General features: G+C 39.9%; 2 protein-coding genes across 8 annotated transcripts; both read right to left on the bottom strand.

The window, feature by feature from the left end:
* Positions 1 to 10,949: 10,949 nt before the first annotated feature.
* On the bottom strand, positions 10,950 to 120,780 carry LOC116261108 (uncharacterized). Of its 7 annotated transcripts, none has more exons than XM_031639742.2 (15): positions 120,369 to 120,512; positions 116,801 to 117,003; positions 112,963 to 113,314; positions 112,634 to 112,703; positions 98,899 to 98,944; positions 86,711 to 86,821; positions 86,473 to 86,527; positions 85,542 to 85,641; positions 54,101 to 54,161; positions 53,766 to 53,896; positions 37,412 to 37,529; positions 25,410 to 25,533; positions 23,886 to 23,987; positions 23,717 to 23,785; positions 10,951 to 11,362 (listed from the first exon to the last, which is right to left on the bottom strand). In XM_031639742.2, exons 3-15 carry the CDS (start codon positions 113,309 to 113,311, stop codon positions 11,286 to 11,288), a joined length of 1,413 nt encoding a protein of 470 aa, XP_031495602.1. In that variant the 5' UTR covers positions 113,312 to 113,314; positions 116,801 to 117,003; positions 120,369 to 120,512; the 3' UTR covers positions 10,951 to 11,285. The 7 variants fall into 7 exon arrangements, with proteins under 7 accessions (XP_031495626.1, XP_031495602.1, XP_031495610.1 ...); XM_031639725.2 differs by lacking the exon at positions 116,801 to 117,003 and adding an exon at positions 120,529 to 120,771 and having other exon boundaries at positions 10,953 to 11,362; positions 120,369 to 120,425; XM_031639766.2 differs by lacking the exons at positions 116,801 to 117,003; positions 120,369 to 120,512 and having other exon boundaries at positions 10,950 to 11,362; positions 112,963 to 113,073; positions 113,147 to 113,284.
* On the bottom strand, positions 92,142 to 93,203 carry LOC126410089 (uncharacterized mitochondrial protein AtMg00810-like). The gene has a single exon (XM_050078016.1). The coding sequence runs from the start codon at positions 93,201 to 93,203 to the stop codon at positions 92,142 to 92,144; it is 1,062 nt and encodes a 353-aa protein (XP_049933973.1).
* Positions 120,781 to 125,268: the final 4,488 nt, after the last annotated feature.

A 125,268-nucleotide genomic window follows, 5' to 3' on the forward strand; every position in this document is an offset into this window, starting at 1 on the left:
CGACATAAGTTTTAAACTTTGGTACTATAGTATAAGATTTTCACACTTTGGCACACCTAAGTGAACGTGCCCTAACATAAGATTTTCATACTTTGGCACACACAAATGAACATACCATTGTGTAAGATTTTTGTGCCCCGGCACATATAAGTACACACACTTCAACACACATTTTTACACCTTCGTACACATTTTCATGTTTCGGCACACACAAGCACTCTAAGTACCAAACAATTTCTATTTCCTTGAAGAGCAAGAAAATTTTAGTCAATGATCTGATAATCGTCAAAAAATGAAAGTTTTGATAAGACTATGTTACAAGCCAAGATGAAAGATCAAAGAAATAGAGGGAATCAAAAGTCTAGGAAATACCACTAGCTTTGATCTCCTAGTAAAACAAGAGCTTATTAAGTATCAATTGAAGGACAGGAGATTGAGTAGACCTGAGCAAAATAGGTAAAATGTAAAAAAAAAAATGGGCATTGATAGATGGGCTCGAGGCAAGTATATTAGTTTCACTGGATTAGTTCTTGAAAGTATCAGGTAAGCATAAAGTTGATTTGCATATATTCTACGAAATTGTACGATCTATGAACATTTGTCAAGTTATGTCTTCTAAAGCCTTCTGAGCTTGAACAAGTAAGTCCAACGAGTGTTATGAAATTGGTACCCTAAGGTCAACTAGTTTGGGAGCTATCAATCCAAAACTCATTACATGGGTTCAGCAGAAAGCCCGATAAACATAAAATTGCACATGACAAAGCTACATGATTATCAAAGCAATGGAGGCTTGTAATATCCTATGGGTTGGTGAGATATTTCCCATATGGGTAAAGTTCAGTTTCAAATATCAAGAACGCAAGAACACAAACAAAGAAGCCAAAATGGCTAAATTGAAGAATCAAAATGAGCAAAATGTCTGCCTAAAAAATCAAGGGCAACCAAGTCCAAGAATTCTCTAATGATAAAAACACAAGTATCTTGTGATTACAAAGGGAATTGGGATAGTGAAAAATCTTGCACTAAGAAACCTTAGGACATAAAGAGCGACTCTTCATTGTCTTATTATTTGGAAATAAAAGAACAATTGCCTTAGATGATCATAACATTGGCTGAATAGTTTTTGACCTTACAGGAACTAAATCATGCAAGTTCTTACAAGATACAAGAGATACAAGCAAAGAAATTTTATTAAATTTTATTTGTCCACAAGTATTTTACAAACACTCACTTTTTGTGAGATTTTTGCACTTTGGCGCAAACAAGCATACAAGCACATGCATTTCATTGTATGAATTTTATAAGCACTTTCACAAGCACTCACATTTTAGGTGACATTTTCATGCTTTGGAAAGAATTTTCAAGCATTTTCATAAGATCGCACCAGTATTCACACTGGGAATTTTCTATTATATATTTTTCAAAATGGAAATTTCTTTAAGAAAGTCTAATTTCAAAAATATCATTATTTTTAGGATGGATGTTTGGTCTTTGCCACTAACCACGGCACCCGGCTCAGTAGCAAAGTAGGGTATTTGTGAGCTCCAAAAATTTTTACATGTTCAAATGACCATTTTACTCTTTACTATTGATTTTTAAATGGATCTTCAAAGACAAAATTTCAAGAACAAATGGCCATTTCTAAGCCAAAAAAATACTTTTTGCACCAGCATTGAACACCCTAAAAATTAGTAATTTTCCCCTACATCCTCGCATCTCGACCTAGAAAGTAGAGATTTTTCACCAAAGTTTTGAGAACTGCCCAATAGTTGGGCAATTAGGTCATTTCTCAACTTTACATGACCCTAAGAGTCACTAGAATAAGCTCACAGTGTTACCCCAGTCTGAAGCCCACTCCCTTATAGTTCAAATCAGCTCGTGAAGCTCAAAATTGTGATCTTCACCTCAATCAAGTTAAAACAAGTTTAAGTTAATGGAAAGAAAGCTTTATTTTCAGTTAATTGTTGCTACTCCTTTAGCTCAGTTTGACTTCAACTCATTTTCGAGGCCATAAGGCTTATTCCTAGTATTTGCTACACTCCATAAATTGTTGTCAAGCTTAATTTTGTAAAATTGGAGTGAATTTCTTTGATTTTCAGCATGTCACCACAAGTAAATAGCTTTTCAAAGCACCCTCAGGTCCTCCAATGAAAATTCTAATAAAAATAGGATTTTATGGCATTCTTTGATTTCCCTTTATAAATGTGTCGTATATGGCTAGGTAAAAATTTGTTCTTTGTTCTTAGAGCTATTTAGGAAATTTTTTTCAACAAGATTGATTTTAACTGGAGCTTATTTAGGAACAAGGCTATAGGCTGGTTCAATGAGATTGGAAAAATTCACCTGGAACTTCATAAATACATAGGGGCAAAATGATAATTTTTTGTTGGATCATATTCTTTTGATTTATGATTTTCTTTGAATCTAGAACCTTATTTCAAGCCCATCCTTTCATTTGGAACACGTTTTAGCCCAAGATCACACACAATGCTATTTTGGTGTATTTCATGCCTATTTTTATAAAACCTAACTTAAGAACCGTATGAGCCTAAGTTAGCATTTCATATAAATTTGATCGACATGATAGTCCTGAGCACAGACTCAGCTTGTCCCAATTCCTCATTAAAAATGAATTTTCCAATGACACTCCGAGTTTGAGCATGCACCTAGACTAGGTTTGAACCCAGTTTTTCAAAATTGAACGTAACTTAGGTCCAGTCCATGTCATGTAGTGAACCCACCTAGCCCAGCTTAAGCCAGGTCCGGGTCGATGCCATTTTCATATCTCCATTTCATATATTAATGTCTTATTTCCATGTCTAGATCTCACATCCAAGTCTTAGATTCCATCTATCTTTATAGATCCATATCCATTATTTCAATTTCAGATCTTGAATATCGAATCATAGTTCAAGTATCAATACCATATCCAGATCCATCATCTAGAATTTTCTTTAGATCTGGATCTGGATTTGAGTCTTAGCATTAAACCTAGATTCATGATCCACATGTGACCTTGCACATTATATCTAAAAAATGTATCGTGATTTTCTCACTCCATGTTTAATGTTAGTTCACATATAAGCATTTTAAACATGAAAAATTCTTTACTCAGCACTATGGTGTTGACAGAATCAAAATCAGCATCTAAATGTAGTTGGAACAAACATTTTTCTTATTTATATCAAGTCTTAGAATAAGGTTTAAAAGTGTGTTTTCTTCTCTTCATATTCTCATGTCGTTCATTCTCCACACTCAATGGCAATCTGAATACTTTATGAAGAATCGAGCAACAGTACTTTTTCATGCACATGTGGTTTTATATGCTATTGAATTGGAAGTTTGGATGAGATCACAGTGAGCAAAACTCTAATTGAAAACTTGTTTTAACCAATAGTTTTCAAGTTTTGAGAGGAAAGAAAGTAAAAAGTTTAGATCTAGATCAAAAATCTCAAGAGAGGTCCCCCCCCTCTCCCTACCATAAATAGAGTTCTCATCTTCTCTTTCAACACACACTTGAGCTATGTCAACAGAAGCCCATAAAGTTGGTAAAATTGCAATTGGGTACTCAATAAAATGTTCAGCTCAAAACAAGTTAAATTTTAGAGTCTTGGTTCCGGCTGCATTAGCACTCAACCTAGACCCAACCAGACTTGGTGTTGGGGCCATGGAGCTGGCTTAACTAGTGTTTTTTCTTTATGCATGTTTAGTTTAATTTTCATTGGCTTTAGCATGTTTAGTTTAGTTTCCTTTTTGCTTTTAGCATGTCTAGCTGAGTTTATTTTTCTTAAATGCTTTGATAATGTTGTAGTTTTATCATGTCTTATTTTCTAGATTATATTTATTTTAATGTTTTTAGGGTAGGCATAGTAGTCAGGTATGCCACTCTCTTCTTTGTCTTTCTTTAAAATGCTTTCTTTTGTTTACATTGTTTTACTTAAAGCATGCATATAGAATATAGTTTTCTTTCATGCTTTCTTTAATCATGCATTGCACCTCTGTTTTAACATGTACTGAACCACCTTGGATCCACATGCATCCCTTGTTTAAAACTCGACTAGGTCAGCACAGTAGCATCCATTGTGCGCATTAGCCTAGGTATGTGAAAACCTGAATCTAGCCTAGTCCTCATACAAAAACCATTTCAAAATCATAGTTTTCCAAAATATATCTAGAAATCAACTTCTTTAAATCATTTTAAAAAACTTAATTTAGACTGGTATTAGAGCCTACTACGTAAGAACCTAGTCTCATAACATAGATTTAGTCAAACTCTTTTAAACACTTGTTCATATGAAATGAAAAGTATACATTATGCATCACATAGTTTAACCAAGACCAAACATATTTACTATAGTAAAACCTAGCCCTAGGTAGGTTTAAACCAAGTGTAGGTAAGATTGATCCCAGTTCAATTGACCAACCTACCCCTAGCCTATTTCGATATTGGAACTTAATTCAAGTTATTCGATTTAAATCATGACATGCACTAGATATTCAAGTTATTCAAGTTATTCGATATAAGATTGATCTTATATTGCTCTAGAGCTTGAAATTAAACCTAATTCTATTACATGGGATTTTAAATCTCAGGCATTGGATTTGAGATCTCAAGTATTGGATTAAGGAACATGGATTATGAATCTTGCATTTTGGATTTTGATTTCAAACTTTGGAAGTTGAATCAGATTTCATGTACAAGTCTCAAATCACAAATCTCATATTATGGATTATAGATTTCAAATTTCATTCCCCAGATTTTGGATTTTTTGTTTTAGATCTTGGATTTTAGATTGAATTTCGAAGCAAATGAGTGTCTGATTATAAAAGATCCAATCATGGATACAAGATCCAAACTTGCTGGATTTCTTACCTTACAGTTTGGATTAAGAGTTTTATTGACAGCATATGAGATCTTGGATTTCTATGACATTGCTTGTTTCAAATTTAGAACAAGAATTTTATAAATCTCTCATATCCTAATCTCAGTTTTTTGTTTTAGATGCAGATTTCCATGCTAGGTCCATATCCTACACCCAAGTTTCAACAAAGTCCACACTATAGGTCTATATGACCAAGTTTTTGCATGCATCAGGACATCAATTTTCATTGATCTATAATAATCTAGACATGGACAGACTTTAGATTAATGTTTTCTTGTTATCAGTCCATTTCTAAGATCTATTTGTATTTTAAAACATGCATGATTTCAAATCTAAGGTATGTTTGCTTTAATAGATTTGGGATGACTCTTAGACTTAGGAATTGAAACATTTATTACCTTGGTAAAGGCACCAAGAATGGTCAGGACCTCATAACAACAAGTCAGGTCTCGTCTCTCAAAATTTTGCAATTTTGCACAAGGGACTGAGGCGTGTACATGTATTTTATTTCATTTATATTGTCTACATGTAAGATCTAAAAAAATTACATGTAAATAGTACTGTAAGAGATCCAAACGTTACAAGTTTTATCACCCAACTAATAAGTCATTTTTTAGATAAAAATTGTTCATTTTTTTGAGGATGTTGAGTTTGGGGAAGAAGATAAAGTAGAAAACATTGCCTTTGAGGATGATCCAGATTCTCCTCATATAAATGTTCTAGGAAATGGTCAAGCCTTTATTCGTAAAATTATTCTATCAACAAATTTGGATGAAGGCCAGGACGATGATATTGTTATTCAAACCACCAAAGAACAAACCCAACAATATCAAAAAAGTCAAGTAGAGGTGCCACTTACGAGGTAGGCTAGAGAAAGGAGAAGTGTTGCTTCAAATGACTATGTTATCTATCTCCAAGAATATCAAAATGGTACAGACTTAATGTAAGATGGTCTAATGAAGTTCCAACAATGCAATACAAAGTTCCAAATCTAAAAAATGGTTAGATGACATGAATGACAAGATAAAGTCTATGATGAATAATGATGTGGAGGACATTGTCTTGTTACCTAAAGGTGTGAAACTCATTAGTTGTAAATGGATACTTAAAACCAAAAGAGATTCATCATATAACATTAAAAGTTATAAAAAACACTGTGTGGCAAAAGATTTCACTAATAAAGAATAAATTAATTATACATAGATATTCTCTCTAGTTTCATTGAAAAACTCTTATATAATTATTATGGCACTAGTGGCCCATTTTGATTTATAACTACAGTACATATGTAAAGATAGTGTCTCAAAGGCAACATTCATGAGACAATATATATGGTGAACTAGAAAATTTTGTTTCAAGAAATGCAAAGGAAATGGTTTGTAAACTTATGAAATTCTTTTATAACATAAAACCATTTTCCTATCAATGGTATCACAAATTTCATTAGGTTGTTCATTTGTCTTTAAGACTAATATGCTTGATGCATGCAAATATTATAAGTTCTGTGCACTGAATTTGTTTTTCTAGTCTTGTATGTCGATAATATATTGGTTGCAAGCAAAGGTTTAGACTTATTGCACAAAACCAAGAGATTTATATTGACAAAATTTGAAATAAATGATCTTGGTATTGTCTCTTTTGTATTAAAGATCTAGTTATTTCTAGATCATTTGATAAGAAATTCATCTATGCCCAAGTTTCTCATTAATGGTAGCACAAATTTCATCAGGTTGTGGTTTCATTTGACTTTGAAACTAATTGTGGTTTCATTTGACTTTGAAACTAATATGGCTGATGAATGTGTGTATTATAAGTTTCTGTGGGGGTAAATTTGTTTTTCTAGTCATGTATGTAGATGACATACTGCTTGCTAGTAACGATGTAAATTTTCTACACATAACCAAGAGATTTCTTTCAATAAAATTTCAAATAAAAGAGATCGATAATGTCTTTTTATATTACGGTTCTAAGTATTTCAAGGCCATTCTTGATATATTCTTAGATTATTATAAAAAAAGTGATATCGATAGGGTACTACAAATATATGTTGTAAAAGAATGTAAACCAAGAGATACCTCTATTGTTGAGGGTGACAAATTCAATAATAGTCAGTGTATCAAGAATGAAGTTGAAACTAAAGGGATAGAAAGGATTCCATATGCAACTTTGGGGAGTCTGGTATATGCTCAAGTCTATACTCGTCCAATCATTATATATATCATTGGAATATTGGGCACGTATCTAAGCAATTCTTGTATGGATCATTGGAGAGTAACCAAAAGGGTAATGCAGTATCTATAAATAACAAAAGATTTCATGCTCATATATAGGAAATCATATTAGTTGGAGATCGTTGGATACTCAGAGTCTGACTTTGATGGGTGTCAAAACATTCATAGATCCACTTGGGTTATATTTGGTGGTTGGAAGGGCTAGATCATAGAAAAGTGTTAAGTAGACACAAGTAGGTACTTCCACCATTGCAGCAGAGTTCATAACGTGTCATGACACATCCAATCATGTATATGACTTCAGAATTTTGTGATAGGGTTGTACATTGCGAAAGACCTTTGAAGTTATTTAGTGACAATAATTCAACAGTTGAATATTATAATAATAGTTGTACTTCATCAAAGTAGTGCATATCAACATTAAGTTTTTGGTTATTAAAGAAAGAATATAAAATTTTGTCACTTGATTATGCAGGTTTAGTGGGAGTTTGTATTTAGATTGCTCTTACGTAATTAACACATATTAAAGTTTTTATATAATACAATTTAAAATTTTCTCATATATTTCTTAATCTTCATAAAGAAATAAAGCATAACTTGTTGGAGAATAGACATATTAAGATCACACTGAATGTAATCATAGGATGTTGACTTTTATTCCATTTGATTCTATAGCAACTTCCCAAATTTATGTTAAAATTTCAAATTTCTAACGGTTGATTTTCTTCTTTTTCCAAATTTATATTTTATTTCCAAATTTCTAAGAGTGCCACTTTGGCTTTTCCTAATTCTTAGATAAATCTTCAATTCCTATGTTTTGGAATATCCATATTTTCCAAATTCATATCTTGACTTTCAAATTTCATAAAGTAAGACTTCAACTTTTTCCATTTCGTTTGTAACATCTTGTCAAATCCTTGGAATTTAAATCAATTTCATTAAATTTTATGTTAGTTTCTCAAGAATATTTTGAATTATATATAAGTTTTTCTAAATTCACTCTAACGTACTTCAAATCTTTGATGTTTTCTAAGTTGTTTCTCAAATTCACTTAAAGAATTTGAAATTTATGTGATATGTTAGCTAATTTTTTTCAAAACGTTTTGAAATCACATCTGAAAAATCTTGGACCCCTTCTTTTTGTCGAAAAAGGAATCATCTATCAAGCCAAGGTTAGTAATAAGTCGATTGCTTTCCTTATTTGGCAAAGTACATTGCTTGCCCCATGAGTAAGATGATTGGCCGTTTGGGCCTACTTTGCTTATTCGCTGGCCGAGGGCCATGAAGTAGGTCCTAGCTGCCCTGGCTGGCCTGCCATAGAAGGACCATGCAGGCCAGCTTGCCAAGGCAGACAAGCTCATGCAGCCTAGCCATGACCTGACATAAGGCGGGCATTCCAGTGGATGAAGCATAATGCTCATCCTCAAATAGTAAATACAAATGCCGCGTATTCGAATGGAACGTTGTTATTCAGGTTATCACAACCTTCATGATTGGAAATTATGTCATGAAGAGATTTAGCCAATGTAGATAATGCAGTTCACCAGGACATAGATCTGGCATGCCTGCAATTTACTTGAATATCACTGACCATGTGATCTATTGACTAAGAGAACATAACTGGTCGCAAATTAATCAGATACAGTATTCGGCTTTAGTGATTTTAGATATTGCCTCGCAATTTACTCATGTCCTAAACATAGACCATGACAACCTATTCTACTATTGTCAGTAATTACGTTATTGCGATGCTTGTGATTTACCAGCGATTACGTACTCATGGTTACTCCAAATCACTTAATTTTTAGACAGATTTTCATATGCATAACCATTGTACCTTGCAATAAATCTTACATCTAACCACGTGATTTACTCATGCACACATAGGGCTTTCAATTTACTTATCGTCATCTATTGTTTTTTGGGTAGCTCCAGACTTCACAAATTGACCAGCACTTACCACATGCATTAACACAACTAAACCTTTCCTTACAGTAATTTGGATCCAATAGAACTTATGTAGACAATGCAATTAGAGCTCCAAATGCAATTTAATCATGCATTTCTGAGTGTTTCTCATTCTATAATATCTAAGAGGCAGCCGCATGGGACATCACAAAGGGTTCCTTTTGCAAGATTTGAAGGCTAAGCAAGGTAGGGCGCAGCTTTGGATTTTGAAAACATACTTCAAAATTGATTTACGGAAAGCATGGGACAAGACCTGTATAAAGGGGAGCCCAGCCTATCGCCTCATTATGAACGTGGGATTGAAAGGGAGAGCTAGACTTGCGAAAATCATCAGTCATGAGGCTTCATATTTGACCAGAACTGACCTTGCCGCAGAATGTGTTTTCTGGAATAAGTTTTGCAAGTTAAGGTATGGCTTCACTGGCTATCCTCATCAATACACGTTTATGCTTGATCGAATATTGGTTTTGTCAAAGCCAATTTGAGAGCATCGTGACTTTCTTTCCTATTTATTCGCACGTATCGGCCTAAAGGACCAGATCAGTCATAGGCTGGGATGGGTCAGCAATATTTGGATTCAAGCCCAACAAGTCCCTGCAGTTTCCTAAGACTAGGCTATATACATCGATTGCATGTCATTATCAGTGTAAGGCTTGGAAATTTTGTAGTTAAAAGCGTCTTAAAAAATTATTTTATTGAACCCAACAGCGAGAACAAGTACATACCAACGTTTGGTTTGCCGTGTACATGTTACACACAAAACCTTGTGAACTGCAGGTTCAGTCAACCAAGACATAGTCTGAACTCAACGGAGGGTGACTAAATTCGAAGTGAACTACAAGCGAGCACAGACTACTAAAGCATATGATTTGAATTATTAATACCACATTAAAATTCATGAAATCTATCGGTTCCAAATGAAGCTAGACGCTAGACTAATCCAAGCGGAGAGTTTTTCTACATCATCCAAATCAGGTCTCCATGCATCAGCCTTGTGGTATAGTAAAATAAGCAATGTGAAATTATCTTAGACTTGCACCTTCTATTACATTTCAATGATTTTAACTTACACAGAAAATGAATTTCCCTCCCCATAATGATACTATTAGCATGAAACAGGAAATCTATGAGAAAATGTTTCCGCAAGTTTCCTAGACAGCATGCTGCTTTCATATAAGTCCATTTCATTCTTTTGATAGTTGCTTGAAGTAGAAAATGACAAATCGTTATTTCAAGTAATCTGAGGAAAGGGATCAGTAAGAAGTCACTATCAAATAACCCCCAAAAAAAAGGAAATCAAGCATGAAGGATCGTATTTTAATAGTTAAATTGCAAGGTGATAGGACCATTGTTGCAGAAAACAGCATGGCCTACTTATGACTTCACATAGAAGCACTTCTAAAATTAGGCACAAAATTCTAAATGTTTATTTTCCCCACAGGAGATTTGTTTAAAGTTGGAAAAAGTCTACTTTTGTTTCCTAGTCCCAAAGAACTAAGAAGACTTCTCTGCTTAGAAAAGGAGAGGCAGGCACACACTGCACACAACAAGCAAAACTGACCATTTTAAATGTGCAAACAGCTAAACTAGCTATAATACAAAAAGTATATATGTAAATATGGACAAATAAGGCTACTTAGACAAATAAGGCTACTAGAAAGCTATACATAACAAATGATACACACACACACAGACACACACACACATATAAAATAACTACATAACAAATGATACACACACACACACACACATATATTGCAATGCCGCCCCTAAATTTATTTGAAAATTTGTCACACCTGGACCCGCTCCCCACACCCATGTGACAAATTTTGACCTTATTTAGCTCACAAATATGGATGTCTCAATGGGGATAACAGAAAGCCATTTATATTGCAATGTCTTTTTTTTTATAACAGTGAGGTTTGCTGCAAACAACTCTAATACATTTTCCAGTTATCGAGTAAGTGGACTGAAGTATTTTCCTGAAAATTTGTTCCAGGATGGGCCCTATTGTCCCTTAGGATCAATTAGAATACCCACCGAATTTTACATTACCAGGACAAGCATTGAAACTACAGCAAGTCAAGACAAGCATACCAGGCCCCACCACATATAATTTAAATGAGAACAACCGACAGAGTGACAGATAATTTCCAACCCAAAAGAAATGGTTCAACCAAATACTGAAATGTTTACCCATTTTTCAACTAGAGGACAAGGTAAATAATTTTCTGAAGTTGTCCTTCATTCTTAGCTTTGCCTGGCGTTCTTCATAAGATGCTGCACAAGAAAAAAAAAAAAAGTAAAATGACAAATGAAAGAAAAGAGGAATTATCTAAAGATTCCAAGCATCAAATTTCCTTGAATTGCCACAGTTGAATATGAGCAGAAAACATAGAAGAAGGAATAGAAAGATGCTGCAATGTTGGGGTGGCAAAAATATAAACAAACCCCCAGCCCTAAACTTTATTGAGTACATATTTTTACACCAATCACTAAACAAGAATGTCTCAACAGGAAAAATTACAAAGTTTGCCATTAATGAAGAACAATGAACATGCCCAAACATATTGTGATGAATTGGGTTAGGCGTGGATCTGGATCTGATCTAGATACATAACCAAGTCTGTTTAACACCCTCCCTCAAGCTGTGCATCGTCCTTGATAACAAACAACTTGGTCTTCAACAACCTATCAATCCTTTTGTGAATAAGCCGACCACTTGATTTTCCATCTTCACATGGTGTATTGGTGTGGTTCTATCTCCCTTAATTGAACCTTCTGTCATACAAAATTCTGATCAATTTCAATATATTTTGTTCGGTTGTGCTGAATGGGATTAAAAGAAATGCTGATTGCACTTTGGATATCACATAGAAGTATAGACTATGCTATGACCTCTTCTATATCACTCAATAGGTGTCTAATTCAAGTAACCTCTCCTGTCCCTACTGCCATCTAAGTCACATGGGTACTTCAGTAAGGTCCACGTACCCGTGTCGCCGTATCCATACCCAAAATGGGTACTTGGACGCACTTGGGTACCTTTATATTCAAACTGACTAATTTTACTTTGATTTAATTTTTTCCACCTTCCTTTTCATTCTATTCTTAGAATTATTGTTCATTAACATATAATGTTTTTATTTGCTAAAATGTTGCTTTCATTTTGATTTTTTTGTGTTATTTTGCATATATACATACATATATCCTGCCGTACCCCATACCCACATTTTTTAAAGTTATCGTGTCCGTACCCATATCTCTGTACCCGTACCCATGTGACTTAGACTGCCATTGATCTGCTTTTGTACTTGCATGTGTGACTGCTTTTTGTTTCCTACTATTCCAGGATACTAGATTATTTCCAATGAAAACACACTAATCATAAACATATTGTCTCTCATATGTATCTCCAACCCAATCCGCATCTGTATAAGGAGCTCATAGCCTTGATTTCACATGTATTTCTCCAATAGACAAACCCGTTGCCTATGGTTCCTTTTAAATAACGTAACATATGCTTCACAGCCTCCATGTGACCCTCTCTTGGAGAATGCATAAATTGAGAAACCTGATTGACAACATAAACGATATCATCTCTAATAAAAGTTAGATACTGTAGCATACTTCAGTATCGTATAGGATCAACACAAAGTTCTCCATCTTCAGAACTCAACATCTGTACAATATGCTCAGGGTATTAACTGGCTTGCAATTTGACATTCCTGCTCTTTCTAGAAGATCTACAGTGTACTTCTGCTACATAAGAGTTAACGTCACTCTTTGTCTGTCAACTTCTATACCCAGAAAATACCTTAAGTGTCCTAAGTCCTTCATCTAGAAGGTATTTATTAAGATATGCTTAACCTTATGCATGTTCTCATCAAAATTTCTAAGAATAATGGTAATAATAGCTGCCTGTTGATAAATGAAAAGACAGTGATCTAGAGATAGATCACTTGCTAAAACCAAAAATTTTTATTTGTGAGAAACTTTTAAACCATGGACGAGATGCTTGCTTTAGTCCATATAAGGACTTTCTTAGTTTGCACACCTAGAGCCTAGGGTCCTTTTCAGCGTATTTAGGGGGTTGTTCCATATAAACTTCTTCCAAATCTCTATGTAAAAAGTCATTTTTGACATCTATCTGACTCAGCTTCCATCCTAAGTCTACTACCAAAGACACAATTACTGGAATGGTACCCATCTTCACCACTACGCTAAAAGTTTCATCATAGTCTTCACCATACCATTGCGTGGAACCATAAGCCACAAGACAAGCCTCATATTTTTCAATACTCCCATCAGATTTATACTTTATTTTACAAACTCATTTACAGCCAACTACATTCTTCCCTTTCGGTCATGGAACACTTCCCAAGTACGACATTCTTGAAGGGCTTCTATATCCTCATTCATTGCCGCAGTGGGATTGAGTAGCCTGACTGAAACAAGTCGGCCCACTCTGCTTTGTGAGTTGAGAAATAAATATATGAAAGTCAAGGGAAAAGGTATCGTAGCTCACCCAATGATTAGGATGTCTCACCCATACTGATTTATAAATAGAATCACTAGTAGTAGCTTCTACATTTGCTTGTTTTGTATCTCCGTGTTTCCTAGTGTAAACTTGTCCAGAAAAGCGTTTCTGATATGATGCTACATTTGTTGGAATGTCGTCCTGATCCGACTGTTGGGTTAATCATGTCTACGGCCAACTCTGAATGCTCCGACTTTCTCCAAATCAAATGCTTAGGCTGCTATGTGTGATCTATGGCTGCCGTCATGCCTGCATCTATTATAATTATGACTAAATTCCCTCATGGTCTTAATCTGATTTGCATGCTTTTAAGAATTTCGGAATCGGCAAGTTCTCCGTCACAATTTCAATAAGTTTTGTACCCCTACAGAAACTGTTTGAAAACACAATTTGTATAACTCAAGGTCTAAAGAACTTCTTGTAAATGTATATTCTTGTCTCCATCACAAACTTTGAGAATAGATTTGAATATACCCTGTTTTCTAATTCTGGCTGCCAGTAGTGAATTTTAAATATGTTCAAATTCAGCCATTAAGGACCATGAGCAGATATGGGTCCGAACCAGATCCAGGTCTGGGTTGTTTGGCCTCAATCTGGAGATCTGACTTGTTTAGATTGAGAACAGGCCAGAGCTGGTCAATGGCCATTTCAGGCCAGATATGAATCCGACTAGCATCATGAGCCTGGTTTCAGCATTTCTGGTAAAATTGTTTTAGATCAGCATAACAGATATCGCAATATTTTCGAAAATATTGTGATATTAACGTCAAAAATCAGAAAAAAGAAAAAAGGGAGAAAATTGCGATATTTGAAAAGATAGCGGAAAAAATATTTATCACACTTTTTTTCGTTATTTTTTTTATTTTTTCACGATTTTTTCATTTTTCTATTTTTTGCATTGATATTATCATGGATTTAAATATAAACTTAAACTAAATTGCTTTCATCATTTTTATTATCATTAAAGCATTCATTTTATCACCTTTATATAGTTTTATTCATGTTGTCCTATTAGTTTCTCATTTATTTCATTCATTGTCACAAAAAACGTGTCTTCTAAAAAAAAAATGCGTATAATACGCCATAAAATAGTCAGCCAAATAAAACGTGAAAAAAAAGCGTCTTTTTTTTAAAAAACACATAAAATAAAAAACGTGAAAAAATGCATATTATATGCGTATTATACACATTTTTTGGTGTCTTTTCATATCTTTTATGATTTTTTATTTTTTCATAATTTTCAGGATTTATTAAATGTTTTAAATTTTTAAAAAATTTGCTAAGATTTTCCCAAGATATTCCCAAGATGTACAACTTTGCCGTATTATACCTGAGAAATTCCTTGCCGTATAATATCTGTACAGGCTATGTCACACGGGTACTCCTCCGTATGGTACCGGTACGACACGGGTATCGATACGGGGTTGGGTACGCCTTTTTTGTGCATTGACCGTACCGGGTACGGTCAACGCACCGGAGGTCATTTTTGACCTTTTTTTGGGTACGGTCAACTTTGACCAAGTCCAAATGTGTCTTTTAACGATTTTTAGATTTTAAAGTTTTAAACGATTATAACGTTAAAAAAAAAAGCTCGAAACCCTTAAAACATGTTTTCGTTTTAAGGGTTTCGTTTCCTCTCATCGTGCGACGACCGACGACGGTGAAGGCGAAAGCAGTTGAATGGCGACGGTAGGAGCAAACAGCGACGGGTTTCGTTTCCTCTCATCGTGCGACGGCCGGCGACAGGCAGGGGCGGCGAGCGGCGACGAAAGGCAAAGACAGTTGAACGGCAACTGATCGGCGACGGTAGGAGGCGAATGGCGATGGCAGGAGGCGAACGGCGGCAGTTATTTTTTTTTTTATCGGTTCTGCCCCTGCCTTCACCTCCGGCGACGACCGTTGGGCGTTGTATTGTTTCTGTTCTTTCACTATTATCTCTTGTTTTCTATTTGCGTAGTTGATTCTCAATGAGTTCATCTTCTTTGCGTAGTTGTTTTCTGTTTTTCGTTGTATGCAGCGTGTTTTGTTTGGCCAACAGATTGCAGCGTGTTTTCTGTTTTTCGTTGGGTTCATCCCAATCTGCTGATGAACCCAAGTCCGATGTCTTTTGAGCATGTCCTTTGATAAATTGAAAAGAACTCCAAGCTTTATCACATCATATTCGTATTTTGGTATGCCTTGTCCAACAATGACCTATTCTTCTTTGGATGCATGCCTTCCCACGTCATATACTGAATCAATTATTCACTTATTCTGCATAGACTGCATATTCATTATTCTGTATTGCATGTTCTATACTGATTGAGAAGAAATCCATTTGATATTGGTGTGAATCGTGTGATATATGTCCAATTACAATGTTATCTGCATGACTGCATCAGATATTGTCTTGTACTAATTAGGAACAAAGCTGATGTATTTTGAATGTTAATTATGAGACTGAGGAGAATGAGAATGTATTTATGAATATGACAATATGTTATTCTGATTGTGTAATTTTTGATATAGATATGTGCAAATATGTTATTTTTCTGCATTTTTTGACATATATATGTGTGTGTGTACGGCCGTACCCCCGTACCCAAGTTTTTTGAAAATGGTCCGTACCTGTACCAGCACCCGTACCCATACCCATACCCATGTGACATAGTGTACAGGGTATACGTGACATTGATTTCATTTATACCTAATTTTTTTATTTTTTTAAATTTTCCAAGTTTTTCCTGAGATTTTCCCAAAAAAACAACTTTGCTGTTAAAAACTCGAGAAAAATCTTGCCGATAAAAACTCAAGACAGCATTTGTGACACTGTTTTAGATATTGTTAAAGATACAAAAAGGGGTTTTCTGAAATATTAGGAAGTTAGGGAAGATCTCTTTAAATGTTTTGTTATTTTTAGTGGACTTCTCTTGTAATTTTCCCTAACCCTAATCTCTTAATAGAGATTAGGGTCACGTAATGAACTTCAACTTTTTGCCGCCTCTCTCTCTCTCTCGCAACATGGTATCAGAGCGGGTGTGGGCGTCGACGGCAGGGTGCGCTTTCCGATGACCTTCTCCCGCGACCATCTTCTCCGGCGACAATCTTTCCGGCGAACAGCCAAGTGAGTTTCTTTTTTTTTCGTCCTCTCTCTTGTCATCGCTACTCCTTATTCCCTCTTATCACCCAATAAGGAGACAGTGAGGGAATAGGGGTTGGGCGTGCCGTGTGAAGGAGGACCTGATCACGCCTATGTGGAAGGCGTGATCAGATCCTCATATTGGTTGTATGAAGCAGACTATTGTGGATGCAGCGTGACGTGTGACGGTGTGGTTTGCGATGATCATAAATACAATTTCGATAAAGTCAGGCTGCATGAGGTGTTGTGGATGCTTTGTGGAGTCTATATGCTGCTTATAAATTCAGTTTTTTGAATATGATCAGAATTTTTCTATAGATCGTGGATACAAATTCAGTAAAGTAAGGCTGCGTGAGGACTGCTGCTGATCCTTAATACAAGTTTTTGTTTGATTTCGTGGATTTCTTTGACACGTGGACCGGAAGTTTTATGAGAACTAGCTGCGGTTATAAGTGGCAGCAGTCTTCAGTCGTTGGGAGTTCATTCTTGTTTTTTGTCATCGGCTGAACCAGATCTGAAGTGACAGTAATTTCCTAGCCCTCTTTCTTTAAACGTTTGCGTCAATCTGGTCTTCTTTATTTACTATGGCTGAAAACAGTAAATCTGAAGGGTCCACATGGCTGGGAATTCATTCTCTTATGGAACTACGATGAAACTTAATGGCTCAAATTATGAAATATGGTCTAGGGTATTCATAATGTCGGTGGCTGGTCATAGGAAGAAATATATTCTTGAGGAGGATGAACCTATTGAGAAAAAATGAATATTTGCTGCGTGGGATGAAGATAATTATATTGTTATGTCTTGGATTATGAATAGTGAGGAGTCTCATATAGCCCCAACTATTGCATATTATACCAAGGCCAAGGATATGTGGTCTTTCTTGAAAAAGACATACTCGCATGCCACTAATGTAATCAAAATCCTACAACTAGAAGAGGAGTTATGCAACATTCGACAAGGGGATCAGGACCTATCTCAATATTTTGCTACTTTGACTGCTGCATATGAACGGTTAAAGGCTCTTTGTCCACCTTGCCAGCATTGTTATGCATTACACGTTGAGACTTGTATGGTGGCGAAGTTTTTATCTGGCCTATCTTTAGAATACTCTGTGGCAAAGTCTCAAATTCTAACAGGCAGTGAACTTCCAGATTTAGCAGACACGTATAATAGGCTGAGTCGTTTTGCAGCCACTCTTCCTCAGACTACGCATGACACACCAGTCTCTGCACTTGTGATATCAGGAGGACGGGGCCCTAGTTCTTTTGGAGGCACTAGGGAACGTGGTACAGGCCGTGGTGCTGGACGTGGCAGATTTCAGTGCTCTTATTGTGGCAAAATTGGTCATCTAGAGGATCGTTGTTGGGACAAACATCCTCATCTCAGGTCTAATGTTTCCTCTGAACGTGGTGGAGGTAGAATCACCACAAGCAGAGGTCCTTCTTCATCCCAAGCAACTCATTCAAAGGCAACAATATCTATGGTTGAGTCTTCTACTGATCCTTCTATATCTATGTCATATTCTCTTAACCTAAGTAAGGATGAATATGATCGTGTTCTTGCTCAGAGGTCTGCCTCTACATCTACCAATGCTGCTGCTGTAGATTCAGCATTCTCTGTTGGTGATCCTACTGCTGATCCAGGTATGACATGGATGATAGACTCGGGCGCTTCTAGACATTGTTGTAATCAACCACAAAATTTTTCATCATTTGTCAGATTTTCTACACCACAGCATGTTAAGCTGGCTGATGGCAAGTTGTCCCCTGTTTTGGGTAGCGGTGATATTTACCTTCCACATTTAGGCACTATTACACATGTGCTATATGTTCCTCAGTTTCCTGTTAATTTGATATTTGTGAAGCAGAGCGTGAGGGCCTTTATTTTTTGTCAATTCCAGTTGATGTTGCTGCATCTTCAATCCCTTCCAAGCCTTCTCCCTTCCAATGGCATCTCAGACTGGGTCATCCTTCAGTACCAAAACTTCGTCGCATGTTTCCAGATATTCCTGCATCAGAGTCCTTCTTATGTGATGTCTGTCAGCTGGGCAAGCATACACGGAGCAGCTTTCCTTCGAGTCAGAGTCCTTTTGATCTCATTCATGTGGATGTATGGGTCCTAGTCAGGTTCCTTTTCGGTCATGTTTTCGATATTATCTTGTTCTAGTTGATGATTTTACTAGAGTCAGTTGGGTCTTCTTGTTAAGGGAAAGATCTGAAGTCATATGTATTCTTCAAAAATTTATCAAGGAAAGAAAAACTCAGTTTGGACTCATTGTCCAAAATATTCGCACTGATAATGCTCTTGAATTCAAGTCTTCCATTCTACTTCAGTTTTATGCCGACCATGGAATTCGACCTCAATATACTTGTCCACATACGTCCCAACAGAATGGTGTAGCCGAACGCAAACATCGGCAACTCCTAAACGTAACTCGTACCCTCATGTTACATTCTCACATGCCTGCCTATTTTTGGGGTGATGCTATTCTTACTGCGTGTTACCTCATTAATAGACCATATTCCAATTCAAATTCTATATCCAGGGCGTTCATTATTTCATTTACCTCCCAAAGTTTTTGGATGCACTTGCTTTGCACATATCCTAGGCCCGAACAAAAGCAAACTTGCTGCCCAAGCCATCAAATGTATCTTTATTGGCTATTCAGTCAATCAAAAGGGATACAAATGCTTTGATCCCTTGACCAAGAAAGACATTATCAGTGCAGATGTTACCTTCTTTGAGTCTCGTCCTTATTTCCCTCCGTCAAGTCCCTCTTCATTTGAGATGCATGCACCTATACCACTTCCTATTCCACCAGTGTCACTTGAGTCATTTCCATCATCTCAACCTAAGTCACATGAACGTTTTCTTGAGCCTCCGTTGGTTTACACTCGTCGCCTAGGTCCCTCTCTCAACCGTCCACCAGCATCGTCTCAAGAGGTAAGCTCTACTGATAAGACTGACTCAGGTTTAAGTGATGACTATTCTGCAGCAGATCTCCCTATTGCTATTTGCAAGGGCAAGCAACAGTGTACCTTACATCCTATATCTAATTCTGTCTCTACTGCTCATCTGAGTACACGCTTAGTACAGTTTGATCAAGTTCTATCTAGTCATGTTATCCCGTCCTCGCACCATCACGCCCTGTTAGATCCACATTGGCGACAAGCTATGCAGGAGGAAATGGATGCTCTTCTTTCTCGGGAGACTTGGGATTTGGTAGACCCCCCACCACGCTGTGATGTGGTTGGCTCACGATGGGTATTCACCATCAAGTATCATTCTGATGGGTCAGTTGAAAGGTTCAAGGCCCGTCTTGTCGCAAAAGGGTATACTCAGACTTATGGTGTTGACTTCTTTGAGACCTTTTCGCCTGTGGCTCGGTTGGGCACTATTCGCTTGATTATCTCTCTTGCTGTCCAACGAGAGTGGCCTCTTTTTCAATTGGATGTAAAAAATTCCTTTCTGTATGGAGACCTTTCTGAAATCGTTTATATGCAGCAACTACCTGGTTTTGAGCGACAAGGGGAGTGTTCCAAGGTATGCAAGTTAAAGAAGGCTATTTATGGACTCAAACAGAGTCCCCGTGCATGGTTCCAAAAGCTTACTGAAGTGTTATCTAAGTGTGGATTTCGCGGATCCCAGCTTGATCACTCATTGTTTATCAAGCGAGGCTCAGCAGGACTTGTGATATTGATTGTCTACGTGGATGATATTGTTCTTACAGGGGAAAATGATCAAGAGATAGCTCAAACAAAGGAGTTTTTACAGCAACACTTTGTTACGAAAGACCTTGGACAACTTCGTTATTTTCTTGGTATTGAGGTGACTCATAGTAATAAAGGAGTTGTAGTGTCTCAAAGGAAATATGTTCTTGATCTTCTACAGGAAACGGGACTATTGGGGGCTAAACCTGCCACACTTCCCATGAATCCTCGCATTCATATACATGATGATGACTCAGAGCCGTTTGACTCTAGATCTTACAGATCTCTGATAGGGAAACTGTTATATTTGACTGTCACTCGTCCCGAAAAGTTCACTGGGATGCAGCTCTAATGATTGTAAGATACTTGAAATCAGCCCCGGGAAAGGGGCTATGGTTCAAGAAAGGAGAAAGTGTTGACATCGAGGCGTATAGTGATGCTGATTATGTTGGATCTGTAGATGACAAGAAGACTACTACCGGTTTTTGTGTCTTTGTGGGCAGTAATCTTATTTCCTGAAGGAGCAAGAAGCAGAATGTTGTGGCTCGTTCTAGTGCTGAGTCGGAATATAGGGCTATGGCTCAAACTGCGGCTGAAATGTCATGGGTTAGATCACTACTTGTAGAGTTGGGTGTCTTAGTGAATCTCCCAATGAAGATGTATTGTGACAACAAGGCAGCTACATATATCGCTAACAATCCTGTCCTGAGAGGACTAAACACATTGAAGTGGATTGCCACTATATTCGGGACTTAGTTCAAGGAGGAATTGTTAGCACTATTCATGTCTCCTCAGAAGATCAGGCAGCAGATATTCTCACTAAAGCTCTTCCCATAGGCGATTTCCTGAGATGTTGTAACAAGCTGAGCATGATTGATATATATGCTCCAGCTTGAGGGGGAGTGTTAAAGATACAAAAAGGGGTTTTTTGAAATATTAGGAAGTTAGGGAGGATCTCTTTAAATGTTTTGTTATTTTTAGTGGACTTCTCTTGTAATTTTCCCTAACCCTAATCTCTTAATAGAGATTAGGGTCACGTAATGAACTTCAACTTTTTGCCGCCTCTCTCTCTCTCTCGCAACAGATATCAAAATCTTGATTTGTTTTCTAAAAAGTTTGCATCTGCCGCAACAATTTTATATCTATCCTCTTTTGGAACTTGTTGAGCTGATTTGACAAGGTAGAACAGGCAAGATTTTCACCTTGTGGAACTTAACATCAGCCTTGGTTTGATTTAAGTCAGAGCAAGAACCTGTTTAGACCTGGTTTAAACCCAAACCAAAACTGGGTGATTTCAGGTTCAGACTAGAACTGAACTGAAGCAGGGGCATGGATATGAATTCAGAGATAACAAAGCATTTGCCAAACAAAATGAAGAAAAATGGAGTTGTTTTACGGTTTTACCAACCCCAACCTGTGTCCTGTTTAATTTTAAAGTCTGCCAGAGCTGGGTATATTTTAAATGGAATTATACTAAGCAAGTTATGATCTGATGTATCTTGTCATTTTTTCTGACTTTGGTTTCTTGTAAATTAAAAGCTAGTCTGATCAGGCTATATCAGGATTCAATTGGTTTACTTTGTGTGTATTGAGGAGTCTCACACCACTAACCAAATGGTTAGCACTTAGTAGTAAAGCAACTTTTGACCTATGTAACACCGACACCCCAGTTTGGGGGGAGTACCCATATCGACACGAGTCGACACAGGTACTGGTATTGGGTACCGTGGACATGGCCCAGACACGGCAGTGACCATGTTGGGTGCAGTCAATGCACCCAAGGCCATGTCCATCATTTTTTTGAACCCGGTCAAAATTGACCAAGTCCAATTTTGTTTTACACTGGGTTTTTTTGTTTTAATCCTATCATGTATATATGTGACTGTTGTTGTCCTTATATTTTCATTGAATTCCTGATAGTATAAGTCTACAACAAGGTGCTGCAGTCATCATCCTATGATTCTATTTGATACAATGTGCATTAGTTTCTTCTTCATAATTTACACTTTACAGGTTATGGATCATGATTGTATTACTTAGATTGTTTAAAATCTTACTTTTTTGTGTATATATATTATATATATATGCTGGTTGTCCCCATATATATATATATATATATATATATATATATATATATATATATATATATATATATATATTCTCGATTGAATCTCCATGTTTCCTAGATGTTCTAACTAGCAATGGCAAGCACTAAAATATAGATGTGCTTGCAATATATCATATCAATGAGTGGCATGCTACATGTAAATAAGCATTCTCCGATGATACGGATATATAAATAAAATCTGGGAATATGATGTGTAAGAGTGGATGTGCCTTTGAAAATATAATTGTTGGTAACGCTAGTTTGTTATGCACATGCACATACAATTGGGTATGACATGAATCAGAGCTGGTTAGATTGAAGCAGGAAATAATGCACGTAAATGTAAGTCTCAAGGATGAGATATTATCTCCAGTACAAGGCATTGCGGGTTAATCATGCATTGCAAAAGAATAAAATATAGTGAAAGGTTTAACAATCACCTCATTTAAATACATAGCATAACCATTGTAACATGCAAATGCCATATCATGCAAACTGGAGATGATCATATTTGTTATACTTCTTGTTTGGAAGTATGCATATTGCTATGTTACTTGTACAAGTAAGTCATGTCTCATCCTAGACTTGGCTAAAATAGGTCAAGGGTGTACTCATGGTACAAGAACTTCACAGTTCTCACCGTGTGCAGGGAAATTTCAGGTAATGATGTTCAACGGAGACAAGATAAGGAAACATGACTGCATGCCAAGACAGCAGACTTGAAACTTGGTATTGGCCTGATGAATGTCCTTCTTCTAGATATGGATTTTGGATGTTTCAAATTTAAACGTCATTGTGGCAAGAGATCTAAACTCTGGTTCATTTGAATAAAGTAAATGATTGTTTTGTTTTTCAACAACTCTCGCAAACCTGTATCTAATGCTCTTTCACTATGCGTGTAAAGAAGAAGATTAATTTATCAAAACATTTTAGGGTTATTACAACTGAAGGGAAAAAAAAAAGCAATAAAATGAATAAAAAACATAAGGAACAAAAGACAATAAATATAATGCATGATCCATCCTCCAGGCAAGCATGAGAAGAAGTCAGAAATATCCATCTATTTGATGGTCTGGTGACAATTCTGCATAGGATGTCCATCTATATGGTTTTCTAGTAAGAACCTTTGAAACTAAAAGGCATAAAAGTGGCTTACGCTCAGTAGGTCGTGATTTAAGGGGTATATGTGTTCCTAAATTTCTTTTTGCAGGTATGCCGCTTACATCTGAAAGGGAATGCCAACAGTTAGCTTGCTCTTATGATAAAAAGGATCCTGAATCAGGAATATTTATGCATCAATAAATATTAGGAACATATTTACTCACCAGGGATGGACAAAGTCGTTAGTGCTTCTTGAAATATTGCAGCTTGTAGAAGATGCGCCAGAAACATATCCCTTAATTGCTCAACCAATGCTTGTCTTGCACCTGAAAAAGAGGCTCCTCTTAGCAGAGAGTGATAGAAGGTGGAAACTATAGGACAAATTTCCAAAAGACACTGTACAAAGTTGTTCTTTACAAGCAAATAGGAACTATCCAGCCAGCCAATATCAATTTATGCCAAGTTAATGTATGCATCTTTAAGCCTAAGATTCAGCTAGTTTCAAAATTAATTCTTCTTTCTTTCTCCTTCTTCAGCCACCAGCTACAATGGGCTTAATTAAATTTCGATCCCTCAAGCCGGCATTAATGACACTTTGTTTTTCCTCACCACTTGTCTTTGTATGCATATGTGTGTGAGAGAGAGAGAGAGAGAGAGAGAGAGAGAGAGAGTCTAACATTCTATGTATTGACTATAACATCAAGAAAAATAATATAAATCTTGACAATAATGTCAAAAGAATAGAACACAAAATGCATCAATCACCTGCATGCTGTTCTGAGTTTTCCACTTTTTTCATTGTTGTTATTTGTTTTTCGTTAAGTTATTTTATCTTTTTTTTCTTCTTTATTTCGTTAAGTTATTTAATCTTTTTTTTCTTCTTTATTTCATTAAGTTGTTATAATGTTATTCATTAACCCATTTCAGTATTTCTGTTCTGTCCAAGCCATGCTTTTTCTGTTGAGGAATGCAGTTCTTAGTTATATATCAGTTATTAGTTAATTCCACATAACTTTTTTGCTTTACAGTTTCACTTTTTAATTTACCAAACGCTGGTTTTGGTTTTTGTTTTACAATTATCAATCTATCATCGCTTGCTGCTTATCTAGCAGCCGTGCAATACACTGTCTGCTCATGTAGGAAACTAGGTAGACTGGAAAAGGATAAGATGATGTATGGCCGCATCTTGAGTATTTGACATACTTTTAAAGTTTTATGAATATTTACATATTAAAACGTATTATCTATAGAATCCGCACCCGCACTGAAATTTTTTTGGGATTTGCCGCATCCCACACCTACAACTGCACCCCGCACTCAAGTGATAGATAAAAATTGATCACAAACATAATGAATATTCATGATTCATTATTCATAACCCATAATATTTTGACAGCACATTAAAAAATAAAACAAACAAGTTCATAAAATAAATGGAAACATATGATAAACTTTACAAAACAATAGAAATATACTTAAAACTTGAAATTGACATATTGTATACTTTTTGTAGAAGAAGAAACACAAAATCTTGCTTTTTAACTCACACTGTGTGTGTGTGTGTGTGTCCTTACCCCAAGCATTTTAAGAGCATACATGTCTGCATCCACACTCATGTGACATAGGAGATGATAAAGCTAATGGAGAAAATGACAATAGTTGGTCAACCAGTTTGTCATGATGTAGTAAAATATTCATGTTATAAACTACTAAAACAGAAGCTAAATCTCAATCTAAGAGCAACATACTTCTTGAACAAACAAAATTGAGGTCTTCAAAATCACAACATTGAAGAACTAATGGGAGCTCAGATGCCATCGCATATTGTGGTTTCCTGGGAGTCTCACGAATGTCAAGTAATGCATCAATCACCTGCATCAAGTGGAAACACCCATATCCCTTTCTGTAAGATGCCTTCAGAAAACAGCAAACACAGATATTGATGATATCAGCTCAACATAAAATAATATGATGTGACAGGCTTTCTAAATAGCTTCCTACAATAAAATAACAAAAGCAAGTAGAAGAGAAGGAAAAATAAAAAAACCTAACGTTCTCTCTTAGTTTTTCTTTCTCCCTCCAAATCCAAACTCTCCTCCTCTAACTTAACCAAGTGAGTATCTGTAACGCTCCAATGTCATACACAACTAAACACAAAAAGGAAATAGATGCAAAGTTTTTCATTTTTTGTGTATAGCAAAAGCAGAACAATCACACACCTATGTAGTTGCCGTAGGCCCGATCTGTCTATTGCCTACGGATAACTTGCCTATGCAATTAGCATACAACATGATCTGTCCTAGTAGTTAATGTTGCTAATGAAAAACACCTATTAATAAAAAAAAATTACTCTATATATGTCGGAAAGCGACGACTCTCAACTCTCAAGTCTTAGTCACAAACAACAAAGTTGTACAAGTATGTGCAAACAAAAGTACATAGGGAAAAAGCATATGACATTCTCGCATTTTTTTCCTAGCAATCTTCCATCCTATGTCACACGGACACGGCAAAATAGCCCATGTATCCGTGTCGACACGTGGACACGGGGATATGGGTGCGGACACGGCTAGGACACGACAAAAAATAAAAGTCATTAATTTAATGTTTTTTTTTCATTTTATCAATTTTTTATGATGCATCCAATTATTTCCATGAACAATCCTTTCAGATATTCAGTACTTTTGTGATAAAACACATTTTCTAACAAGATTGTAAGAGTGAACTATTAATTTAATGTGTTTTTTTTATCTTATCATTTTTTATAATATTTAATGTAGCTGTGTCCGGGTATCCAAAAAATTTGAAAATTGCCGTATCTGCACCCGTATCCCCGTATCCGCACCTGTATCGCATCCGCACCCGTGTGACATAGCTTCCATCCCTTCTGCCGCCCAATCATCAAGCATCATCTGTCACATAGTAAGAACCTAATGAAGGCAGGTAGTCATTGCATCAGCACAATCACTGAGTACAATGAAAATCATAACAACATTTCTAATATATCACTCGAATGTAAATTTTATGTATTGTATTGTATTGATTGTTAAAATAATACTTAGTGAGTACCATTACTGGAAGCAAGCTCACTCGAGCATTGGTGAGTTGTAATTCAAAAGGTTCACTAAGTTTTGGTTTACCAACATCTTCAGCATTCCAATGAATCATGCACAATTTGTGTTGCACGAAAACCAATCATATCGGTGACAAAAAGAAAGCAGATAAATGAACAAATAAATAAATAAACAGACAATTTAGAATCTCATGAATTTTTATGATGCATACACACACACCCGCCTAAGTAAAATCACATGATGCCACCCAACTTATGGTCCCAAACACTGAGTCACCGGGAATATTGACATAGTTTGAGGTAACCACTACTGTGACTCACATTTCATTGAGCTCAACTGCGTTACTGCAGTAACTGCATCACACACACGTTGCCTTCCGATGGGGACAGGCTGGTCTAAGTAGCCCAGGGAAGGAGCAGTTTATCAATCCCTGCATTCATGGAAAGTTCCGCTCACCCAACCTGGCCCGTTTTATGTTTTACAGTTGGGTTCGCCAATTAACAGTCGCAACATGTGCCGATCTGGAAATTTTTAATTCCGGTATATTGTGCTGCTCTCGGACTTTCGCCTCATACCATCAACCGTAAAATATAAAACCGGCCCCAGACCGTTGCCCACATCATCATGATAACTCAGGCCATGAGCAAACATTTGCGTAAAGTAAATAAACAACCATCATGTACAATCAATTTAATGCATGACCATACTTCTACATCTATCATCACTACGTTGCTTGCATTATCAAATATGCTCATTTCAGAGCTAAAGCACAAGTTCATCATTAAACAACTCACTCTTGAAACTCAATATCGAGCCAGTATCACCAACATAGCTCGCGTTCCCTAGTTGAGGTTGAGTGTGGCACGTGCTTCCAGAAACAGATACAACTAAATAACATGTGTGTATGCATGAATATGTATTCAAAGAATCAAACTGAACTTAATTAACTTCAGCCATTTGCTTAAACTTGCAACTTGGTTCAAGCCTGCTAAATGTAAACTTTGCTAGTCTATTTTCTTATCGACTAAGGGCGTGGGAGGAGAGAGAAGCTCTGCTTAGGGCTTGATGAGGATAAGAAGATGTTCATCTAGGACATCCCCCCCTTCCCCCGCGAATGCCGAGGGGATGGAGGCAAGGATGGATCTTATGATCGCGCCTTTCCTGATTTGGGGAGGTCTACTAGAGAGACCGAAATGGAAGGTGAAGTGTGTGAGAACTCCCATAGGCACAAATTGGAAGAAGTTTGAGGAAAAGCTCTGATGCATCAGTTGAAAGAGGAACGTATAGCGCTGGGAAGGAAGGGGCATACTGTGGGAAGCGGTTGCAGTAAAGAGGGATGAAAGGGGGGAAGAATGCTAGTTATGGCTAGGTAGAGGAAAAGAAGGTCGAGGATATTGGGAATTGGCAGAGTAATCCTTTTTTCAATATTAAAGAGAGAATTGTAGAGCATTGTTGAGCAAGAAGGCCCATTTGGGGTTCATGTTCACAGTTGGGTCCAAAAACTCCTTCCCGGCAAAGGAGATGGAAGGCGCCATGCTTATGAAGAAAGGGGCTAACCATGTATCGGTTATTGAAGGCAGTCAAGTGGAGATTTAGATGAAAGGAAGAAGTGGACTAGGAAGTTTATAAGGTTTGCTAGCAAGGGGAAGAAAGGTAGGCCTCCTTTAACGCTGATTAATTTGGAAGATGCCCTTGCTAACAGATGCAATAGTTCCAAAAAGAAGAAAATGTGAATGAGAGTGTGAATCATGTTGTGACTGATCTTCCTCAAGACGAGGAAAATGGAGGGAAAGAAAATGTCATGACCCTTGGGACATAGTATTGTTGGTGGAGAGGTACTGAATATTTCTAATCATGAAAATCTTTAGTTGGAATATTAGCGGTCTTGCTAAGATTAAGAAGCTTGCCCAACAGGAATTGAGTCTTCTTTTCAAGAAGTTTAATCTCCCAATTCGTTTTGCTCTTGACTCGATGATTACCACTCAGAAGATGAACGTAGTAATGGAGAGATATCACAGTTATAGATATGTGTCTAATGTGGATTCGTTTTGCTCTTGACTCGATGATTACCACTCAGAAGATGAACGTAATAATGGAGAGATATCACAATTATAGATATGTGTCTAATGTGGAGGATCTGGATGGTGTAGTTAGAGTCTTATGCTTGTGGAAAGAGGAGGAGGTGGAAGCTTCTTATGTGATTGCTAATCAGAAATGGGTTGGTGTCTCCTTTCGTAGACTAGTGGACAATAAAGTTTTTGTCGTGTTTGGTGTTTACCTGCCGCCGAGGTTTGGGGAAAGGTTGCAAAGTTTTTACCAGCTAGAGGTTTTCATGTCTAGAGTTGAAGGATCAGTGCTGATTATTGGCGATTTTAATGCCATGTTGAGCAGCACTAACTTGTACTGATGCAGATTGGGCAAGTGATCCAGACGATAGACGATCAGTTTCCGGTTATTGTCTCTTCCTTAATTCCAATCTTATTTGTTGGCGTAGCAGGAAACAGCGTGCAGTTGCCAGATCTAACACTGAGGCAGAATATAAGGCAATGGCTGCAGGCACAGCTGAAGTTTCATGGTTACGTCATATGCTTGGGGAACTCTCTCTTCCCATTGCTCAATCATCTCTATTTTGTGACAACCAAAGCCCGATCAAGATTGCTTTCGATTCTGTTCTACATAATCGCACTAAGCGTATAGAGATTGATAAACACTTCATTCGTCAAAAGGTTGCGAAAGACGAGATTGTTCCCACTTATATAGCCACATCTCAACAAGTGGCTGATCTTTTTAACAAGGGACTCACAGGCACCATTTCTGGGAATTGAAGAACAAGTTGTGCATGATCAAACCCCATGCGCAACTTGAGGGGAGCTGTTAAGTTTATTTGATATGGATCGGGTCACCCAAACCCGATCCATTTGATCCACATGCCCACACATCATGGGCGATGGCGTACTTGTAATTCTTAATGTTGTTTTCTGCATTTTGTTTTGTACCCTAAATTGTGATTAGTATATAATGATAACTAGAGGCAGACGTCAAAGTTGCTGCCCTCTTTCTTCTCTCTTGCTTGCACGTGCAGCCAATTTCTCTCTTCTTCTTCTTGCATTTGACTTCATCTGGTGGTTTGGTATTAGATATCAGAAATCTTACAGCGTCCGATCTAAATGTGTCCCATTTTTTGGAATTATTGTTATATACATTTTAGCATTTTATTCTAGATGCTTCTTCAGTTGTTCTTGAATCTACTATAAAAGTTTCAAAGTTCAACTAACAAATATATATTGTCAATCGTGTACTGGTATACATATGCAGCCGTGCATATATACTTTGCAACTGATATAGTGATATATTATCATGTTATAAACTTATAATATATAATATAAGCTTTTTCATATATGCATTATGCAGCCGACCAGCTGTGATTAGTGTTGTTCTTTTGAAGTCTTAATTTCAAATTTTCAATTTCTACTTCTATGATTCTATCAATTTTTTATGTTTTATGTTAGACTGTTAGTATGTCATATTACTAAATTACTATATATAAACTATTATATATAATATACGATGTTTTGATATTTTCCTATGCAATACAATTATGCAAGTTTGTTATATACATTAATAACTAAATTGTAATAATAATATACACATGCTTATTCTGTTATATATATAATAAATTAATAATAATAATAATAAAATACCCTCGCCGCACCACCGCACCTAAATTTTTTGGGATGTGCCGCTCTGGCACCCGCACCCCACGCTCATGTGACATAGGTGAGCGAACAACAAACCACAAACCACCAAAGAGAGAGAGAGAGAGGGATGACAAGGAGAGGCTGTTGTGCATGGCTTGAGGGAGAGAGCGAGAGATAGGGTTTTGATATATGAGAGGGTTTAAGTAAAAAGGGTTCGACCTTTCCACCTTCTAAAGTCTTATAAATTTCTACACTTTGCTTTATTACAAAATAGGCCCAAACTTTTAAGAACTCGCCCATATAGAAACAGCTTTTATTTCATTAAACTTTTCTTGAAGAGGCAAAAAGGCTTAAATTTATTATTATTTAAGCATAGACTAAATTATTTACTCTCATTTTTATCATTAGCAAAACATTACCTTTTATCATTTAGTCTACTTATTTTCATGTTTTCTTATTAGTTTGTTATTTAATTCATTTTAGAATTTTTTTTAATTATATTTAAATTCATGAGATTTTCCTGAGATTTTTAAGAGACACAACTTTCCTGGAAAGCACCCAGTAAGCATCTTGTTAAAAACCTGAACGACATTTGTGACTATGTATTAAATATAAGATTCAGACAAACATGACACAAAAGTGAAGTCATTCAATGGAGATGGAACTTGAAGTTTTGAATAATCACAAACCTAAATATCAATGTTAAAATAGATGTAATGGGGAACCGGGTCCATTTCTGGACCCGGTCCCATGGGGCACGGGTACCGAGGCCGGCTCGGTACCCTAGGCGGCATTCTTCTCTCCCTCCTATATAATCTTCACTTAAGTGTAATTGTGTGATTAAGTGAAAATAATTTTCTCTCTCCTAGGGTTGCGGTGTGCACCTAGGTTAGAGCTTCCCGTGGTTTTTTCCTCTTTCTGAGGTTTTTCCACGTATATCGTGTGTTCCCCTCTTCTTCTTTCGTGTGTTGCATGTTTCTACATGGTATCAGAGCCGTGAGATCGTTCGGCTTCGTCTCGTATTTTCGTAGTCGTCCTTGCACCGCAGCCGCCTGCGCCGTTAGGGTTTCCCGCGCCGCCACCATTGGGATCTTCTGCGCCGCCGCCTTCAGACGATCCAGCGCCGCCGCCTGTTGCCGCTTGTGACTTCCGCTGCCGTGGGTGTCTCCTTTTTCCGTCGTCGGTCGATCCAGCGCCCTCCCATCTTTCCGCTGCCGTGGGTGTCCAGCGCCGTCACGCCTCTGCGTCGCCGCCGTCGGGCGATCCAGCACCGTCGCCGACACCTAAGGTTCCGTGTGGTACTGGTGTTTCAGCCGCCGCCGTGCTGTCTTGTTGCTGCCTGGGGTTGTGTCTGACTTGACTGCTTGTGATGGCGGAAGAGCTTGCACCTAAAAGTGATATGGCCTTTGACGCGGGCAGCGCTCCCAAGAGCGAGATCTTGCCGGTTCAGGTCACGCCCATTCGTCTGACTAAAGACAATTATCTTTCTTGGTCTGCTGCTCTCGAGATTGGGATAACGAGCCGTGGTCGTCTTTCCTATATCACAGGCGACAAACCGGCGCCCAGCAAAACTGATCCTCAATGGGCAACGTGGGTGTTGGAAGACAGTCAGGTTAAGGTATGGATCATCAGCTCTGTGTCTGCTGATATTCAGCCTCTTATTCTGCGAAAGCCTACTTCGTTTGATATGTGGACTGTGCTTGCAAGGATGTATGGTCGCAAGAAACGGGTTCTGCGTACGTATCAGATTAAACGCAGTATCTATTCTCTGAAACAAGGTGACCTGTCTGTTGCCTCCTTCTATGCAGCCCTGAAAACTAAGTGGGAGGAACTTGATTATCATGTGAATGATAACTGGGACTGTGGTTCTGATCATGCTCGGTACTGGGAAAAGGAATGGATGGACCGGACGTTCCTCTTCCTTGGAGGCTTGCGTGATGAGTTTGAATCCATTCGGAGTCAAATTCTCAACTGTGATGAGATTCCTGGAATAGAAGATGTTTATGCCAGAGTGGAATCAGAGGAACAAAGGCGTCAAGTGATGCAAATTGACCCTAGTCACGGGACTGGTCCCTCGGCCTTTGTTAGCCGTTCTTCTGTGTCTGGACCACGCCCTGTTAGGCGATGTACACATTGTCACAAATCAGGACATTCTGTTGACTTTTGTTGGGATCTTCACCCTGAGAAGAGACTTGTTCGTGGTCGCCCTCCGTCTAGTCGGCGAGGTCCTCTTGTGCAGGACTCAACTCAGAGTGGTTCTTCAAGTGGTGAAAAATCGAGGCTTTCCCCTGATCAAATCAAGGAACTACAAGCTTACATCAGTCGCCTTTCTACTACGTCAGAGGACACATCTACGTCTGATGGAGTTAAATTAGCTCAGGCTCTTGTTGCTACAAGTGATCAAGGTAATTCCTCTCCTGGTGATTGGATTGTTGACAGTGGGGCTACTCATCATATGACCGGGGACCCTAAGATGTTTCAAGAATACAAGTTGACTTCTGGGCAGCAGCGTGTTTCTATGGCTGATGGTTCTTCTATTTCTGTGGCTGGAAAAGGGAGTTTCTCATTACTGAACAAATATTGTCTTCATAATGCCCTGCATGTTCCTAATATTCCCGTGAATTTGTTATCTGTCAGCAGTATTACCAAAGAGCTAAACTGTAATCTAATATTTTCTGCTGATCGTTGTGTACTGCAGGACTTGGGGACGGGGCAGAAGATTGGGATTGGTTCGGCTATTGATGGTCTCTACAGAATGCCAGTACAGGTTGCCTCTGCTTTGATTTCAGCCACCAGTGGACAGTTATCTGACGTGGAGGACAGATCCGCTATTATGCGCTGGCACGAGAGACTTGGTCATCTTCCTTTTCAGTTGATTAAACAATTGTTTCCTAAGATGTTTCGGTCTGTTTCTTTGGACACCTTCGCCTGTGAAGTGTGTCAGTTGTCTAAGCATGTTAGGGCCTCGTACCCTATTTCGTTCAATAAAACCAGCCGTCCTTTTGCTTTGGTTCACACTGATGTTTGGGGTCCTTCGGAAGTGCCCACCGGTCGTGGTTTTCGTTATTTCATGACTCTTATCGATGACTACTCTCGTTGTACGTTCGTGTACTTGTTGAAAGAACGTAGTGAGGTTCCCGGCATTGTCAAAAACTTCGTTGCATTTGTTGAAACTCAATTCCAAACCCCTGTTCAGACCCTTCGTACTGACAATGCTCGAGAGTATGTCTCCTTATCCCTTGATGACTTCTTGCGAAGCAAAGGTATTATACATGAAACATCCTGTAGCTACACACCTCCTCAGAATGGCGTGGCTGAAAGGAAGAACCGTCATTTGTTAAATGTCACCCGGGCCCTTATGTTTCAACGTCATGTCCCTAAGCGGTATTGGGGTGATGCACTTCTCACTAGTGCTCATCTCATTAACCGTATGCCTACTCGTGTGTTGAATGGACATTCCCCTTATTCTGTTTTGTGGCCTAATCAGAGTCCCTGGCCTTTGACCCCTCGGGTGTTTGGGTGTATTTGCTTTGTCCATGATCATAGTCCCACTCTCAAGAAACTTGATCCTCGGTCCATCAAAGCGGTCTTTTTGGGGTATTCCTCCACTCAGAAGGGATACAAGTGTGTTGACCCTAGCACTTCCAGAGTCTATGTCTCCAAGGATGTTACCTTTCATGAACACGAGGCATACTTTCCTGCGAATCCTCTTCAGGGGGAGTGTTTAGGTGAGAGAGTGGACGAGTATTCTTCGCATCAGTTGATTCAGTTCACAGATTTCTTGGATTACACGGCTAGTTCTCCGAGTGTGAGTGTGGATGACACAGTCAGTGAGGACAGAGACAGTCAGATGGAAGGGGGCCCTGTGGAAGAACAGTCCCGTGATCATTTGTTTGGTCAGGTATACACCAGGAAGAAGAATGATGTGATGGAGGTTGTTGATGTTACCAATCCCGATCTTGTGAGCTCCCCGAATGATCCAAGTCCAATGAATGAAGATCTTCCCATAGCCCTACGCAAAGGCACCAGGTCATGTACTTCTCACCCTATTCAGAGATTTGTCTCGTATGCTAAACTCAGTAAAGACTACAAGTGCTTTATTACCTCTTTATCTATGGCTGTTATTCCCAGGTCAGTGGAGGATGCCAGGGAGGATCCCAAATGGCTACAGGCCATGACAGAGGAGATGGACGCCCTGGCAAAGAACAATACGTGGGAGGTTGTTGATATTCCTAATGGAACTCACTTAGTTGGTTCCAAGTGGGTGTTTACTGTGAAGTACAAACCTGATGGCACTGTAGAACGCTATAAAGCTCGTCTTGTTGCAAAGGGGTTTAGCCAGAAATATGGGATTGACTATCTTGAGACGTTCGCTCCCGTTGCTAAACTGAAGACAGTAAGGGTCATCTTAGCTCTGGCAGTACAAAAGAAGTGGAGCATGGACCAACTTGATGTCAAGAACGCCTTTTTGAATGGGCACCTTGAGGAAGAAGTCTATATGAGCATGCCGCCTGGATATGCGCAGAAAGGAAAGTGTTGTTATCTCAAGAAAGCATTGTATGGCCTCAAGCAGTCCCCTAGAGCGTGGTTTGAAAGACTAAGGGTTGTGATGAAGACTAATGGATATAAACAGGGAAATGGTGATCACACCCTCTTCATCAAGCAGAGAAATGGTCTGGTGAGCCTCCTACTAGTATATGTTGATGATATGATTGTCACAGGTGATGACGAAGAAGAAAAAAGGAAGATGAAAGAAACGTTAGCTGCTGAATTTGACCTCAAAGATTTGGGTAAACTGAGGTATTTTTTGGGAATTGAGATTGCTAGATCTGAGACTGGTCTTGTTATGAGCCAAAGGAAATACACTTTGGACCTTCTAAAAGAGACAGGTAAACTGGGATGCAGGCCCTTTCTTACTCCAATGGAGTCTGGCACAAGGATAAGTATCAAAACTGGGACGATCTTGGATGAGGAAGGAAAAGGGAGGTATCAGCGGCTGGTTGGTAAACTCATTTATCTCACCCTTACTCGCCCGGATATTACGTATGCTGTGGGTGTGTTAAGTCAGTTTATGCATGCCCCTACTGATTGTCATTGGAAAAGTGCTGAAAGAGTATTGGGATACCTAAAGAATGACCCAGGGAAAGGACTGCTCTATACTCGACAAAGTCAACTCAGTATTGAAGGATACTCTGACGCCGACTGGGCAGGTTGCACAGATACTAGAAGGTCTACCACAGGATACTGCATCTTTCTTGGAGGTAACCTGGTAGTATGGAGAAGTAAAAGACAAGAAGTTTGTTCCAGGTCCAGTGCTGAGGCTGAATACAGGGCGGTTGCCATGGGGGTTACAGAAATGTTATGGCTCAAAATTCTGTTAGCAGATATTGGGGTGAAAATGGAAGAGAAGATGAGGATGTATTGTGACAACAAGTCGGCTATTAACTTGGCAAACAATCCAGTCTTGCACGACAGAACCAAACATGTGGAGATCGATCGCCATTTCATACGGGAACGCATAGATTCTAAGGAGTTGATCCTGCCCTACATGAAGTCTGAAGATCAAGTTGCTGATGTTTTAACTAAGTCTTTATGTACATCTCAGTTTGAAAAAAATGTTAGCAAGCTTGGCATGTTTGACATGTATGCCAAGCTTGAGGGGGAGTGTTAAAATAGATGTAATGGGGAACCGGGTCCATTTCTGGACCCGGTCCCATGGGGCATGGGTACCGAGGCCGGCTCGGTACCCTAGGCGGCATTCTTCTCTCCCTCCTATATAATCTTCACTTAAGTGTAATTGTGTGATTAAGTGAAAATAATTTTCTCTCTCCTAGGGTTGCGGTGTGCACCTAGGTTAGAGCTTCCCGTGGTTTTTTCCTCTTTCTGAGGTTTTTCCACGTATATCGTGTGTTCCCCTCTTCTTCTTTCGTGTGTTGCATGTTTCTACAATCAAGATGGATAAGCATAAAAAAAGTACATCAAATAACTTTTCATGTGAAAGTCGATCTTAACTTTCTAAAGTCCAAATGCTTATTTGAAATTGCATGTAAGGCACAAGAGTGTCAGTTTCCATGTGGAGACACACGAGCTTTTATTCTTTTAGATAATTTTAGAGCATAGCCACAAGCATCAGTCTTGGATTTTTCTCAAAATATGAAATCTTAAAGACGTTTTTTTTTGTTTTTCTTTTCTTTTTTTTTTTTGTTTTATCGCGATATATTTTTGAAATATTGTGATATTTGCAGCTATGTTTTAGAGTGTCTAGATTCAAATCTTCATAAGCCATTACTTTAAATATGGTGTAAATAGAGCATGAAACTATGAAATTCAAATTTACAGAAGTGGATAAGGCCATTTGGCTAAGTCACATGGGTGCGGGTGCGGATACGGGTACGGACACGGCAATTTTCACAATTCTCGGATACGCGGATACGGCAAATATAATATTATCAAAAATTATAAATTAAAAAAAAAACATTAAATTAATAATTCACTCTTAAAGTCACAAACAAAACATTGTTTATCAATATCTTCATTCTAGTCATTTATCAGAAAAAAAAAAAATCCAAAGAGAAAGGGAGAAGAACTCAACTTAACTTAAAATCTGTTTTTTTTTTGTTCGGATCGGGTCTGATTCAGACCCGATCCAAAACGTATCCATGCCGTATCCGCACCCGTATCCCCGTATTGACACGGATACTTGGGCCAAATAGGCGTATCCGTGTGACTTAGCCATTTGGTACCTTGATGTAAGGTTTGTTTACCATTTCACTTCATTATGCTATTTGATGGTGAGAATTACAAGCATCCATAGTAAAATTAACATGGAGGATTTCAAGAAAATGGATGATGCATGTTAGAGTACATTTAATATGACAACTACCACTAAAAAGAATTTGACACTTTGGAAGATACACCAGAGGCTGCAACCATAAAGGTCCAGAGAAGCAAAATGATGAAGGGATTCCATTTACATACAGATGGTGATTCAAGACCTTGTCCAATCATGAAAAGCACTGCAACAATGCATCTTACTTGGTGCCACAAGAAGGCAGTACCTTTAATTTGTATTGCCCACAGCTCATTATCATAGAACCTGCACATGTTCAAAGACAATGAAACAAGCAAAGGAATACATGAACTACAATGTTTCACTGTCCTGGTGTGCATACAAATGCATCCATGATCCAATTAGTGTTAAATGAATTAAAAAGGGATAGATGAACTTGGTTCATACACACACAAACATATACAACAATTATCCGCACATGCAATCCAGTTGCACTTTTTATTATTTTCATTTTTCTATTTAATCCTTGAAATGAAGTAGATCCCAAACAAAGGTAGCAACTTCAAAAATCATGACAGGTCCACACAAACCTAGAGGACTTCATAACCCTCCTAAGACACACAAAGTGTGCTCCTCAAAGAGCTCACACAAAAGAACACAATGAGCAAAAAATAGATCAGATTTATTAGAACAAAAAGGTTTCAAAAGCCTAACCACAATAATAAGCAAGGTGTCAATGATGACAAATAATCTTCTTAGAAGACTCATAATTTTGTTTGAAGTGAGGAGGTATATACCCTTTGGCACTTGATCCATATCCTTAGGCTGCCAACACACAATCGCTTCTTGATTTAGAATTTAATAGTCTATTTTCTTCCATGATGGACTAGGCAATTGCCTTTAGGATAGATGGAGAATGTTATTGATGGAAAGAAGATGATTTGATGCCATAACTCAGGTCAATAGCCAATGACAAATTTGTAAAATTGTTCTCCTTTTAGTTGTGGAAGACATACACTAATATCACGATGACCAACCCACTTGGGCTCAAAAAGAGTAAGTTTATCCCAGGATGAGTAAGCTTTATAACCCTGAATGGACTCATTCCCTTGTTGCTTGTACATGACCTTTTCTTGGATGTTGCATTTATGAGCAATATCTTTCAAAGTATCCATGTAATGTTTGGCGTTTTTAGGGTGTCGGGCACTTGGATAAGGGTCCAAATCTGGACCAAGAATGCCACCCACGTGAAGAGGGTGGCCCAACGCTGGGGGTCACTCTCTTCGTCTTTCGCTGTTTGGGGTTTGGCACAGAGGAACATGTGGATGAAGAAGAAGCAGCAGAAGAAGTTGAAGGTGAAGAACACAATGGAGGTTGAGGAAGAGAAGGAGGAGGCACAGAGCAACAGGTTAGCTTTTTTCCCCCTTTCTCTTCCTCTCCCTCTCAACCATGCCTCCCCTGCCTAAACTCTCTCACTTTCTCTGCTCACCCCCTCTCGTTCACCCGAGTTCTCTCGCCCTCACCATCTCTCACTCTCGCTCCCTCTTTGTACGCTCCCTCACCCACTCACTCACCTCATGACCCTCTCGAGCTCTCTCTCAACCGAGCCCTCTCTCACTGACTTCCCCCTAGTCTTCCACACTCTCCCCCTTTCATCTGTTTTTCCCTTGCCCCCTGTCCCTTTCTTGGTTTCTCTCTATCGCTGTCCTCCTCTCTCGTGTGTCTCTCTCAGTTGAACCCCCTGTCGTCCTCTCACATGCTCCCTCAATCTCGCCCAAGCTCCCTCGTACAAACTCTCTCTCACACACCTCCTTCATCTGAGCATCATTCTATGTTGGCTCTCCCTCTCAACCGAATGCTCTCTTCGATTGTCAGATTTCTCTCTCACTCTCCCTTTTGCTCATTCTCACCCTCTTTGGTGTCGTTGGGTTGGATTGCAGCTAGGGGAATATGTCTTTCCACTCATACCAGCAAATAGAGTGTTAAAGGTAACTGCAGCATAGAGTCTTTGGCGTTTGGTTATTCGTTGAGCATTTGGAGTGGCTGCCGGGGACACCAACAACAGCTAAGACCCTATAAAAAGGGTGAATATGGCTAAACAAGCCTAATTTTACTGAATTTTTGTCCTAAGAATGTATATAATTATCTTTTGAGCATGATATTTAAGGGCAGTTAAGGAGCATGATAGAGATTTTGATAATGTTAGGAAGGTTTAGGACTGTTTTAACAAACTCTTAATGTATGCTAGTTTTAACGAACTCTTAATGTATGCTACTATTAATATGAATATTACGTTGCTTGTGGGGAAAAGGTACTGAAGTTGGTTTGTGGATTAAATTTACGGTTTGAAGGAAAGACGAAACATTTCAGTTATTAGGATCCGGATGTGCACTAGGGTGCGAAGCAAACACCCTTTTTTGGGTGTGTTACGAGAGAGAGAGAGAGTCGAAAAAATTAATCTCATTGCGTGACCCTAATCTCTATTAAAAGAGATTAGGGTTAGAGGATTTACAAAAGTAGTCCAATAGAAATAAGAAAGCATTTAAAGAGCTCCTCCCTAACTTCCTAATATTTCAAAAAACCCCTTTTGCATCTTTAACACTCCCCCTCAAGCTGGAGCATATATATCAATCATGCTCAGCTTGTTACAACATCTCAGAAATCGCCTATGGGAAGAGCTTTGGTGAGGATATCTGCTGCCTGATCTTCTGAGGAGACATGAATAGTGCTAACAATTCCTCCTTGAACTAAGTCTCGAATATAGTAGCAATCCACTTCAATGTGTTTAGTCCTCTCATGGAAGACAGGATTGTTAGCAATATATGTAGCTGCCTTGTTGTCACAATACATCTGCATTGAGAGATTCACTGAAACACCCAACTCCAACAATAGTGATCTAACCCACGACATTTCAGCCGCAGTTTGAGCCATAGCCCTATATTCTGACTCAGCACTAGAACAAGCCACAACATTCTGCTTCTTGCTCCTCCAGGAAATAAGATTACTGCCCACAAAGACACAAAAACCGATAGTAAACTTCTTGTCAACTACAGACCCTGCATAATCAGCATCACTATACGCTTCAATGTCAACACATGCTCCCTTTTTGAACCATAACCCTTTTCCCGGGGATGATTTCAAGTATCTGACAATCATTAGAGCAGCATCCCAATGAACCTTCTGGGGTTTTTCCATGAACTGGCTTAACTTATTCACAGCAAAGCTAATGTCGGGGTGAGTGACAGTCAAATATAACAGTTTCCCTATCAGGTAAGATCTAGAGTCAAATGGCTCTGAGTCATCATCATGTATATGAATGCGGGGATTCATGGGAAGTGTGGCAGACTTAGCCCCCAATAGTCCTGTTTCCTGCAGAAGATCAAGGCATATTTCTTTTGAGACACTACAACTCCTTTATTACTACGAGCCACCTCAATAGCAAGGAAATAACGAAGTTGTCCAAGATCTTTTGTAACAAAGTGTTACTGTAAAAACTCCTTTGTTTGAGTTATCTCTTGATCATTTTCCTCAGTAAAAACAATATCATCCACGTAGACAATCAATATCACAAGTCCTGCTGAGTCTCGCTTGATAAACAATGAGTGATCAAGCTGGGATCGACAAAATCCACACTTAGATAACACTTCAGTAAGTTTCTGGGCCATGCACGGGGGGACTCTGTTTAAGTCCATAAATAGCCTTCTTTAATTTGCATACCTTGGAACACTCCCCCTATCGCTCAAAACCAGGTGGTTGTTGCATATAGACGATTTCAGAAAGGTTTCCATATAGAAAGGCATTTTTCACATCCAGCTGAAAAAGAGGTCATTCTCGTTGGACAGCAAGAGATATAATCAGTCGAAAAGTGCCCAACCGAGCCACAGGCGAAAATGTCTCAAAGAAGTCAATACCATAAGTCTGAGTATACCCTTTTGCGACAAGACGGGCCTTGAACCGTTCAACTGAACCATCAGAGTGATACTTGATGGTGAATACCCATCGTGATCCAACCACATCACAGTGTGTCGGGGGGTCTACCAAATCCCAAGTCCCCCGAGAATGAAGAGCATCCATTTCCTCCTGCATAGCTTGTCGCCAACGTGGATCTAACAAGGCGTGATGGTGAGAAGACGGGATAACATGACTAGATATAGCTTGATCAAACTGCACTAGACTTGTACTCAGATGGGCAGTAGAGACAGAATTAGAAATAGGATGTAATGTGCACTGTCGCTTGCCTTTGCGAATGGCAATAGGAAGATCTGCTGCAGAATAGTCATCATTTAAACCTGAGTCAGTCTTATCAGTGGAGCTTACCTCTTGAGACGATGCTGGCGGACGGTTGAGAGAGGGACCTAGACGACGAGTGTAAACCAACGGAGGCTCAAGAAAACGTTCATGTGACCTAGGTTGAGATAGTGGAAAAGACTCAAGTGACACTGGTGGAATAGGAAGTGGTATAGGGGCATGCATCTCAGATGAAGAGAGACTTGACGAAGGAAAATAGCGACGAAACTCAAAGAAGGTAACATTCGCACTGATAATGTCTTTCTTAGTCAGGGGATCAAAGCATTTATACCCCTTTTGATTGGTTGAATAGCCAATAAAGACACATTTGATGGCTTGGGCAGCAAGTTTAGTCTTGTTCGGGCCTAGGATGTGTGCAAAGCAAGTGCATCCAAAAACTTTGGGAGGTAAATGAAATAATGAACGTCCTGGATATAGAATTTGAATTGGAATACGGTCTTGAATGGAGGAAGAAGGTAATCTATTAATAAGATAACATGCAGTAAGAATAGCATCACTCCAAAAATAGGCAGGCATGTGAGAATGTAACGTGAGGGTACAAGCGACGTTTAGGAGTTGTCGATGTTCGCATTCGGCTACACCATTTTGCTGGGACGTATGTGGACAAGTATATTGAGGTCGAATTCCATGGTCGGCATAAAACTGAAGTAGAATGGAAGACTTGAATTCAAGATCATTATCAGTGCGAATATTTTTGACAATGAGTCCAAACTGAGTTTTTATTTCCTTGACAAACTTTTGAAGAATACATATGACTTTAGATCTTTCCCTTAACAAGAAGACCCAACTGACTCTAGTAAAATCATCAACTAGAACAAGATAATATCGAAAACATGACCGAAAAGGAACCTGACTAGGACCCATACATCCACATGAATGAGATCAAAAGGACTCTGACTCGAAGGACTCTGACTCAAAGGAAAGCTGCCCCGTGTATGCTTGCCCAGCTGACAGGCATCACATAAGAAGGACTCTGATGCAGGAATATCTGGAAACATGCGATGAAGTTTTGGTACTGAAGGATGACCCAGTCTGAGATGCCATTGGAAGGGAGAAGGCTTGAAAGGGACTGAAGATGCAGCAACATCAACTGGGATTGACAAAAAATAAAGGCCCTCACGCTCATGGCCGCCACCAATCATCTTCCCAGTTGGTAAGTCCTGAAAAGAACAAGAGTCAGATTCAAAAATGACTTTACATTGTAAGTCGATAGCTAGCTGCTTCACAGATATCAAATTAACAGGAAACTGAGGAACATATAGCACATGTGTAATAGTGCCTAAATGTGGAAGGTAAATATCACCGCTACCCAAAACAGGGGACAACTTGCCATCAGCCAGCCTAACATGCTGTGGTGTAGAAAATCTGACAAATGATGAAAAATTTTGTGGTTGATTACAACAATGTCTAGAAGCGCCCGAGTCTATCATCCATGTCATACCTGGATCAGCAGCAGGAGCACCAACAGAGAATGCTGAATCTATAATAGGAGCATTGGTAGATGTAGAGGCAGACCTTTCAGCAAGAACACGATCATATTCATCCTTACTTAAGAGAATATGACATAGATATAGAAGGATCAGTAGAAGACTCAACCATAGATATTGTTGCCTTTAAATGAGTTGCTTGGGATGAAGAAGGACCTTTGCTTGCGGCAATTCTACCTCCACCACGTCCAGAGGAAACATTAGACCTGAGGTGGGGATGTTTGTCCCAACAACGATCCTCTAGATGACCAACTTTGCCACAATAAGAGCACTGAAATCTGCCACGTCCTGCACCACGGCCTGTACCACGTCCCCTAGTGCCACCAAAAGAACTAGGACCCCGTCCTCCTGATATCACAAGTGCAGAGACTGGTGTGTCAAGTGTATTCTGAGAAAGAGTGGCTGCAAAACGACTCAGCCTATTATACGTGTCTCTAAATCTGGAAGTTCACTGCCTGTTAGACTTTGAGACTTTGCCACAGAGTATTCTGAAGATAAGCCAGATAGGAACTTCGCTACCATACCAGTCTCAACGTGTGATGCATAACAATGCTGGCAAGGTGGACGTAGAGCCTTTAACTGTTCATATGCAGCAGTCAATGTAGCAAAATACAGAGATAGATCCTGATCCCCTTGTCGAATGTTGCATAACTCCTCTTCTAGTTGCAGGATTTTGATTACATTAGTGGCATGCGAGTATGTCTTCCTCAAGAAAGACCACATATCCTTGGCCTTAGTATAATATGCAATAGTTGAGGCTATATGAGACTCCACACTATTCATAATCCAAGACATAACAATATAATTATCTTCATCCCACGCAGCATATATCTCTTTTTTCTCAATAGGTTCATCCTCCTCAAGAATATATTTCTTCCTATGACCAGCCACCGACATTATGAATACCCTAGACGATATTTCATAATTTGAACCATTAAGCTTAATCGTGGTTCCATAAGAAAATGAATTTCCAGCCATCTTGTAGTCAGTAGACCCTTCTGATTTTTTTTTGTTTTCAGCCATAGTAAATAAAGAAGACCAGATTGATGCATAAGTTAAAACAAAGGGCTAGGAAATCACTCACATACAGATTTGTTTCAGCCACTTACAGGTCTGTTTCAGCCGATGACTGAAGACTGTTGCAACTTATAACAACAGCTGGTTCACATAAAACTAGCTGTCCACGTGTCAAAGGAATCCACGATATCAATAAATCTTGTACTAAGGATCGGCAGCAGTCCTCACGCAGCCTTACTTTACTGAATTTGTATCCATGATTTATAGAAAAAACAAATTCTGCTCATATCAAACTTAAGTTCATAAGCAGCATATAGACTCCACAAAGCATCCACAATCTATAGACGATTCTGCTCATAGCAAGATGATATGCATAATCAGCATATAGACTCCACAAACCACAGCGTCACAGGTCACGCTGCACCCACAACCGTCTGCTTCACACGACCAACATGAGGATCTGATCACGCCTTCCACATAGGCGTGATCAGGCCCTCCTCCACACGGCACGCCCAACCCCTATTCCTTCACCGTCTCCTTATTGGGTGATAAGAGGGAATAACTGAATAAGGGATAGCGATGACAAGAGAGAGGACGATAAAATAATAACGAACTCACTTGGCTGTTCGCCGGAAAGATTGTCGCTGGAGAAGGTGGCCGCCGGAGAGGAAGGTCACCGGAAAACGCACCCTGCAGTCGACGCCAACCCCTACTCTGATACCATGTTACGAGAGAGAGAGAGAGAGCCAAAAAAGATAATCTCATTACGTGACCCTAATCTCTATTAAAAGAGATTAGGGTTAGAGGATTTACAAAAGTAGTCCAATAGAAATAAGAAAGCATTTAAAGAGCTCCTCCCTAACTTCCTAATATTTCAGAAAACCCCTTTTGCATCTTTAACAAGGTGATTTGTTTGAAGTATGCTATTGCTAGCGAAATAATCTAGTGTCATCTGTGGATTTCTAATAGGGAAGAAAAATTGCCAATACTAATGCCTCAACAAGGCATTAGGCGCTTACGTTGGGTGTCTAATTAATTGATGATGTGCGTAGTGATGTATTTGAAAGATTCGAGCTCAATGACCTCTTAATTTTGGAAAAAACTTGAAGAAATATTCTATGGGCCAATTCAACCTATCAGCATCTACTCGAGTCGACAACCTACGACTCGATGGTCCTACTTCTTACCTGAATAGATTTTAGAGCAAAGTGAATAGAAAATTTATTGTTGTGAATTTTTGCAAGTAGACCGGGCACATTGAGCATACCTTGAGCGACAAGACCTAGAGCTCGAGACGATTTTGGGTTTTGTGGAGGCGCATGACAGGTATGGTGGGATTTCAATCAAATCCACACCTGGGTCCAAATATGAAGTATGTGTTGTCAGGATCATTGGATCCTATGATTGTGTTTTTGTCTGAATGATGTGTGATATGACATGTCCCTTGACATATGAATGTATGCATGAACTTACTTGATTGTGTTGATTAATTGTCTTTACATGCTCTGCGATGGCATACACATGCCAGAAATTATAATTGCTTAAGATAGATTAAGTGGGGTATCGATTCGAGTACCTCCTCTGCTCCTCATCCCCAATTGTGCACTAGTGAGCATCTTAGCATGATATTTGCATAGGACAGCTACGAGCCAACCACAAATCAATACTACTTTTTATGGTTCGGCTAAGTTTTTGTATGAAGTGATTGTATGGTTTGACTATTGTGATTGTTACGAGGTTTTCGTCTCCATTGTCGTTGGATTGTGATTCGATTGCATGGAATTAACAGGGTAGAAGTACTCATAAAGCGTGATCTGGCTAGCTAACAGTATTGATTGTGTGACCTTCTTAAGAAGACGAATTGGGGTCTGATGCACTCGTGAAGTGAACCAACCTCATGTGAGAACCAATCCTATCATGATTATGTTTTCATAATGATAAAATAAGAAAGAATAATGGATCGAAGGTCAGTAGGTTATGGCTGATAAGATGCTGGATCTAATCTGATTCAGATCCAACACATCTACTGATTCAGATCCAACACGTCTTACCATGTCTGAGCGCATTTATCTAGGCAGGGTTATGATTGTAATTTTTATAATTGTTTCTTCCTAGACTCTAGGTTATTGTGTTGCTTCACTCTAGGCTCTAGATTATTGTGATTGTTTCATTCTAAATTCTTGAAAAATGTGTAGAGGGATCACTATATAAATGGGTTGTGTGAATGTAGAAACACACCTCCCTTCCTCATTTCTCTTTTCTTGTTTTCTCTTTTATCTTTCCTTTGCTGAATCTGGACGTGCGTTATACTTCGACACCCAAAATCTTACATGGTATCAGAGCAAGGTCTGGCTGGTGTTACCAACGAGAATGTTTGAACAGCCTTGAAATCTCCTAGTTGGTTTTCTCTTATACCTCTTAAGGATTTTGTTCCTAAACCTTCATCTATCTTGACAACACTCTTATATTTCTGTTAGTATATATCTACGTTGATAGATATATAATTTATCATGGACATTCTCTCACAATCCAATATGTCCTCCAACTTCTTGCCACATCTTATTTCAGAAAAACTGAATCACTCCAACTACCTTACCTGGAAAAGGCAGATCACTCCTTTTATAAGGAGTCAGGATCTGTACGGACATCTTGATGAGTCCATTCCAATCCCACCACAGTTCATTCAACAGGAGGTTAAGAATGAGAAAGGAGAGACAATTTCTACTCAGGAAATTCGTGACCCTCAATTTATAACATGGATGAAACGAGATCAAAGTCTTTGTTGCGTATATCACATCAACGCTCTCTCAAGAAGTGTTGATTTCTCTTTCTGATGATTGTATAGCAAGACAGTTATGGATCAATCTTGCTCCACCTATTCTCAAATTTCAGAGGCATGTATTCTATATTTAAAGAAAGAATTTCAGAATCTTAGCAAAGGGTCAAGGTCGATTATGGAATATTTGGGACGTCTTAAAGGGATAGCTGATAAGTTGGGAGTTGTTGGATATGTTGTTTCCAACAAAGAAAAAGTCCAGCAGACTCTTAGTGGCCTTGGACCAGATTTTTATGCCTTCACTACTGCTCTTGAAGTTTTGCTTATCTTGCCCACCTTCAATGAACTTCAGGGCAAGCTGCTTCAACATGAAATGAACATGAAACAACTGATGGGAGGAACAAACCAAGGTAATGCTCACAATGTTTTAGTTATGGAAGTTGTTGCAGGTCATAGAAAAGGAAATGGGGCTCATCAAAGAGGCATGAATCGTGGGCATGATGAACAAAATGGCAAAGGTATTCTGCCAACACCAAGTGTTACAAGAAGATTTCAAACTAATACCACAAAAAAGGAGTCACCGTGTTTCCAATGTAACAAGAAGGGTCATATCAAAGCAAATTGCTGGTTCAATCACAAAACAGAGGCAATAAACCTGAAGCTGAACATAATATCAAACTCCCACCAGCCGATGTACAACAAATACTTATGACTGCCCTCTCCAAGATGACAAAGAAACAAAATGATCAAGGCGAATGGTAATTGGATTCAGGTGCTACTGTTAAGTTTTGTGCGTATGGAGGCTCGGGTCTACTCAGACCCGATCCACTTGTTTTCTAATCCACACGCCTGAACATACTAGGCGGTGGCACTTCTGTAAATGTTATATAATTTGTGTACATTTTGTTATAACCTGATTAGGTTAATTCTTTAATATAGATTAAGGATCACACGGCTGTTAACGCCTGTGACTCTCTTCTTCCATTTGTCTCCTCTTCTATTTCTTCTTCTCATTCTACCTGATTTCAAACAGAGAGACGTGAATAAGCGAAGATTCTTACAGCTACTACTCATGTAACTGGAAATCCTGGTATGTTACATAACCTTCTTCCTTATTCTGGTAAAAGTAATATAGTTACAGGTGACGGAAGTTTTCATCCTATCACACATATTGGAAATGCACAAATTTCCCCTTCAACATCACCATTTCCACTATTTTTGTCAAATGTTGCTCTTGCTCCAAATATCAAAAAGAATATTATTTGCATTTCTAAACTTGTAGATGATACAAACTCATCTGTTGAATTTACTTCTTCTGTGTACTATGTCGCATGGACACGGCAAAATAGCCCACATATCTATGTCGACACGCGGACACGGGGATACGGGTGCGGACACGGCTAGGACACGGCAAAAAATAAAAGTCACTAATTTAATGTTTTTTTTATTTTATCAATTTTTTATGATGCATCCAATTATTTCCATGAACAATCCTTTCAGATATTCAGTACTTTTGTGATAAAACACATTTTCTAACAAGATTGTAAGAGTGAACTATTAATTTAATGTTTTTTTAATCTTATCATTTTTTATAATATATAATGTACCCGTGTCCGCGTATCCAAAAAATTTGAAAATTTCCGTATCTACACCCGTATCCCCGTATCTGCACCCGTGTGACATAGTCTGTGTATGTCAAGGATCTTCTAACGAAGAAAACATTCATTGAAGGGGAATGCCAAGCAAATATGTATGTTTTCAAGGAAAATCCTTATTTCTTACAGTCCTCTTCAAGTCCAGCTCAATTGACATGTTTTCCTTCCAACGCACCTTTACAAATTCCAAGTTCTAGCTCAAATTTATGGCATGGTCGTATGGGACATTGTAGTCGTGGGTTTTTGGAAAAACTTGCATCAAATAATCTCATTCAAAAATCCAGTTTATCCTTTGATTCCTATGACAAAAAATGTTCTAGTTGCGAACTATGTAAGAGGCATATACTTCCTTTTCATAATATGAATAAAAGAACTTTTAAACCTTTTGAGATTGTCTATTCTAATGTATGAGGGTCAGCTCCCGTTGATTCCTTGTCTGGCTCTCGTTATTATGTTTTGTTCATAGATTCTTATTCTCAATATACTTGGATTCACTTCATGAAACAAAAATCAGAAGTGTTTAGTATCTTTTGAGAATTTCATGTCATGATCCAAACACAGTTTTCATCTAAAGTTGTGCATTTCCATTGTGATGGTGGGAGAGAATATTCTTCACATGACTTTATTAACTTTTTACGAGAAAATGGGATAACTCGACAGATTTCATGCCCATACACCCCACAACAAAATGGTGTAGCTGAACGGAAACATCGTCACATCGTGGAAAGTGGTATGAGTATGATGCATGATAGTAATACTCCTATTACTCTATGGACAGAGGCTTTTCACACCGCTGTACATATAATAAATCGTCTGCCCATGACAATTTTGGATTCAAAATCTCCTTATTTCACTCTTTTTGGTCGAAATCCAAACTATAATGATTTAAGGGTTTTCGGATGTGTGTGCTATGTTCACATTGACTCGTCACTGAGAAATAAATTTCAAAGTAAAGCAGTGCAGTGCTGGTTCGTTGGCTATGTAGATGAATACAAAGGTTTCAAATGTTATGACCCTACAACCAGACGCATCAAAGTATCAAGAAATGTTGTGTTTGATGAATATAACTTTAACATTTCTACTGAGAATTCTCAACCCGTGGAATCATATGATCCTTGGGTAAGTGCTGAGTTATTTGCAGGAGGCAGTCTAGAATCTCATCCACATGATGAGATAGGATCTTCACATATCACACAAACAGAAGGAAACAAAGAACTTGTTCCAGTTATGAAAGAAGGAGAAAACAATGCTTCATGTCGATTTTCAGGACAGGTTTACACTCGTCAGAAAAGAAGGAGAGATGACAATCTGACCTCTTCCCATGTTGAAGTCTATGATCAGCCTGTTAGAAGATCTGTGCGAGTGCGACACCCCATTCATAGATGGGTAAGTTACGATAATCTTTCCTTAGATTTTCAGCTTTTTATGTCTCAAGTTATAAAACAAGATGAACCTACTTCATTTGAGGAAGCATCCAAGTCGTCCCATTGGATCAAGGCAATGAATGAAGAAATAGATTCATTACATAAATGTGGGACATGGGAAGTTGTTCCTAAACCCAAAGAAAAAAATGTAGTAGGATCGAAATGGGTTTATAAAGTTAAATATAAACCTGATGGCAGTGTGGAAAAATACAAGCCAAGATTGGTGGCACGAGGCTTCACACAACAATATGGAGAAGACTATGATGAAACATTCAGCCCTGTGATCAAAATGGGAACAATCTGTGCGGTTATATCATTGGCAGTTGAATATGGATGGAGACTACATTAAAAAGACGTGAAGAATGTTTTTCTTCATGGTGATTTGAGGGAGGAAGTACATATGGAACAACCTCCAGGATATACGAAAGGAGACTCTCATGCATGGGTTTCTAAACTAAGAAAATCTATTTATGGACTCAAACAGGCCTCACGCTCATGGTTTGACAGTTTCTCCTGCAAAATTCAAGAATGTGGTTTTCGGAGATGTCCTCTAGATCACTCTCTTTTCATTTATCAAAAGGAAAAATATTTACTTCTTATATATGTTGATGATATTGTTAACACAGGCAATTCAAAAAACACAAAAAAGAAACTAAAGTTTTGATGATGCAAAGCTTCAAAATGAAAAAGCTTGGTGATTTACAATTCTTTCTTGGAGTCGAGATTGATAGGCACAATAATTGCCTCACATTGACACAACAGAAATACATGTTGGATCTGTTGAAAAAGACAGGTATGTCAGATTGTAAGTCTGTTGGAACTCCTAGTGTTCTAAATCAAAGACTAAGTGCTCAGGATGGGGAGTTATATGAAGATCATACACAATATCGAAGGATTGTTGAGGCACTTCACTATCTAACATTCACTAGACCAGATATTATATATGTTGTGTATCAAGTATCTCAATTCATGCATGCACCTAGAGATACTCACATAGATGCTGCGAAAGAATATTAAGATATCTAAAAGGAACAGCAGGAGATGGCTTAGTTTATGGTAAGAGTGAAAATATAACTGCTAGACATCAACTTATGACATTCATAGATGCAGATTGGGCTGGAGATCCCGATCAAAGAAAGCTCATTTCTGGTTTTTGTATTTTTATTGGATGTAATATTGTGTCTTAGAGTTGTCGAAAGCAAAAGGCAGTGGCAAGATCCAACACTGAAGTTGAATACAGATGGACGGCAGCAGGAACTGCTGAAGTTACATGGGTTAGACATTTGCTAGAAGACATTAGAGAAAAGATTAAAACGTCAATGTTAATGTGCGATAATCAAAGCGCTATTAACATTGCTTTTAATCTCATATAACATGGTCGAACAAAGCACATTGAGATTGGTCAACACTTTATTAGACAAAAGGTGGAAGACAAGGAGATTCAGCCTATTTATGTTCGTACAGATGAACAAGTTGCAGACTTATTTACAAATGGACTAATGAAGCAACGATTCTGGTTTTTAAAATGCAAGTTGTACATGGTGCAAAACCATATACAACTTGAGGGAGGATGATAAGATGTTGGATCTAATCTGATTCATATCCAACACATCTACTGATTCAGATCCAACACATCTTACCATGTCTGAGCGCATTTATCTAGGCAGGGTTATGATTGTAATTTTTGTAATTGTTTCTTTATAGACTCTAGGTTATTGTGCTGCTTCGCTCTAGGCTCTAGATTATTGTGATTGTTTCATTCTAGATTCTTGTAAAATGTGTATGGGGATCACTATATAAATGGGTTGTGTGAGAATGTAGAAACACACCTCCCTTCCTCATTTCTCTTTTCCTATTCTCTCTTTTATCTTTCCTTTGCTGAATTTGGACGTCCGTTATACTTCAACACCCAAAATCTTACAATGGCAATATATTTGGGATACATCTTACCCTCGCCACTAGTCTCACCTGCTCGAAGTGCAGGCGGTGCAAGGCCTTAGGATATCATTGTCTGATGTTGTGTCCTATGGAAGCTGAGCAACTTTACTTGGAATTCACACATCCTTGATTGATTGCTCTACCATTGTAGCGTGAAAGGATTCGTATTTTTTCAGGCAACCACGGAGGGTTTTCTCCTGACTGTAGGCTACCCGTGGTGTGCACGTGCCTGTGTTTTGTACCCATAGAAGCTATCAATTCACTGAATCGAATGTAAATGAGACAAATGTAAATGAAGTGAATGTGCATGAATTGAATATGACTAATAAGTGCGTTGATTGTGACTATTCTGGAATATGTGGGGGACTACGATGACAAGTTATGTGACTGCACATGTCTATCATGATATCATAGTGATTATGTTTTGTGTATGTTAGATTCCAAATTTGAGACCTTAACTTAGTGGTTAGGATTCATCTGGTTTTCGACATATTGCTAAGGCACAACCTTCTGTTGTCTATCATTTTCAGGTTTGGCAAACCCAAGGCGGCAGGTTAATCAGATCACTTAGCCCATATCCTACTGGGGAGATTTTTGGTGTATTGTTGTGTCGGCGCGTCATGTTTCGTCACGTTCTTGTCTTGTTTTTGCTTAGACATCGATGTTTTGTTTTAAGGGCATTTCTATCATGAGTGTCACTGATAAATGTTAAGTCATTTTGCATGTCTCGATGAGTTATGTTGAAAGAAAAAAAAAATTTGGGGGTCAAAAGTCGGGGTGTGACAATCCATCCTTAAGATAATACCAAGCATCATGAGGCAATTCAAATTTGGCAGAATGAGGACCAGCCAAAGCAGCTACACTACTTAAGAGTGAAGATTGAAGTTGTAGCAGAATGAGGACCAGCCATTCATTTCATTCAAGGTTCTCTCTCTTTCATCACCTCTTTCGAAAGAACAAACTTCAGCTCATTGTTAGGATCTTTTAGGAGTGAACTTTGAGAAAAAAAAAAAACTAAGGTTAATCTACTAGAATGCAACATTCACACATCCATACATACATACATACATACGTACGTGTCTATATATATATATATATATATATATATATATATATATATATATATATATATATATATATATATAGTTGTCTCACTTCCTGCACTAATGCATATTTGATATCTACTACATAGTCATAAATAACGTTAATGATAGTCACAAATAACGTTAACGAGTTTAAAACGGCGAGCTTTAAAAAAGGGAGAAAAAAGGAAAAAATATGGTAAATTTTTAGAAAAACAAAAGATGGGGGAAAATAAAATAAGTGAGAACTAATAACACAAACATCAAAAGGTAAGTAAATTTACAACAAATAAAAAATAGAAAATAAAAAAAAATGTTTGGCATTAAAAAAATGAAAAAAGTGAAAAAAATAAAAATGTGTTTTTTTTGTTTTTAACGTGTTTTTAAAAAAAATGTGTTTTTTAAAGTTTTAAATGGCCATTTAATTTATCGCGTTTTTTTCGGAAAAAAAAAAGTGTTTTCTGTGACTATTACTTTGACTATGTTTAACTGAAGTAAAAGATTGTGGTGTAGGTTTCTTGGCAAACCTTGGAAAATTCTGCACATATAAAAATTCTGCATAGATAAGTAAAGAACATGTTTCAAAAATATAATAGAAATGTCACGTAAGGAAAGAAATAACTGAAAAGATGCAGTTGATGAACCAAACCGAAAATATCATGCTCCACACCAGCATCCTATTAAACTGAATGAACAACCTCCACGCTGGTAACATAATTTCACCTAAACTGTACAAATTAATAAAGAAGCATACTAAAAAGAAAAGGACTACACCACACATTGACCAACTCTATCCTAAATTCCATGATTGTGGACTCCATAGCATAGTCCCATGATGAAGTGAAACCAGGTCACCTTTGATTGCAGGGTACAATTTCAAATGAAAGTACGTGTCGCCTATAGTTGTGGACATTAAGTGCATCCATCTTACAGAAGTTCCTGAAATCATGTTCCCCGACCAACTTTCTACCACCATCCTCCATTGCCTTGTGCAAAAAAAAAGAAATAAATAAACAAATAAATGAACATAGAAGCTATACATTCAAAAGGCTATAATCTATATTATTATTCATATAAAACATATTTTCGTTATTCAATGAATATTTTACATAATGTACAAGGCCCTAGGCCACAATCTATACGCACAGAGTGAAATGCCAAAACAAAGCTCCGAGGTTATAGAGACATACAGATATGTGGAGATTTCCTCTCCAAAAAAGGTACTTGTATTCTCTACTCAAACAGCTAAACCTGCAAAAAGTAATGGACAAAAAATTCAGGTTAAATGTGTGTGCTAAAAGGTTGCAGAAATTGGACAATGAGCTGTAATGAATGGTTAACTATGTGGCTTTCTTGTACCTTAAATATTGTAATATATGATAAACCATTTAAACAACTTTAAAAATATAGAGGTAGTTCATAATAAACAAACTCATGCATTCCTTTATCTCCTCCCTCCCCCTCCTCCTCCTCTTTGCTACCCCACCCCCGCAACCTTATTGCGGCCTGTTTGAATGGAAAAAAAAAAAGATGATACTAATCAATGGGAAGGAAATGAAAGGAAAGGAAGGGATTACTAATGGGAAGGGAAAGGAGAGGAAAGGGAAGGGAAGGAACCCTGTTTCCTTTCCATCCCAATCATTCCTATTTAGGAAGGATTGGAATTACACAAGAATCCTTTCCTTTCATTTCTCTTGCATCCAAACACTTTTAAGAGGTTTCCTTTACTTTCCCACCTCTTTAATAAACCATCCAAACACAGGAACTTCTATCTTTTCATTTCTTTCCCTTCAATCTCCCTCCATCCAAACAGGCCTGAAAGTTTCCTAACCTCTTATAGCTTCAATGTTGAAGAGCTTGGGAAAGATCTCCACCAAATAATGTCTTCCTGGAAAAGCTAGGGCCTAATTCCTTAATTTTGTTATTAACTAGCCTATTGAGAAGGATACCATGTGCATCATCTATCTTGTATTATTCCTCATCATTAGCAAGATTTCGTGGTTAATTTAGCAAAGGCAAGCTGAATCATCCTCGTAAGGAAGATTAACACTTCCATTAGCAGTGTTGCAATCCATGAGCACATTATTGAGAGAGCAAGGAAGAAGTAAAAATGGAAAAATGGAAGAGAGAGGAGAGAGGAGAAAAAAATGTTGCATCTTTCGTTTAGGGCTAATTCCCCTATTAAATAGGGATTATTTAGCTAATGATCTTATTGTATTAGTAGAGAGTCCAAAATCTCAATTTGTTGTGTCTCTCTTACTTGGTTTTCAATGAACTGGTTACGACCAAAGAAAGAGTGTGTGAAAACCATTAATAAACTTTACCCTAATCTCAAAGTTAAAGGAGATTAGGGCTGGCAGTAACAAAAATTATAATATCAGTCCAAATAAAATAAGATAATCTTTAAAAACATACACTCTAACTTTCTAATATTGCAGAAAGACTCTGAACGACAGTTAAAGATATTTAACACTCTCCCTCAACCTGGAGCATAGATATCAATCACACGCAACTTGTTACATCCTCTCAAGAAGTCGTCTATGAAAAGAGCCGTGATAAAAATATCAACTGTCTGATCTTCAGATGAGACATGAATAGTACTAATTACTCCTTCATGTACCAAGTCCTAAACATAATGACAGTCCACTTCGTTATCACAATACGTCTTCATCGGGAGATTCACTGACATGCCCAAATCTAAAAGCACTAATCTGACCTATGACATTTCAACTGCAGTTTGGGCCATAGCCCTATGTTCAGACTCGGCACTAGATCGGGCAACTACATTCTGCTTCTTGCTCCTCCACAATATAAAATTACATCCAACAAAAACACAAAAACATGTAGTTTGACTTCTTGTCATCCACAGATCCTGCATAATCAGTATCACTAAAGGCTTCTATGTCAATACCTTCTCCCCTTTTAAACCATAACATCTTCCCGAGGCTGATTTTAAGTATCTCGCCACCATTAATGCAGTCTCCCAATGAACCTTTCGAGGTTTTCCATGAATTGACTAAGCTTATTTACAACAAAGATAATGTCAAACTGAATGACAGTCAAATATAAAAGTTTTCTTATCAAAGATTTGAATGATCTCGAGTCAACAGTCTTTGATTCATCATCATGAATATAAACTAGCGGATTCATAGGAGGTGTGGCAGGCTTGACCCTCAATAAACCTGTTTCTGGCAAAAGATCAAGAACATATTTTCGTTGACACAATACAACCCCTTTACTACTACAAGTCACTTCAATACTGTTAGAATATATTGTAATGGGGAACCGGATCCATATCTGGACCCGGTCCTATGGGGCACGGATACCGAGGCAGGCTCGGTATCCTAGGCGGCATTCTTTCTCTCCCTCCTATATATTCTTCACTTACATGTAATTGTTGAGTTAAGTGAATGTTATATTCTCTCTCCTAGGGTTGCGGTTTGCCCCTAGGTCAGAGCTTCCCCGTGGTTTTTCACCTCTTTCTGAGGTTTTCCACGTATACTGTGTGTGTTTTCTCTACTCTCTCCTTGTGGTTCGTGTTTCTACATGGTATCAGAGCCACCGCGTGTGAGATCGTTGGTGTGCAAGTACTGTTTTTCCGCCGTTCACGTGCCGCCCCCATTGCCGTTTCCAGCACCGCCGCTGACACTGTTCCCAGCGCCGCTGCCGTCGTTGTTTCTACTGCTGTCGCCGACCAGGAACGCCGTCCAGGGACACCGCCGCCGTCCGGCACCACCGTCGCCGTCCGGCACCACCGTCGTCATCTTTCCCAGCGCCGTCGCCGGTGTGGATCTCTTCTTTGCTGCCGCCGTTCCCAGCGTCGTCCTGCCCTGCCCTGCTGCCGTCACAGGTCCCAGCGCCGCCGTCGACTGGGTTTTCTCCGCTGCCCTCTTCTTCCGCGTCGCTGCCGGCTGTCTTGTTTTCGCCGCCGGCCAGTTGTGACCTTCTTTGGGGATTGCCATGGCTGACGCAGTGATTTCCATGCTTGATGATGCCCTGGACACGGGCAGCAATACCAAGGGTGAGAACTTGCCTGTTCATGTCACCTCCATTCGGCTGAACAAGGATAACTATCTCTCGTGGTCTGCTGCCCTAGAAATCGGCATTACTAGTCGTGGTCGCCTGCACTATATCACTGGCGAGAAGCCCCCACCTTCTAAAACTGATTCGCAATGGCCGACCTGGGCTTTGGAAGATAGTCAGGTTAAAGTATGGATTATTAGTTCGGCTTCCGCAGATATTCAGCCTTTGATCTTGCGTAAATCGACTGCTTATGATATGTGGACTGTTCTTGCACGTATGTATGGTCGTCAAAAGCGTGTTTTACGTGCATATCAAATCAAACGTAGCATATATGCTCTTAAACAGGGTGATTTATCTGTTGCCTCCTTCTATGCCGCCCTGAAAACCAAATGGGAGGAACTTGACTATCATGTGAATGATGACTGGAAATGTGGTGTAGATCATGCCCTGTATTGGGAAAAGGAATGGATGGACCGCACCTTTATCTTCCTTGGAGGCCTGCGTGATGAGTTTGAAACCATTCCGAGCCAGATTCTTAACTGTGATGAGATTCCTGGAATCGAAGAGGTGTATGCTCGTATTGAGTCTGAGGAGCAATGGCGCCAGATTATGCATATTGACTCCCATCAGGGGAGCTCTCCAGCAGCTTTTGTGAGCCATACTTCAGGGACGGGGCAGCGTCCTACTCGACGATGCAGCCATTGCAACAAAGTGGGTCATTCTGTTGATTTTTGTTGGGATCTTCATCCTGAGAAGCGTCTCGTCCGAGGTCGTCCTCCTCCTCATCGCCGTGCTCCTTCTGTGCCCGAGCCTTGTCCAGGGTCGACCAATGTTGCAAAATCCAAGCTCTCCTCAGATCAACTTAGAGAGTTGCAAGCATACATTAGTCGTTTGTCTACCCAGGATGATGCTTCTACTTCTGAGGGGGCTAAGTTAGCCCAGGCCCTAGTTGCTACTAGTGATCAAGGTAATTCCTCCCTCGGTGATTGGATTGTTGACAGTGGGGCCACTCATCATATGACAGAGGACCCTACGATGTTTCAAGAGTACAGGTTGACCTCTGGGCAGCAGCGTGTGGCTATGGCTGATGGTTCCTCTATCTCTGTGGCTGGAAAAGGGAGTTTATCATTACTGAACAAATATTGTCTTCATAATGCCCTACATGTTCCCAACATTCCTGTCAATTTGTTATCTGTCAGCAGTATTACCAAAGAGTTAAACTGTAATCTAATTTTCTCTGTTGATCGTTGTTTACTGCAGGACTTGGGGACGGGGCAGAAGATTGGGATTGGTTCGGTTATTGATGGCCTCTACAGACTGCCCGTACAAGTTGCTTCTGCTTTGATTTCAGCCACCAGTGGACAGTTGCCTGGCATGGAGGACAGATCCATCATTATGCGTTGGCACGAGAGACTTGGTCATCTTACATTCCCGTTGCTTAAAAAGTTGTTTCCTAGGATGTTTCATTCTGTTTCTTTGGACACCTTCGTCTGTGAAGTGTGTCAGTTGTCTAAACATGTTAGGGCCTCGTACCCTATTTCATTCAATAAAGCCAACCGTCCTTTTGCTTTGGTTTATTCTGATGTTTGGGGTCCTTCGGGAGTACCCACTTGTCGTGGCTTTCACTATTTCATGACTCTTATTGATGACTATTCCCGGTGTACGTTCGTGTATCTGTTGAAAGAACGTAGTGAAGTTCCCGACATTGTCAAAAACTTTGTGGCATTTGTTGAAACTCAATTCCAGACCCCTGTTCAGACTCTTCGTACTGACAATGCTCGATAGTATGTCTCCCAATCCCTTGATGACTTCCTGCGAAGCAAGGGTATTATACATGAAACATCCTGTAGCTACACACCTCCTCAAAATGGTGTGGCTGAAAGGAAGAACCGTCATTTGTTAAATGTCACCCGGGCCATTATGTTTCAACGTCATGTCCCTAAGCGGTACTGGGGTGATGCACTTCTCACTAGTGCTCATCTCATTAACCGTATGCCTACTCGTGTGTTGAATGGTCATTCCCCTTATTCTGTTTTGTGGCCTACTCAGAATCCCTGGCCTTTGACCCCTCGAGTGTTTGGGTGCGTTTGCTTTGTCCATGATCATAGTCCCACTCTCAAGAAACTTGATCCTTGGTCCATCAAAGCGGTCTTTTTGGGGTATTCCTCCACTCAGAAGGGATACAAGTGTGTTGACCCTAGCACTTCCAGAGTATATGTCTCCAGGGATGTTACCTTTCATGAACATGTGGCATACTTTCCTGCGACTCCTCGTCAGGGGGAGTGTCTAGGTGACAGAAGGGAAGAGTATTCTTCGCATCAGTTGATTCAGTTCATGGATTTCTTGGATTATACAGTTAGTTCTCCAAGTGTGGAAGACGTTGTCAGGAAGGACAGAGACAGTCAGATGGAGGGGGGCCCTGTGGAAGAACAGCAGTCTCGAGGTCACTTATTTGGTCAGGTTTACAGCAGGAAGAAGAAGGATGTGATGGAAGATGTCGATGTTGATGTTGCCAATCCCAATCTTCCCAATCTTGTGACCTCCCCGGATGATCCAAGTCCAATGAATGAAGAACTTCTCATAGCCCTGCGCAAGGGCACCAGGTCATGTACTTCTCATCCTATTCAGAGATTTGTTTCATATGCTAAACTCAGTAAAGACTACAAGTGCTTTGTTACCTCTTTATCTATGGCTGTTATTCCCAGGTCAGTGGAAGATGCCAGGAAGGATCCTAAATGGCTACAGGCCATGACAGAGGAGATGGACGCCCTGGAAAAGAACAGTACGTGGGAGGTTGTTGACATCCCCAAGGGAACTCACTTAGTTGGTTCCAAGTGGGTGTTTAATGTGAAGTACAAACCTGATGGCACTGTAGAACGCTATAAAGCCCGTCTTGTTGCTAAAGGGTTTAGCCAGAAATATGGGATTGACTATCTTGAGACGTTTGCTCCCGTGGCGAAATTGAAGACCGTAAGGGTCATCCTAGCTCTTGCAATGCAGAAGAAGTGGAGCATGGACCAACTTGATGTCAAGAACGCCTTCTTGAATGGTCACCTTGAGGAAGAAGTCTATATGAGCATGCCGCCTGGATATGCTCGGAACGGGAAGTGTTGCTATCTCAAGAAAGCTTTGTATGGTCTCAAGCAGTCCCCTAGAGCGTGGTTTGAAAGACTAAGGGTTGTAATGAAGACTAATGGGTATAAACAGGGAAATGGTGATCACACCCTCTTCATCAAGCAGAGAAATGGTCTGGTGAGCCTTCTACTTGTATATGTTGATGATATGATTGTCACAGGTGACGACGAAAGGGAAAAAAGGAAGATGAAAGAAACGTTAGCTGCAGAATTCGATCTCAAAGATCTGGGCAAACTAAGGTATTTCTTGGGAATTGAGATCGCGCGGTCTGAGACTAGGCTTGTTATGAGCCAAAGAAAATACACTTTGGATCTTCTAAAAGAGACAGGTAAACTGGGATGCAGGCCCTTTCTTACCCCAATGGAGTCTGGCACAAGAATAAGTATCAAATCTGGGACTATCTTGGATGAGGAAGGAAAAGGGAGGTATCAGCGGCTGGTTGGTAAACTTATTTATCTCACTCTTACTCGCCCAGATATTACGTATGCTGTGGGTGTGTTAAGTCAGTTTATGCATGCCCCTACTGATTGTCATTGGAAAAGTGCTGAAAGAGTATTGGGATACTTAATGAATGACCCAGGGAAAGGATTGCTCTACACTCGACAAGATCGACTAAGTATTGAAGGATACTCTGATGCCGACTGGGCAGGATGCACAGATACTAGGAGGTCTACCACAGGATACTGCATCTTTCTTGGAGGTAACCTTGTGGTCTGGAGAAGTAAGCGACAAGAAGTTTGTTCCAGGTCCAGTGCTGAGGCTGAATATAGGGCGGTTGCTATGGGGGTTACAGAGATGCTATGGCTCAAAATTCTTTTGGCAGATATTGGGGTTAAAATGGAAGAGAAGATGAGGATGTATTGTGACAACAAGTCTGCTATTAACCTGGCAAATAATCTGGTCATGCACGACAGGACTAAACATGTGGAGATCGATCACCACTTCATACGGGAACGCATAGATTCAAAGGAGTTGATTCTGCCCTATATGAAGTCTGAAGATCAAGTTGCAGATGTCTTAACTAAGTCTTTATGTACATCTCAATTTGAGAAAAATGTTAGCAAGCTTGGCATGTTTGACATGTATGCCAAGCTTGAGGGGGAGTGTTAGAATATATTGTAATGGGGAACCGGGTCCATATCTGGACCCGGTCCTATGGGGCACGGATACCGAGGCAGGCTCGGTATCCTAGGCGGCATTCTTTCTCTCCCTCCTATATATTCTTCACTTACATGTAATTGTTGAGTTAAGTGAATGTTATATTCTCTCTCCTAGGGTTGCGGTTTGCCCCTAGGTCAGAGCTTCCCCGTGGTTTTTCACCTCTTTCTGAGGTTTTCCACGTATACTGTGTGTGTTTTCTCTACTCTCTCCTTGTGGTTCGTGTTTCTACAAATACTAATGAAATAATGGAGTTGACCAAGATCTTTGGTGACAAAGTGCTTGTGTAGAAATTCCTTTGTCTGATATCAATCTCGAAGAGAACAATATCATCAGCATACACAATCAGTATCACTATATCGGATGTGCTTCGCTTGATGAACAAGAAGAAATCTGGCTGAGATCTTTGAAATCCACACTTAGATACAACTTTTGTTAGCTTATGGAACCATGCACAGGGTGTAATGTTTCTTGTTGGGCAGGTCAGTCGGATCGGGTCCAGATCCAGACCCGAGCTCCACTCGTAGAAGGGAGCCCGTCGCGCGAGGGAGTTTTCCTCCCTCGACTTCTTCAGCGTCTTCTTCTTCTCCTTCTTCGACTGTTCCTCTGCTACGACCGCAGCAAGGAAGAAGTGGGCGGACGGGTGGTTGCGGCGGTGGCTGGGACCGGCGACGGCGACGGCGGCAGCTCGTGGGTAATCTCTCTCGCCCTCTCTGTCTGCCTCTCCCCTCCCTGTCCCTCCTGCGCATCCTCCCCTCTCTGCAGCGTTCTCTCTCTCCCTCTTCCTCCCACGCAACATTACACGCTCCTCCTCTGCCTGCACTCTTCCCTCTCTGTCGGCACCCCCTCTCTCTCTCTCTCTCTCTCCCTCTCACGCACGCACTCTCACCCTCACTGCCATTTTCCCCTTTTTGTCTGAACCCTCTCTCTATCTGCCTCCCTCTGTCAGCGCCTCTCCCTGCCCACACGCTCCCTACTTGAGCTCTCTCTCCCAATTTTCTATTTGTTTTTCCCCTTTTCCCCAATTGAGCACTCTTCCTCACTGATTTTATCACTGTTTGACCGGATTTCAGTTTGGGGGACGTGTTCTTTTCTTCATAACAGCGATTAGATGGTGTTGGTGGTGGCGGCATTGCACGATTTTTGCCGCTTGGGGGATCGATTGAACGCTTGAGGTGGCTGCCGAGAGGATTACAGCAGTCTAGACTCTAATTTTGGGGTGAGCGAGGCTTAACCAAGCCTAAATCAACTGTTATTTTCTATTAGAGCATGTATAATTATTGTTTGAGCATGCTAAAATTTAGAATTTGATGATTTGGGAGGCATGTTAACGACTTTACTTTTTGAAGAAAGTTTAGGATTACGTTGGAGAAGCGATGATTCATGTATATTTTGATCTTTTAAGCTTGAGGTGTTGATTTTCAAAGCAATAGGGAAGCATGGTAGAAATTGTGATGTTGTGGAGAAGATTTAGAACCGTCTTAGTAAGCACGTGGCGCATGCTTTTGTAAACGGGTGTATCTTGGCGTTATTTGGGGAAAGAATATGTAAGTTGGGTGTATTTTTGGGAAGACGCTTCAACTAAAAAAAAACATTTAAGAATGTGTTAATGATGGATTGATCGAAGCCTTGAGTTTTAACATTTGGTGGCAACGTCAAGAAGTTGGGAAGCGGCCTATTGAAGGGCCTTGTGGTTCGACACTACCCGTCGATACCCTTTTGAGGGGATGACTTGTGCCTCAATGATTTTGTTTTATATTTGTATGTTTTACTAAACTAAGCTAGTAAGGAATTTACTGCTCGTGTATGTTTGCAGGTACACCGGGCACGTCCCGTCGACCTTGAGCGATCAGATTCGAAGCTCGAGGCATTTTGAAGAGTTTTGTGAGCGCACGACAGGTATGGCGGCATTCCAGGCAAATCCCTGCCTGGGGCCAACGTGTGAATGTGTGTTCCTAGGATCGTAGGATCCTAGGATTGTGATGCGATTGAATGATTGCTTTATGAGTGAATGTATGTATGTATGCAAGTGATTTGATTCATGATAAAATTTGTTTTGAAAAGCTATTAGAAGCTTGTTTTGAAAATTGTTACGCATTTGCATGTACATGCTAGAATTGATAACTGCTTAGGACAGATGAGGCGGGGTATGGAGTCGAGTGTCTCCTCGACTCCAATTGTGCATTAGAAAGCATCCTAGAATGATAACTGCCTAGGACAGCTACGAGCCAATCACAGATCGAGACTACTCTCCGGAGGTTTGGCTAAGTTTTGAAAGATGTGAATGATGTGGTTGATAAGATGTGAGTGCTTATGAATGTGAATGTTGTGAATTGTTGAATCTGCATTGCCACGGACAATGTTGCAAATGATTGAATTGGAGGGTAGTTGTACCCGTACAGTATGACGGCTAGCTAAGAATGTAATGATATGTATGGCCCTCGTGTGGAGGCAATTGGAGGTGTGGGTGCACTCGTGAAGTGTACCAACCTCATGAGCTAGCCAGTCATTTTGTGAATGTGCAATTATAATGATAATAATGAAATAATAAGAGATGAGAGACTAGTGGGATGTGGCTATGTATTTGGGAGTTGTCTCGCCTTCGCCACTGGTCTCGCCTGTTCGGAGCGCAGGCGGTGCAAGGCCCTAGGGTACTGTTGTGTGTTGTGCTTGGAGCGTTGGGCTCCCGCCTTCCCAACCTGGGTGTCCTAAGGAAGGCTGAGTATCTCTCCGTGGAATTCACGCACCCATGGATGAGTGCTCTACCGCTGCAGCGGATGAATGGATCCATACTGTTATGGGCCACCACGGGGGTTGTCACTCGGCCATGGTCCGCCCATGGTGTGCACGTGCCTGTGTTTGCACCCACAAGAACCGTCAATTCACTAAAGCTAATGAAATGAAAGAATGTGAATGAAATGTATGCGATTGATGTGCATGTGATTTTGAAATTGTGTTATCTTGGCCATTGAGTGGTCTTTATATGTCGTGGTCTATGTGAGGGGTCTTCTTGGCAATGATGTGACTATGCCCTGACACGACATGATGATGATTTGTTTTTATGATTGTTATTATTTCATATTTGAGCCCTACTTGAGAGGGTTTGGGATTTTCCTGGCTTGTTGCCATACTGAGAAGGCTAAGCATTCAGTTCTTCTTTTTCAGGTTTTGGCAGACCCGAGGCAGCAGGTTGAGCAGATGGCTTCACTCACATCCTACTGAGGAGGTTTTGGGTCGTTTGTAGTGCCGACGCGTCGTGTTTTGGGTTATATTAATGTCTTGTTGTTGTTAGGCATCAATCATATGATTTGGGGCGTTTTTGTCATACACATTGATGTATTTTGTAGCAACTGAAATTGTTATATAAATGAAAGTTTGCCCCATTGTTTTGAATTGTTTGGCTCATCTCATTTTGCATTGTTGTCTCGTCGCACCTCAATGTTTTATGTTTAGAAAAAAAAATTTGAGGGTCAAAAGGGTTGGGGTGTGACACAGGGACTCTGTTTAAGTCCATAAATGACCTGTCTGAGTTTGCATACCTTGGAACACTCCCCTTGTCGCTCAAAATTAGGTGGCTACAACATATAGATAGTTTCAGAGAGATCTCCATATAGAAAGGCAATTTTCACATCTAGTTGAAATAGAGACCAATCCAACTGGACAGCAAGAGAGATAATCAGGCAAATAGTGTGTAGCCGTGTCATGGGCGAAAATATCTCAAAGAAGTCAATCCCGTCGTGTATAGCCTTTCGCACCAAGACATGCTTTGAACCTTTCTACTGAACCATCAGAATGATACTTGTATAAATGTGACTATAATAGTCACTAAAGAAGAATATGATAGAAAAAGGCACTAAAGCCACTTGAAAATATATCAATCTTATTGAATGAATGCCAAATGGCTGTGTAAAACAGCATACATTGTACAAGAGGCGGCCCAAGAATATATACAAGCAATAAGAGTGAAGGAGAGAAAGAAGAGAGGGCTTTTCTTGCCGTTGGAGGTTCCAAGTTGATATTCGGAAGGGACAAAGGACATATCGATTGTTCGGCTAAGATATTCTTCTCTCACATAGTGACAATCCATTTCAATATGCTTTGTCCTTTCATGAAAAGTATGATTGCTAGCAATGTAGATGGCACTTTTATTGTCACAACAGAGCTTGGTTGCTTCATTTAAGTCAATTCCAATGTCCTTCAATAAGCTTTTTAACCATACAATCTCCATGGTGGTGGTGGCCATGGCACGATACTCTGCTTCAGTTGATGATAGAGAGACCTTATTTTGTTTTTTGCACCTCCACGAAATAAGAGTCACCTAGAAAAACACAAAGACCGGTGGTGGAATGTCTGTTATTAGGATCTCCACCCCAATCAGCATCAGTATAGGCAATCATATTCAAGTTTGATGAGGAGGATAGAAAAAGTCCTTTAGTGATTGTGTATTTGACATATCGAACAATCATCAATGCGGCTCCCATGTGTACAAAAGTGGGTCTTTGTTGAAACTGACTTATGACATGTACCGCATGTGATATGTCAAGCCTTGTGATGGATAAATATGTGAGAGCTCCAACCAATTGACGAAATGGAGTGGGATTTTCTAGAATTTCTCCATCATCAATCTTCATCTTTACTCCTAAGGCTTCAGGAGTGTCCACCACTTTGTCATCAGTGATTCCTGATCTGTTTATAATGTCATTGGCAAACTTCATTTGTGAAAGTAAGTATCCTTTTCTACTATAAGCTACTTCAATACCAAGAAAATAGGTTAGTTTACCCAAATCAGTCATTTCAAATTCATTCTTTAGAAAATCCTTTACCTGCATAATTCCGTTGACATCATTACCTGTAATAATCATATCATCTACATATAAAAGTAACACAATTATACCTACAGCAGTATTTTTAACAAACATAGCAGTGTCAGAATAGCAGGATTTAAAACCTTGTTTAAACATAACATTGCTAAACATGTCAAACTAAGTTTTTGGAGCTTGTTTCAAGCCATATAATGCCTTCTAAGATAAAGAACTTTTCCTTGAGGTAAATCAAGCCCAGGGGGTGAATCCATGTATACCTCCTCATTTAAGTATCCATTCAAAAATGCATTTTTCACATCCAATTGATATATCGACCATTGTTTAATGGAAGCAATGGTAATAAGAGCTCTAATAGAGGTCATACGAGCAACAAGGGCAAAAGTTTCTTCGTAATCAATCTCATATTCTTGAGCATATCCTTTGGCAACAAGTCTAGCTTTATACCTTTCAAGTGATCCATCACCTCTAGTCTTGACTTTGTATACCCACCTACATCCTATTGTCCTTTTCCCTATAGGAAGAGACACAATGTCCCAAGTTTTATTGTCTTCAAGGGCTCTAAGTTCACTGTTCATTGCTTCAATCCAATGTGGGTTAGTTTTGGCTTCAAGATAGGATAAAGGTTCAACATGAGAGTGAATAGCTAATAAGCAAGCTCTATGTTTTGGGGAAAAAGACTCGTAGGAGACAAATTTTTGAGGTGGATGAAAAACTCTTTGAGATCTCCTAAGAGTAGGTTGAGACTCTTGGATGTTTTGTTGAGACCTTCTCTTATAAACTATAACTTCTCTTGGTGGAGATCTAAAAGGAGTACTCTCAACCTCATTTAGAGCATCATCATGTGAAGAAGGCAAAACATCATCATCATCATCATCATTATCATCATCATCATCATTTATCCATAAAAAAGAATAGTCATCTTCATGCTTGGTTTTATTTTCATTAAAGCCATTTTCTTCTTCTAAAAATATCACATTTCTTGAAACATACACTTTATCTTTTTCAATATCATAGCATCTATATCCTTTTTGAGTTTCGGAATAGCCAATAAAGACACATTGAATAGCCCTAGATGAAAGTTTGTCATTTTTGTCATTTAAAATGAAACATTTGCAACCAAAGACTTTGAATCTTTTATAAATTGGCTCCACATTAAAAAGTTTTTGAAAAGGTGAAATATTTTCTAAAACTTTAGAGGGCATTCTATTAATCAAGTAAATGGATGTTAGAATCGCTTCAGCCCAAAAATTTTTTGGAACATTTTTTGATATAAGAAGAGCTCTTGTTGTTTCAAGAATATGTCTATGTTTTCTTTCGGCAACTCCATTTTGTTGGGGGGGGGTTTTGGACAAGACTTTTGGTGTATAACTCCCTTTTCCTTTAGGAATTCTTCAAATTCATTGGAAATGAATTCAACCCCCAGAATCACTTCTAAAAATTTTAAGATTTGCATCAAATTGAGTTTTGATCATGTTGTAAAAGTTTTTAAAATTCATAAAGACTTCCGATTTACGTTTAAGAAAGTAAACCCAAGCATATCGAGAGTAATCATCCACAAAAATGACATAATAAAGCAAACCACCTTTAGACATAATAGGAGCGGGACCCCATACATCCGAATGCACTAATTCAAAAGGTGTCTTTGCAACAAAATTTCTATTTCCAAAAGGTAAAGCCTTAATTTTGGCTTTAATACAATCATCACAAGAGATCATTTCTTTACATTTCTCTTTCAAAAAAGGGATACAAGACATTTTTCCTAAACTTGAATGCCCAAGTCTTTGATGCCAAACTTGAATGTCACTCTTCTTGACTACATTGCAAGTAGGGTTGGAAAGATCCAAAAAATCAACATAGTAGAGATCATTTTTCCTGGAACCTTCCCCAATCGTCTTCTTGGAAAGATGGTCCTGTATCAAAAATTTATGTTGTGAGAAGATAATATCACATCCATGATTTGTTATTTGAGAAACCGACAAGAGATTTAAGTTAAGTTTGGGAATAAATCTAACTTTTGGTATTTTAAAAACTTTTGAATTAAAATTTTGATCAATATTCCCAACACATTTGATTTCAAGAGGAGTTCCATCGGCGGTTTTAACAAATGGGCAAGTTTCTTCCTTAGTGCATTCGGTAAGTAAAGAACTACAAGGGGTCATATGAAATGAAGCACCGGAATCAAGAATCCAAGAGTACTTACTTGATGATGTAGATGCCACCGTTGCTCCGAAGATTGGAGAAGTCCCTCCTCCTTTGAAAAGCGGTTGAAGAGCATCAATAAGCTTTGGTTGGAGGGCACTTACAAGTTTGTCTAGGTCAAATCGATTGCTTTCTTCATACATTGTCCCAGCCACACTTGTCTTTTTATCAAATCTCCTCAATTTAGGACATCTAAGTTTAGTATGTCCTTCTTCTTGACAATGGAAACATATGATCTTCTTGTTGCCATTATTGTTATGCTCATAGTTTCGATTAAAGTGAGGAGGCCTATAAGTTCTCATATGAGCACCGGGTCTTGAGGTAGCAAGAACACTCACTTTTATTTTTGAAAAAATTGAGTCTATTCTCCTCCATTTGAAGTTCCGCTATGGCTTCATTCATAGATGGCACTTTATGCCTATGGAGCAAGGAAGTTTTGACTCCATCATATTCCGATCTAAGACCAAGAATGAATTTATAAAATTTCTCCCTTTGGATTTGTTTTTCTCTAACTCCAATGTCTCTTGGATCATACCATTCGGGTTCAAATAGAGCAAGTTCGTCCCATAATTGCTCCATTTCTCCAACGTATTCTTTAATAGACTTATCCCCTTGTTGGAGACTTGCAATCTTCATTTGAAGATTGCACATGTAGGCCACATCCTTCATAGTGTGGGTTTTCTTGAGGAATTCCCAAGCTTCATGAGCAAAATTATGTTTTGCTATTTGGCCCATGGTTGTAGTATCAACACAAGCAATAATCCAAGTGATAATCTTGTGGTGTCCTATCTTCCACTCTTCCCATTTTTTCTCATATTCATTCATAACCTTGTCTTTTTCAACTCCATCTAGTTCTTGGGCTTTACCATCTATGGTCTTGGTGAGGACTAATTGAGGTTCACCTTTAGACCCATCAACAAGTCCCCATAGGCCTTTACTTCTAATAAAATGTTCCATAGTTTTTGCCCAAGAAACATAATTTGATGAAGTTAATTTAGGAAGAGGAGTAGAAGAAGTTCTTTCATCCATAATGTATACCTTGTAAAGGAGACGTTGAGGTAGTGCTAGGATGAAAAGCAGCCACACAAAATGAAGCTTTTGACGCATCAAAGACTGCCACAATCTTCACCACCAATGGAGCTTTATCCCGTTATAAATATCACCAAAAGAGGCCAGTAAAATAACAACACCTTCTTGTGTCAACTCAAAGCAGCAATATATCGAACACTTAGAGTGCTTCACGGCTCCAACGGAAGAGAAATACCAGGGATCTTCAAGCTTGAAAGACAGCAAGACAAAGAGCCAAAACCTGGCTCTGATACCATGTAAATGAGTCCCAATCTTGAGAATGCAAACACTTCAAGAGATACACTCTTGAAGATCCCAACACCTTCAATAGGTAAATGCACAACCAAACCTCAAACTTGAGGAGAAGATAAATATATTAATCTCAAGAGAAGAGAACACAAGAGAGGCCTAAAAGCCTTAACAAAACAAGGGACAACAGTCCCTTATTTATAGTACAATGTAAGGGAGAGAAGAAGGAGGAGTTGGCTGTTGGGCCAGCTCCAACGGCTAGCTAGCCGTTGGAAGCTGGCCCAACAGCTAGTTCCCCTTTACAAAATAAGAAAAAGTAAAAATAGAAAAAGAAAAGAAATAAAAAAGGTACATAAAAAAGAAAAAGAAACAAATAAAATAAAATACATAAACACCTATGCATACATAGATATTCATATGTACAAATCATACATGAAACTAGATGTATGACAGTATATATGAAATATACATATGTATACTTACATAATGTCTAATCTTTAAATTCTAACACGACCTTCAGTCAGGATACAATTGCCATAATGGCCTGAAACAATACAGATCCGTACACACTGCAGCGATAGAGCAATCCGTTAAGAAAGTGTGTATTCCAAAAGGAGTTGTTCGGCCTTCCCTAGGCCACCAACGTTTAGAAGGCAAGAGCTAAATACTACAAGTACAAAGACAAAAGGATATCCTAGGGCCTTGCAACACCTATGCTCCTAGCAAGCGAGACCAGTGGCAATGGCAGGAATAGGATGTATCCCAAACGTATTGTCATAACTCACTAGCCTCAATTCAATTAATCTTTCTTAATTATCAATATAAAGACACATTCCCATTAAGATTGGCTTAGCTAACATACGAGGTTGGTTCACTTCAACAGTGTAACCAGACCCCAAACATCCTTCATAAAAAAGTCACACATTCAATCAGTACTCTTGACTAGTCAAATCACACCCTAAGAGCATCTCTGCCCGTTTAGTCTGTTCAATCATATCACTTCACAGTGGCAATGCAAACAAAAATCCAATAACAATCATAACAATCAAATGATAACAATTACTCCATACAAAAACTTAGTTGAACCCTAGAGAGTAGTCTCGATCCGAGGTTGATTCGTAGCTATCCTAAACAGATATCACACTAGGATGTTAACTAATGCACAATTGGGGCCGATGAGGTACTCGACTCGATATCCCACCTAAGCTGTCCTCAACAGTATAATTCTAGCATGTCTATACCACTGCATATAATTAAAAAGCAATCAATAAGTCTCATATATTTTATTCATTTATCAAGATACATGTCATTTCACACATCATTCAAACAAAAACACATTCATGAGATCCAATGATCCTAAAAGCTGAATGCAACATACAATCCATGTTTGGCTCCAAGCAGGGATTTGCCTAGAATGTCGTTGTATTTGTCAAGCGCCTCAAAAAAAACACTAAAATCACCTAGAGTGCTGGATCCTATCGCTCAGGGTCTACTTGATGTACCTAATCCACTTGCAAAACTCAAAAAAATAGTTCTCCATACACACTACACCTTTTAAAAATCTAATTATGTAGGAATTTAAGCTGTCGATGCAAAGGTTCTCTCATTTGCAAAAAGTGCCAAGCAATTGAATTTGCCTTAGGACCTCCCTTCAAGTTTTTCCACACTTTCGAGCTTGGGAATGACCGATCTAAACCTGTTAAAGATACAAAAAAGGGGTTTTCTGAAATATTAGGAAGTTAGGGAAGGTCTCTTTAAATGTTTTGTTACTTTTAGTGGACTTCTCTTGTAATTTTCCCTAACCCTAATCTCTTAATAGAGATTAGGGTCACGTAATGCAAGACAACTTTTTGCTGCCTCTCTCTCTCTCTCGTAACATGGTATCAGAGCGGGTGTGGGCGTCGACGGCAGAGTGCACTTTCCGGTGACCTTCTCCGGCGATCACCATCTTCTCCGACGAACAGCCAAGTGAGTTCGTTCCTTTTTTTTCTCTCGTTCTCTCCCTTGTCACCGCTACTCCTTATTCCCTCTTATCACCCAATAAGGAGACAGTGAGGGAATAGGGGTTGGGCGTGCCGTGAGAAGGAGGACCTGATCACGCCTATGTGGAAGGCGTGATCAGATCCTCATATTGGTCGTATGAAGAGACTATTGTGGATGCAGCGTGACGTGTGATGCTGTGGTTTGTGATGATCGTAAATACAGTTTCGGTAAAGTCAAGCTGCGTGAGGTGTTGTGGATGCTTTGTGGAGTCTATGTGCTGTTTATAAATTCAGGTTTTTTGAATATGATCAGATTTTTTCTATAGATCGTGGATACAAATTCAGTAAAGAAAGGCTGCGTGAGGACTGTTGCTGATCCTTAGTACAAGTTTTTGTTTGATTTCGTGGATTTCTTTGACATTTGACACGTGGACAGGAAGTTTTATGAGAACTAGCTGCTGTTATAAGTGGCAGCAGTCTTCAGTCGTTGGGAGCAACAGTCTTCAGTCGTTGGGAGTTCATTCTTGTTTTTGTCATCGGCTAAATCAGATCTGAAGTGACAGTAATTTCCTAGCCCTCCTTCTTTAAACGTTTGCGTCAATCTGGTCTTCTTTATTTACTATGGCTGAAAACAGTAAATCTGAAGGGTCTACTGACTACAAGATGGCTGGGAATTCATTCTCTTATGGAACCACGATGAAACTTAATGGCTCAAATTATGAAATATGGTCTAGGGTATTCATAATGTCGGTGGCTGGTCATAGGAAGAAATATATTCTTGAGGAGGATGAACCTATTGAGAAAAAAGGAATAATTCTTAATTTTAAAAAATATTTAAAAATCAGAAAAAATAGACAAAAATTCTCAAAAATCTGAAAACAATGAACAAAAAATCAGAAATCAAGAAAAATAAAAAATGTATTCAAATATAAAAAAGATCATCATACATAAGGAACATTCATGTGTATACTATCAACAACACATTCAAAAATAAGAAATCAAATATTCAAATTAACATAATAAGCATCTATCACAATTTTAAACTTGAAAATTTTATAAAATTTGAGGACTTAGAGTCTTAAGTCTTGGAGTTTTAGGACTTAGATTACATCAGAATTTTATAAGTTCAAACATATAGTTATCATATTTCATGATTCAACGATGATATCTCCCAAATCGACGAATCATCGGTTAATTTTTATGAAAATACGCAAAATTTCTCCCTCCTATGTCTATTGGAGTCTTTAAATACAAGAAGAGAGAGAGGAAGGAGTGTTTAAACTTTTAAAAAATAAAGAATTTTATGTTTTCTCCCGTATCGTACGATACGGGGGTGTATCGCCCGTATCGTACGATACAGGCCCCGTATCGTACGATACGGCCGATACGGGTACGATACGCATGCGTATCGTGTATTGAACATGTATCGTATAGGTTTCTTCAACCTATACGATACGTATCGTACGATACGCGTGCGTATCGTACGATACGGATAACATTGGATTTCAGTGCTCTTATTGTGGCAAAATTGGTCATCTAGAGGACCGTTGTTGGGACAAACATCCTCACCTCAGGTCTAATGTTTCCTCTGGACGTGGTGGAGGTAGAATCACCACAAGCAGAGGTCCTTCTTCATCCCAGGCAACTCATTCAAAGGCAACAATATCTATGGTTGAGTCTTCTACTGATCCTTCTATATCTATGTCATATTCTCTTAACCTAAGTAAGGATGAATATGATCGTGTTCTTGCTCAGAAGTCTGGCTCTACATCTGCCTCTACATCTACCAATGCTGCTGTTGTAGATTCAGCATTCTCTGTTGGTGCTCCTACTGCTGATCCAGGTATGACATGGATGATAGACTCGGGCGCTTCTAGACATTGTTGTAATCAACCACACAATTTTTCATCATTTGTCAGATTTTCTACACCACAGTATGTTAAGCTGGCTGATGGCAAGTTGTCCCCTGTTTTGGGTAGCGGTGATATTTATCTTCCACATTTAGGCACTATTACACATGTGCTATATGTTCCTCAGTTTCCTGTTAATTTGATATCTGTGAAGCAGCTAGCTATCGACTTACAAGGGAAAGATCTGAAGTCATGTATTCTTCAAAAATTTATCAAGGAAATAAAAACTCAGTTTGGATTCATTGTCAAAAATATTCGCACTGATAATGCTCTTGAATTCAAGTCTTCCATTCTACTTCAGTTTTATGCCGACCATGGAATTCGACCTTGTAGAAACACACACCAAGATGGAGAGAAAGAAAAGGAACACACAATATACGTGGAAAACCTCAAAGAGAGGTGAAAAACCACGGAGAAGCTCTAACCTAGGTGCACAACCGCAACCCTAGGAGAGAGAAAATGTTATTCCACTTAATCAACAAAACAACACAAAGTGGGATTATAAAGGGAGAACCCGCCTAGGGTACCGAGCCACCCTCGGTTCCCGTGCCCATGGAACCGGGTCCATATCCAGACCCGGTTCCCTTACACAAGATATTCTAACACTCCCCCTCAAGCTTGGCATACATGTCAAACATGCCAAGCTTGCTCACATTTTTCTCAAACTGAGATGTACATAAGGATTTGGTTAAAACATCTGCAATCTGATCTTCAGACTTCATATAAGGCAAGATCAACTCCTTAGAATCAATGCGTTCCCGTATGAAGTGGCGATCAATCTTCACGTGTTTGGTTCTGTCATGCAGGACGGGATTATTTGCAAGGTTAATCGCAGATTTGTTGTCGCAGTACATCTTCATCTTCTCTTCCATTTCAATTCCAATATCTGTTAGAAGGATCTTCAACCATAGCATTTCTGTAACTCCCATAGCAACTGCCCTGTATTCAGCCTCGGCACTGGATCTAGAACAAACTTCCTGCCTTTTACTTCTCCAAACAACCAGGTTACCCCCTAGAAAGATACAGTACCCTGTAGTAGACCTCCTCGTATCAGTGCACCCTGCCCAATCTGCGTCAGAGTAACCTTCAATATTCAGTTGGTCTTGCTGAGTATACAGTAATCCCTTCCCTAGGTCATTCTTCAAATACCCCAACACTCTTTCTGCACTCTTCCAGTGACAATCAGTAGGAGCATGCATAAACTGACTCAATACATTCACAGCATAGGTGATATCAGGGCGAGTGAGGGTAAGATAGATGAGCTTACCAACCAACCTTTGATACCGACCTTTGCCTTCCTCATCCAAGATGTTGCCAGTCTTGATGCTTATCTTAGTACCAGACTCCATTGGGGTTAGAAAGGGCCTACATCCAAGTTTACCTGTCTCCTTTAAAAGATCCAGGGTGTACTTCCTTTGGCTCATAACAAGCCCTGTCTCTGATCGAGCAATCTCTATCCCCAGAAAGTACCTTAGTTTACCCAAATCTTTCAGATCAAATTCAGCAGCTAACCTCTCCTTCATCTTCTTTTTCTCCTCTTCATCGTCACCTGTGACAATCATATCATCAACATATACAAAAGGAGACTCACCAAACCATTTCTCTGCTTAATGAATAGGGTGTGATCACCATTTCCCTGTTTGTACCCATTAGTCTTCATCACTATCCTCAGTCTTTCAAACCAAGCTCTAGGAGACTGCTTTAGTCCATACAAGGCTTTCTTGAGATGACAACATCTTCCGCTTTGGGCATATCCAGGGGGCATGCTCATATAGACCTCTTCTTCTAGACGGCCGTTCAAGAATGCGTTCTTGACATCAAGCTGGTCCATGCTCCACTTCTTTTGCACAGCAAGTGCTAAGATGACTCTCACGGTTTTCAGTTTGGCAACAGGGGCAAAAGTTTCAAGATAATCAATACCATATTTCTGACTAAATCCCTTTGCAACAAGGCGAGCCTTATACCTTTCCACAGTACCATCAGGTTTGTACTTCACACTAAACACCCACTTGGAACCAACTAAATGAGTGTCCTTGGGGATATCAACAACTTCCCACGTGTTGTTCTTTGCCAAGGCATTCATCTCCTCTGTCATGGCCTGTAGCCATTTAGGATCCTCTCTGGCATCTTCCACACACCTGGGAATCACAGACTTAGACAAGGATGTAATAAAGCATTTGTAATCCTTACTAAGTTTCGCATAAGAGACAAATCTCTGAATAGGGTGAGAAGTACAGGACCTGGTGCCCTTGCGCAGGGCTATAGGAAGCTCTTCATTGATTAGACTTGGGTCATCCGGGGAGCTCACAGGATTGGGATTGGTTACATCAACATTGTCAATCACATCTGTCTTCTTCCTTCTGTACACCTGGCCGAACAAATGATCACGGGCTGTAGGCTGATTATCAACAAGACCCTCGTCCATGTGACGGTCTCTATCATCTCTGACTGTGTCTGCCACACTGTCACTGGCCTTGTAATCCAAGAAATCCGTAAACTGAATCAACTGATTTGAGGAATACTCTTCACTACTGTGCCCTAGATACTCCCCCTGAAGAGGATTCACATGAAAGTATGCCTCATGTTCATGGAAGGTGACGTCCCGGGAAACATAGACTTTAGAGGTGGTAGGATCAACACATTTGTATCCCTTCTGAGTGGAGGAATACCCCAGGAACACAGCCTTGACAGACCGAGGATCAAGTTTCTTGAGGGTGGGACTATGATCATGAACAAAACAGACACACCCGAACACCCGAGGAGTAAGAGGCCAGGGATTCTGAGTAGGCCAAAGCATAGAGTACGGGGAATGGCCCTGCAACACACGGGTAGGCATACGGTTAATAAGGTGGGCACTAGTGAGAAGCGCATCACCCCAGTAGCGCTTGGGAACCTGACGATGGAACAGAAGGGCCCGGGTAACATCAAGCAAATGGCGATTCTTTCGTTCAGCCACGCCATTTTGGGGAGGTGTGTAACTACATGACGTTTCATGAACAATACCCTTGCTCTTCAAGAAATCATCTAGGGATTGAGAGACATACTCTCTAGCATTATCGGTGCGAAAAGCTTGGACAGACGTCTGAAACTGAGTCTCAACAAAGGCCACAAAGTTTTTGACAATAACGGGAACTTCACTACGTTCTTTCAACAGATACACGAACGTACAACGGGAGTAATCATCAATAAGGGTCATAAAGTAATGAAAACCACGACAAGTGGGTACTCCCGAAGGACCCCAAACATCAGAATGAACCAAAGCAAATGGACGAGTGGTTTTATTGAATGAAATAGGGTACGAGGCCCTAACATGTTTAGCCAACTGACACACTTCACAGGTGAAGGAGTCCATGGAAACAGAATGAAACAAACGGGGAAACAACTTCTTAATCAATGGAAACGGAAGATGACCAAGCCTCTCGTGCCATCGCATAATAGTAGATCTGTCTTCTACGCCTGACAACTGTCCACTAGTGGCTGAAATAAGAGCGGACGCAACCTGCACAGGCAGTCTGTAGAGTCCATCAATAGCCGAACCAATCCCAATCTTCTGCCCCGTCACCAAGTCCTGCAGAAAACACCGATCAGCAGAGAAGATCAGATTACAGTTCAGTTCTTCAGTAATACTGCTGTCAGATAGCAAATTCACAGGAATATTGGGAACATGAAGAGCATTATGAAGACAGTATTTATTTAACAAGGACAAACTCCCTTTTCCAGCCACAGAGATAGAAAAACCATCAGCCATAGATACACGTTGCTGCCCCGAAGACAATTTGTATTCTTGGAACATCTTAGGGTCCCCTGTCATATGATGCGTAGCACCACTGTCAACAATCCAATCACCAAGTGAGGAATTACCTTGGTCACTAGTAGCCACGAGAGCTTGGGCTAACTTAGCCCCCTCAGACGTGGAAGTATCCTCCTGAGTAGTAGACAGCCGGCTGATATACGCTTGCAGTTCTTTGATTTGATCGGAGGAAAGCTTAGATTTGGCAACATTTGACGGACTACTCTGACTAGGCTCAGGCACAGAAGGACTCCGGCGGCTAGAAGGAGGACGACCCCGGACAAGCCGCCTCTCAGGATGAAGATCCCAACAAAAAACAACAGAATGTCCTGATTTGTTGCAATGGCTACACCGCCGAACAGGACGCTGTCCAATCCCAGAAACACGACTAACAAAGGCTGAAGGAGAACTCCCCTGACTGGTGTCAATATGCATCACCTGTCGACGTTGTTCTTCAGATTCCACACGGGCATACACCTCTTCAATTCCGGGGACCTCGTCACAATTAAGAATTTGGCTCCTAATGGATTCAAATTCATCGCGTAAGCCTCCGAGGAAAATAAACGTCCGATCCATCCATTCTTTGTCCCAGTACAAGGCATGATCAGACCCACAGTGCCAGTCATCATTCACATGGTAGTCAAGTTCCTCCCACTTAGTCTTTAGGGCTGCAAAGAAGGCGGCTACAGACAAGTCACCCTGTTTAAGAGAGTATATGCTACGTTTGATTTGGTACGTACGCAATACTCTCTTCTTACGGCCATACATCCGTGCAAGCACAGTCCACATGTCGTAGGCAGTCGATTTACGCAAGATCAAAGGCTGAATATCTGCAGAAACAGAACTAATAATCCATACTTTAACCTGACTATCTTCCAACGTCCAAGTAGCCCATCGCGGATCGGTTTTTGAAGGTGCAGGCTTCTCCCCAGTAATGTAGGGCAGGCGACCACGACTGGTTATCCCAATTTCTAGGGCAGCCGACCAAGAGAGATAGTTATCCTTGTTCAGCCGGATGGAGGTGACTTGAACAGGCAAGATCTCGCTCTTGGTATTGCTGCCCGAGTCTAGGGCATCATCGATCTTGAGGGACATCTCCTCGGCCATCACAATCACCAAGAAGAAAGAATACCCAGCACCAGAGACGACAAACAAGAGGCAGCGGCGCTGTACGGCGGCGGTGTGGAAGAGAGCGACGGCGGTGGGCAGCGGTGGCGCGGGACGGCGGCGGCGCTGAAATGGGCGACGGCGGCGCTGAAATGGGCGACGGCGGCGCTGGACAGCGGCAACGCAGCAGAGAACAACCACGCTGGACGATGGCGGCGCAGCTGGCAGCGCTGGACGGCGGCGGCGCAGCAGCGGCAGAAAAAAAAACGGCGGAAACAGCACTATCACACCAACGATCTCTCACGCGTTGGCTATGATACCATGTAGAAACACACACCAAGATGGAGAGAAAGAAAAGGAACACACAATATACGTGGAAAACCTCAAAGAGAGGTGAAAAACCACGGAGAAGCTCTAACCTAGGTGCACAACCGCAACCCTAGGAGAGAGAAAATGTTATTCCACTTAATCAACAAAACAACACAAAGTGGGATTATAAAGGGGGAACCCGCCTAGGGTACCGAGCCACCCTCGGTTCCCGTGCCCATGGAACCGGGTCCATATCCAGACCCGGTTCCCTTACACAAGATATTCTAACAGACCTCAATATACTTGTCCACATACGTCCCAACAGAATGGTGTAGCCGAACGCAAACATCGGCAACTCCTAAACGTAGCTCGTACCCTCACGTTACATTCTCACATGCCTGCCTATTTTTGGGGTGATGCTATCCTTACTGCGTGTTACCTCATTAATAGATTACCCTCTTCCTCCATTCAAGACCGTATTCCAATTCAAATTCTATATCCAGGGCGTTCATTATTTCATTTACCTCCCAAAGTTTTTGGATGCACTTGCTTCGCACATATCCTAGGCCCAAACAAAAGCAAACTGGCTGCCCAAGCTATCAAATGTATCTTTATTGGCTATTCAGCTAATCAAAAGGGATACAAATGCTTTGATCCCGTGACCAAGAAAGACATTATCAGTGCGGATGTTACCTTCTTTGAGTCTCGTCCTTATTTCCCTCCGTCAAGTCCCTCTTCATCTGAGATGCATGCACCTATACCTCTTCCTATTCCTCCAGTGTCACTTGAGTCATTTCCATCATCTCAACCTAGGTCACATGAACGTTTTCTTGAGCCTCCGTTGGTTTACACTCGTCGTCTAGGTCCCTCTCTCAACCGTCCACCAGCATCGTCTCAAGAGGTAAGCTCTACTGATAAGACTGACTCAGGTTTAAGTGATGACTATTCTGCAGCAGATCTCCCTATTGCTATTCGCAAGGGCAAGCGACAGTGTACCTTACATCCTATATCTAATTCTGTCTCTACTGCTCATCTGAGTACACACTTAGTACAGTTTGATCAAGCTTTATCTAGTCATGTTATCCCGTCCTCGCACCATCACGCCCTGTTAGATCCACGTTGGCGACAAGCTATGCAGGAGGAAATGGATGCTCTTCTTTCTCGGGAGACTTGGGATTTGGTAGACCCCCCAACACGCTGTGATGTGGTTGGCTCACGATGGGTATTCACCATCAAGTATCATTCTGATGGGTCAGTTGAAAGGTTCAAGGCCCGTCTTGTCGCAAAAGGTTATACTCAGACTTATGGTGTTGACTTCTTTGAGACCTTTTCGCTTGTGGCCCGGTTGGGCACTATTCGCTTGATTATCTCTCTTGCTGTCCAACGAGAGTGGCCTCTTTTTCAATTGGATGTCAAAAATGCCTTTCTGTATGGAGACCTTTCTGAAATTGTTTATATGCAGCAACCACCTGGTTTTGAGCGACAAGGGGAGTGTTCCAAGGTATGCAAGTTAAAGAAGGCTATTTATGGACTCAAACAGAGTCCCCGTGCATGGTTCCAAAAGCTTACTGAAGTGTTATCTAAGTGTGGATTTAGCCGATCCCAACTTGATCACTCATTGTTTATCAAGCGAGGCTCAGCAGGACTTGTGATATTGATTGTCTACGTGGATGATATTGTTCTTACAGGGGAAAATGATCAAGAGATAGCTCAAACAAAGGAGTTTTTACAGCAACACTTTGTTACGAAAGACCTTGGACAACTTCGTTATTTTCTTGGTATTGAGGTGGCTCGTAGTAATAAAGGAGTTGTAGTGTCTCAAAGGAAATATGCTCTTGATCTTCTACAGGAAACATGACTATTGGGGGCTAAACCTGCCACACTTCCCATGAATCCTCGCATTCATATACATGATGATGACTCAGAGCCGTTTGACTCTAGATCTTACAGATCTCTGATAGGGAAACTGTTATATTTGACAGTCACTCGTCCCGACATTAGCTTTGCTGTGAATAAGTTGAGCCAATTCATGGAAAAACCCCGAAAAGTTCACTGGGATGCAGCTCTAATGATTGTAAGATACTTGAAATCAGCCCCGGGAAAGGGGCTATGGTTCAAGAAAGGAGAATGTGTTGACATCGAGGCGTATAGTGATGCTGATTATGCTGGATCTGTAGATGATAGGAAGTCTACTACCGGGTTTTGTGTCTTTGTGGGCGGTAATCTTATTTCTTGGAGGAGCAAGAAGCAGAATGTTGTGGCTCGTTCTAGTGCTGAGTCAGAATATAGGGCTATGGCTCAAACTGTGGCTGAAATGTCGTGGGTTAGATCACTACTTGTAGAGTTGGATGTCTCAGTGAATCTCCCAATGAAGATGTATTGTGACAACAAGGCAGCTACATATATCGCTAACAATCCTGTCTTCCATGAGCGGACTAAACACATTGAAGTGGATTGCCACTATATTCGGGACTTAGTTCAAGGAGGAATTGTTAGCACTATTCATGTCTCCTCAGAAGATCAGGCAGCAGATATTCTCACTAAAGCTCTTCCCATAGGCGATTTCCTGAGATGTTGTAACAAGCTGAGCATGATTGACATATATGCTCCAGCTTGAGGGGGAGTGTTAAAGATACAAAAAAGGGGTTTTCTGAAATATTAGGAAGTTAGGGAAGGTCTCTTTAAATGTTTTGTTACTTTTAGTGGACTTCTCTTGTAATTTTCCCTAACCCTAATCTCTTAATAGAGATTAGGGTCACGTAATGCAAGACAACTTTTTGCTGCCTCTCTCTCTCTCTCGTAACAAAACCCACAATTCCTCCATCCGTAAATTGGTTGCATACCTCTCGACTCACCTTCCTAGTCGAGACTCGAACGAAAATCTCTGACTCGACGGTTCACATTATGTCACTGCCAGTTACGAGTTGCCATGTAGCAACATATATGCACGTACACATATATGTTCTTTACTTTATGGGATCCATATTGTCTAACCAGCACTTTTTCTCCAGAGTGCCTGTCTAACTTAAAATTAAGCATGATCTACCGCAATACAGTTGAGTGCAAGTACTCCCTGACGTTATTAATCACAGTTCGCACCACTAACTTGCTAACCCCAAGAGACCATGGGGCCGCAGAATTGGGGTCACTATATATGAATCTTCCCAATTACCTTACTATGTGCAACATCAATTAATCAGACACCCAATTCTAGACTACTAACGACCAGTTGAGGCACCACACTTGCAAGTATACTCCTTTAACAATCTGATGATGATGCCAACAACCAAAGAACATTCCTTTCGTACACTAGTATACGTCGTGCCCTAATGAATTATAAGTTTCATCTTCCTCTCAAACTGTAAATTTAACAAGCAAGTCTACATAAGTACTCTCTCTCCCCCCACAAGCTACATCATACTCATATACAAGATAACCTGCATTAAGAGTATGCTAAAACAGTCATAAACCTCTCCAATATTAGAAAAATCTCTACCATGCTCCCTAATGCTTCAAATATAAATCCATCATGCTGAAAAGGATAACTATCGACATTCTTAGGGCAAACATCCGTAAAAATTGCGCTCATTTGACAGGGTCCTCCTTCTTACGACGCTTTACCTGATATAGTCGTCTGCGGCAGAAACCAAACATCGATGACAACCTGCTGCTGTCAGCCCCAAACCTGCTCTGCTTGAACACAGAAACGAGCGGCCCCAAGGAGAGGGAACAATCAATTTTTCCCACCGGTCTGGTGTCAACCAAACACAAGATCGTGAGACAATAATTGGAAAAAAGAAACAATCTAGAAGAGACATCAAGGAGAAATGTGAAGGTGAGAGTGCATGTTCGGTCGACGGTGTGCAATAGAGACGGCAAGCAGGCGAGAGAGATCAAAGGGGCAAGGGAGAGGTTTCTGACGAGAGGGAGAGGGAACCAGAGAGAGTGAGGATGTGTGAATGAGAGGGCAGACGAGAGAGAGGGATCAACTGAAAGGGAGAGAACAGAGAAAGGTCAACGAAAGAGATTGGGGAGTGAGGGAGAGTGCAAGAAGTGAGACAGTCAAGGCGGAAGAGAGAAAACTGATGAGAGAGAGCAGCCGCGAACACATAAGAGAGTGGCGGGATAGAGAACGAGAGTGAGGGAAAAAACGAGAGAGAGAGGGCTCGGTTGAGGGAGACATTAGTTCATGCAAGGGAGATGTGAGGGAGAAAATGAGAGAGAGGTGACAAGAGGAGAATGAGAGAAATCGAGAGGGAAGAGGGGTAACCTCAGCACCACTGCCTTCTACCTCCTCTTCCTCGACCTTCGCCTTCCCCATCTTCTTCCTCAGCTTTGTCGTTTCTCTGCCTCTTCTTCTTCTTCTTCTTCTGCAACTTCTTCCTCCGCTCGACCTAAGACGACAAGGGTAAACCCTTAGTCGCTGGATTTCTCTCAACCAGCATAATAGCTTCGGGTCAAATCTGGACCTTGATCCAGATCCACCCAAAGCTCCACACGCCAAAGTATCAAGCGTTACATTTTTAAGTGTCAGACTGAGTTTTTGTTCTTTTACAGCAGTTTCTGCTATAGTTTGTTTTGTATTCTCTACTATCAGTTCGCATTTAGATATATTTGGTGTTAAATTTGTTGTAAGTAGTGCTTAGTGTAATGCTTTAGTTGTGGACTGCATTATAGCTACTAGAAGGGCAGTTTCTGGTTTTCCTTTGTTTTTAAGTTAATGTGCATCTGCTTTTACAGTAATTTCTGCAATAGATTCATAGTTTAGGCACTCTGCAGCTGATTTCTGGATTCTTTGGGTGCAGCTAGATGCCCTTCAGCTAGGTTTAATGGTTATGTTGTTGTTTAATCCCTAGATTTTTGGAGATTAGGTGTTCATTCATGTTTTAGGTTCAACGCTGACAGGCAGACTGCACTTAGCCATTAAGAAGGGTTAGTTTGTATTAATTATTCCCTTCTTAACTTACTTGGTATCTTGTTTCATCTTATTCTAGGAAGTGGCAAAGTAGTGTACATTTATTTTGTAGATGATATTGAATTATAGTCTAAAATGGTTGCTTTACTTGTAGTTACTGTAGGGTTACTGTAGAATCACTAACCGGCAGTCATACTTAACCGCCAGCTAGTGTAAACTTAATTTCAATAGTTAGTTGTACCTTTCTAGTTTACATCATGTTTTTGCAATTGTATTTGATAGTTATCTTTCATTTGGGTTACTTTTTAGGTGAACATTAGTTGTCAACCATCAGTTATAATTAATTTAAAAGTGTAAACTGTTATGTTCCGCATTTTGTGGTTTTAGATTAGGGTTAATGTGTTCCTTCTTGCCATTTATTGTGTTTTGCTGTAAATTTTTCTGTAGTTGAGTAGATTAATAGCTATTTTCAGTTTTAACAAGTTTTTAGATAAATATTAATTGGTAATCATTAGATGTGCTCAATTTCAGTGTGTGGACTGTTATGCTCTGCAGTTTCATAGTATAGAGTAAGTGTTTTCTACCTAGTTATTTTTTGTAATTTACTATAATTCCTGCTGTAGTTTGTTGGATTGGATACACTTGGTTACACAGTTACAGCATGAAATTCAGGCATTGCTTATGCTTTATGTTGGATTTTAGTGCTTGGAATGTTCTTTACTGCACATTCATCTTCTAGAGAGAGTGCACATGTTCTACTTGACTGCTTTTTATGTTACAGCATTTCTTGCTGTAGTTTGATAATGTAGGTCAGTACTTTCTGAAATTTGTCTGCAGTGTGCCTTAGTGTTAGAGTTACTTATTATGTTATATTTAATGTGTGAATGTTCTTTATTGTAGTTAGTAGAACAGAATTGCATATTTTTAGATTTTTGCAGCAATATATAACTTAGTTCTTCAAATTCCCTGTAATAGAACAGCTAATTGCATGCTTCATTGGTGCATTAAGTTTCATATGAGTTGCTTCATAAAGTTATAGTTAGTTTAGAGCCTGGTTAGCAAAGATTGCCGTCTTCTTAGTGGTTTTCATTGAATTTGTTGAGTTGTAAAACATCGGACTGTTGCATTTTGAAATCATATCATCTTCCTTGCCATCCGGTTTTCAGTTAGTTGTTTAGCATCTTTGTATACTTTCTTGTGGTTCTTATGTGGTTTAGTGTAAATGCTCTTGTAAGAGTCCATGCAACACTATTGAACATTTTGTAGAACTTTAACTTCTTGCACTAGCTAGAAGTATTTTCTTTGAGTATGTTTATTCTTGTTCTCTGTTGATTCCACTTGAATTTGCCAGGTGTTGATTATTCATATTAATATTCAAAACAATTGTCCCGAGTTTGACCCAAACATTGCTAAATCCGAAAAAATTATAACTGTTGTCTGGTTTCAAAGAGTATTACTTTGGAATATTTGATGTATTTGATTTTACAATTGAACAATGATTGAAAGTGATTGCAAATTGTATTTATATCCAAAATATTGCACCATCAACCATGGCAGATCATGTCCAATGCATGCCCAAACTTTCCATGCAAGAAAGCATCATCACATACAACTAAAGGGCAGACCAAACTTAGGGTAAAAACAATAAATATTTAAAGTATTTAACCACGGCCTCTTAGTAGCCAACCCTTAAACTGTTATATTACCCTTAAGCCACATGTCCAGCATTTTATAGCTAATCAACCAAACATATTTAATGGTTAACCATTTGTAGCCAAGTACTTCCTGGTTCAGCAGCAAAATCCAACTTTCAAGTCACATTTTCATCATTTTCTAAATTCCAATAATATTAAATGGAAAATGGGCAACTTTTAAAATGACATAAAGGTTAGTGGCAATGAATTGGTAATGCATCAAGAAGCAAAAGGCAGAGAACTAGGAGTAAAGGAGTGGAAAGAAAAACCTTGCATGGAAGTTCGTGGGTGCATGAGACCAACCAAGCACCCGAATGTCATGAGGGAGAACCTTATTGAGCACCTTTACATAATCAATTTCGGCTTCACCTAAAAGATTAATGGCAGGGAAGATCAATAAGCAGGTTGTGCATTAAAAAGGAAGGGGAGATGCAGAGTCATGCTTCAAAGGAGAAACCACCAGCTTAACAATAAGCTTCAAAAAGATGCTGCTGGGATTATGGGCAACTTTGAAAATGTTAGTAATTTTTTGCAACTTGAATGGTCATGCTGTTTTGTGTTTTGTCCTAAGTCCTCTAGTGAGGTTTGTGGTTTGAGTTGATGTCCTTGGCCCTTATAGGGGTCCATTTTTACCCTGAACATAAATTTTTTGGCAATAAACTCAGGGGCCATGTCCAGCAGAGGTTTTCCTGAATGATCATGCGTTAAGTAAGATGTGTATCATAATTTCTACCAGTTGGGCAAAATTAGAGATATGTAAGTTAACGTGTAAAAATCATAGTTAAAAAATTGAAAATTACAAAAAATTAAAATAATGTGTGCATATGTGATGCTAGATAGAAAAAGAATTCTAGCTACAAACGAATGCAACAATATGGCATATCAAATGAACAAGAGGGGCATGAAGTAATAAAGCATTCAAGGCACAAGAATCCAGTTGGAAAAAGCTTCCATATGAACCTGTTCACTACTTCTAAGAGAATTGATGTCTGTTGTTGTTACGAATCAACAATTTTGTAAATTCATGCACCAATGTGATAGATTATGGAAACATTTCAGCAATTGAACAGTCTAATAGCACGAACATTGATACACCAAACAAATATAAAGTCAAGAAACATTCCTTTCAGTAACATAATTTCCCAACATAAAATGGCAAAGGCAAATGAGTACTATATATTTGTGTCTTTCTTTACTCACCATTTTCATGTTGCTTGGAGTCCTTCAGGTTAGACCGCAAGTATATGGCTATGACCTAAACCACATATAGACAAGTGAATCGCAACAAATCCACTGATGAAATATAGATTTCTACATTTTCACATAAAAAAACTTTCGTAATTTAGGAACTAGCAAGCCATTCCATTTAAACAAAGAAAGAATAACCATGCACATTATCTTCCAGGTCAACACTGTCAGGCCACTACATTCAACTCACCTGTCCAACTGCAGAGACCCCCTTGTCAGTACGACCACACCTAGAGTAAGACCGCTCATTCTTCTCACCAATTAATAGCTTTGTCCTATGAAGTGCCTTGAAAATTTCAGACTGCAAGGAACAAAATGTTAATAAGTTAGTAGCATATTGTAAGACCAATCATAACTAATCTCATTGATTAGCCATTTAGGTTTATAATTATCTTGCGTTTTGATTAACATATCTCCAGCCAAGGTAGCTGAATTTATGATCTTCAGGCAACGACAAGAAAGGCACTGACACTATCATGGATGAACTTCATGACATGGACCATATCTACACAACTTTATAATGTGGAACCCAATTTTGAAAAAGCAATACTTGTAAGCTGTGTTGCAACTTACCAGTCACGAAGTGTTGCAACTTGCAATTCACGAAGAGAGGGACAGCACTACTGTAATCCTGTTAGCCACTGTTAGCACGAACAACCCTTACAAGAGGAACCCGATAACACATGCACACCCCACCCCAATCCCCGATTAGGTCTTCCCTTCCCAGAAGGTAAACGCTCAAAATTTGTGGTGATCCTCACTAAGGTCCTTCGACCTTATTTATAAGCACTATTGGATCAATCCCATGAGGATCCGATCCATTCTATACCCGGTGCCTAACAATACTCCCCCCTTGAAAAACAACTCCTCCTCAAGGTGTAACAAAAGACTGCAAAATGTTAAGAACCTTCTAGTGAGCTGAGAGATGTACTCCAGGCCTCTGTATTTGCATTGACTTCCGATCACCTAACTTGGTGCATGCCTTTATAAGCTCCTGCAGCAACACCACAACACCCAATAGAACTAAAAAATCTCTGCTTCCATTAAGTTGATAGCTGGCCCTTCTGTCCATCAGATTCGGGCCTGTCGCTGGGGTTTTTCTCATGGTCATTTTCAATACATCTATCACCATGTGAACCTTGGCCTCCTTGATAAATTTGTGTGTCCGAGTTAGTTCCATATGCCATGATTTAGATCTCTTGACTCCTTTCCTCTCCTCCTTTCCTGGCAAAGAACCCTGCCTTGCTTCCTTGAATATTTGTTTTTTGCGGGTAGAGGATGATGAGAATGCATTGGCTGAAAATGAAAGATGTGAACCATGAAGTCCATCTGAGTCAAATTTCTTTTCCCATGCCTCAAATAGTTCTGTGGTGAGGTCTCTATGGTTACGGTCAATAAGGATTGGAAGCTGTGTTTGTGTTACAGCTCTCCTCAAGACTGTGTCCAGGGGTAGTCCTCCATAGAACACCCTACTGGCATGAAGTTGCACTATGGCAAAACCTTTTCCCTTCTCTAAAACTGCCACCGCTGCTTTCATTCCTTCAATTTTAATTGTGTAATTTACTCTTCCCAGTAATGAGAAGAACCGCGTTGGCAAAAGATAGATCCTCTAGGGCCCAACTTTTATCATCGGTCAGAAAATGCCAAGGATAGTTCTTAAATTTTTTGGCAATTTCAACAAATGTTGCTCTATTCTTGAAATTAACCTGTAAGTGCACGTTAGACGAGTTTGCTGTGACTGGTTGGAAATGGGTCATCAACAATGTGTCCCTCATGAGATTGAGAAAAGTGTCCATCAATCCTGAAGGCTGAACAATCTCTTCAAATCTCTCTTTGAGAAACTTCGTGACAATCTGATGCAGGGCAGAGGACCAGACCCGTCACTCTCCTGGGTCTAGTTCTTCGCCTCAGATTCCACCTTCGGGCATCAATGCAGTTCATGAGCCTTCAACCGTGGGATCCCCTGTGGACCCAGAGCACACACGAGAGGAGGTGCCTCTGTGTAAATACTCGAGGTGGACCAGGGGTTGAATTGTAATTTTGAGTTACATATATTATTTTGTGATTCACTTTGTACGTATGTTCATGTGATATCTATGTGGGTCTATTTGGGTCGGGCACTTGTACAGGACCGGACCCGTTGCTACTCACTCCCATATAAATGGGAGACGATTATATTTTGAAAACGATTGATGTCGAATGAAGTTAAAAAGTTACTTTTGTTTTATGTTGTTCCTTGTTGTCTTCTAGCATTAAGTATTTTAGTTTTTGAAGTTTTCGTGCAACTGCAAGTTAGTTTACATCACAATCTTGTCAGCACATACCTTTTAGGATTTTGGGAATGCACAAACTGTGATCTACCAGCCTCTACCTACTTAGTACTCCTTGGGACATGTGATCGTATAACAGCGAATGCACCATTTCTTTTACTACTACACCTTCTTTTCAGATTTATTAACGCCTTCAGCCCTCCTAACAGATTCAAGGCTTGTAACCATTTGGTCCCCTAAATGCCCCCTCCTCATTTCTGCCTGAATCATTCTTGTCGCTAACACTACCATATCCCTTTCAGTAGCTGTCTCGTCAACACCTATTAATTCCCCATTCAAGCTTCCGTGGCAGCTACAAAGAACCTTAGGTGAAACCTTTCTTAAACTTGATGGAGAGAAGAGTGTAGACATTCTACATGGAAAAGCGATCTCCAATTCCCTTAGTTCACAAAAAGCCTCAGCTTGTTTCTCACAGTCATATGCAACTGTCCCGATCAAGTTGGCAACATCATTAGAAGCTTCTGCAAGACTCCCAGTCACTTGGCTGCCTGCCACCTTGCACCTCCTTAACATTGGCACATATATGTCATCTCCATAAACACACTGGTTAGTGGGTAAGAGACGACTAAACCCCATAGTGTGAACAGCCTCCATTGGCTTCTCGGACAATCAGCCAGGCATTCATTAACCCGCACACTCGTTTAAAAGTGCCCATGTTTGATAGTGATAAAAGGTTTATATAAGCAGCGACACCTCCACTGTAATCCTTAAGCCTGCATTTAACTTGTCCCAAAAGTCGGTAGACATAGACATAAGGTTGTTGTTCTTTTGTAAGTTTTTCAAGAAGAAAGGTAGCACTATCAAAATCTCCCAAGTTGTCAAGAGTCAAAGCAGTTCCTCTGAGAGCATCCTTATTATCTAGGAAAGACTTGAGCGCCTCCTCATTCTTAGACGTCTAGCCTGGTTACAGGCATCTCTGTGAAGACTTCATCCTGCTCAAAGACCTAGAAGTTGCAACCTAAAATAGGAAAAACGGCCTCAGCATCCCTCAGGTGGTCCATCTTGCCCTTGAAGATGGGGTTGTGTACAAGCCGCTGGATGGTCAGAGGTTTCAACTGGGCCTGTGAAGTGACAAGGTTGAGGATAACGTGCTTTTCCTCCTACCTCCATAGTCACGCATGTCCTTCTCTTTCTTGCTCTCCCTTTCTCGAATCCTCGCATCATTCAATTTTCCTTGGATTGTCAATCGTGATCCCTCAACGGCCTCCTGACTATTCATGCCCTTCACCCATGGGGGTTTCCCGAGTTGTATTACACACCTTCCATACCCACAAAAAACAAAGGTTGGGGCAACACGGTGCTCTGAAGGTGTCTGTCTCTCCCCACGACTAGTGATTTTCACCCGTTCTCCTTGCCAGCATAAGGATTCAATCAAAACATTAGAAGAAGTGTGCATACGATTTTTTTTATGATGGCATCCTCAGGTACTCGGCGATTTCCATGGTTGCTTTCCCAAACAACGATCGGAATGGAAGGATCTCTCTTGCAAGAAGAGGAACCTTCTCTATGCCCACCCACATAGTAGGCTTCTCTAGCCTGCAATATCGATTCAGCACAGTATGGGCACACACGACCTTCCCTGTTTTCTCCCAAGAATCCTCTGCCTCTTCTCCTTGATTACATACTTCACCAAGTTTGGAGCCTCGTCTTCTTCACCCCCTTTTTTAAGTCCAAGGCAATCTTCGTTAGTGGTCTGGCTGCACTTTTCCTTCTTCCAGTTCGGTTCGCAATCTTCCAAAAACCTCAAAACTCGGTCGACCAACAGCAGCATTTGTCTCCTTCTCCATATCCAGCTTACAAGGAGCCCGACATGGTCCTAGAAACTGCAATCTGCTCCCTTCCCCTTCCAGTTTCACGCCTACCCACCAACAGCCATTGTCCGATCTCTCAACTTCTTCTTCCATCTCCACCATGGAGGGTTGTTCGTTGGTCCAGATTGGCCGTAAGGCAATTCCCTCAGGGCGGCACAATTTACGATAGCATTCCTTGCCCAAGAAGATGAATAATTGCCTCCGCAACCATAATTTGAATCTCGTAAGGTCGTCGATGTAGTCGTCGTCATACTCGAATGGTTTTGGGCTCCAAGAGTCAGGGCTGGGGACGCCTTATACTTGTGATCCTAGCTGCATAATTGTGTAATCATCTGGAATCTCGCCGGATGGTTGAAGAGGGCCATGGATGATCATCTGCGGAAATGGCCTGCTTGGCTCTGATACCATTGTTAGCCACTTATAACACAAACACCCCTTACAAAAGGAACCAATACCATACACACACCCCACCCCACCCCAATCCCCAATTAGGGTCTTCCAACTCTTCCCTTCCCAAAAGGTAAATGCTCAAAATTTGTGGTGATCCTCAACTAAGGTCCTTCAACCATATTTATAAGCACTATTGGATCAATCCCATGAGGATCCGATTCATTCTATACCCGGTGCCTAACAAATCCATAGAGCTCAAAGCCTCTTTTTTTGGCAATGGAAATAGAGAGCTCAAAGCACTCTTTTCCGAGCAATGATTTGGAGCCCCCTTTCTTAGCTAGTCAAAAGAGGATCCCAAGCCCTCTTTCTCTCTGGTTATCATCTTTCTCTCTCTCTTCTTCCAAGTTGCCCATGAAAAAGAGGGCTCGGAGCCCTCTTTTCCCAGTTGCTTAAAGAGACGGTTCTCTCTCTCTCTCTCTCTCTCTCTCTCTCTCATATTATGCTTGTTCACATGCAAGCCTATCTAGATGTGCGAGACATGAAAGCCGGTCCACTTATTAAATAATTGCAAATGTCGTCATCCAAACATCAAATGCTCTCTCTCTCTCTCTCTCTCTCGCTCACTCTTTCCCATTATGCTTGTTTGCATGCAAGTTTATTTAGACATGTGAGATGAACAAAGATGAAAGCAGATCAAGTTGAATGATACTCCACTTATTAAGAGAGAGAGAGAGAGAGAGAGAGAGAGAGAGAGCACCTCTCTCTCTCTCTCTCTCTCTCTCTCTCCCTCACTCTTTCCCATTATGCTTGTTTGCATGTGTAGAAACACACACCAAGATGGAGAGAAAGAGAAGGAACACACAATATACGTGGAAAACCTCAAAGAGAGGTGAAAAACCACGGAGAAGCTCTAACCTAGGTGCACAACCGCAACCATAGGAGAGAGAAAATCTTATATCACTTAATCAACAATTACACTATAAGTGAGATTAAATAAGAGGGAAAAACGCCTAGGGTACCGAGCCACTCTCGGTACCCGTGCCCATGGGACCGGGTCTGGATCCAGACCCGGTTCCCTACACATGATATGTTAACACTCCCCCTCAAGCTTGGCATACATGTCAAACATGCCTAGCTTGCTTACATTTTTCTCGAATTGAGATGTACATAAGGCTTTGGTTAGAACATCTGCAATTTGATCTTCAGACTTCATATAAGGTAGGATCAACTCCTTTGAATCTATGCGTTCCCGTATGAAGTGGCGATCAATCTCCACATGTTTAGTTCTGTCATGCAAAACGGGATTATTCGCAAGATTAATTGCAGACTTGTTGTCGCAGTACATCCTCATCTTCTCTTCTGTTTCAACACCAATATCTGCTAGGAAAATCTTTAACCATAACATTTCTGTAACTCCCATAGCCACAGCCCTGTATTCAGCCTCAGCACTGGATCTAGAGCAAACTTCTTGCCTCTTACTTCTCCATACAACCAGGTTACCTCCCAGAAAGATGCAGTACCCTGTGGTAGACCTCCTAGTATCAGTACACCCGGCCCAATCTGCGTCAGAGTATCCTTCAATATTAAGTTGGTCTTGCTGAGTATAGAGTAATCCTTTTCCTGGGTTATTCTTTAGGTACCCCAACACTCTTTCTGCACTCTTCCAGTGACAATCAGTAGGAGCATGCATAAACTGACTCAACACATTCACAGCATAAGTAATATCAGGGCGAGTAAGAGTAAGATAGATGAGCTTACCAACCAGCCTCTGATACCACCCTTTTCCTTCTTCATCTAGGATGTTGCCAGTTTTGATGCTTATCTTTGTACCAGACTCCATTGGAGTTTGAAAGGGTCTGCATCCAAGTTTGCCTGTCTCCTTTAGAAGATCCAGAGTGTATTTCCTTTGGCTCATAACCAACCCTGTCTCTGACCGAGCAATCTCTATCCCCAGAAAGTACCTTAGTTTACCCAAATCTTTAAGATCAAATTCAGCAGCTAACCTCTCCTTCATCTTCTTTTTCTCTTCTTCATCGTCACCTGTGACTATCATATCATCAACATACACAAGAAGAAGACTCACCAGGCCATCTCTCTGCTTAATGAATAGGGTGTGATCACCATTTCCCTGTTTGTATCCATTTGTCTTCATCACTATCCTCAGTCTTTCAAACCATGCTCTAGGAGACTGCTTTAATCCATACAAGGCTTTCTTAAGATGACAGCATTTTCCGCTTTAAACATATCCAGGAGGCATACTCATATAGACCTCTTCTTCTAGATTGCCATTCAAGAATGCGTTCTTAACATCAAGTTGATCCATGCTCCACCCCTTTTTCACGGCAAGTGCTAATATGACCCTCACAGTTTTCAGTTTGGCAACAGGTGCAAAGGTTTCAAGATAATCAATACCATATTTCTGGCTAAACCCCTTTGCAACAAGCTGAGCCTTATACCTTTCCACAGTACCATCTGGTTTGTACTTCACGTTGAACACCCACTTTGAACCAACTAAATGAGTCCCTTTGGGAATATCCACAACTTGCCAAGTGTCATTCTTTGCCAAGGCATTCATCTCCTCTGTCATGGCCTGTAGCCATTTATGATCCTCTCTAGCATCTTCCACACACCTGGGAATAACAGACTTAGACAAGGATGTTATAAAGCATTTGTAATCCTTACTCAATTTCGCATAAGAGACAAATCTCTGAATAGGATGAGAAGTGCAAGACCTGGTGCCCTTGCGCAGGGCTATAGGAAGCTCTTCATTGATTAGACTTGGGTCATCCGGGGAGCTCACAGGATTGGGATTGGTTACATCAACATTTTCAATCACATCTGTCTTCTTCCTTCTGTACACCTGGCCAAACAAATGATCACGGGCTGTAGGCTGATTATCATCAAGACCCTCGTCCATGTGACGGTCTCTATCATCTCTGACTGTGTCTGCCACACTTTCACTGGCCTTGTAATCCAAGAAATCCGTAAACTGAATCAACTGATTTGAGGAATACTCTTCACTACTGTGTCCTAGATACTCCCCCTGAAGAGGATTCACATGAAAGTATGCCTCATGTTCATGGAAGGTGACGTCCCGGGAAACATAGACTTTAGAGGTGGTAGGATCAACACATTTGTATCCCTTCTGAGTGGAGGAATACCCCAGGAAGACAGCCTTGACAGACCGAGGATCAAGTTTCTTGAGGGTGGGACTATGGTCATGAACAAAACAGACACACCCGAACACCCGAGGAGTAAGAGGCCAGGGATTCTGAGAAGGCCAAAGCATAGAGTACGGGGAATGGCCCTGCAACACACGGGTAGGCATACGGTTGATAAGGTGGGCACTAGTGAGAAGCGCATCACCCCAGTAGCGCTTGGGAACCTGTCGATGGAACAGAAGAGCCCGGGTAACATTAAGCAAATGGCGATTCTTTCGTTCAGCCACGCCATTTTGGGGAGGTGTGTAACTACATGACGTTTCATGGACAATACCCTTGCTCTTCAAGAAATCATCTAGGGATTGAGAGACATACTCTCGAGCATTATCGGTGCGAAAAGCTTGGACAGACGTCTGAAACTGAGTCTCAACAAAGGCCACAAAATTTTTTACAATAACGGGAACTTCACTACGTTCTTTCAACAGATACACGAACGTACAACGGGAGTAATCATCAATAAGGGTCATAAAGTAATGAAAACCACGACAAGTGGGTACTCCCGAAGGACCCCAAACATCAGAATGAACCAAAGCAAATGGACGAGTGGTTTTATTGAATGAAATAGGGTACGAGGCCCTAACATGTTTAGCTAACTGACACACTTCACAGGTGAAGGAGTCCATGGAAACAGAATGAAACAAACTAGGAAACAACTTCTTAATCAATGGAAACGGAAGATGACCAAGCCGCTCGTGCCATCGCATAATAGTAGATCTGTCTTCCATGCCTGACAACTGTCCACTAGTGGCTGAAATAAGAGCGGACGCAACCTGCACAGGCAGTCTGTAGAGTCCATCAATAGCCGAACCAATCCCAATCTTCTGCCCCGTCACCAAGTCCTGCAGAAAACACCGATCAGCAGAAAAGATCATATTACAGTTGAGCTCTTTAGTAATACTGCTGACAGATAACAAATTCACAGGAATATTGGGAACATGAAGAGCATTATGAAGACAGTATTTATTTAACAAGGACAAACTCCCTTTTCCAGCCACAGAGATAGAAAAACCATCAGCCATAGATACACGTTGCTGCCCCGAAGACAATTTGTATTCTTGGAACATCTTAGGGTCCCCTGTCATATGATGCGTAGCACCACTGTCAACAATCCAATCACCATGTGAGGAAGTACCTTGGTCACTAGTGGCCACGAGAGCTTGGGCTAACTTAGCCCCCTCAGACGTGGAAGTATCCTCCTGAGTAGTAGACAGCCGGCTGATATACGCTTGCAGTTCTTTGATTTGATCGGAGGAAAGCTTAGATTTGGCAACATTTGAAGGACTACTCTGACTAGGCTCAGGCACAGAAGGACTCCGGCGGCTAGAAGGAGGACGACCCCGGACAAGCCGCCTCTCAGGATGAAGATCCCAACAAAAATCAACAGAATGTCCTGATTTGTTGCAATGGCTACACCGCCGAACAGGACGCTGTCCAATCCCAGAAGCACGACTAACAAAGGCTGAAGGAGAACTCCCCTGACTGGTGTCAATATGCATCACCTGTCGACGCTGTTCCTCAGATTCCACACGGGCATACACCTCTTCAATTCCGGGGACCTCATCACAATTGAGAATTTGGCTCCTAATGGATTCAAATTCATCGCGTAAGCCTCCGAGGAAAAGAAACGTCCGATCCATCCACTCTTTGTCCCAGTACAAGGCATGATCAGACCCACAGTGCCAGTCATCATTCACATGGTAGTCAAGTTCCTCCCACTTAGTCTTTAGGGCTGCAAAGAAAGCGGCTACAGACAAGTCACCCTGTTTAAGAGAGTATATGCTACGTTTGATTTGGTACGTACGCAATACTCTCTTCTTACGGCCATACATCCGTGCAAGCACAGTCCACATGTCGTAGGCAGTCGATTTACGCAAGATCAAAGGCTGAATATCTGCAGAAACAGAACTAATAATCCATACTTTAACCTGACTATCTTCCAACGTCCAAGTAGCCCATCGCGGATCGGTTTTTGAAGGTGCAGGCTTCTCCCCAGTGATGTAGGGCAGGCGACCACGACTGGTTATCCCAATTTCTAGGGCAGTCGACCAAGAGAGATAGTTATCCTTGTTCAGCCAGATGGAGGTGACTTGAACAGGCAAGATCTCGCTCTTGGTATTGCTGCCCGAGTCTAGGGCATCATCGATCTTGAGGGACATCTCCTCGGCCATCACAATCACCAAGGAGAAAGAATACCCAGCACCAGAGATGACAAACAAGAGGCAGCGGCGCTGGACGGCGGCGGTGCGGGAGAGAGCGACGGCGGTGGGCAGCGGTGGCGCGGGACCGCGGCGGCGCTGAAGTGGGCGACGGCGGCGCTGGACAGCGGCAACGCAGCAGAGAACAACCGCGCTGGACGATGGCGGCGCAGCTGGCAGTGCTGGACGGCGGCGGCGCAGCAGCGGCAGAGGAAAAAAACGGCGGAAACAGCAGCGGCAAAAAAACGGCGGAAACACGACTATCACACCAACGATCTCTCACGCGTTGGCTCTGATACCATGTAGAAACACACACCAAGATGGAGAGAAAGAGAAGGAACACACAATATACGTGGAAAACCTCAAAGAGAGGTGAAAAACCACGGAGAAGCTCTAGCCTAGGTGCACAACCGCAACCCTAGGAGAGAGAAAATCTTATATCACTTAATCAACAATTACACTATAAGTGAGATTAAATAAGAGGGAAAAACGCCTAGGGTACCGAGCCACTCTCGGTACCCGTGCCCATGGGACCGGGTCTGGATCCAGACCCGGTTCCCTACACATGATATGTTAACAGCATGCAAGTTTATTTAGACATGTGAGATGAACTAAGATGAAAGCAGATCAAGTTGAATGATACTCCACATATTAAATAATTACAAATGTTGCCATTCAAGCATCAAATTCACAATAAAGGTGTGGTCTTTCCATACTTGAGGCATGAACAAGCAGAAATGGTAAGTATCCATAACATTTGCTATTAGGAATCCGAACATAAAAAACTTCCACTACATGCTCATGTTACGGTGTGCATGTGAATCATGTCATCATAAGCTATTGCTTTTTACTGATACTTGTTATTCCTAACTATGTGTAGTTTATTCAATAGAATTAAATAGTGACAGGTTCGAAGTATTTTGGCAACATGAGAAATAACCTGGGATAAGCACCGAGAACTACTTGTTGAATTGTAGGTTTTATGGGGGATGTGCAATGTGAAATAACTACACTTTATGTGATGTATGATGTGAAAAATATCATGCAATGTGAATTTCAATCAGATTAAGGGATCTAAACATGAAACAGAATATGTAATGAGAATGTGAAACAGCTTATGGGTGATAAAACATGTATATCTATGTGTGCATATATGTAGATATGCTCGTAGCCATCTTTTGTCAAAATTTTGGCCAATTACACACAATTATGATGTGTTATGTGCAAATAGAAATGTGTCACGTGTAAACATTTACATTTATTTTCATTGCAATCTGGAAATAAGATCATTAAATACTGATTATATATATATATATATATATATATATATATACACACACACACATGCACACACTCTTATGAAAACAGGTTCAACTCTGTAGATATAATATGTTGATTTTGTGTGTGAACAGGTCACATATACATATTTATGTATTTAAGTTCTTGCATGATATAGATTGAATTCCAAGCTGTAAACAAGTTTATGGACCTTTTATTGAACGGTCCATCCAAATCCAAGTTCGTACTGCTTATTTGACCTCAAATCTGAGCATTTCATAACTTGTACTTCAAATAAACAAGTACTTGTTTTAAAACAATATCATCAATTTTAAGTCCATCTATTCAAGTCCAAATGCATTATGTCCACGAAAGGCCAATTTGGGTTCTCTTAAAATAGATTACACTAGCATTGGAGTTTTTTTGTGGAAAAGCAGGCTAATAAATGCACCAGATTACAACATTCAATATATTGTTCTTGTGACTATTTCAAAGGAATCAAACATTAGACAGTGGCATAGTATGTCTCTGTTCCAACCAATGCAAATGCTGGACAACAGAACAAGCTAAGTAGTTGTATATAGACTACAAACTAGAGGAGATAAAAGGGCAAGATATTGTTGTGTATCACATAATACAATTTGCTACAAGTGTTTCAACAATATAGAGCACGCAGAATCAGTCAGCCTAGTGAACATAAGTACATTAACTTGGAAACTGCAAGACCAGCTGACGCACACCTATGATCAGAAACAATTAAGAGGTACATGCATTTTACTTCTTTAAGACATTAAGGGAAAAAAAAAACAAAGACTAAGTACTGACCTGCTGGTTGCCTGGAATTAGAAGCACTTATGTGGGCTAGGATTATGACTGGGGAGCCTAGGCAGGCAATGTAGCTAGCAAAAGGAAGGGGTTTTTGTCTACAAACAGTGAATGTGAAGGAACTAGGGTTTCTTGAACACAATGGCACCAATAACGTCCACTGTCTCCAGAGGCATATTCCTATATAATAAGGTCACAATGCACATGCTACATGTTAACATGCCATTCACTGTACAATGTGAAATTACCTGTCAAACTCTTGGCAAATCCAACGTTAATCATACTTATGTAACAATTCTCAAGAACTATGAACGATAGGTGAATGTACCTCAATAGTTGGGCTTCTTGTTGCTTCTGAAGCAAAACCAAAGAACCTAACAGTGGAACAAAAGATTAAAATCTAAGTGATTAAAGCACATTTTACTACCTATAAAAAGAGAAAATAATTAGTAACACATGCACCAGTATAGGTCATACATATCATAGTCACCAATAATCCATCCATTAGTTTTATGCTATGTCACACGGATACGGCTGGGAAGGTCAAGTACCGGCGTCGACACGCCGACACGGGGATCCCGACACGGGGACACCGCAGGATACGTTTTGGATCGGGTCTGGGTCAAACCCGATCCAAACCAACCCGATTTTCTTTTAAACCGTCGTTTTCTCTTTACGCGACTTTACCCTCCGACAGTCGACTTTCCTTACCTCGACGACTTCCACGGCAGCACAGTTCGGCAATGGCGGGCGACGGCGACGGCGACATCTGGTGGCGTCCGGCGACAGACAGGTAAGTGTTTTATCTATTATTTTCGACATTAGAAGTTAGGGTTTCAACTTTCATTTGGGGATTTTTTAGATTGGGTATTTCTTACCGATTTTGGGATGTTTTGGTTTGAAGATTGGACGGTTAAGGATCCTATTCTTCACTGCTATGTGCGATATTTTCTTTTTTTTGTTTGATTTTGGGATTTGGGGATTTTGCCTTCGTTGTTGTTGATGATGCTAGATATGTAGTCTTCGTTGTTGTTGATGATGCTAGATATGTAGCCTTCGTTGTTGTTGATGATGCTAGATATGTAGCAGGTTCAGCTACATAGTCGATCGCAGCTAGATATTATAGATGAACTCGGCTGTTGTTGGGAAATTAATGATTCTATTGGCTTCTAGCATGCAATCTAGATGGCATTAACATATAAAATGTTAATTTTAGAAGTTTATAACATGATAGTATGCATATTTCCTCGGCTGTTTTATTTCAGACGTTTTATGTTCATTATATGTTTTGTAACTGCATGTTTATGTTCATTATATGTTTAATGTAGTATGGCGAGGAAAGGAAAAACAGTGTCTCAGTCTCAACCTACAAGTTGTGGTTCTGGAGGTTCTGGATCAGCTGCGTCTATTGCACAGCCACTTTGTTTGAGACTTTCTTGCTTATGTCTTAGCAGTTATCACTTTTGAGATTGGTGATGAACAATGTTTTGTTTGAGACTTTCTTTATTATCATTTTTAATTTTTTTGAATATAATATTCGCCGTATCCGCGTATCCTAAAATTTGGAAAATGCCGTGTCCCCGTACCCGTACCCGTATCCATAGGATACCCGTACCCGTATCCGTGTGACATAGGTTTTATGGGAAGGTTCTTATCAAGAACTTTTCTTCAAGATGTGGCTTTTTTTCAAAGATATAAAGAACTCTCTCTCTCCCCCCCCCCCCCTTCTTGCTCAATCGTGTTATACATACACACACACAATACATTACATACATCTATATATATATAGAGAGAGAGAGAAACAGGTATTTGCCATGACACTTAATTTCCAGATATTTGTGGAATCATATGGGCCGAATCCAATGGCTCGGATGAAGAGCCATCTTTTAACTTTTCTCCTCTCCATTTTTCCGCCTTGTTTAAAATGTGAAAAAGCTCGCTCTCTCTCTCCCTCTCTCTGTCATCCCGCCCCCCCCCCCCCCCTCTCTCTTTTGTGCAAGCCGTGGAACAGCCTCTCGGTGCCTTAGACAGATAATCACGCGCAGACAGGGCTGCAGGCTACTCAGGCAGACTTTATTAAAATCTTATTATATAAACCCTCTGTCTCTCTTAATATCATCCATATTGGATTAGTGGGGAATAATTTTTAGATAACCTTTGACGTTAGCCAAAAACCAAAGCCCTACCCTCAGCCACAGGATTTGGCCAAATTTATTCATACAAGAAGAGCTTTGAGATTAAAGGTTCTCGTTCAAAAAGGAATGATCTTTCTAAAAAAAAGCATTTGTTTGCATCATTCATCTAACAATAGATGTATGATCTTAAGCTACAGCAAAAGAAAGAACGCCAAGGTGACAGAGAAATTCCAACAATTTGTGGACAAAATTGAAAAAGGCGATCTTAGGAATGATCCAGAGATGCATAAGCCTTTTTGTCAATTCAGAAAGCACCCTACAGCTATGTGCTATATGTGCAGACGAAAATTGAAGGAATGAATGCGGAAAAGGAGTCGTCCAAGATGACAAAAGTGACTTTTCCTTCTAAAAAGAAGAAAATTTTTTCTTAAGAATTGTACTAACTATGTTAAGAATTGTACTAACTATGTAACCACAAAACGACAGGAAGCTCCTCAAAAAAGAATCTTTGAATACAGTAATGCCAGCAACCATGTAGTCGAGAGACCGAGCAACCACCACAGTCACCATGATCGTCGCACTGATTACAAGAAGCGTCAAAAGTCACCAACTATTGATGGCTACCCAACAAAATAAAACAGTAAAAGGCTCCATTATCGGAGTAGTAGTGTACAAACCGACAAAATGTAAATGTGTCGCATAAAGGAAGTGGGTGGGCCACTATAAACCCTTATGTGATTCTTCATTCTTGCTTCGTAGTGTTCCTTTTTTTTATGATTTATGAATATGTTATTTTGTTTGTATATATATATATATATGTGTGTGTGTGTGAATATGTTATTCTGTTTGAAATTTTTTGACATATATATGTATATGTGCGTGTGTGTGTATGGCCGTACCCCCGCACCCAAGTTTTTTAAAAATGGTATGTACCTGTACCCGCACCCATACCTATGTGACGTAGGTGCAGGGTCATTAGATGATGGATTCCTTCTTTAATATATGAGAGGAGGATCTTTAAACCATGGAATGGAGGGATTGGAACAGGTGGGTGATGATGACAAAAGAAGGGACTCAAGTGGAATGGGAGGAATTGGAAGTGGAACAGAAGGGGGCATCTCAAACTTTGGAAATGAAGGACTTGTAGGAAAGAATGGAGAAGACTCGAGAAAGGTTACATTGGCACTGACAAACTCTTGATTAGATATAGGATCTAAGCATTGATACCCTTTTTTATTTCTAGGGTATCCCACAAATACATATTTACTTGCTTGCGCAGCTAGTTTATCTCGATTAGGTCCAAGTTTATGTACAAAGCAAAGCATATGCATCCAAACACGTGGCGGTAAAGAGAACAAAGCCTTGTTTGGGTAGAGAATTTGAATTGGAATCTTGTTGTCTACGGAAGAGGATGGCATTCTATTTATTAGGTAACATGCAGTCAAAATTGCATCCCCCCAAAATTTGAAAGGCATATGTGAATGAATCATGATCGTACGGGCAATATCCAATAAATGGCGATGTTTTCTTTCAACTACATTTTGTTGAGACGTGTGAAGGCATGTAAAATGTGGCACGATACCATGGGATTTATAACATTCAAGTAGAGAACTAGATTTGAATTTGAGAGTATTGTCAGTGCGAATAACCTTGACACAGGAATTAAATTGAGTTTTTATTTCCAATATGAAAGATTTCAAGATACAAGAAGCTTCAGTTCTGTTTTTCATCAAAAAAACTCATGTGACACAAGAGAAATCATCAACAATGGAAAGATAATAAGGAAACGACAAGCGACTTGTAACCTGACTAGGCCCCCAAGCATCAACATGAACTAAATCAAATAAATTTCGGCTAGACTGACTTTGACTCGATAGAAAGGAAGTATGACTATGCTTGCCCAGTTGACGAGCTTCACACTCGATAGAAGTTAGGGAATGATGGATGACCCAATCTGAGATGCCATTGGAAAGCACTTGAAGATGAATCAACTAAGAATGATGTCTTCTTATCCGATGTATCCAAGAAGTAGATTTCATCTCTCATGGCCTCCACCAATCTTGCTCCCAGTCGATAGATCCTGAAATACACAAGTAACTGGGTTAAAAGTAACTTGGCAATTCATCTCTTTAGTTAGTTTGCTAACAGATAACAAATTCTTTGGGAATTCAGGAGTATATAGCACATCAAGAACATGAAAAGATCAAGATAGATAAACATCTCCAAGCCCTTCTACCGGAGATAGCCTTCCATCTGCCAATCGAACTTGCTGAGGGGAACTAAATTTCTGCAGGTTTGAAATACTAGTATCTCCACAAAAGTGTTTAAATGCTCCAGAATCAATTATCCAACAACCATTAAAAGAAGTTCTACCTGCAGAATATGTTGAATTTGTGATAGCTGTAGATGCCGATGAGGTAAAAGGTGTAGTATTTGATCGATGCTCCATAATTAAATCAAGTTCAGCCGGACTTAAATTAAGAGATGTAGCATCTACTGAAGCAGCTGTGGGATTCGCCTTAGGAACAATACTGATATACTGTGTGTTTGGAGTAAAACTAGATAAAGATGTCACAGTCGAAGATGCGAATGAGTTAGGTTTACCCACTTTGTTCCAGCACCTATCCTCTAAGTGGCCAAGACGGCCACAATATGTGCATTGAAGTCTTCCACATCCTCCAGGACTCCGGCCTCTTCCTCTACCACTGGAAGAGTATATAGTCCACTTCTTCCTCCTCCAAATGAGGCAAAGGCAGATGACTGTGAGTTGTTTGAGGATGGAGGAACAGTACCAGCCAATCTGTTTAGCCTATTGAAGGCCTCATCAAAATCAGAAAAAATCTGAATTTGTAAGCATTTGAGCCTTGGCTGCAAAATAATCAGCAGATAGTCTGCAAAAAATTTAACAACAAACATTTGCTCCATGTGAGATTTGAGACAATGCTTACAGGGCGGTTTTAAGAAGTTCATATTTTCATAAGTGAACTTCAACTTTGTAAAGTATTCAGTTAAATCCACGTCATCTGGATGCATTTGTAACGATTCTTGCTGAACTTGTAAAATTTTGTTGATGTTTTTGTCTTGAGAGTATGTTTGCCGGAGAGAATTCCACATATATTATAATAACAAAGCCCTGCTGCAATGTGAAGCTGAGTGCTATTCATAAGTCAAGCACTAATTATGTTGTTTTCTTCCTCCCACCATGTGTATTTACCAATCTTTTCAACTCGTTCATCTTCTTTCAATACATATTTCTTCCCATGTTATTTCTTCCCATGTTATTTCTTCCCATATTATGGCCTATACATCATAGTTGGCTCCATCAGGTTTGATAGTAGATCCAAAAGAAAATGGATTTGAGAAAGTTTTGTAATCGACACCAGCCTCTGATTGCTGATTTCCAGATTCAGTTCTGTTGAAGGTTATTGGTATATGGGTCCAGATCTGGACCCGATCCAGTATGTCCTTATTAGGGCATACTTATAGCATTGTAACCCTAATCTTTGGTGCTAATGAAATCTTAAGAGAGAGAGAGTCTGGCGCATACTTATAGCATTGTAACCCTAATCTTTGGTGTTAATGAAATCTTAAGAGAGAGAGAGTCTTGCGGCTAGTGGGCACCGGCTCCTCCTCATCCGTGGTTTTTTTTCCCTCTAGTTGAGGGTTTTTTCCACGTTACATCGTGATCGTCGTTTTCTTTCTCTCCTTGTTCGTGTTTCTACATGGTATCAGAGCCGTGAAGTTTCGGCGTTACTGGTTGGTCATTTGTCTTTTGTTCGTGTTGGAGGAGGATTCGCCCGGCACTGTTCATCGCCTGGCACTGTTCATCGACTCGCCCGGCGCTGTTCATCGTCTCGCCCGGCACTGTTCATCGCACGCACCTGACGCCTGCGCCCGACGCACGTGCCCGAGCTTCGCCCGTCGCACCCGAGGCCTCCGCCCAGCGACGACCTGCCCAGCGCCGCTCAGGTTCCGGCCCTTTTTCCGGCGACCTAGCGCCGCCCTCTGCTTCCGCCTGGTTCTGCAACCCACCTAGCGCCGCTCTGCCTCTGCCTCCGCCTGGTTCCGGCGATCTGTCTCCGCCTGGTTCTGACGACCCGCCCAGCGCCGTTCTCTCGGTTTTTCGACGCCGCCCTCTTGCTGTCTCTACCGCCGGTGGGGTTTCGGCGTTCTCCTCCGTTTTGTCTGTTGCCTGCTCCCTGCCTATCTGCTATTTTTTGTGCTGTGTTGTGCTGCTGCTTCCTGTCTCCCTTGTTGTCGAGACTTGCTCTCTGTCGCTGCCCTTGCTGCCGACCGGACGTCGCCCTTTGGTATTCCGCTGGTGCCTCTCGAGTTTTACCGCCGCCCGTGCCCGTTGCTAGACTGGTCTGTGATTATGGCAGCTTCTTCCTCGTCAACCGTCAACACAAATCAAACCGAAATCGGAGCTTTTAGAACTGAGAATGTTCCCATGCAGGTCATCACTCTTCGCCTTACAAAGGAGAACTATTTCTCGTGGTCGCCTGCTATGACTATGGGGATTGCTGGCCGTGGTCGGATGGCCTATATCGATGGGAGCAACCCCGAACCAGCAAGAACAAGTGGTGTGTGGCATACTTGGTTTCTTGAGGATAATCAAGTGAAAACTTAGATTGTCAACTCCGTCTCCGCCGATATTCAGCCCCTTATCCTTCGGAAGAAGACTGCTAGAGACATGTGGGTGGTCCTAGAGCAAATGTATGGCCAAAAGAAAACGGCAATTCGTACTTACCAAATAATCAAGACAGTCTATGGCCTTCGACAAGGGAACTCTTCTGTTGCAGAGTACTATGGGGCTTTGAAAGCCAAGTGGGAAGAGCTTGACTATCATTTTGATATTCCTTGGCATTGTCCCCAAGATCAGGCACTTTATGTTGCTCAGGAATGGGAAAACAGGGTGTTCCTCTTTTTAGCAGGTTTAAATGATGAGTTTGAAGGTGTTAGAAGCCAGATTCTGAATTCAGGAGAGGTGTCCAGTATTGAAGATGTGTACTCCTGTGTTGAAGCGAAAGAACAGAGAAGGCTTGTTACAAATGAGGGGAAGAGGGATCTTGTGCCCTATCATAAGAGATCCGCTCTTGTGAGTCGTGGTCCTTGCGGCCCGTCTAGATCCCTTCGCAGATGCACTCACTGCAAGAAGACTGGTCACACCGTGGATTATTGTTGGGATCTTCATCCAGAGAAGAAGGGAAACAAAGGGAGGTCTTCTATTGGGAGGATGCCTGTGTCTGAGGTGCAAAAATCCAGTGGAGAAAAAGTCTCCATTTCTGCTGACCAGCTTCGTGAACTGAGGGCCTACTTGGGTCGGATCGATGTCAACCAGGCCGCGACACCTGATGAGACAAAAGCTAATCAAGCTCTTGCAGTTATTGGCGATACAGGTAACTCTTCTGTGGGGGAATGGATTGTGGATAGTGGTGCCACTCACCACATGACAGGTAACCCAAAATTGTTTCATGAATATAAGTTACCTTCGGGAAGGGAACGAGGTTCTCTCGCAGATGGTTCATCTACTGTTGTGGCAGGTGAAGGGACTCTGTCCTTGTTGGACAAATTTCATGTGCGGGGAGCATTACATGTTCTCCAGTTTCCCTTAAATCTCTTGTCAGTTAGTAAACTTACTAAAGAGCTGAACTGTGAACTTATTTTTTCTGTCGACCGTTGTGTTTTGCAGGACTTGGTGACAGGAAAGAGGATTGGGATTGGTTTGGCGTCTGATGGCCTATATCGTCTTCTCATACATGTGGCTACAGCTCTTATGACAGCGATTAGCAAGACAGAAAAACGGAGAGAAGATTGTCTTCAGTCTTTTTTGTACTGGCATGAACGTTTTGGGCATTTACCTTTTGGGATTTTGAAACAGTTGTTTCCCGATTTGTGTTCTTCTTTGAACTTGTCTTTGATTTCTTGTGATGTGTGTCAGTTTGCCAAACATGTGAGGGCTTCGTACCCTGTTTCTACTGGTTGTGTTAATGAAGCTTTTTCTTTGGTTCACTCGGATGTGTGGGGGCCTTCGGGAATTCATACCCGTCAAGGTTTTCAGTATTTTATCACTTTTATTGATGATTACTCTCGGGCTACCTTTGTGTACTTGTTAAAAGATCGCAGTGAGGTTCCTCATATCATAGAGACTTTCATCCTTCTTGTGCACACTCAATATGGTGGCAATATTAAAACCTTCAGGTCCGATAATGCCCGTGAGTATATGTGTCAGTCTGTTGAGGATTTTCTTCGACAAAGGGGGATTGTTCATGAGACTTCTTGTAGTTATACCTCTCCACAAAATGGAGTGGCTGAAAGAAAAAATCGCCAGCTTCTTAATGTCACCAGGGCCCTTCTGTTTCAGAGAAATCTTCCCAAACACTATTGGGGTGATGCTGTCCTCACTAGTGCGTATCTCATCAACCGCATGCCCAGTCGTGTTCTGAATGGTCGGACTCCCCATTCATTACTTCCTGACAGTCGTCCACCATTTCTACTTCCTCCTCGTGTTTTTGGCTGTGTGTGTTTTATACATAATCACAGCCCTAATATTAAAAAACTTGATCCCAGGTCTATCAAAGGTGTGTTTGTTGAGTATTCCCCTACTCAAAAAGGATACAGATGTATTGACCCCCTCACTGGTAGAGTTTATGTTACGAGGGATGTTACCTTCTTGAAACATGCCTCTTACTTTGGTGAGAATCCTCTTCAGGGGGAGAAGTCTGTGGTTAGGGAAGAGTATTCTCACTTTCTCAGAGTCAGGAACTCCAATTTACAGATTTTTTGGACTACAGGAAAGCAGAACCTCTCACTGTTGTTGATGTGGCTGAGAAGGAGGAAGGGTGTGACACTGGTATTGAGAAGGAAGGCAATTGTTTGTTTGGACAGGTCTACTCTAGACGAGGTGCTCGGACAGAGGATGTGACTTGTGGTGCGAGATCTACTGCCAATCCCAATGTCACTCCTTCCTTGGATGAACCAAGTCCTCCCTTGAAGACTCAAGATGAGGGTGAAAAGAAAAATGAAGATCTTCCCATTGCCCTGAGAAATGGTGTCAGGTCATGTACTGAACACCCTATTGGTAATTTTGTATCTTATTCCAGACTTGGCAAGGATTACAAGTGTTTTGTTTCTTCTCTTTCCTTGGCTGTGATTCCCAGGACCGTTGCTGAAGCTCAAAGTGATTTCAAGTGGGCTGATGCTATGGAAGAAGAAATGGAAGCCTTGAGAAGAAACATGACATGGGAAGTTGTGAAGATTCCTGAGACGGCTCACCTAGTTGGATCCAAATGGGTGTATGCCATCAAGTACAAACCAGATGGAAGTGTTGAAAGATATAAAGCTCGTCTTGTGGCCAAGGGGTTTAGCCAAAAATATGGAATTGACTACTGGGAGAGCTTTGCTCCTGTTGCGAAAATGAAGACAGTTAGAGTTGTTATATCCCTAGCTGTGATGAAGGAGTGGAAAATGTACCAACTAGATGTTAAGAATGTCTTCCTTAATGGTGACCTCGAAGAAGAAGTCTATATGCATATGCCTCCAGGATATGAAGAACCAGAGCAGTGTTGTAAGCTGAAAAAGGCCTTATATGGCCTCAAGCAGTCACCCAGAACATGGTTCGAACGACTGAGACGAGTAATGCAACATCATGGGTACAAACAAGGGAATGGAGATCACACTCTATTTGTGAAGAAAAAAGAGGGCAGGGTCACTCTTCTACTTGTTTATGTGGATGACATGATAGTCACAGGAAATGATGAGAGGAGATCATCAAGTTAAAAGGGTTACTAGCTACGGAATTTGATCTCAAGGATCTTGGCAAGCTGAGGTATTTCCTTGGTATTGAGATTGCTAGATCTAGTACTGGCCTTGTGCTAAAGCAAAGGAAATACACATTAGACCTGTTGGAAGAGTGATAAATTGGGGTGTAGACCTGCTTCTACCCGACTTGACACAGGACACAAGTTGAGACTTAGAGATGGAGAGCTGCTCGGTGAAGAAGCTAAGAGAAGATATCAACGTCTGGTTGGGAAGTTGATCTATCTTACTCTCACGAGACCAGATATTACCTTTGCGGTGAATGTATTGAGTCAATTTATGCATGCACCTACTGATGCACATCTGAAGGCTGTGGACAGAGTTTTATGTTACTTGAAGAGAAATCCTGGCAAGGGACTCTTGTATGTGAAACAAGAGACTGTTGAGATCGAGGGGTATTCTGATGCAGACTGGGCAGGTTGTGCTGATACTAGACGGTCAAATACAGGGTACTGTGTCTACTTAGGAGGAAACCTTGTAGTATGGAGGAGTAAGAGACAGGATGTATGTTCTCGATCTAGTGCAGAGGGAGAATATAGAGCCGTTGCTATGGGGGTGTTAGAGTTACTATGGTTGAAAATATTGTTGACTGATATTGGAATAGAGATTGAAGGACCTATGAAGATGTACTGTGACAACAAGTACCATGTTCTACATGACAGAACAAAGCATGTTGAAATTGATCGTCACTTCATCCATGAAAGGATTGATGCTAAAGAGTTGATCTTACCTTACATGAAGTCTGAAGACCAAACCGCTGATATTCTGACGAAAGCTCTATCTTCAATCTTCAACTTCATTTGAGAGAAATGTATCCAAGTTGGTCATGTTTGATATGTATGCCCAACTTGAGGGGGAGTGTTGAAGGTTATTGGTATACGGGTGTCCAGATCTGGACCCGATCCAGTATGTCCTTATTAGGGCATACTTATAGCATTGTAACCCTAATCTTTGGTGTTAATGAAATCTTAAGAGAGAGAGAGAGTCTGGCGGCTAGTGGGCACCGGCTCCTCCTCATCCGTGGTTTTTTTTCCCTCTAGTTGAGGGTTTTTTCCACGTTACATCGTGATCGTCGTTTTCTTTCTCTCCTTGTTCGTGTTTCTACAAGTTCTATCATGTTGTATAGATTTATTGGCAGCCATGCTAGAACCTCAAAAATAAGAGAATATAAAAGCCCACGGTAGACTGAATGTAGCCTAACATGTACAGATTTACTGCAGCCAGATTTCAACACAAACCTACGACAGACTGAGTCACTGAATATAGACTAACATGCACAGATTTACTGCAGCCAGAGTTCAACAAAAACCTACCTGCTCCACTCAACTTCGATGATGCTTTAACTGTGAGAATTAACCAGGCACCACAAGGCCAAGCAGCTTAGAATTTCTCTGGACTGAATTTCTTCAACGGCATCAACTGAGTCAGGTTTGATACACTGCAACATTCAGATCTGAACGACAACAACTTGTCAATGGGCATCAACTGAGTCAGATCTGATACACTGCGACATTCAGATTTGAACAACGACAACAACTTGTCAACGGCATTAGATTTGGTTCTTCAGCAACATCACGACTTTGATAGCAACATAAGGGTGCAAATCACATCTCTACATGCTGAACGTGATTAGTCCCTTTCCACCAAACAATCTGTGTTTCTTTTGTAAGCAGCAGAAACTTTAGACGTGTAACCTTAGCTTGAATGAAGAGAAGAGGAATGAGGGAAGCAGCGTGAAACCCTATATGGCACAGTCCTAGGTCTGTTTCGCTGATACCATGTTACTTAGAGAAGTAGATAGGAAGGAGAAGAAGAGAACGTGAGGAAGAAAGAGAGAGTAGGTAGCAGTCCACAATCTGTCGGCTGCTCCTTTTCCTTTAGACTAAATAATGATTAGGGTTATGTTTAACCCTTTACATAAAGAGTCCAACAAAACTTTAAAATTAAGAAAGCTACCTAATGCTAAAATTCTAAAATACAAAGAACCTCAAATCCCAAACCCGTACGTTTCCTCACCAGAATATATGATCCTTTGTAAATAACGAAGTTTCTACAAGTATGCCTAGTGATGTTGTGCACTATGAAAATAGTGCAGGGACTGAATTTATTAGGTTCATAACTTATAAACCAAGAAATAGAACCATTTGTGAAGAACACGATCAGTCTTTAAAAGATCTTGAAGATCTACAATCCAGGAGATCAGTCTCTTTTTAACATCTGTAACTTGCTGCAACTTGGACCAAAAAAAAGTCTAAGCCCCGTCTCCGTTTTTGTATAGGAAGCTTATACTTGAAGAAAAAAAAAATCCAAGCCCATCTCATTTTGGTACCAGAGCTAGGTTATATATTTTTTATCCCATACTAAACGATTTCTACTATCCCTACTTGGGATCTAGAAAGGGGTATCTTTGCCAAGAGACATTTCTAGTGATCCGCCCGTTTGAGGAAATCAGCCTAGCAAACTGGAATTTCATTAAAGAATTCCTAAGTATACATCACATACAAACATACAAATATGCAGTGTTGTACGTATTGTATGATACGGGGCCGTATCATACGATACGCATCGTATCATTTACAAAATACGATACGATACACCCCATGTAACGTAAATGGGGGTGTATCGTGTCTGTATTGTACGATATGGGCTGATTTCAAAAAAGGGAGGCTCGAATCCCCTTTTTTTGAGTTTTCTCTATAAAAACCTGTCCCTTCTTCATTTCTAACCTAGAGATTGTGCCGTTGTGGAGGGAAATCATCGATTTCCATCGTTAAATCATCGATTTTTAAAGTGAAATCATCGATTAAACCATCAATTTGTGTGTGGGTGGCTGATTCTCGTTGGGAGGAAAGGGGTGTTTTTAAATCGTGAAGATGAAGATGAAGAAGATGGAGATGAGGATGAGAATGAATATGATAAAGATTATGAATGAGAGTTAAGATTGCTTTCATTTTAAATGTATTAACATTGAACATTTTCACAATTTCATTATCATCTTGTGATGTAATACATAACATCTAAAACTTGTTTTTTGATACGGTATCTCATAGACTTATGGACCTTATGACTTATGAATCTATGGTTATGAAATTATGATATACGTTATGTAATTGTTGACTTGTTGTGCTTTCTAGATTGATATTGTTATGAATTTTGATGTTTACGAATGATGAACCGTAACTTTATAGCAATAATAAGTCTATCATTCTGTAAAACATGTTTTTTATGAAGAACATATTATTCAAGCGTTTTTTTTAACGTTTAAAACGAAAATCGCATTTTTTTCAGTGTTTTTTCATTTTTTCAGTTTTTTTAATGCCAAACAGTTTTTTTTTATTTTTTATTTTTTATTTGTTGCAAATCTACTTATCTTTTGATGTTTGTGTTATTAGTGTCTCACTTATTTTATTTTTCCTCCATTTTCAGTTTTTTAAAATTTACCATTTTTTCCGGTTTTTTTCAAGCTCGTCGCATCATACCTAAGAAAAACCTCGCCGTTTAAAACTTTGGGACGTTATTTGTAACTATGATATATATATATATATATATATAGTCATACCGGCACCCATTCAGTTAGCTCTGCCTGTGAAGAATCTCAGGATGACCATTGTACTGTGTTGGTGCAGGAACTGTCTGCTATGTAAAGTGTCCATGTGACACAGGACCCCATCAAATCATAAGTTTGTTTGTATGTGTGTGTGAGAGAGAAAGGAGAGAAAGAGAAAGAGCTGCATGGTCCTCTGGTGCTCCAACAGTTGGAAAGGAATCGCGCAAACCCATTCTTGCACAGAAGCGAGCAAGTCAAGGGGTTGCTACCCCTTTATGTGCACTAGGTAAAGCAACAGGAGATGCAAGAAAAATGTGTGATCCCTTTGGCCAGACAACATAAAGGGAAAAATAGAAGCTAGCACAGGTATCATACTCAGGACAGTCTGTGTCCTTGCTGAGGACAAATCAGAAAAGACAAAGAGGAAAAAAAGAGAGAATGAAATGAAAAGGGAAGAGAAGAAAGTATTTATAGAATTCCTAGAGTTATCCTTATTAGAAACTTTACCACAAGAAAACCAATATACTTTCCAAGTTTTGGTTGGCCTGGCTTTAGGAAATTACCTTTGACCAAAGTACATGATCTTTAGAGCAACAAATCGAGTGCTTTTGCACATGGGCCTTGAACAACGACCTGCATTCACCAAAATAACCTAGGGATCAATCAGACAGAAAAAGGTATACAAGAGATGCAGAAAACATATAAAATCACAGATATTATGGAGCAATTTAAAAGATCATTTCACACCTTTAGATGGCTAATACAGGGTAAAGAAGCATATATTCACCAGAAAATGAATGCAACATGAACATATGTTTCTTTTTGGACAATTAATATGTAACTTTTGACTAAATAATGAAAATGATCATCTCACAATTTTAATGAAGATAACCTGACACAGCCTCTTCTGATTGGTTCATTTTATGCTTCATCGCATTTTGACTGTCATATGAAGTTCCCACCTCATCATGTTGATGCACATCTTCCTCAGTATCAACACCACCTGTGATAAGGGAAGAGAAATCTGTTTCACCTTTATTAGAAGCCACACGATCCTTGCTTGATGTATTAGATACATTTATCTTATCAATTGTGCATGGTGTTCCTTCTTGCTTCAAACTAAGGGATGAGGTATCCTCATCTGTGTGCAATTGATCATTTCCTTCCACAGCTCCACACCCTGCAGAATTTACTTTGGAACAGAGTTGTGTGTGCACAAGTCTTCGGTGAAAGGGCAACATATCCTGATTCCAAACAGTAGCAAAAAAATAAAAAAGCTGTGAGCAAAGGCTTGTTCATTACTTGCTAAGAATCATTTAATGTATCAAAAGTTCGACAAGGAAATGGAGAACAATGTGAAAAGAATGGAAAGGTGCTTTCATAGAAGGATGTATCAAGCAAGTGAGATAAAGTTAGTAAACTAAACCAACACAGGCACATAAAGTAAAACTACAAGCACAATGGAGAAGGGCCCAATGGAGTTTCTCTATCTTGAAAAGATATCTTAAACTAGATTTTAGATAATAGATTTTGCAAGAACTATACATTGATTTTTGAAATAACCACAATAGGTTTTATAAAATATTGAAAAGATCTTTGCAAGAATTGTACAGGAAAACCTATTAGTATTATCTCATAACTTATTTTGTTCTTTATATTTTTTAAGTTTAACAATTTCCAATGTTTTCCTGATATTTTCCCAAGTAAATAACACATCTTGAGATAATTGTTAAGATGTGGGCAGGCCTAGTCAGATCAAAGCCAACCTGACTCATCTTAAGCACACGCATGGGTGGTGGCATACTTGTAATTTTTAATATTATTTTGTGTATTATGTTCGTAATTCGTATACTAAATTGTGATTAGTACATAATGATAGCAAGGGGCAGGCATCAAGGTTGTTGCCATCATTCTTCTCTCTCTCTCTTGCACGAGCAGTTTATTCCTCTTCTTCTCCTTTTGTATCTACTAAGGACTCCACCTGGTGGTTTGGTGTTACATATCAAAAATCTTACATGGTATCAGAGCCAGGTTTTGCCACTAAGAATGTCCAGTAAGAATATCTAATTTCTGCCCTAACTCCAAAATTTCTGTTTTATTTGTGTTTGCGCTAATCCCTGCCATCTGCCCTAACCCTAATCCCTGCCGTCTGCCCTAATCCCAAAATTTTTGTTTTTATCTCTATTTTCCTGATAGTTGTTGTCTTCCCTAATTCCTGACGTCTACACTTAATCCTAAAATTTCTGCCCTAATCCTAAAATTTTTTATTGCTGCAACTATGGATCACAACCGCAATTCCACCATCTTGTCGTCCAGTATACTCTCTCAACTCATCTCACAAAAGCTAAACCATACCAACTATTTGACATGAAAACGTCAAACTGTCCCTTTCATCAAGAGTCACCATCTCTATGTACATCTCAATGGTACCACACCTGCGCCACCAGAACCAGAATGGATCATGCGAGAGGTGAAGAATGTTGCTGGACCAATTCAAGAAACCGTTGCAGAAATCAATCCTGAATATCAAACGTGGATGGCAAATCAATCCTGAATATCAGACGTGGATGGCTCATGATCAATCTCTTGTTGCATATCTTACCTCCACATTATCTGAAGAAGTTCTCGCGGGCGTTGATGATGATTTTTCAGCACTTGAGTTGTGGAATGTACTCGATACCATGTATTCTCAAGTATCAGAAGCGAGATTCCTGCAACTCAAGAGGCAAATTCAGGATACCAAGCGAGGAACACGCTCAGTTTTTAGTACATACATGAAATCAAAAATGTCAACGACCAGCTTGCAATCATAGGGCACCCAGTCAGTGACAAGGACAAGGTAGAGTAGGTTTTGAGTGGATTGGGGTCAGATTTTAATGTTTTCTGCACTGCTTTAGAGGAATTACCTGTTCTTCCCTCTTTTGAAGACTTGAAAACAAAGTTGATTCAGCATGAAGAAGTCGTATATAGCGACAAGAATTACCTTATTCTGGTAGTCATAATGTGCTGGTCACTGGCACCCATGATTTGCAAAGAAGTCGTCCTAGAGTTTAGAACACACAGGTAGGGATGGGGAGAGGTATTCTTCCTACACCAAACACAATACACAGGGAAATATACCACGAAGAATACCTACTTGTTTTTATAACAATAAGAAAGGTCATGTGAAGTCAAAATGTTGGCATAACCCCTAAAATAAAGGAAGACGGGTTAGACGTGACAATAAGGCTGCAGGATCAACTGTGTCGAACATGATAACGGCATCAAACATTCCTCCTAATGTGTAGCAGATGTTAATGACAGCTCTATCCAGAGTCAATCTTAAACAAAACGAAGAAGGACAATAGTATGAGGATTCTGGTGTCGCAGCTCATGTGACTGATGATGCAGGTAAGTTCTCTAGTGCTCTCTCTTATTTAACTAAAGGCTCAGTTGTCACAGAAGATGGTTCTCATCACAAAATATCTCATATTGGAAATGCACACATATCCATGGCTCATTCCTCCATACCTTTAAAAGAATGTTCTTGTTGTTCCAAATGTCAAGAAAAATATCATTTCCATGTCAAAGCTTATTGATGATACTCATTCTTCTGTTGAGTTTAGTCCTTCTTCTGTTTATGTCAATGATGCTCGAACCAAGAAGACGTTCGCTGAGGGTGTTCGCAAAGGAGACATGTACGTCATTGAAGAAGCTTCAAAAGTGTCTAAGTCTTGTGTTTCAGATTCATCCTTTCCCAGTCATAGTGAAGTCAATATCACAGAGTATGAAATGCCATCTCTTTGGCACGGTCGTTTAGCACATTGTAGTCGGTCTTTCATTCAAAGTCATGTTGCAGACGGACTATTACAAAAGTCCAGTCTAAGTCCTGTCAGTGAGTCTAGCATGTGCTCAAGTTGTCATATTTATAAGAGTCACGCTCATCCTTTTCAATCAATAAATAAGCGAGCTTCGAAGTTATTTGACACCATTTATTCTGATGTTTGGGGGCTTGCTCCTATTTCTTCTTCTTCCGGGAGTAAATATTATGTTGTTTTCATTTATTCTTATTCTCGTTACACTTGGATTCACTTTATGAAAAGCAAATCAGAAGTTTTCCGCTTGTTCACCCAATTCCATGCCTTGGTCCAAAACAAATACTCGTAATATTGTGCATTTCCAATGTGATGGTGGTGGTGAGTTCATTTCAAATGAATTTACTGAGTATTTACTAAATTATAAGATCACTAGACAAATTTTCTGTCCACACATACCACAACAGAATGGTATTGCTGAAAGAAAGCATAGGCACATAGATGAAAGTGCTCTAAGTATGATGCATAACACAGATGTGCCCATGAATTTATGGAGTGAAGCCTTCCATACTGTTGTTCATGTTATTAATCAAGTACCACTATTCATACTTGAAGGAAAATCTCTATTCTTTATTTTACATCAAGAACAGCCAACTATGATGCACTACGTGTTTTTGGATGCATCTGTTATGTTCATGTTGATGTTTTCTTGAGAAATAAGTTTCAAAATGGAGTTGTTATGTGCAGATTTGTGAGTTATGCAGAGAATTATAAAGGCTATCGCTACTACAATCCAAAGACTAGACGTACGACATGTTGTTTTATGAGTACAAGTTGAAAAAGTTAAAGGAACCACATGCGATGTTCAATACAAGCAATAATACTTATGATTCATGGGTGAACGTTGAAATATTGGGTGAAGGAGATGATGCATACCACACACACAGTGACAAAATTATAAATGATTTTGAGGCAGCCTCAAGTGTTCAGATGGACAGCATGCCTCCACCTCCTCAGACGACCAGCACGTCTTCGCCTAATCAGTTTTCAGGAATATTATTATACTCAACGATCAGTTCCAGCAATCGCTCCAGAAACTGCCATCACTTGCCCATGTAGATCAGAATGTGTGTGACACCCTATTGATAGATGGGTAAGTTATGATAACTTCTTTTAAATTTCCAACTTTTTATGACAGAATTGAGCAAAGGGGGTAGAGCCAAAATGTTATGAACACGCATGCAAGAACAAGTATTGGGTCGAGGCCATGAATGAAGAAATGGCTGCTTTAAACAAATCTTGGGCGATTGTTCCTTATTCGGATAATAAGAATGTAGTGGGTTCAAAATGGGTTTACAAACTCAAATATAAACCCGATGGAAGTATTGGTAGACATAAGGCTCGTCTTGCAGGTAGAGGGTTCACTCAACAATATGGAGAATATTATGACGAGACTTTCAGTCCAGTTGTCAAGATGGGAGCAATACGGGTTGTCATTTCTCTTGCAATTTCACGTGAATGGACTTTATATCAGTTAGATGTTAAAAATGCTTTTCTCCATAGTTCTTTGAAAGAAGAAGTTTACATGGAACAACCTCCATGTTATGTTACTAATGATCCAACCAAATGGGTGTGTAAGTTACAATGATCACTATATGGGCATAAGCAAGCATCTCGCTCATGTTTCAATAAATTTTTTGTTCATGTACAACAGGCTGGTTTTCTCAGAAGTTCCCTTGATCATTCCTTATTCATATATCATTCAGGTAAAATTACAACTTGGCTACTCATATATGTAGATGACATAGTTCTCATTGAAAATTCTTCATGTCATATATCTCATGTTAAGGAAGTATCGAAGCAACAATTCAAAATAAAGGATGTCGGTGAAGTACGGAATTTTTTGGGTGTCGAGCTTGATAAAAAGGGGTGACATGTTTACTCTTACATAGCACAAATACTCTTGATATATTAGACAGAGCAAGTATGACAAGTTGCAAGCCAATCAAGACTCATGGTGTTCTCAAAACAAAATTAAATGCCTCTGATGGGAGTAATGCATATCCAAATCCTAGTTTTTATCGGAGTATAGTTGGCATGTTGCAATATCTCAACTTTACACGCCTAGACATAGTATATGCAGTGAATAAAGTTTCTTAGTTTATGCACGCATCTACAAAAGAATATATGTATGCTACTAAACGTATTTTGCATTATCTTAAGGATAAACTTGGGGATGGAATCGTTTACACAAGAAAGGCAACTGATTTAAATGGACATACCGTTTTCACATATACTAATGCAGATTGGGCCGGTGATCCAGATGATAGACAATCAGTTTCAGGTTATTGTATCTTCCTTAACTCCAATCTTGTTTGTTGGAGTAGTAGGAAACAACATGCAGTTACCAGATCGAGCACTGAGGCAGAATATTATTTTGTATATTTTGTTTGTATACTAAATTGTGATTAGTATATAATGATAACAAGAGGCAGGCGTCAAGGTTGCTGCCCTCTCTCTCTCTCTCTCTCTCTCTCTCTCTCTCTCTTGCATGAGCAGTCTATTGACTCTATTCCTCTTCTTGTCCTTTTGTATCTATTAAAGACTCCATCCGGTGGTTTGGTGTTGCATATCAAAAATCTTACAATAATCTCCCCAAGAAAAGTTTTTGTCAAGAAATTGCTGGAAACTTAATTGGTTACTATGTTTTTTCTTTTATATAAACTAGGTAGTTGGCAATTGTGATTTTAGCAATAAAATAATGGAAAACATAAATGTTTCTAAATTTTTCTTCTAGAATCGAATGGCACATAAAGGTAAATAGGTTATGTAGTTCTAAGTCAATAATAAATTGTGTGATCTTGAAAAGGATAAAGATGAAAATATGTTACTCCTGAGTTTCAACAAAGTAATGTTCATCTGAGTTATTTACAAGTCTATGCAAGGAAAAGTTATGTCCATATCAAGAAATGCAGGAAAAATGAAACCTAGGAAATATTCTCTCAAAATATAGGTTTAAATAAAAATGTATGAAAAAGATTTCTGCAGCATTTAACGCTCCTCTCCATTTTGGACAGAAATGTGACATGCATATCTTTTTATTTGTTAATAATGGCTATGATTGAGTACGAAACCTAGTGTTTTGACTATTGAGCAAACCAAATACGCCACCACTACAGTAGGCAATCATTACATACATCTGTACAATAAATATTTCCTTTGGAATAATTTATACATGTAGTAGGCACGTCTTTTCTGATAGTGTGAAACACAAATATATCCTTATGACTGAGGAACATGCAACGCAGGTTACATGTTTTTCACATGAAGTATTTGACTATTTTGACTCCATAAGTCCATATACGAACGTCATGTGGGTTTGCTGCTTTAAATTTTCTGGCTGGTTTCATTGTGTGGAATGTTGCAGTTCAGGGAATTATGTGTTCTCAAAAGTTGGTGATGCCCACTGTGTTACACAAAAAACTGATGCAAAATGCATGAAACGTTGTATTCCATGTGTTTGAATTCCACCAAAGCCATCATTCACCCATATGGGTAGAAAATTCATGAATGACCACCTTGAATGCACTTTGTTTTCTCTGACCATGTGGAAACACAGAGTGAAGGGTCAGCCGGTGCTGATCAAACATACCCTTCAGCTGCAACATAGATATGGTTAACAAATACAGAGATAAAGGCCACGAAAAGATGGGTAACATGGGATACTAAAAATGAAGTGCCGGAGCATCGAACTCCAGCTTTCTAATTTACTTATATCCTGCTACAGATTACAGGACGGAACACTTTCAAAATCTATGTAGCCCAAAAATATGCCAACGTTTTCAGAATTGCCAGCAGATGACCTGCATGAGCCGTGGACTGCATTTTTGGTTGGCAGATGAATAGAAGCACAAGCAACACGAGAGGAACTATACGTACTGTGTGGACAAAACTAACAAAGAACCATGGCGCCGCAGCCCAAGTTCCAAGGCGGAGATGTAAAGATGACATATTTTCCCCTTTATATATTCCCATCTAAGAGGGGCTCCCAACTTCGATAAAAGCTCTGAAATGGCTTTTCGAGGTTATGATGTATTAAACAGAAACAGATACCGAGAATATAGGCTATGTCGCCTAAGTTCGGTCTGGAATAGGCGACATGCGTATAGTGGTTGTCTGTGTTTCACTAAGAGAGCTTAACTAAGAGCGAGGAGTTTGGCAATTTAAGGGAAGTTACTCCACAAGCCCGATATAAGGACGGGAAAACATTCTCATCAAACGGTACAAAGTGCGAAACGTTCTCGGTGTGTGACTGTGACTCCAAACTCTCCAAGTTGTGAAAGATAAAAGTCAACAATCTAAATAGATTCTCAGTTACGAAAAAACAATCAACGATCTCAACAAATTCCAATGTTAGGAAAGATAAAACAACCAGCAATCTCGATAGAATAAGGAAGAAGGGAAAAAGGAGAAACAAGATAGAAAAAGTTCGAAGCCGTGTTACTTCATTGTAGGCGCAAACGGAAGACCCCGACAGCCTCGCGTTCTCAATCTCCAACTCCTGGAAATCAGAGCAATAGAATGAGAGAAAAGTCCGTCGAAATTGGGTAAACCCTAAACCCTTGACAGCTACGCATTTGTGAAGGTGGAAGGTTATGCATTGCCTTCACTTTGGCTTGAAGGGAAGTGATCTGAGACTTAAGGACACGGATGAGGTCCAACGCGCCGTTCAAAGAGATGGGGTTGTCTGGAATGACACCGTACAGGTCCGCCATAACAACTAACAAGAGCTTCGTCGTGAGGCAGCAGCCTCGCCCCTTCCAAGAGTGCCGTCAGTTCTCGACTCGCTCTAGAGTTTGATCCGACACTAGTTAAAGGGACTCGGACCTGCGTTACTGAGGAAAGCCAACAGGAAGGGCCATCGACTGCCGTCGCGTCCCATTTGCTTGCTGGGTCCCGGTGCTGGGACCCATAGGATCGACATGCGACGGCGGTATTGGGAGTTGTCTACTTTTCATGAGTGGAACCCATGCACCCTAGAACGACTATTGCACGAGTGGATCCGGCCCCGCTATGTGCGTGCTTTTTCATATTGCATGCCTTATATTAGTTGTTGCAAATCATGCCGGATATGAGTGTAGTTTTTGGTTGCTTTACAATTTTGCTTGATGGGAGAAACAAGTCTTGTACCTAGAGATATTAACTATATTTATGTCAATTTTAGGAGGATGGAAAAATCATTTCTCTTTGGTTGTCCTGTCTATGTGTGCATACCAACACAAAAAACTCATGCGTGAAGTTTGTTCTACTAGTGCGATATAATGCATGTATCGCCTACTATTGGCTGTGTGTGGTTTCCCTTGTAGTGTTCCCTTCATTGCTGTAAAAAAAATAAAAAATAAAAATTGTTGTAAAAAAAAAAAGTCAGAGAGGGTGAAATGAAAGCAACCCATTTATATGCATGAAGCTATGAAGGACCCATTACTAGGCTATGGTAAAAATAACCTCTATGGGCATTCGGTGGACAGTAACAATTTTGCCAAGGATAGTGCATCGTGTGGACAGTAACAATTTTGCTCTATGTGAACATCCAAAACTTTTTGTAGGCAGAAATGACCATTTTACCGATAATGTCTGGGACTTTCAACTGGTTTTTCCAAGAAGATAACAATTTTGCCACTTGTATTTCCCCATTTTGCTTCTTTTTCATAGAATAACTTTGAAAACCTTGAGAACTATTTGCCATCAACTTAATCAATACTATTTTCATCTCCACAAGTGACCAGGAATCAATAGGACAAGTTTTTCAGTTCAAATCCAACCAGAAATGGTCCAAAATGGCCCATTTTCTTTGTTTCCCACCAAAAATGGTCCTAGAATTTCAATTTCACATTTTTCCTTCATATTTCCATCTACATGTTCAATTACATCTTGGTAAATTTTCAGAAATGTGATTCAGGCAAATTTTGGAGTTTTTCAGCCATACCTTGTGCACCTCCTAAACTGTGCACAAGCTACAACCTAGTGTAGTTAGAATACGCATCTAGGATCGTAGAGGCCAGTTTTTGCCAAGGATAAAAATATCATTTTTCTATACATGTGTTATTTTCATAATACCAAAGTTTGGAGCACATATGAACCTAACTTAGGACTACATCTATGCCAAATTTAAGCCTAATAGGCTCACACATTGTCTTAGCCTACTTAGAACTGAGCCAGGTCAAGACCGAACTCGTTTAAACCAAAACTGAACCCGTTTGACCTGTCTGCAGTCTGACCTACCTCTACCTTACAAGCATTGAGTTTGAGCCCAGGTCCAGCCCACAAACACTGAATTTGAGCCCACAGGACCCAAGCTGAGGTCAGTTTGGGCATTCAAATCTATGATCCTTGATTTAGATCCATTGGAGAGCTTTCAACATCTTGCGTAATGCAAGAAGAAGAAGAAGAAGAAGCAAGGCAAGTAGTTGCACCCTCCCTCTCCCCATCTTTCGCCCTCTCTTTCCCTTTTCTCTCTTCTCTTCCTTTTTCCTTCTTCATGTTTTCTCTTCTCTTTTTTTGTGGATTCTTAAGTTCTTCTGTAGAGGCTTTACACGTGCTCTTTGTGGATGGCATGTTCTCTTTTACTTCTTTGGTTTCTTCATCCATGTTCTAACTGTCTTAGCTTTGTTTCCCTAGTTATATGGTATGTTGTAGATGGTTCTCAATGTGTTTCTAAGTCAAAGTCATGACCAATCGAAATAAGAATTCATGCATGCTTCATAATTATTTGTTCATGTTCTACTTACTTCATCCATGTTATTTTTTGGTTTTTACATGCATCCATGCATAATTTCTGCTATTTTTCTTTGTGTTTAGTTTAAACACGTTTAAACTTATGTTTTGCAAGATGTTTTAGTATCAAATATCATTTTGCAATATTCACTTTAGTTTTAGGGACTCAAGTCTTTGAGTTTGTACAAAAATCTGTTTGTTGAAGCATCTAGATTTTTGTCTGATTTCATGAGCTTATTTCTCTCTAACTAGAAATAGTACTGATGATTTGTCAAAAACACATGTTTTTTTATATTTATCTGGTATATTGTCCCCAAATTTCATCAAATTCTAATTTTGTTTTACTCCAACATTTGGTTATTTTTCTAAAGTACATTTTCTGTAACCTTTAGGTTTCAAAATTTTGTCCTAAATTTTATCTAAAGTGTGAACTCTACAACTTGTGTTTGGTAACTCCAATTTGCATTATTTGAAAGTCTGTAGTTAGATTTTTTTTTTTGTCTATTGTTGTCCACCAAGTTTTAGCCTAATCCAAGTTGTTTTGACTATCAGTGAATCTATTTAGCAAAGGTCGGTTATTGTCGAATGTTTGTCTTCTCCAAATTTGTAGCATCATATCTTTGTGTATGTTTGTGATTGCTCAAAGGCTTAATTGATTTGTTTGTCTATAATACCAACTACCAAGAGACTGTACCTAAAATTGTATCGATAGGATGTCTTTTGCCAATCAAATGTGGTTGGGAATTTGACTGTTCAACCTATTTTTTCACAAATTTTGTGCATATTATATTTCTAGTACTTCATCAAGTTGTAACTTTGTGATCCAGATAGGCTTTTCAGTTCTATAAGTTGTTGTACAGAGAATCCACAGACCAATTTTCAGATCAAATGGAATTAACTTAATATATTTTTCATTGTTCCTAATGTGACTACTTAACCAAATTGTTGTGTTTTGTTTTTTTGCGATCTATGATTTTTGTCTTGGGTTTCCTACTTTATATCCTTCTATTTCAAAGTAGTCTTCCAAGTCTATCAATTGGACTTGATTGTCATATGTATAAAGAACCTTCAAGCCAGATTTTGTGTAAAACTGATGTCAAAAACCCTATTTTGAACCAGATAAAATACAACGTGTTCCACTTGTCAATCCTAGGCCAAATCCAAGTTGTAGAATGTGGATTGGTTTCTCTCGTGTTACCCATTTTTAGTTAAGTGTTCATGCAGCTACATGAGATTTTATGGCTCTCGAGTTATGTTCCGCATCCATGTTATGCATTCACAACAAGTCATAGATCATCTGACCCATGTGGAAATGACTTGTGGCATGTTCTAAGCCATGATATCGTTTTGTCTAGATCTGTTTCAATGTCCTAATATTAGTTCATTGTGTCAAGCTTGCAATTCATGATTTAGATAGCATAATTTGCCATAGGTTCCTATTCTCTTTTGCATCTAAAATGTCAAATCATCTTAATCATGTGTTGGTGTATCCATATTATGTTTCAATCTTAAGAATGTACATTATATTGGATTTCAAAGCTTGCATTTGGATTCATAAAGGAGACAAGACTTGGTATGTCTCATGTATTGTGACAATAGTCATTGCTTGAGAGCCTTGAATCTAGTCCAAATCCGAAACGAGTTTGTTTTTCTAAAATCATGCATTTGGATTCATAAAGGAGACAAGACTTGGTATGTCTCATGTATTGTGACAATAGTCATTGCTTGAGAGCCTTGAATCTAGTCCAAATCCGAAACGAGTTTGTTTTTCTAAAATCATGCATCTTATAATCAAATGTGTTATATTCTTTCATGATTGGTTATGTTTTGTTATTCATTCATGTAGGTTGTTTTTTTTATCTTTGCATAATGCTTGCACATTTGATTTCAATCATGCACATAGACTTAGGTTTCACAAGGAAACTAGGCTGGGCGAATCAGTAGCATGCAAGCAAAAATAGCCCTAACATGTGCATGATTCATACTGGTTTTTTGCATGAAAACACATTCAAATACATAGATTTTGAACTGCAAGTTTTCAAAATCAAACTTTTTTTAGACCAGTTTTTTAAAACCCTAGGTTTAGATATAGTTGAGATATAACCCTAGAGCTGGCATACCTAATCCTTTTGTAAGCCAACTTGATTCCTTAGCCCAAACCTGGCATCAAGCTCACTACAGTAAACCTAGCTCTTGCCCATCTTAAAACCATGTTAGAACCTGATCCAGCTAGATTTACTCTAGATGTCTCAAACCTCCTTAAACCTTAGCTAGGTCTGTCTAAGTTACTCTCTAAGCCTAGATCGATTAGTCATGATGACCAAGATTCAAAACTTGTTTATTGAATCTCATGCACTTTAGATCCTTGAACTTGGATTTGGATTTGATAAGACTTCAGATCTTAGTTCGAATGTCAAATTTGGACCTTAAAATCTCAACTACAAAAATTTTGGATCATGATTAAAAATCTTATAGAATTGGATCTTGATTTGGACTTTGATTTTGATACGGAGATTGAATCTAGAATTTTGTATCTTGAACTTAAGTTATTTGTATCATGATTTCATAGAATTTGAATTCAGATCGAAACTCTAATTGTCCTCTAGTTCTAAACCCCATTTTCAAACCTT

This window comes from Nymphaea colorata, chromosome 1 (genome assembly GCF_008831285.2).
Source record: "Nymphaea colorata isolate Beijing-Zhang1983 chromosome 1, ASM883128v2, whole genome shotgun sequence".
NCBI classification, from domain to species: domain Eukaryota; kingdom Viridiplantae; phylum Streptophyta; class Magnoliopsida; order Nymphaeales; family Nymphaeaceae; genus Nymphaea; species Nymphaea colorata.

What these genes read in the sequence shown, in the direction of transcription:
- LOC126410089 (XM_050078016.1), bottom strand. Translation starts at nt 93,203, where the DNA reads ATGAAGACAAATGGATACAAACAGGGAAATGGTGATCACACCCTATTC.
- LOC116261108 (XM_031639725.2), bottom strand. Translation starts at nt 120,639, where the DNA reads ATGGCGGACCTGTACGGTGTCATTCCAGACAACCCCATCTCTTTGAAC. An exon ending in ATCATGTACTTTGGTCAAAG is followed by an intron (nt 98,945 to 112,633) that starts GTAATTTCCTAA and finishes TTCCACTGTTAG; the next exon opens with GTTCTTTGGTTTTGCTTCAG. An exon ending in CTCCAAGCAACATGAAAATG is followed by an intron (nt 85,642 to 86,472) that starts GTGAGTAAAGAA and finishes TTAATCTTTTAG; the next exon opens with GTGAAGCCGAAATTGATTAT.